The sequence below is a fragment of the Pagrus major genome, chromosome 4 (assembly GCF_040436345.1).
Source record: "Pagrus major chromosome 4, Pma_NU_1.0".
Lineage (NCBI taxonomy): Eukaryota > Metazoa > Chordata > Actinopteri > Spariformes > Sparidae > Pagrus > Pagrus major.
In genome coordinates, this window is record NC_133218.1 from 9,607,453 (window position 1) to 9,751,631 (window position 144,179).

The 144,179-nt window shown below is 40.9% G+C and overlaps 1 protein-coding gene across 2 annotated transcripts; it reads right to left on the reverse strand.

Annotated features, from left to right (window-relative positions):
* Window positions 1-19,921: 19,921 nt before the first annotated feature.
* cdh8 (cadherin 8) lies at window positions 19,922-119,755 on the reverse strand. 2 transcript variants are annotated; one of them, XM_073464418.1, is made up of 11 exons: window positions 119,498-119,755; window positions 82,051-82,345; window positions 55,890-56,009; window positions 48,467-48,634; window positions 48,012-48,199; window positions 39,575-39,822; window positions 30,878-31,014; window positions 27,843-27,964; window positions 26,974-27,091; window positions 21,413-21,664; window positions 19,922-20,448 (listed from the first exon to the last, which is right to left on the reverse strand). In XM_073464418.1, exons 1-11 carry the CDS (start codon window positions 119,753-119,755, stop codon window positions 19,955-19,957), a joined length of 2,400 nt encoding a protein of 799 aa, XP_073320519.1. In that variant the 3' UTR covers window positions 19,922-19,954. The 2 variants fall into 2 exon arrangements, with proteins under 2 accessions (XP_073320519.1, XP_073320520.1); XM_073464419.1 differs by having other exon boundaries at window positions 27,831-27,964.
* Between the last annotated feature and the right edge of the window lie 24,424 nt (window positions 119,756-144,179).

Here is a 144,179-nt window from a genome sequence, read left to right on the forward strand (position 1 = left end):
TGCTCTACTTACCCCACTAGTGTCAGTTTTACATGTAAACGGCTCTGCGGTCAAGTTAGTAATACATAAATAATAATATATGTTTATAATACATTATATACAATGTTGGGTTAGACTTTCAAAATAAATCTTGATAACAATCAGTTCACATATTATGACATTATGAATGTTTGGTTAGGTTTAGGCAAAAAAACCCCAATTTGGTTAGGTTTGGGAAAAGATTGTACTTTCGGTTCAAATAAATACATTCAGAATGACGTTATGTACTTACTTACTAAATGTATCACAGGTACATTTACTTGCTCATGTAATGTAACTCCAAAACAAATCAATCTTGAGAGTCTATTCTGTTGCAGCTCCGGCAGTCCGGACCCTCCCGTAGCTGATACACAAGGCTTCTGTTTCTGCCGGATGCCGTAGTGCGCCGCATCAATTCAGCTAAATTCAGCACGATTAATTAAAGTGAAACTCTCGCCAAAATGCAACCTAGGCTTGTTTTGTGAAGGAACCCGAGTCAAACCTTCGTGTAAAAGCATAATTACGACGAAAAAGCCACTTTTAAGATTTACCGTATTTTCGTTTTCGGGTCAAAACTTTCCACCTTTACTCTCCTCCATGTTACGTCACACTCGGGGATCGACGCTTCTCGACTGGCAGGACAGCGGCGAGCAGAACAAGCTACTGCTAGCGTGAGTTGTTCAAAAACTTTTTTAGTAAACTCTGTATACATAAATAATGTTCTCAATGCTCGTGTTCATGTGTAGAGACCCTGGTGATACTACGAGCAAAGTTTCATGTTGTGTCGAGTCTTCTTAGTGTTTTAAAAATTGCAATTTTGATGCTACCATAATGTTGCCCCTAGCACGCAATTGAAAATGATTTTGACGTGAAAACGAAAATATGGTAAATTTTATAAGTGGCTTTTTCGTCGTAATTATGCTTTTACACGAAGGTTTGACTCAGGTTCCTTCACAAAAAAAGCCTAGGTTGCATTTTGGCGAGAGTTTCGCTTTAAAGTTGTTCACATCAGCTGGGCACGGTGACACACCTTCACTGTCAGCCTATCATCTTGCTTCCTTTAGTTCATTCATGCTGCAGTATTGCACTCCCTCCACCTCCCTATTACCATCCAGTCTTTGCAGATTCACCAGCTACATCGTTTCTTCATCTCATCAGCCCTCCGGTCTCAGAAGAGTCATCAGCCACCAGCACCAGTGACTGGACTCCATGGGGGGATTCTTCTTCTGCTGCTCAGGGCAGATGCCTTTCAGGATCACGGACTCTCCCTGTAGAGTCTAAGCGCCAAAGACTTTCTGACAAATTCAGTGTCACATATCATCTGCTGTAATATATTGCATATCATCTAATGTAATAAACATTTCTATTACTTTAGTCACTAGTCTCTCCTGATTAGAATAAAGTCCTATGGGGCATTCTGGAAGGGGCAGGACTTTACCTCTATAACAAAGGTGAGTCATTACAAGCTGTGCCAGTGGTATGAAATGGTATACACTTCAAAAAATGCCACCTTAGTGTCAGAATACTTGGAAGATAGGCCTGTGGCTTGTGAAAAATGGGTCCAATATTTATTTTCGTGGCTATGGGGTGGAATAGTCATAATCAGATCATACTCTGTGCTTATGACTTCCTCCATGGAATGAATAGACTCAGAACTACGGCTCTACAGCTACGGCTTCCTCTTAAACGCTGTTAATTTTTTTTACGCGCTAAAAATGCACCATGTTATGACCCTCGGCCTGGCCCATAGTTGGGAAATCAGGAAGCGATGAAGCAGGAACATCTTGAATGGCAAGCAGAAACAAACCTCCATAAGCAGAAATGGATAAAAGGTCTTTTGAATGGCAAGTTCAGCTTCAAAGCCCTGCCAGGGTCTCAAATTGAGTCAAAGTTGAGTCTCAAATATCAAATGCTGGCCAAGCACACAGCTGATGCAGAGAGCCCTCCTCCCCCTCGCCAAAGGCAGACCACGCTGGATAGTTTGCAACGGAGACGTCTGGACAACTCTACATGCCAAACACATGCATGTTTCAACAGCGATAGCTAAATGGGTGGCTACAGCTTGTAAGTCGATTAACATTGTCTAGTTAACATTAACAAGTGTAAAGTTGGACACTACATTGTGTTAGTATTACTAAGGAATGTTACATTCAGATCAGCAGTGGCGGACCTAGGTTGCATGACGCCCTGGGCGAACCTCACCTTCAGCGCCCCCCTGGACAGTATTTGTCATTGTTTTGGATTGTTGCAATAATAATAAACATACATTTGCATAAAGCAAGTATATTTGTCCACTCCCATGTTGATAAGAGTATTAAAAAATCGAAAAATATCCCTTTAAGGTAAATTTAGAACAGATGATAAATGTGCGATTAATTTGCGATGGACAGTCATGCGATTAATCGCGATTAAATATTTTAATTGATTGACAGCCCTACTTAGAACCTGTCACTAGTCTCCTACAGGCCAAGGAGTGGCCTAACCCATCTAACACAGAAACAGGAAATGTATGAGCAGTTTTGTTTCTCTTCACTTTCTGACAGCACCAATTTGTTATATTTACCATAATTTGCACATTTTTATTGCAGTTCTAATGTGTGTGATGTGTGATTTTCACAGTGTTAGCATTATTATTCCCTTGACATAGTCCGCTTGGTATCAGGGTTGAGTTATTAGGGGAATATACAGAGTTTGGAGTTTGTACAAAGTCACATACTACTCAGCCCTGCTCCCCACCCTGCAATTTTTTTGTTCTTGCAGCCGCTAAATAATAAAAAAAAAATCCTCGGGAGAGAAGAAAGTGAGATTATTTAATCTTTTTTTACCAGTGGTAATGACCACTGCAGATGCAGGTTCATCAGAAACACTGTTCACTCTTTGGCGATTCTAATAATAGTACTTGACATAAAATCATACTAGAGGTTTGAAATACACAAATGCACACAGATGCATTCTCCACAACGAGAAACCTGATTCTGCCCTGAAAAGTAGTGTGTATGGAGAGCGGCACGCTGCAGAGACTGAAGCACTTTGCACACTTAGCCAATCAGTGGATGCTCACTTCAGTTCTGCTCTGCCGCCTGGCGCACCAATTCATAGCACATTCTGCATTCATCTAAGTAATCAGTTAGTACTTCCACCCTCCACACACTCCCAGAGCTGCATTTAGAGTGTGCCATTTAGACCTAGAAGAACACAATTAAAATTTAAATTTGAAGCTAAACTCTTTGTGCTTTCTTATGTGTCACTTACCCTTGTGCAATGATCACAGTGATGAATGTTTTTATTCATTCTGAAATCAGCGTTTGCTGGAGTTTTTCCTTTTTTCTCCCCCCTCAGTTTTGGGCAAATCACAGGATTCAACAGATTTCCCCTGAAAAGCAATCAAACTGCAATTATCACAGCTTCATGTCACGTTATTGGTGTCAGGGTTCTGTTCCACATCTCTCGTTCACTTTTCTATTCAGCCCGTTAAAGATGAGAATTTCTTTCATAAAGCACAAACTAAGATGTTTTGCCCACTGAGGCACAGAGTTACTTCATTTTGAACAGAATGAATGTAAAGTCATGAAAGGGGAGTTGATACCTGCTTCTGCTGAAACAGAAAATCCACAAACATGTTTCTGTGTTTGGCTTCTAAATGTTTAAACAAACATCCAAAAAGTCGTGTGGACACTTCTGTCGACTAACTTTACTAGCTATGCTAATTTTCTTCAACTGATATGATGAGAAGATGAGACAGAGCATTGAGAAACTTGAGTACGTTTGTTTCATTGGTGGTTGATAGTCTTCATTTTTAATTCTTTCTGGTGAAACGAAGAAATGTAACAGTGGGGGGCCATTATGAAGTGATGCTGTGTCTGCAGTAAAAGAAACTAAAGCAGGAGGGATGAGCATGTACACCATAATCTTCTGTATTTGTATCTGTTCAACCAACTACATTATCTGTATCAGTACTCATACTTGGATTGGACAGGACATTAACCAGAAGTGGCTATGCCTAAGTTCATTTAGGCCTGAAGTTGTATAGGTTGATAGGAAGTTGCTATATTTGTTATTTATTAGAAAGCTAGCCACAGAACAGCCTCAGAATTGAGCTTCAGATAATGTTTTTGGTCACAATAGTAAGAGAACTATATACTGAAGTTTTTTTTATATAAACTTAAATTAATAAACTTCAGTGTGCCACCAAATGAGGATTTTCTCTTATCACAAGTACAGATATGTACACATTCTACTCAGATGTTACATATGCTGTACATTATCGATATATTCAGCTGAGTACTCATTCGACCCTACAAGGCAGGTCAGTATTCAGGGGTTGCTGTGGATCAGCGGCTGTGGCTCAGGGGTAGAGCCAGCGTCTTGTTATCGGAGGGAAGCTGGTTTGATTTCCCTGGTCTGCATGTCGAAATGTCCTTGGGCAAGATACTGAACCTCAAAACTGCTCCTGATGTGCTGGTCGGCACCTTGCATGGCAGCCACCACCATCAGTGTATAACTGTATGAATTACTGTAAGTCGCTTTGGACAAAAGCGTCTGCTAAATGCCCTAAATGTAAATGTATTCACATTAACTGCGTTTGTTTATAACTAGATTATTTCTGCAATATCCACACTGAACCAGAGACATCATAAGAGATGAGACAAACAACTTGAAGCTTTCTGAAGTCTTTACAGCTGAGATGGTGGTTGTATGACACATATCCCGCCCCTTCTGCCAAACAGCCAGTTGTTTGCTTTATCACAGCTGTAACTGGGAAAGATATCAGCTAATCGTGTTGTTGCACTGATGCGAGCGTAGAGGATTTATGATTTATGGACCTACATTAAGCATGGAAGAGGAGGATATCACGCTAATGCACAGGAATTATGAAGAAAGGTGAGGTTATTTAACTTTGGAACGAGAAGAAGTTGGTGTTGTGAAATTGTGTGCATGCATATAACCTGTGGGGAAAAAGGCGTGAGGAAAACCTTAATTTAGGGCAAGGTCAACAAAGGTGAAGTTGTGGCTCTCTCTCCATTCATTTAGATAGGGGCCTGATCTTGGGAGCCCAAAATAACTGCATGAGAGCGTTGCCAAGATGGCTGCCGAGTGGCAAGACTTACTTAGTAGAACATTGACTGTACCCAACTAAACTAATAATTTAATGGTTAAAGTTATAAATCTGAGTTACAGATTCACTTAATTCTGAACTGAATAAATGAAAATTCAATTGAATTTGTGGAATGGGCTACTGAAGAGACCAGGAATCCACATAGACACAAACCAACCTGTTTTTTTGCAATGTTTGGATTAAAACTGGGGTTGACAAAACGATTTAGTTATTTCCATTTATTAATTATACAAGAAAAACTAATCAAAATACCAAAAGCTCCCATACTACTGTATATGGTGACATGGAATCACTGAACATACAACCTTTGTAAACATGATAGAGGCAGATGACTTGGCTCAGTGAATGTAAACTTTACATTAAAAAAAAAAACGCCTGGACAGAGCTGTTGATAGAAGCATCGGACTTTAGGGTACTTGCCTGAACTATCACCTCAATACAAAGCACTTAGCAGTGAGTTAGGAGGTCAGACATAACACAGCCTCTGCAGTCTCATCCAGCCATACACAAACAGGCCTTCAGAAACAGAATGAGGAGGTCTATCTGGGACTATTCAGTGATTACTTCAACATCCATTTGAATTGGAATAATTTTAAATACTTCTCACGAATATAAAAAAAAAACTGCAATGCTGTTAATTCAGATTAATTAGTCACAAAGTATGTAATTAATTAGATTATTTTTGTAATTGCTTGACAGCCCTGATTATATAGTTAATGCATACTGAAACCATAACCGAGGTTAGGATGAAGTGGGTTAAATAAGGAAAAAAAATAACCTTGACTAGTATAACAAAATAAAACTCCAACAATAGTAAAACAGAGGCTGCTGGTGCAGAATGCTCACAGCCTCAAGCAAACCCATACCTGCTGTATTCACCTATGATGGTCACACTAATTCCTGCATTGGCACTGAATGTTCTGGCTGGCTTTTTGCCCAAAACATAATCGCTGATGCAGAAGAGATGTGAATGTGACTTTTAAAAGATGAAGGGTTTTCAGGCTACAGAAGCAGCCATCAGGAGCTGCATGTTACTGTAGCTGCATGTTAACTGTTCCATTTCATGATTTGTTTTCACATTATTTCCTACGATGACCCCTTTCCAACCCCCATATTTATTGTGTAAGTAACTAATAGCCACAAAAAATGCTGAAGTTCACACCAGTATTTTATTTATGGTATCCAAGCTGCTTCTTTTAACCTCCTTCAACCTGACTTCCACTTTCAAGAACAAAGTGGGGAAGGAGTTACAGAGGAACACGGTTTATCACCCCAAATGTGTCATGTTTATACTCGATGATGCCATCACACTCCCATTACTCATAGCAGCATGCCAAATTGGCATCTGTTGAGTGGGAGCCTCACCTCCAGAAGTTTAGAGGGGCCTGTATGCCTTTATGGCAGCCTTGAACTGTAAAGCAGAGAGAGTGTTTTATTCAGATTTCAGACTGAGGTGGAATCGGGGTTCCCTTCACTTCCATCTGCAGCTGAGAGATAGCCAGGGATTGATGCACAATCAAGGGAGGAGGGTTTGAATGTAGTGGAAATCATTTCTCTTGCTCCCTTTTTTTCTACTCTTCAATTCTGTTGCACCCAAAAATCAGCATGGTTCATGTAGTTTTTTTGCCACTTGTCTGCCTATCCTTACCTTTCTTTCGCCCACAAACAGTCGACATTTCAGGCTGATTTTTCCTTGTGGAAAAGGGGTTGTGAAGGCACGCTGCTCATGTTGAAAGAAAGGGGGATCTACAGTGTCTATTACCTGGAAGAGAGAAAGCAAGGGCCTTGAAAGAGGAGGAGGGGAGGGGCAGGAAAAAAGTAGGCAAGGAGCAGGGAAAAAAATGAGAGGAAAGAAAGGAAAAAGGTTCTGAGTAGAGAGGAGGAGAGGAGTGCTGTTGTCCCCAGGGACATAATTAGGTCTAAGAAGGCTAATCATTGGACATAAAATACAACTTCTCTTCCTGTATTAACGCATAACCTCTTCCCTTCATTGCCGGAGGGAGTGGGATGGAAGACCCCCATAATCATTTATCCGGTGTCACATCACTTCCAAAGAGCCTGTGCTGGGACAAGACGCTTTGAGGCAAAAATCATCTGCATCAAAAGCTTCCACGAATCAAACGCATTTCCATGGGAATGTGTAACTGAAGTGCTCTTTCTCCCTTTCTTTCTTTCAGCGCTCCAACTATTAGAGAGAGGGTAGAAAGTGTGCGAAAGAAAAAGGGATGGGGGGTGGTTGTGGTGTGGGGGACCTATACGTCTGGCAAATTAGTAAGCCTCATATGTTCTGTCTCCCCATGAATGAGTTTTAGATCTGGCTGCCGGTTCGGTTCCTGTTCTCCCCTGCTGTTCAGTTGCGTGGTAGGTATCAGCCATTTGCCAGCTCACCGGGGTGTCTTTAGATCTATCTCCCAATGCCCATATTGGAAAATAAATGATCTCGGGGTGAGAACATATTTGTAATGATTAAAACATGCAGCTGTTATAAAACATTCAAATCAAAATTTTGAACTTTCAGTCTGTTTCAAGAATTCAAGGTGGTTTGAGGAAATTACTAGTTTTAATGATGCATGGAGCTGAGATGAGTCAATAATGAAACCAAGCCGCTGTTGACCTGAGTGCTGTATGCTGTCAGGGTGTATATAGCGAGGAAAGTGTAGACTTGACAGAAATTCAGCCCAGCTTTCAGTGTCTCATGACAGCAACACTTGGCCTGCAATAACCTTAGCCGTATTCCCCTTTTTCCCTTGCTATCTCCGAGCGTCTGCCTCATTCTCTCCTTCTTCAAATACTTCTCTCTCTGTCTATCCTTCCCAATATCTCACCTCCCGTTTACTCTGTGTCCCTCGGCCCTGTCGCGTCTTTCTCTCCTCCTCGTAAAATGCAATATTTATCTCAGTCTGTTTGAGTTCACTCACCCTTATCATTGGGTGAGCTTCCCCTGGCTCCGAGGTGGATTAGTCTAGGACTCATTGACATTACATTGGTCATGAAATATGCATATCACGATCAAAGGTGATGGCAGGAGAGACGGCATCTCTACAAGAGCTCGCAACCCGGAGTTGATGTGCTACTTGAAACCATAAGCAGCGGTAGATCACGTCGTGCAAGAGCTGCAATGTTACCAATACATTACATAAAGAAAACAGTTTGATGTGTGAGGGCTCATGTGTGCGAAGAAGAAAGACCGAAAGAAAGACAGAGAGAATGAGTGTATTCCCCATACACATGTTTATAACACTTAGATTTGGATACTTTGATTCTGATTTGAATTTAATGGTATTGATCGTCTATAACGGAGCTCAGCTGGAGGTTAGTTCCAGTCATCGTTTTTACCTGAGGCTTTGGACAGAGAGGCCTGCCAACTCTTTCATTTCCCACATCAAAACATCTCAACAGATGAATAATACATTTGGGGGGGAAAGAATATTAGGTTTAAACCAATGGGATTACAAGCCAGGGAACATCAATAAATGCATAAAGCCTGAGAAAATAGTCTCTGGAATTTGGTATACATTTTAAAAATTGAAGATCTCACATTTCTCACAGAAAGATTTGTCTTGATTTTACCTTTAAAAATCGTGTTAGCAGAACTTTTAAGCAGAAGTTATGTAAAGAACAACTGATTTATGATAGGGCACTACCCAATCACATTGTGTGATGAAATATGACGGTGTCTGCGACACTATTTTCTGTCCAAAAATATGTCATTTCTGTTGAACGACACTCATCAAAAGTGTCAAGCACCCTACCATCAATCAAGCTTAACCCTTAGGCTACACTGAACATGTAACATATGTGAACCATTGGCGGAACAGATGTGTGTGTGTGTGTGTCAAAGGCAAAACAAGATGATTTTTGTTATACCAAATTTGTGTAATATGGGAAAGTTAACATCGACAGACAACAGCGGCTCTGTATGAATCCTTAATTCTCAATTCTTAATTACAAACCAGTTTGCCGTCTCTTCCACACATCCAACAGCCCCTCATCTCCATTCTCCATAACTTATCCCTGCTCACCAACCCTGCTCTGCCCCCCTAGAGTATTTAACGTATGATGATGATGGATATGATCTGTATGACTTGGATTGCCATCCGAAACCAAACATAATAATATTAACTTTTACTGTGAAATTGTTGCACCAAGCACAAACACACAGACTTTTAAAACTGATCTGTTATTTGAATAAAGGAGACATTGCTGTTATTTTTTGTTTTTCTGTTTAAATAAAAAATGTCAATACTGTTGTAAACATTTTTTTTTTTTGCCCACTTCACTTCTAACCGTATTGCTTGCAGAAAGCTGAAAGGTTTAATTATTTCACAGCTCAGTCAGATGATGAGCTTCGTTAAAGGTCGTTAGGTCTCATCCTCTGGGTGCCATGGATATCTATTTGACATTACATTAAAGTCCATCCAATAGTTGTCGAGACATAAAAAAACAAAAAAACAAAAAAAAAAACAACCTGATGGTGTTGCTGGAAAAAAGGCAGAGGAACATTGTGATATGAATGTCTGTACACAATTACAAAATAATCCCTCTCATAGCTGAGGGAATATGTCAGTCTGGACCAGAGTGGTGGACAGACCAACCTGTCCAACCCTTGAGTAATGCTGCTCACATGGCAAAAAAATCTAGTCTCCAACAATAGAACCATTATGATCCTTTTTTGTGTGCTTGAATCTTGAATATTGTCTCTGTTGTCTGTAGATATCCATATAGACCATCTTTGATAGTTCTTATTGTTCTGTTGGTCTTGTTTAAATTCAGATGCAGAAAAGACCTTTTGAATATGCTTTGCTGTGATTTGTCTAAACCTTCTCACTGTGGAACTGTTGCCCGACATAGCAAACTTCACCCATCTGTCACATAAGTAAGTTAAACAAAAAGCTAAAGGCAGTTCTGAATAGTTCTGTGGCAAAGAGCTTTCCACAAACAGCTACTCCAAACATCTCAGTTGTGTTGTGGGTCGAAGTCATTTTGGACTGACATGAATATTTATTTTGTCTGTCGAGTGTCAGATTCAGATGTAACAATGACAAATTGTTTATACAAGATGTAAGGATGTATCAGTTACATTCTACGCTGAGTAAATCTGAAGACTAAAATCGCAAGTTTGTTGAGAACAGACTGCAACATGGTAATGAACCAGTGTATAACGATACACATGCTGACCACTGCCTTCATTAATCTTTCCCCATTACTTCTGAATCAGTGTGTAAATGCCACATAACCGATAGCTAATCATTACTCCTTATTATGTACAGATTAGTTACATTTCTGTGTCTCCCCTACAGTAAAGTGGTGTATCATTCTGTGATGGGAAACCATCTTTACTTCATTACTACCTTTGTGCTTGTAGAGTAGAGTTAACTTATAATCGAGGTGTTACCATAGAAATATAAAACTGATTGTATTAACCCACATGCACCCATCATCCACCACAGTACCATTCCCTTAAACACCCAACAAGACAACATGAGTTTAGATGGCAGTTGTAAAAGCCCCCATGCTCTCACTCTGTTGCTACAGTTTAGAATTCAGAATTCCTTTATTAGTCCCGCAAATGGGGAAATGTGTGCGTCACAGCAGCCAAAGGGCAGTTCAATATAACAATAAACAATAATAATAGTTAAAAATAAACAATATAACAAAAAGGTAAGAAATAGAAATAGAATCGTATATACATAATATGTACAAATATAAACAGTGTAATTAAAAGCAGTGTGGGCAGTGTATTATTAATAAATAATAAATATGAGTATGAAAATTGCCCAGTTAGTGCAAACCAAAATGAGAAATGAGTTATGTATACATATAGAATCCACTTATAGCCGGTTACAATATACAAAATAGTCCTTGCCTCAGGTTTGTTAGGTGACTGACCGAACTAAATAAGTTTTGAAAGAAAAAAATGGGTTGAGGCTGATAAAGGTCGTCCAAAAATTAAGACTGATTAAAACATGATTGGAAGTGTTTCACATTTGTGTGTGGCAATTCCAAATTTAGCCCATAGAGGGAGAGCTGCAGAGTTGTGTGATAATATTCTTTGGATTAGTCACTATGAGTGGGTACTTTCACATTATACATACTCATTTGGCCCATTGTTGTTTTAAGGACACTGCTTATAGCTGCTTTAAGGATTTGAGTGTGTTTGCTGGCCATTATATAGTTTGCACCAGCATTTACAGTATGTCTATACCATCAGGCAGTGTCTACTCACATTAAACATGTATGGCCGTTTATAGAGTACGGACATTTATGAGTGTACATAGCAAATGGATTCAAATAAAATAGCATAATATAATCACAACACTGTACAATGCTTCATATTCTCAGGGTGTTATCCCTGAAAAGAAAATGAAAAAAAAAAAAGAACCCAATGATGTTGCTGCAAAGTAACCAGCTGTAATCACTTCCAACAGAGTAGTGTCAAACAAAGATAATCCAAACACAGCCCCATGCATCTGCTCATGAGACTGGCTCTGTAGTCCAGCAGGGCCAAGCTTCCTTCATCCCATGAGCAGCTGTGAGGGGACCGGCTGGCTCAGGAACTGATTTAAGTCCCAGCAGTTATTTGGCTGCAGCAGAGACAGCAGTGCATCGCAGAAACGGCAGGACAGTTATGGTGCAATTCTGCTGGCTGTGCTATCCACCAACAGAGGTGTTAATTAATGCTAATTGCAAGAGGGGGTCAATTATACACTCCATGGTGCATGATTAGGACCACCGTGTTAGTGACCAATGAATCAAAACAACAGCCATCCTCGTCTGTGCTGAAACCGGAACACAAAAACATATTGGTGTGGAATTAAAGGTGCAATACGAAGGAATTTCTCCTCCCCGCTGCACAAAATGACCATATATCTCCGGGGGAAGGATCTTTTTTTAACTTAAAACCAGTAATTTAACAATTACTTGGATTTTGTGCACATATTTCTGGCATTCAAATCTTGCTTTCCAGCTGTACTTTTGTTTTTTGGTACAATATTTTTACACCCACAGCAGCACCAAGACAGTGTTGTTCCTACTGGCCCCCACCCACCTGCGTTCCACCTGCTCGGCAGCTGAGGATGCCGGGACAACGATTCAGCACACAGATACATTGTCTTTTCATGAGACACTTCTCTCAGACGCATTGAATTATGAAAAAAAAAAAAACGACTGCATGTTGTTTTAATTACAGAGTGTCATAGGTTCAGCGAGGGATAAGAAAGAAGGAAAGTTTTGACTTCAGTTTAACTGGATGTCAAAGTTTGCTGAATTAGCTTTGGCCACATAGTCCTTCATGTCAACAAAACTTTGAGAAGTGCTAGCAGAATGAATTAGACCAGCAGCTGCGACCATATGGTGTTTACGTGGTTTGGCAGTTCGGTGACCAATGGTGAAAACGCAAGATTGGTCGGATCATTAGTATGATTCCTTTCCACTACAGAACATTTAACGGCCCCCCCAAAAATTCTTTGTCCACTTCTGAAACAAACTTTGAGAGAGCCCTCCTTTAATCTTTGATGATTTTCATTATCCTTTGTTTAGACGAGTCCACTTACTCCACTACATATAGCTGCACCTGATCGCACTGTTTACTTTGATTTTCTTTTGTAGTGATGTTGTGGAACATTTCTCGCAGCAACCTCAGAAGATGAAAGTGGACTAAATTAGACATGTAAACACTGTTTGATGGAACTTAATTAAAAAAAGTTACAGTTAAGGTTATTCTGCCTGAATAAGTTCAATCATAATGAGGGAATAAATTCATATAATAAAGAAATGGGTTTATTTGTGAATTCTGTTGGGACATTGTTATTGAGAGGAAAGGTAAGGAAACTATTAGTCTGAGAGGAATTGCACAGGGCTTCCTTTATAATACAGTTGTAGGTATGTGTTTGTAGAGGCTAATGAACTAGTTCTAGCAAATACAAAGCCTTGCTGTGAATCATATTGCAAATATATAATGAATTATAGTCATTGTTTTTAAATTGTAGAACACCAAGGTGGGATATGCTGTTATACATTTTCTTATAGGCAAAAGAGGGACCCAGATTGTGTTTACTTGGTCAGTGTTAACTTAATTAGTGCAAATTTGTTTAGGAATATGCATCATGTAATTCTCCATTGCAACTACAATGGTACCGCAAAAGGACAGTTAACGCAAATCACAAAAATGTATATTGGCTTACTCGTAGTACCAGTTGTCATGGAGATATTGAATTTGCACTGAAATGATCTATTCAGTATTAAACTGGGAGAACTTGGTAGAAATAGAACATCTTTTAAATGCACTATGTTGATTATCTATTCCTTCCAGGGGGTTTAAACAAGTGCGAAGACATTATTCAGATATACCCCAATGCACTCTAAACAGATTTGTAAAAACATCTGAATTTCAGTAATATTTGCAGCACAACCAACCACAACCTGTCTTATAACCGACGCAATAACTTAATGCTTCTTTTCAGAGTCATGACTCATTCAGATCGAAAAACACTCGAGACATCACACATAATTTATTACAGTCTGTGACTCTTCAAGTGGTGTCAGGATCACCTTTGTCGACCAAGGATAGATGTAAAGATATAAAAAAGGTGTATCCTGTAAAGTGAAGTGATAATGAATTTCTCTAAAGAAATCACTTTTGCTTCAATGTCCTCGGTTATGATTTAATAACCTTTCTTTTTACTCATGACTTTTTTTAGACATGCCTACTTGGTCAGTAAATGAAACATATATTTTACACCTGTTTTTCACTGACTGCCTTGGATAATATGATAATAAATAATATAATAAATAATAATAAATGGTTTAGACTTGCTTAGGAAAGAACATAAGTAGAAAATGTATATGGAAGACTAAAACATCCAGGTATATCTTTTTAAATAAAAAATAAACAATAAACTTGCTGAGGTTCTGTCTCAGTTCACAGAAAAAAAAAGAAAACAGTTTTGGTAAATTCATCCATTCTCAAACAAAGCAAAAGTAAAATTGGGACTTGAAGGTAGCCAAAAAAATGTTCTAGGTCTTTTAGGTTAATGTATTAATGTAAACTGTACCATAGATTAGAAAAACGCTTGGTGAATTATCCTGAACACCTGCATTTATTCTGAATCAGATTTGCTATTGATTAATTTTGCAAATATATTTTTTTATGCTTTAAATAATAAATAAAATTCACCATGGCCAGAAATGTAAAAAATGGATGTAAGTGGGAAAATATACAAATACTGCATTATTAACTAAACCTGGGGCTCTTATTTGTAGAGGGCCTATGCAGTTCTAGTTTGTTGATATTGTGCTAAAATGGTGCATGTGGCTAAATGAATCAGAGTGTATAATTAAAATCTGGGGCCAGGTAATTTTTTTCAGCACGTGGGGACTGGTTAGTTTCTGGAGCTTTGGACAAAATATAGTCTCTCATGTGTTGTCTGCTGTATACTTGATGGGAACGTTAAGGGTTCCAGGTTGGAACAGAGGTCATTAGGGGTCCACTGCTCATTTTGGCCCCAGGGCCCCCTGGGGGACTAATACGGCCATGAAGATAGTAAAATGGTAGATAATTGTTTTGTTTTTTTTGTTTTTTTCTTAATACCTAAATAAAATTAATTTCAAAAACAAAAGTAAAACATGGGGTCCATATCTCAGAATCCAGAACAGAAAGTGGCTTTCCTCATTTGTATGCAACAAAGTTTATTTGTAATTGAGGGCATCTCTGCCAGGCAACAGTAATTACAGTTTCTATACAACGCGAGCTGGAGCCACAGGCCCACCTTATAAAATCTGGCACATATCAGCAAGGAACAACAAGTGCAAGGTTGTCACCCAAGGGACACTTCCATTACGTGACAAAAGTAAGAAGATAATTTGATTTACTGTTTAGTTAGGCAACCTCTGTCAGACCTGCAGCCATACGCAGCAGCAGGGGTGCATGAAGATTGACTACAAATGAGTCTGCTGACCTGCTAGGGTCGCACGTTCCTGAAAACAATTTGCGCTATCATTTAGTAGGATATATAATTTGGTAAAATGTGTTCCATGGCTGATAGTTGACTAATGGATCAGGTGCATGAAGATAGCAGCCTCCAGGTTTAACATCACTTCCAATTCCAGACACCAACACCACTTTGGCACGTGTGGAAAAAGGTAGGTGTATGTTGCAATGTGGACTAAGATGATAAGACGTCTGATATTTTAGATTTTTGGCATCAGCTCATCTTTGTAACTAGTGTCAATATTGTTTTCATCACAAGAACATTATCAAGTAGAGCAGTTCTCTGTTTTCATTGTGTGTGTGTGTGTGTGTGTGTGTGTGTGTGTAATACAAGCTCTATATATAGGCACATGTGCACGTGGATTTGTGTGATTCTGTGCCTTTGAGTTCAGTGAGGCACAGCCGTTAATTGATAAGATCTGAAGCTTTTGTTATTTAGCAGAAACCTCAATATCAGATAAAGCTGAACAAAACTCTAATCTTTCAACAAGATTAACAAAGAGGAGATGATGTTCAAAAAGAAATAATTTTTTTAAAAAAGGCAAGAAAATTGGAAATCGCATGCTATCTAATCTCCTTTGCTCTTAAAAATCTAATAAATAACAGGGCTAGATGAGTATTACTGCAACGCAACACCACAATTTACATCCCAGACTAATTAATTTAATGAAGGCCTTTCTCTTGCAAAACTTTTATCTCCCTGGGTATGCATTCTCTGAGATGGTACTAACAAATCAGGATTAATACACAATGGTCTGCAAGCCCTTATTTTTTCCCTTTGATGAGACATAGATAATGATGTTCTATTAATCTAATTATACAGTATGCTCAAAGACAGTTTAGGATGATATGTACTGTCCTGGATGGACAAACTAAGTAACAAGAATACAAAACACATTTACAGTGCTTGTGGATTTGTGGGCCTTTTCCAGAGGCCAACTTGGTCTTGACCCAGCGCATCAGGGATTAGCATTTTCATTACAACAGGGCTACCTGCCTGAAGTTCTGTCTTTATGACATGCTTGTCTTTGATAATGGTCTAAAGAGCGGCTGTAACTCCCCCCTGTCTGATATGTATTTCTCTCTGGTGTCCTGCAAAGACATGAGTTGAGTCTTCCACCAAATGCTTGTTTCTAGGAGGAGATGATGCGTTGGTCCCACTCTGGAGATGGTGCATCTCATGTGTGGCTCGGTACTGTACAACCGCTCAGTGATCAGTAAAAGCCACCCTGATCACTGAGGACCCTTCTAACCCCCTCCACCACTCCTTCCAGTTACTGCCATCAGTCAGCCGGTACAAAGTTCCACTGGACTGGAAGAACTTCTACAAGAATATCTAATTCCCTCTGCAATAACCACCCTGAACAATATGACATAGATACTGCATGTTACGTGCATCTATCTATCTATCTATCTATCTATCTATCTATCTATCTATCTATCTATCTATCTATCTATCTATCTATCTATCTATCTATCTATCTATCTATCTACCTACCTACCTACCTACCTACCTGACTATCCATCCATCCATCCATCCATCCATCCATCCAAAAGTGTGCCACGGTTTCACTTGGTGCAACCAAAAGTGCCAGTGGAAAAGCCCTGATTGTGGCCCTATTCCAAAGGAATGGTATTTTCCAACCAGTGTGACAGAGCTATGCAACATTCAATTCTGCAAGTTACTTGGACAACACTGTCGGCTACATATATATGTTGAATTGCTCCAACTCCTTAATGTCAAACTGATAAAGCCCATCCTAAAGACAGTATATGTCTGATCAAGCAAAACGGCAACTTTTGGGGATTGCCTTTAACATAAGAGACATTCTCAAGCCAAGGAAAAGCTGCTGTAAAATGATAAGCATTTGGCTTTTTTTTTCTCCCTGCTAATGTGTTTCCCTATCTATTTGCAGTTTTTGGGGTGCAGGTTCAGTGTAAAGCTGTAATGATAGAATGTTGAGTCAAGTGGGTTAAAAGTCCGTTTTTGCTTCCCGCAGCATTGGGAAAGATACTGCAGGAGACTTTTATAGCATTCATGAAGTGCAGGGCCAGAATATTCTCTGTGACTAAGTGAGGAAGAGTGAGGGAAATATAATGCTACAGGGCTGCTTTTGTCTTTATCACACTGTTTGATGACACATGAGCGTTTTTAGAGACTCGGCACAGTCGTCCTATTGTTTTAAATAAGGATCCAGTTGTGCTTCCCCCTCTTAGATTCTGTTGCTGGATATTGTTCTGTGATGTTCACAGCTTTCAAGGAGATAGTTTGTGATAGTTCTTGATAGTGTTACATGATATGAAAGGTGTAAATTAACTCTATAAAATCACATCTTGTACACATGTATTTAAGTCTGGAAATAAAACATGCTGAATGTAATAAATAAGCAAGGAAGGGGTTGAATGCTAACACTAGCTAATAGGTTACCAAATATGTTGTTTTACCTTGAAATATGGCCAGATGTCCCTCCAGATTTTCACCATTCATAGTCTTTCCAGTTGCTCATCATTGGTAGTGAAATAACAATGATTGGCCAAATTGCCTACGTTTATAAGACTTGGAACCTGTAACACAACAGTACAACATTTGAGCTTCCCAGACTGAGCGTGACATTAAAGGAAAATGGCTGCTGTGTGAATATGGTCTATTTTAAAGATTTATAAACATAAGTTGCAACTTTATGGTGGTCATCCAAATATTTTATATAGATGAATTACACAATATTTATCAATCCTTTACAAAATATTATAAACATCAGTTGCAACCTTACAATGAAACAATTGCTTAACAAATAGTTTATAAAGCATTTCATTGTTTAACAGTAAAATAACTATTGACCAAAACTATAAATTTACCATTTACTGGTAATGGTCATTATATAGTGTAAAACTGTACATGAAAGTCTCCAAGCTGAAGCCAGATAACCCTGATGACATCACTATGACATCATTAGGGTTCTCTCAAACTTTATATAACCACCTCCAGAGCCATAGAGGACATTATACAACCATTTTCACAGGCTGAGTAGTACTCCTGATGATGAGTAACTTGACTCTCAAATGTAATATTGTGGTTGAGTGCCCCTTTAGCTGCGGCATTTGACTGCCCGTGACCTCTGATCTGCATGAGAAAACCACACCCATTCAGTAATATTTATAAAAATATATTTCACAAAGTAGGAAACAATACAGGGTATCTTAGATTACAGTACAGGGAGTAAATAATTGAACATACACATTTATAAGCATTAAAGCACAGTAGAAAATATGATCTGCATGTAGGACTATTCCATATATATTGTTTAGTCTACCGAGAACTGCCATAATACTGTATCAGTACAAACTGAGTATGCACGCAGCTGTAGTGCCATTGAAATTCTTACTATGTGCAAGAGCTAACGTGCAGAGACAAAACCTACCACCTCATTGAAAGCTAATGACGTTAGCAGTAACTCTATGTACAGTACAAGTCTTTTTTATTGATATCATACAGTGTAAGCAGAGTATGCACATGGTCTGGATTTGTGTCATTATTTTTCTCGGGCTAATGCAATCTGTGTTTCCTAAATGAGATTGGATGTTTGGAGGGAGTCACGTACTCAGGTATCAATTGGACTATTGTGCTCAGACACTCACTGGCTGTGCCTCATTATATATTATGAGATATATTTTACACAGAATTAGCATGTCAGAAAGGTCCCGTTCCAGCAGCCCTAATTAATCAGATCATCTGTATTGTTAGACTAACTTCGAGCTCTTGTCTGCCTGCTTACATCTAGTCTATATTATCAACTGCAGTAAATTCATGATATGGTTTTGCTGTTATGAAATAGTGTTCAAGTGGTTGAAAAAACAGCTGAATGTGAAATAATCTAAACACACTCACTTCAAATTGTCAGCACAGAAAAAAATGATTTAAGAACAGAAATACAAAAACTCATAGAACAATAATGAAGAATCAACACGTTTCTTGTCAAAAAACAGTAGATTACAATTGTATTTAATGTTGCTTCTGTAAAAAGAAGGCCTCAGAGTTTCTACATTTCTCTTTTTTGTCTTCACGTCAGTCTTTTATAGGCTAGTAACACTTGCGACCCACACCTGTAGCGTGTAAATACAAAGAGTTGTATAAAGCAAGCCTTTCCGGGCTTTAGATAGTTTATAAACGTGGCCACCAGAGAAGATATCAAATGATAACAAATTCACCTTAAAGCCAATACTTGTTTGTCTTTTTCGCTTTTTTTTTTCAAATCATACATACATTCATCATTGTAATGTAGACCATATATTGCTTTTTCATTGTTGTTTCGTTTCAGATCGCCGATCAGCTGGGTGGCTTTGGGAGACATGAAACAAGAGTCCCTGTGCAGCTTCTGAGGTCCAGCTTGCTGTCCATGGAACATGGAGTATGGTGTCCACATAAGCTTCAGAGAACCCAGCGATAATCATCATTATCACTTCCTTTCATCGGGCAACTACCAGCAATCCCAGGGTTTTTTCTGCTACTGGCAGTCACAGCAAATGACTAACACCCAAAATACTGCTAGACACTCCACAACGGAATCTAAGATACACTCCACAAGAATCATAGATCTCCTAATAAAGACATTGTTTGGCTCAACAATTACAATGCGCTTGACGTAGTGGATGACGACTGCTATACCTCACTCTAAGAAGAATACAAAAAGGTGGCCTCCCTTGTTATTAACTGTTTTTATTTTTTATTTTTAAACACCGGTTTCTAAAAGCCAGCAAACCCCCTAGCGTTTAATACACAAGTATGTGGACAGAAAGAAAAATCAGAAAGGTCTTTTTTTCTAACAAACCAAAGGTCAGGTCTCGCGGTCGCTCTCGCCCACAGAGTAGAGCTCCCCAAGTCTTCTGAAGCGCGGGCCCCACTCTCTGAGATAGTCATAGTTCTGGTCCGAGTCCGAGGACGCCGTCTCCAGTGAGCTAAGCGAGCCGGCAATGGACCCCCGGCCCTCGTATCCATAGATCTGGATGGAGTCGTAAGGCGGCGCTGTGGGATCATTGTCTGCTTCGTGGAGTCGTACGTTGATGAATTCATCCACATCTACGCCGTTCGGACCCGAGTGCTGGCCTGCCCGGGGCATGAACTGCAGGTCGGGCTTGATGTCCTTCCTTGGCAGGTAACCGTTGATGCCATCCGGGTTCTGCAGCGTTGCAATGTCGAAAGCCTCCGTGTCCTCCTCGCCGCCTCCTTCATCATCGTAACGAATGATGTTCTCCCTCACATCTTCGTCGTCCTTTATGATCAGGGGCTCATTTTTGTGTCTCCTCAGGGTCACAAATAGGACTACTATTACTGTCAGAAAGAAATACGGAAAGAAAGGAAGACAAAAAGGAGAAATCTAGGTCAAGCTTTGACATGTGGACTTTCTGTCAGTACAAGCAGATCATTGTCACATTTCAGGTCAGATTATGAATGTTTTCATCCACATGTGCTAAACCACTTCATGTCAGTAATGTTCAGGGTTGAGTGATATGGCCTTAAAATGATATCACAATATCTTTCGGCTGTATCTGAAATCTTCTCTCTTCTAATTACTAGGACTAGGTGACAAAATCAAATATCACAATGGTTTTGACCTTGATATCCATATTGCAACAATATTATAGGGATGAGTATTGTTACTTTAACAACGTATTAACACCATGAGATTATTGATAATTTATCGTAAGTAATGTGGATATAATGACTAACTGGGTAAAGACAAACAAACAAACAATTACAAACAAAATTACATCATTGCTGCTGTAATGCAGCCTTTATCTATAAATAAATAAGAATAAAAATCTATAAGAATTTTAATTGAATTTAACTATCATTAACAGACATTGAAGAAATAACAGTTTTGACGTTATGACATCTATATATTGTGTTGCAGAGATATCTACTGTAGTTAGCATGCTAACCAACTAGCCTTGGCCCTTTTTGGGCTTAAGCTCCTGTGCAAGACTCCCCTGGTGCTTCGATCTCCCCGTCCGAACCGCTGGATGCACGGCTTACCAAACTAACTAGCTATGGCAGCTCTAGTTAGTAGCAGTTAGCGGTCATGCTGGTGTTTTGCATATGAATTTGACAGCTGACCAGTTCTTCCATATTGCAACTTTAAAACCAGAAGACAACACCAAAAGACAACACTTATGCCATATCATGATAGAACAATATCCAAAATCTAAGACAATACTTAGTCTCATATCACGATGACAATATAATATCAATATATCGCCCTTCCATTACAATGCAAAAAAAAGCAATACCTCACCTAACAGCAGTATAATGCAGGCCAGGATGGCAATGAGAGCTCCCATACTAAGGCCAATGGGTAGGACGTAGGCCTCCACGTTGCAGGACTGGACGATGCCGTCTTTACTGCACCCACAGACTCGGATGGTCAAGGTGTTGGTGCTGCTCATTGGTGGATTCCCATTGTCCGTCACAATGATTGGCAGGAAGTACATCTCCTGTTTCTGTCGTCGGAAGGTGTCATGCTTGGCTAGAACACTGATTGAATTGTCTGTCAGAGAGAGGTAAAGCCAGAGATGCATTTTTGTGAGGATGTGTGAAAAACCCATTATTATTCATAGTGGCAGCAAACTGAAGTTCTATTATTAAATTGTGTGAAGATCAGTGCAGCATGAGGGTAAACTAATTTCACATCAATCGTCACTTGGCTTTCTAGCACTCTCACATTCCAGTGCTGTAGATGGATTTTAGACCCCGTCCTTTTTCTCGACAGTCCAATTTTGGGAATTCTGAAGGAAGGCGAGCCTTCGTTTGCTGTCCCCCTTTGAAAGCAGAGGAAATGAGGGGACCACGGCAGGCGACACTGACTTAGAAGATGGCACATGTCGACCCAGAAAGGTGCCAGCTGCTCTTTGATGACACTCCTGTGAAGCTGCCTGCTCATTAGCTGGATCCCCTTACCACCGCTCACATTATCAAACACTTGCATTCCCATAAGAATCTACTCCTGCTGATCTTATGGAAAATGTACAAGACTTGTGATAGTCTAACCTTTGCCTCTGCTTGAGGGTGCACTGAAGAGGGAGGGAAAATAGAGCTGATGATATACGCTTTCGAGCGACGGGCCATGTTGAAACATTCACGTTGACAGAGCAAACTTAATCAAAAGATGGAATGCGTCATGATAGAATTATTTGCTTTGCACGATCTGTAATTGATGTGAACATATGCTCAGATTTATTTTCTTATGCTTGCTGCCACAAAGTGATATGCTGTGCTTTGTGAGCACCAGCATGTCCTATTTCATTTGGATCATTCAGCAGTGCATAGTGAAAATGCAAGTATCTACTATAGTGTAGCAAACCACGAGGGCTTGTCCTCATATACAGGTCGTTTTCTAGAAACTATTGATGTAAAAATAGAATTAAACATATCCTGCCCGACAGCCGATCGACATAAAAAACGAAGTCTCAAAGAAAAAGAGAGCTGTGCAGGTAAAAATGTTGAACCCATTGCAGTTACAACAGTGCTCTTATTATATCTTTTTTATATTAGGGCACATTGAAAGTGTTTCATCTAGCTACTGAAAGGGTCTTATGAAAAAACTGTGTACATTGAAATATTAATCATCACCATAACAAAAGCAAACCCCCATTTGAACAAAATTTTCACTATAAATAACTTAATATGTGGGAGGTTCAAAATGACAGCAGCAACAGCAGAAGTGACACACTGAAAACTTTCTGAACTTCTCAAGTCTCTTAAGATTATGTGAACGACTACACACAAGCACATTTATGAACGCCAAATCTGCAGGACTTAAATGCCTTTTAGTAATGTAATACCAAATGATTGGAAGAAGCAAAGGAGGTTATGTTGGTAGATCTAATTTAGACATACTATTGACAACATGCATTATCTGAATAACTGTCACATTTAGTGTGTGATTTCTACACACTACATGGTTAGTACAGTATCGGATATGTAAATATAAATAACTGGTCCCTACCTATTTATTATACATTCAATCTGCTAAAGATATACACATTAATAGCCTACAGTATTGAGTGTGTACCCTAAGGTGCAGCTGAAATGATAGAAGTCATCCTTTTCCACAGTCAAAAATCTTTGTCACATTGATTTTTAGACTGTTAACATTGCTGTATTGCTATGGAGAAAAAAAAGGTTTTTAAGAGATAGACCCAAGGTGCTCGTGTAGCCTTCAAGCCTTTGAGTGGATGGGCCAGGTGACTGACAACTGGTCCAGGAGGTTCAACTACAAGATACAATACAAGCAAACTTGCACTGAAAAAGGTGGCTTACAAGCTGAGGACTTTGTTCTGTTTGTGGTTTTTAAAGCAACATTATAGAGAAAATGACATTTTGTGTGATTTGGTGCCCCCCACATTTTTTTAGTGTAACACACAACGTCATAAATACAAATCCCAGATCTGTAACAACTTGTCAGATCTAATGTAGGTGCTAACTACAAACAAAACTCATTACATCATAACAATGTTATGTATTGAAAACCTGTATGTTGAAGTACACGTGTATGTAAAGCTGTGATCATACCCTCTCACTGAAGTTGCATAAGTGCAGAAACAAGTGATGGGTAGGTGGAGTGGCTGAGACAGGGCACCATTCACCCTGTTACAAGACACTGTACCATCAATATTATTTTGAAGCTGTTAGTTTAAGGTTAAAAAAGAGTTACATAATGTTGCTTTAAAGGACAAAGACTATAATAATATCTAAACTGAATTTTTACAGGTAGGTTTTCATTTGTGCAATAGGTGACGAGCTAATTAACCTTCACGTTTGTCTAGTAACTCGTTCAGCAGGCCAAGGCAGCTGCAACACAACACACCTCTCCTTGATTGAAGCAGCAAAGCCGGCTTTGGTTCTGTGTCTCTGCATCCTTTTTGTGTTACATTGTGGCTGTTGACGAGCTATTAGTGATTGTTGCTGTCAACCAGTAAATGAATAGTCATGAGTACTGCCTTAGAATAATGTATTAAAAAAACACAATAATTTCACATTTAAAATATACGCAGACAGCAATTTCTTTCTTTCTCTCTTTTTTATTTCCAACAGCAATCAGATTGGTTTACTGCAGAGGCTGGGATAATTTCTCCCTTTTTGGGTGCAAATCACAGACCCACAGGCTGTAACAGAAAAAATAATTTAAAATGAATCTATGTAAGATTCATCATCCGTCACTTGTCATCATCATTCGTCACTTGTCGCCACAGTAGCCACCGTGGCGACAAGTGACAATTATGGCATAATGCTACAGGCTAAAATATGGTGTAACATTAGCATCAGTAGAGAGGAGTCATAAAGTCACTGTGTCAGTACCCGATCTGTTCCGTGAATGTGACACACCACAAATCTGCCTGTTCAAAATTACTGGTGATGTGAATAACTTATCAAAAAAAAAAAAGCTTTTTGGAACTAAATATTTCAAATAATGGCAACAAAATGTTTTTAATCATTGTAAGTTTAATAGTTCACTATTATATAACAGGGAATTTAGGAGGTAGTAAACAAAATATTGGACACTACTAGAAATTGTGGGAGGCATGGGAAATGCTTAAAATCAAAATGAGGAAATCAACAATTCAATTTAGCAAGGTGATATCTATAAAGAAAATATAAAAAATATTGAATTGAATAAAATGTATTTCAGACTTCACATTAAAGATGTCAGGAGATGATGATCTAAATATCAGCAGGAGTTACACAAGTTTTATTGAGAGCGAGCCAAACGTGCTTGTGTACAACCCAGATGAAAATAGAGTAAGAAAAATAGCAAGTATTGTTGTTTTAATATAGAAAACACATAGAGGGAAATTCAATATCTACTGTTAATGAAAAACAGAGAACTCTGTGACAGAGGATGATGCTGTGATTTCAAAATAAAATACTACTTGATGTTTACTTTATAATATGATGTATATTTACAGCAACTTTCATGATGAAAAACTATCTGAAACATGTAATTTTCATATATTGAATTCATTGTTTTAAATGTAACTTTGTTACATATGTTTTACTCCATTGAAATTTCTGTAAGGCCATAATAATCATAGCACAGGTTGTATACAAAAAATGAATACATTCAGTCCTGTCTTAAAAGTATATGATCATTTTGAAAAGGCACATTAGAGGCAACCTTCTTTGGCTGACAGGACAACTTTCATACATGCATAGAAGGGATCGGTACGAATCGGGTATTGACACACACACACACACACACACACACACACACACACACACACACACACACACACACACACACACACACACACAGTTTGAGCCATCACTATTAGCCACCACAGTAGCTGTATTGAATTGAGCAAGGGTGCACGTTTTTTGCTAATGAGTTTAATTTTAGATTTGTAAGAGGATAATTGAATAACAACATGATTTAAAAGTTAAGCATGGAGTCTGCAAAGAGTTTTCAGCAGAATAACATTTTTTGGCAGTATGGTGATTACATGTTGTCTCGATTACTGAGGATGAGTGTTGCAGCCCCGCCTCCTCAACACAGAGTTGTCAGAGAGCTCGATATGTTGCTGGCCAGAGCCTTAGCCATTTTCCACAGTGTGGACAACCCCTAACCTCTTCACTGTTCAATACCTACAATTAGACTCATCATCGCAAACAAAAGCAGCACACAGAGGCACGCAGGAGCCTGACGCTCTTCACTGAAGTGTCTCCCACAGCTGCTGATTCAGATAGAAATAAACACTGAAGTGCTGGGGGATATGGTGCGATGGGCTTCTTTTCTCTGTTCGGAATTAGCAATACCATAGACAAGTGGCTGATGTGGAATGTAATATATAGCGCTATACCACAACACATATTTACTCTGGTTTGAGGCGAGTGAGAAAAATACAGGCTTTTTTGTTGTTTGGACTGAGGCAGCGCTGTGCTTATAGTGGTGAAACATCTCTAGTGGGTTTTATCTGTTACATCATCTTCAGAAACTATTAAAGCGCCTCTTAAGAAAAGGGCAGGGTTCAGGAAGAGGGATGTTTTACACTTTGAGGTTGATCTGCAATTAAGACTGAGTGTTTTACAGCGAGTCTGTGCTAGTTTAACAACACTTCATTTTTGACTTTCAACTTTATCAGCACGTATGTGAGAGAAAAAATACGATTTTTCTATATTTTTTGCTTCATGTGTGAAAAGAATATTGCAAACGCTGGCATCTCTTTCCACCCTCTTTCTAAAGTGCCTGTTTGAAGGTTATTATTTTTGTCAAAAGATGGCAAGTCCATTTGATGACCTGATTTTTATGGACTCCTTACTCCGTCAGAGAGAGGTTGCAGCGAGTTAGCCTGCAGCCTCTGCGTCGCAACAGAAGGCTAGTACCATATGAAGATTTTTTTGCCCCAAGCTGAAAACATTACACAATGTCCTAATGAACACAGCCTGTTCGGAGCCACTTATGGAGGGGAGGCAGGAGAAAAGGAATGGAATAAAGGCAGAGCAAACCGGCAAATAAACCAATCAGAGTATTTAGCAAATAAATTTAGCACCATCTGCCACGTGGTAACAGCTCTGAAAGAAGTCACCCTACATTGAGCTGCAACACTACCAGGAGAAGCCATTTGGATGCCATTCATTTAGTTTCCCTCAAAACGCACTGGGGAGTGAAAAGAAGCTGGTGTCCAGACAATTTCACATCTGCTAATTGTGAGCTACACTGATCCACCAGATTTCATCTCGAGTGCGGCTAACACGCCGCGGGTTAGATATTGGACTGGAAAGCCATTGGAGAAATTTTGAGAAACTTCAGTCATTCTGCCACAAAAGAGTTACTTCTCCATTATTTCCTTTGTTCCTCACCTTGGTTGTTTTTGATGGTGAAATTGGGGTTGTTGAGCATCTCCGGGACGAGACGGTAGTCAAAGTAGTGTCCCTGGATTGGGTCGTCTTTGTCCACCGCGCTGACAGTCTGGATCACCTATGTTGAGAGCGCAGAGATGAGAAGATTCAGAGAGGGCTCAAAGCCATTAGAGGAGGCAGCCTATTCATTACTCTGTTTTTGCCTGCACAGATTGCCTCAATCTAATACTGGCTGGATCACACCTGATGAAATATATGCCCTATTCATTCCTGGATTTGAGATTATTATCAATGAGGTCCTGTCTAGTCTGGCACACTTTCAGGCTGCTGGCTCTATCTGTTAATCTGTCATCATAGGTCTTATCGTGCTGTACGTCTTTATGATTGATTGGAAATTAGAATTCTAGCCCTGCAGGACAGTTTCCCTTTTTTTCAACACCCCCCCCCCCCCCCCCCCCCCCCCCCCCCCCTTTTCCACTCCTTTTCAATAAAGCTCCCTATTGTATGCATGCAGGTCCCCTGAATGAGGTCGATTGATGAGAAGGAGAATGCTAAGTACTTGTCCAGAATTTTTGGCTGGGGGAAGCATTATGCCATCTGGAGGAGGACATGAAAGACAGTCTTGAATTATGATCCACTCTGATCAATCCTGACTGCTCTCATTTCCCCTTTGCTCTGTGCACACTGTGTCGAGGGAGGACTGTTGCGGGGAAAAAGGACCATACTCCCACCTCTGTAGTTTCCCAGTGAAATAAATAGGCTATAATTCACTGTGGCCAATCATTACAGGGGAGGTGAGAGAAAGAGAAGGAAGGCAGAGAGAGGAAGATAGATCACTGGTTTGATGAATGAGCCACTTCGTTCCTTACCTGTCCAGGTTTTCCATTTTCACACAGAAAGGCCTCGTATTCGGTGGCAAATTCGGGGGCATTGTCGTTAATGTCCATTACTCTGATGGCCACAATTGCCCGCGATATCTGACTGTGGTTTCCTGATAGATAGATAGATAGATAGATAGATAGATAGATAGATGAAAAAAGGGGAGATACAATGGGATATAAATAAAACAGTCAAAATGGAAAACTGGAGAAAAAAAACAACAAGGTTACACATGAAATCCCAGGTAAATTCTGTGACCTAGTTTTAATTTCCTTTATTTTCCATCTTCATTTCTCACTTCATTTCCTGAGCTGATCGGAGGACAGATGATAAGCCACGTCAATCTACGTTTCAGCTGGTATCAGCGATGCAAAACAGGATTCGAGGCAACAGCAGAGGAAAAAAAAAGATCCCATTCAAAGGGCTTTTGAAAATCCCCTGTACACTGTCATGTTTAAAAACATGAGGGTTAAATACATGCATATTAATGAGTCATTGGTAACTGAAGTCTAAAAAGACAATAAAAGGCAGTTTAATTAGATTAGATTTTGATTGGAATTATTCATCACTGGTAATTGACAGTCCCTTTCGAGAGTCCCCATAAACGGTTGTACTTATTAATCAGAAGTGCAAATGCCAAATTTTGAAGCAATTAATTAATTACTCAATGTGGGCTCAAGTTGTCCGTAGCAATGTGGCCAATGACACTGGTGTGTTTTTATTTTGATTTAATTTATTTGGGGCCATGCAGCTCACCCCTACTGTTACTTTAGAAGGAAGAAGAATGACAGCATGTGAAGAACAGCAAGTGCATTGTCTTGGACACAAACTTAAGATTTCCTGAGACACTGTCTCTTTTTTAGTTAATAGCAAGTGAAGACTCTTTTGTCATTTTTATTAGAAGAGATTTTTTGTAATCATATTAATTTCAACTGTTAAAATTTGGTTTAAAACTAGGATTAAAGAGAATTTTACTTTTCCTGAAGTGTGGCCACTGCAAGATAAGAGCAAATTGAAAATAAATAGTAACAAAATGATTTTTCTTTTTCTTTTTTTTCTTTTTTTTTAAAGAAAATGTCAAAAGGTAGTTTATTTAGTTTTAATTAACACCCAAAGACCAAAGACTATTTTTGGGGCTCCCGACTCTCTTGTATTGATTTGTTATTTCCAACCCTGTTCTAACAGTCAGCATCAAGTTCCATACATTATTTTATTCAGAAGAACCCAAGTCCCAATTTTACATTTGTCTGAGAATGGATGAATTCACCAGTATTATCAATTAATATAATATTATCCTAGGTGTTTTTCAGTGACAGACAGGTGTAATCCTATATTTCATTTGCTGACCAAGTCCAAAAATGTACAGAGAGTAAATAGAAAGCTTATTAAATCATGACAGAGGATACTGAAGCAAATAAATAGGGAAAATATATCATCCATTGAACATAGACAAAAAAAGTAGCTTGGCTACAACCATTGCCTTTCATGAAGAAACTATGTTGGGTTTCCTTGACAAATCAATGCTGCGGAAATTGAGCCCCTGAAAGCCCAAACAAGACATGTGATACCACTGACAAGCTGAGATACTCTGCTTTACACAGGTTTATTAAGCATATGGATAGGATTAGCAGATCAAAACGTATTGAATAGTTTAGAACTATGGCTATTTTTAGGCGTCTGTCTGTGTCTTTGAGGCTTAACTCTTAACACAGAGCAGGGGACAGGTCAGCGTACGGGCCAGGAAACGGGTTGAAAAAGAGGTAAGCAGTGAGGAGCATGGAAATTGACAGTCTGATAGACAGTGATAGATGGATTAGGGCAGACGGAGACAGAGCCCCCTCCACCCCCCTCCTCTACAAAAGTGACTTTCCCCCAGCAGCAGACAGGGAATAGAATCTGATTAGTCAGATGTCAACCGGTGCGAGGCAGCAGAACACGCCTCCGTTTGGGTGGCAAATGGCATCGGGATAGAACTGGGAACACATCTATTCCTCTTCACGCCTGAGAAGACACCGGCTTTCCCTCCCCATCCGTGAAGAAAAGCAAAACTGGCATATTTATTTTGGCAAATTCCTATTAGGTGTTCTCAGAGATGCCACTATCTCGAACCACAGTTACTTTGCCAACAGGCATGAAAACGCGCTCTAAATGTATGGGTGCAAGAAATGACAAGGCAGCCAGTTTATTAAATGAGACACGTTCAATTCCTCCAACGGGCTGCTACGATGGTGGGATTCGTCTGTGCTGCACGGCCAAAACATTATGACAGCGCTCGGGCTTTCATTTATTCTGACCAATTAATGTGTATTTCCTTTGATTAGGGAAAGAAAGGGACGGATAGAGGATGAGACAGAGAGGGAAAGGAGGGGGAGACGGCGCAGAAGAGGACAGGGGGAAAAGTTACAAGCTGTCTCAGTTTCTATTCCAATAGCTTTAAGGGGTACATTAAGCTTTATCACAACATACAGCCCCCCTGAAACAATCTGTATGCAAATAAAGCCTTACATATGGTATGAGCTGTTTGTAGCTCTGCCGGCAAGATTTTCTACGTAGTCAGTGAGTTTTGCGTTTCGCAGATGTTCTTTAATCTGTAATGGATGTTGGCGTTTGGAGCAATCCACTCTGGAGCATGTCTTTAAAACTGTTTATTTGATACGTCTTAATGTTCTTGCACTTCCACAAATTGACTACTGAGCTGTTTAATTCAATCAAAACTCAGCAAATCAACGTATTTAATGCCTCCGTGGATTCAAACGCTAATTGTTTGTGCCATATTGTCGGAGCGATTAAAAGCGCCGGTTTACTGTACTGCGTGTAGCAGGTCAGTGAGTCCTTTGACTGAGACAACCCATGAAGTCGCTTAGGAGAGGACGATATCGAACGTGTCTTCCTGCAGCTCTCAGTTAGTAAAACCTGCGTGCCGATGAATGTCTAAAAAGGAGGGTGATTATGAAAATAGGGCATTACAATTCATGAGGAGCAATGTTCACAGCAGTGGTGAACGGAGTCAGGAGAGGTTACTTACTGACTTCTGTGGCAGTTACTGTGATGTTGTGCCACATGTCCGTCTCCCGATCAAGCGGTTTGGCCAGGGTGATCTTCCCGTCGTCCACGTTGATGTTGAACTGCCTCTCCAGGTCCGTGTGCCGATCGATGAAGTACCTGCAAAGAGAATCGATCATCAGAAATTTGAGCCAAAACTCTGTGCAGGCCTTTGGGTGTTGTGGCCACCAGGGCCTTATCCATCAAGATAAAAACACAATAAAAACAGGAGGGAATCAATAATTATCTGAGGAATAATAACAGCACCCCCCTCCCCCGCGCACCCCCTGCGCCTGCGCCTCCCTCCGGAAAGAAAGACCATTAGTACATGTTATGTCAGGGTAAGCGATGGGGTATTGTTAACCCTGTTTGGTGTCTGTCAACACTCAATGGCTCCCAAAGGCTTTGCATTAATGACTTAGGCCAGCATTGTGTCACATGAGCTCTTACACGGTGGGGGGGCTGCAAGGGGATAATGGATGTAATGGAGATGGACAGACCATGAGCCTGTTACGTGTGACCTTGTTTGATCTCATGCAAAACGATTGTGTTTTCTCACCACAATAAGGTCCTTGTCAACAAGCACACTTTCAACGTCCACTTTCGTCAAACTTCCGTTCCTCCGTGACCCTGCCTGCGACACACTGACTTTTTTGAGCCTTACAGTCTTAAAAATGCAGTGGCAAGACATAAAACTCCCCAGCAAAAACTCCAGCAGCGGCCATGAAATTGGAATGCACATTAAAGAGAATTTTCCGATGCCACTTGAAGCTGTGAAATCGCTCTTTCATGTTGCAAACGCGCAGAGCGCCAATTCTTGGGACGAGCCCACACAAAACGGACTAAAAAAGAATCTGTCATTATGGGTCATCTTTGGTTTCACACGTTTCATTTACCATTATGTGTGACAGTCATAAACATCCTACTCACCCAAAACACAAGGCCGCGGTGATTCACGGGAGCTAATTACACCATGTACCGCACAAGTGTTTCCTTACCTCCAGGACAAACTGTCCTCGTTCCTTTCTCTTTCTCTCTCTCTCTCTCTCTCTCTCTCTGTCTCACCCTCACATCTTCCCTCACAATCTCCTCTCTCTCCTTCTCACTAACAGTCAGAAATATTTTTTTGCTTTTTTCCATCCAGCTGCGTCTCAAGCTTTTCCTAATCCAATCCCCTTATCCAATTCTTTGCAGACCCCTTCCCCACATAGACACCCCTCGACCACCAGACGCCCTGCTGACCCTGCCTCCCTTCCTTGCTAACCCTAGGTCTCGCACCATCTCGCAGTGGAGCTGCTCATCCCTATCAGTCCGGACCTGTTGGCAGGGACCGTACAGTGTTTATTAGAGAGGGGGAAGAGAGGGAGGGGAGAAGGGATGCAGACGGATGGAAAGAGGAATAGAGGAAGAGCACCAGACAAAGACAAAGTCACAACAACAACAATTTATATGAAGGGGGATGCTGCTTATACAAGAATGGAAGGAAATGAAATAAATAAACCACTGGCCCAGATTCCAATTGTTGGGGAGATGTACCGAGCCGTGACATTTCCATTTTTGAGATGAAATGGTGTAAAATCCTCTCGACGCCGGGCTGGGAGAGGTCCATGAGGACCCCCATCCCCCACCAGCACCACAGCCACCCCCCCCCCCCCCCCCCCCCCTCCCCCCCTCCACCCTCTCTCTCTTTCTCTCCTGCCCTGCAGACGCAGAGCACTTTCAAGACAGGCAGACAGCAGCAAGCCACCTGGGAGCAGCCTCTCTCCTGCAGACTGAGTGGATCCCAGTCAAACTCTGACAGCCTCACGTGGAAGCGAGGAGACAGACCCTGAAATGTTCTGCCACCTGTCACTCAAACTGACAACGTGATGTGAAAAGAATTAAAAGCAAATAAAAAATGATATCCAGCATTATACGTGCGCCGTTTTCCTGAGTGTGATGTGAGCATGTGTGCAAATGCACACGCGCGTGTGTGTGTGTGTTTCGTCTGCTCTCAGCTTTTCTTTACTCTTCACAGGGCCTTTAAACGGCATTGGGCTGACCTCAGTCTGACAGTTAGACATCACGTAGCGGCTGTTTGTGCCAAATATTTTAAAGCACTGAAGCATTTTTACACAGCAGACATCCAGACAGATTCACCCTAAATATTGCACAAATACAATACGCTAATCAGAATGCATCAGTGTGGCAGAAGCTTTTCCATGCAGAGAGAAGATCACTATAAGTCGTAATCAGTCGGATCATTATTTTTTTTTTCTCCATTCAGTTATGGTTTCTTCGGTGCATTGACGTGACTTCTCTGCACTGCTCACCCGTCAATCAAACAGTACGGCCAGGACACCTTCACTGTTAGACTTTCTGTGGGTGGCAATCTTTTGTCTCTGCAGCCACGTCAGTATCATTGCTCTGCTAGCTACCTAGTGATCGTTCGTTTCCTTCACATAATGTGTGTTAAACAGTTTCCTCCAGGAGAAATGCACCAGTGCGCAGCAAGTGTAAACTCTTCCATCAACTAAATGTAATATAATAGCTTCCTATTGTAACCGCTATTTTGCTATCAGTCGGTACTATGGACTTGCGACACAGAACTCTTTTATTAATAAATAGTCTTTGATATTGAATTAAATGTAAAAATTATGAGCAAAAATACTGGATTTTTTTTTTCTTTTGACTGATGTTGACAGCTCAGTTGGGGCACATAATGACCCAAACTGGGAACACAACAACACACTCACTGTGACAGTCCACAACATCTGCTACCATCTAACCTTGAGCATCAGTGCAAACTGGCAAAGAGAAAATGTAATAGAAAAACACAGAATTAAACAAGAAACCCTGTGCGACCTCTTGTAGATCAATAAGAGACACTTTGTGCAAATTCTTTCAGAATCAAATTGTATCTCTAGCGAGTCCCCTATGTTTATGCAAGTGTAATACCAAATCACTGCAGTACCCTTCTGATGTAAAAAAATATATTTGTACCTTACAAAAATTCACCTTGTGATGCAGCTGGCTCTACGAGATCATGTGATCTCGTTGATCGACCTCGCCAGGCTTCAAGCTATATGCCTGTGGTCAAACACATTGGTTTAACTAATAATAATATTTTTTTTCACTGAAAGAAGAGCAAAAACAGCACTGAAGGATTTTTAAGAATGGAAATGATATCTGTGTCTCCTTCCTCAGTTGAGAGAGTAAGAGTTCAATTTACCAACGAGCTCCATTGGCTGTTGATCTGATTAGGGTGATAGACAGATGTTTTGTCCAATACCTGTCAAGTGTCTTTTGAAAGCGCCTGCCCTTTTCCAAATATTTTCTAGCTGCGCCTTCTCAGATGGGTCTGTGTAACATACCATCTGGCACGTCAGATTAGACAAAAATTGCACTATATAGTGAAAAATGCTTCACATCCTGTAACAGTAGAGCAAGTACAAATTGGTAGAGGGAACATTAGTTATTATTAGCTTTTAATCATACCAGACCAGCTGGGTTTTTTTGATAGTGCATTTCATTAGTAAGAGGGTTAATGCATTTTTTCTTCTTTGAAAAGTTACATAGTTTCCCTTTAAATTTAGTTATTGAAGAGTTAAATAAAAATAAACACTGTAATGATGGCACTGTAACCAAATTAAGTCAAAAGTGCCAAGGAAAGGTTTCATATGTGTGCCTTTTCACACTAGATGCTCGTTTCTTTTTCTTTTTTTTTCTCAGTTTGAGTGTGAGTGTGTATAAATGTGTTAATGTGCATCTGGGTGACTGAGTGCCTGTACAAGTTAGAGGGAAAAGAGGTGAAAAGATCAAGAACAAAAGCATTTTTTTTTTTGCCCCCAGAGAATGTAATGTGACATTCCTGCTGTTATTAGGTCAGTAATTCCACGGGGAGAATCACAGATGTAGAACTAAGTTTAACCGTCACCTGAATGCTGACCAATTGTGTCTCAACGCTTCATTTTATTCAGGTTGGATCCCAGGCACATTTACCTAAAAGGTGATTTTCCTGGAGACTCCAAAGTAAAACCATAAACTTATATACTATGAACTGAAGCCCAGCCTGCTCTGTAATGTACTATATTAAAATATCATAAAAAGAGAAAATAAAAACTCAGTCGTGCAGAACAGGTCTCCCTGACATTAACTTTTCATTTATTAAAAAAAGAAAGAAAAAAAAAACTCCTTTTCATGCCGGCTTGTATTACCATATGCAGCATGTCAGCTGTCAGGTGTGCTACAACAACATATGGAAGGCTGCAGAAAGAAACAAGCTTTACAGGATTCCATTATGTTCCTGCAATTTCTCTCAACAATAAAAGACAGAAGAGAAAAGGAGTGTGAAGACAAAGACTTTAACCAAACTTGTTGGAAAATCCAAACCTATATTTTGGACTGAAATACAGTTGTAGCTATTCTACGAGATCCTGCAGTGTCGTACAGCCATCGTGACTACCAGATGTCACATTGCTTTTTATTTGCGATCAGTCAGGTAGAAAACGACAGAGCACAGGCTCCAGAGAGAAGCAATACTGAGGGAGTATTTCATGGAGTGCACCTGAAATGTTCTTGGTTGGATGCATTAAGTACAGCTAAGGGCTTGTTTGTCTCATGAGTGCAGAGGACATGGCAGCCCACCAGAGCACTCGCCCCCAGTGGTTTAGACTCAGACTGTCCGACTGGAGGGGGATTGAGACGGAGAGCAATTCTAATCAAAGGGGTCGACTCCAGAGCTCGTTCAGACGGTGGTCAGGAGAAAGTCCACACTAATGCTGCTATTACCACTCCTCCATATAGATCCACCGCTCTTCACTATAGATCCATTTTCACTAACTGCAGCTTTCTTTTAGGGCGCTCCTTCTCTTACCAATGTTTGATACAGAAAGATAAAGAAGAGAGAGGGAGAAAAAAGGAGAATTGTGGGCTGATAAGTATAATTTACAAGTGTAAAGATCAACAAGAATACCTTGTTTCTCACACATTTTCTTGACAAGAAATGATTGAAATATTCATCAGAAGTTTGTAACCCCCTGTTGTCTTGATGTGTTTCTTCCTTCCTTGAATAAAAGCGATTGAAAACAGTCAGATTTAGACACCAAAGATATTATATCCATTTGAAATAGTTCACTTTAAATGATTAAAACTTCTATCTAGGTGATGTCCAACAGTGTTGTATGACAGGGGAGGATACTGCTGTAAACTTTTTTGGTTTTGAATTTGTTTTCCAGTCCAGAAAAGCACCCTTGATCCTTATTGAACTGCAACTGTGCAAATGAGCTCTGAATATTTTTGTAACCCATTTTTCTTTTGGCCCTCTGCAGTCTACTCATTGGTTAGACTGAATGGGTTTTAACGCTAACTCGTCAGTCCAAAGTATGTTCAGCTGAAATTGAGTGATCCAATTTATCATAGTGCTAAACCAAGACCAAACGTCTATTTCTTTTTGAGTTGTAAAAATTGCTTTGCTGAAGCTACACGCCTATTAATTCCAGCTTGTTCAAGACATCATTGTGCACTTGAACCCAGTCCTTTTCTAAATCTACCTCTTTCTGCCCATTCAGTTGTCAGTCTGTTTGAACCATTACACAGCCTTTCACAGTCTATGTACAAAACAGTACTTTTTTTGCAAACCCTTCAGAACATCTTTTTGTAAAGAGGGCTTTCCAAGACCTAAAAAAGCTGAAAGATTCACCAACATAGAGTACTCCTCTCAGCCATCTGTACAGAATCAAGCTTTTGAGGAAGGTGATTCAAAACTCGAACTGTAGTGTGTAAAAAAGGGTTATGGTTAATACCTACTTTAGTATCTTGAACAAGTTTTAAGGCCAAAATAAAACCAATAAATGTTAACAAAGTATGTGTTTGTGAACCAGGGATATGTTGAAACACAACATTTCTTTTTGTTGCAACTTTATGTTTTCTTAGGTTCCATTTTCTATTTCATGTCATGACTGTGACGTGCTGTGCTTATGATCTGGTTAGGTTTAGGCAAAGAAACCCTTTGGTTAGGTTAAGAAAAGATCCGGTTTGATATCTGGTTTGGGCGCCACAAACATGGCTGGAAATCGTCCCGAGGCCTGGTATCATACTTGCAAATGTTGAAACACAGTCTCAAACAGTGGTCACTGGCTTGGCAGCCTTGCGACCGTAACGTGTAATATGGACATACCCATGGTTTTCAGAAATGTTAACTGCCAACATTTTATCCTGGAGTCTGGGCTGACCATAAGATGATTATTGGGACTATGCATCTATAGCTGCAATAATTAGTTAGTTAATAGATAAGGAGTTGGGCAGAAAAATAACAGTTATATTAATAAATGATTGAAGTCATTCTTCAATCTAAAACTCAACAAACAAAAATGTTTTATTTTGGTCCCAGCTTCTCAAATTGTGAGGATTTACTGATTTTCTGTTTTATATTTGACTTGTAAAGCAGTATAGTGCAGGAAACCCAAACACACAAATCACTAATCAAGCAATTAATATATCATTGGAAACTGAATATCTTGTGACTTTGATCTGTTGGTTTTTACAAAACAAGACATTGGAAGATGCCACGGTGGACTCAGATATTGTGACCAGCACAGTTTTGTGGTGTTTTATAGATAAAATGATTAACTGCTTCATCTATAAAATAATAATTAGCAGATTAATCAATGATGAAAAGAGTTGTTAACTGCAGCCATGTAAACAAACTAACTGTCACAGTGTAATTATTTAGTTTACTGCCTGTTGAGGCTTCTATCCAGATTTTCTATTATTTAGAACATACTTTTGATCTTGTAAGAGGCGTTATTGAGGCTACAGCCTTCTGTCAGCCAACACATCTGGAAGGATTAAAAATCTTCCACACCGTGATCATTTTATCAGCCCGAAGCTCAGAGTTACAGGCTTATACAAACCTTTGCTGGAAGTAAAATCAAATGGTATTTGCTGAGGGTGATGCATCATAATAAGCCCTCCATGACAATAGTTTGTTTCATCTGATCCCTGGCAAAGAAAACACTCGACATTGGTAATAGATCATGTGCATCTTGAAGATTTGCCGGGGGGATAGCAAATGTATGTTTCACATACAGAAAATCACATGTTACCGTATAGCAATTTGTTGTGACTAAGTGCAAAAGTGTGTGTAATCTTTGAGCGCTTATTTCCGATCCTGGTCAGTGGCTTTACAGGAGCTGGCAGATGATAATACAGTGTTCTATCAGCCACTTATTTTTTATGTCTTCTTCTTCTTTCTCTTGAGGGTTTTTAATTGAAAATTTGAGAATGAGCTTTTTTTAAAACTGTAACAGCTCTTGAGAACATTTTCAAAAAGCTTCTTTTCTGCTTCTCTGACTGCAATGGACTTTGTTTTGGCCTGACAGTCACACAAAAGGCCTTGAGCAACAATCCATTCTGAAAATAACAACTTCTCCAATAAATTATAAAATTGGTGATTAAAAGTGTAATGAACAGTGTTATTGTTGGATAATGACCTCAGGACAAAAAGGAAAAAGAAAGAAAGAAACAGACGGCAAAAAGACAAATGACCTGGTACACAAAAATGGCAGCCTGGGACTCACTCGCTTGCATTGCAACATGCTCAAAACATTTACCAAGTGCCCAGACAGAAAGTTGATTTTTGGACAGTTTCACAGCTCCAAAAAAGAGAGATCTTGTCAGCAGGGTTCTGCCTTTTCATTCATTTATTATTTAGTCAGTTTTTGATGCACTGAAGCACATAACAAGAAAGGAGACAAAGGCAATTCACTTAATGCTTCACGTAACTCAGAAGAAAATGCTAAATTTAATGATACACTAGACGTTTATACGAAACCCACACATTTTCTAAGCTGGTGCATCTAAGTTTGTCTCTCTGTGTCCCTTTAACACACATGTAAAACACAGACTTGCCCAACATGACGCGAAATGAGGACAAAGAGAAGCAGAAGATGCCATTAGACATGAAATATACCTCTTTTTACCAGGGGAGGGACATCACACAACCTCAGGGCTCAATTCTTCCTGGCTATCTCATCACTAAACATGAAGATGCCACCAGGAAAAGGGAGGGGATGGGGGGGGTGGGGGGTGGGGGGGCTGTAGCCTCAGCCAATCTATGAAACCCAGCCTCTGCTCTCTGCTCGCCATGCAATTACACACAACCTGTTGAGTGTTGTCCCGGGAATGCGGTCAGCAAGTCACAGGAGAATTAATGAAATGCCAAGATGGAGGGAGAGAAATTGCCTGTATAACCTATCCTCAAGGTGCCCTTGTGGTATTTCCAAGAATAAGTCACACAAGAGGAGAACACTGCAGGACTGGTCACACATTGGACGAGAAAGTTGTGCTGCCTTCAACTCATAATCTGCTTTCTTTTTTTGTACATCTGCGGAAATTAGAGCAATCATTGAATCGCTCCCTCAGTGCCAACAACACTACCACAGTCTCCAAAGGTCACAGACTTGACGAGATTTAATTGCATGCCTCAGTGTCAACCTTTTTATTAAAACAACTCATTATAGACTGAAAAGGCTCATTTGTTAACCTATTCTCTGCATGGCTTCTTTAAGTTATACTAAAGAGCTTATTCTTTTTCAAGTTTTGTTACTTTATTTCTCTGGTCAATCAAAAGCAAAGTGCTTAATCAGAAAAGTTTCAGTTTTTCTCAGTTGCTTCTTGTTAACTGCATCCATTCTCTTACCTGACGATGCTTCCAGAAGAGTCTGGATCTCTGGCGGTGACCGACCCTATGACCGTGTTGATGGGGGCATTCTCATTCACTTCCAATAAGTACATCGGTTTGGAGAAGATAGGAGGTTCGTCGGAATCGTCAACTACAACCTTGACGGTAGCTGAGTCCTTAAAGGGCCCGCCACTGCTGGGCTCAGAGCGGACGTTGGTGGCTTCAACCTTCAAGGTGAAGGCTCTCTTGCTCTCGTAGTCTAAAGGCTGTAAAGGGACAGAGAGAGAAGTGGTCAAGGACTGCTTTGTGCAACGGAGGTGTTATCCTGCTTCCTTAACTGTCCAAATAAAACATCAAGTGGTGGAAAGTACATTTAATCAAGTACTGCATTTAAGACACACATTTGTGGTTCTTACTTGAGTATTTTGGCATTCTTTTCTTTATAATAATGCACTTAGGTTTCACAATTTCTATCTGGAAACTAGGCCTACCATTAACACTAACATTTTACATATAAAACACATGATCAACATAATAATAAAATGTATTGTTATAGATCAAAAGCAATCAATCTCGGCCAAGGACACCTTAGCTAATAGAGGTACGAAGCAGGGACATCCTACTATTTATATTGTATGAAATTCTGGTACATATTAACCTACACTAACGTGTACGCAGCCTTCAGTTCCATGTATAAAAAAATCAGCAGCAGTTGTGGCATGGCTAATGTTAGGCAAGTTAGCTTTACCCTCCAGTGGCTTTTCCAGTGGCTTCTAAGATGGAGGGTATGTCAGTGTCCTACTCGATAAGTTACATTAGAATCCTTTGTTCCTCACAAGACACACTTGGGCTAGTAATACAGCTAACTGGTCAATATGTTTCAATCATACGTAGTGAGCTCAATGACTCACCGTCGGGTGCCACAGTGTTTCAGTCTACGGCTAGGTTAGCTTGATCAAATGATAGAATATCATCATTGTTGTGTAAATTAATCTTTGCCAATAATATTTTGGATTCATATTAACGTGTATTTTCGGAAACATTAACATTTTGGACCAAATAAAATCTTTTAAGGTCCAATATGAAGGCAAGTTGATTTTTGAGTTTCATTCAAAGCTCGTCAAATACTGACACGCATTCCAAACTGATGGGTGGTTAATGAGACTCAAACTTCCTTACAAATTGGACCTTCAAAGATATTTTTCAAACAATAATTTGGCAGCCCCACTGCCGTACGTCTGAGGATCAGATCACAAGAAGCAGTATGTATTCTGTGGCCTTGTGATGGAGCACTCCGAAACCCTTGATCATGTCATGGGGGTTACCTTGAGTTGGTTTACAGAATACAGAGTCCGAGAGTTGATGGCCTGCATTACTAACAATGTGGATGTTCACAAGGCAGGGAGGCTGTAAGAAGTGCTATTATGGGGAATGTGTAAATCATTGTTTTTGGCGCTCGACCCATAATATGGACTTTAAAAAGAGATCTCAGCTTTCTGCTGCCTAGATCCTTTTTTTTTTTTTCAAGTCACCCCCGCCTCTGCCAGCTACAACATTAAAATCAATACAACAATCTAAAAATAGCAATTCTGCATAATGAGTGATTTTTACTTTTGATACTTTAGGAATATGCAGCTGAAAATGTTTCTGTACTTTTATCAAAACAATTTGGAATAAAGGTCTTTTTCTTGCAAATCAAAATGTCTGTGGTAGGTCCATTGCTACTCGTGTGGCGTACGTATCTGAGTATTTCCTTCACGGCTCTTTAAATCAGATTTCTTTTTTCTTACTTTTAACATCATGACCATACTGTATTGAGTAATGTGGGATTTTTTTGGCGACAATTCCTAATTAAAGAACCTGTGTGTAGGATTTGAAAATGTCTAACTTTGCGCCCCCCAGTGGTAGTATCCAAAAATACACTGTGGTGGACATCAGGGCATGCTGCTACGAGCCATCACTCCATGGATCCAACCAGTGAGTGAGCATCCATATATTGTAAATCATTCCCTATTTTTTTCTACAAAAAGAATCATGCCATCAAAAGCATTTAACAAAGCTGTAATCACAAAAATTACACAGACACAGGGGGCTTTAATCTTAAGAGTGGGAGTGTGTCAGTGACTGTGATAATGCCTGTGGTATCTGTTTGTTACTGCAAACAGAATTTATCTGATCATCGTTTTGATTTAAATCAATGTAATTGTAATTCTCAGTGTTGCACAAACTGAACATATTTTCCACCTTTTATGGGCATGAAATAACACAAATCTCCATGCTAATACTCTCAGTGACAGCAGATTAATAGAGCTTTCACACTGCTATCATAACCGGATCACATAAAATAAATGAGAGCAGGTGCTTATTCAAGACCATCAACAAAAGGTGTAATTTTCCAAAGAGAAATACAAACATTTTGTTGAGGATATGTCGCTGTGTGACCGACATATCTGTTTAATCACTGTTTTAAATTGCTATACAGTATTTGCCTTACAGATGGCTCGTCATTAATATTTAAAAGCAAGAGGAGAGTCACAATTTTACTCTGTTGGCATCTCCGAGGACATCCCAGACTGTCACAATTTCAATCTGAATCACCTCTGGTCGTTCTCATACTACTATAATAATGGGATCAAGTCACTTCCACGCTCCATAACCAGGATTTATAGGGAAATCAAAACTGGGCCTTGCCGCTTGAGGGGATAGGAGCTGGCTTGGGGAGCGAGGAGGACTAAGAAGAGGGATGTGAACAGAACGAGAAATGTATTCAGTTAGTGAAAGAGGGAGAGAGCGAGAGGAATCGTCCCTGAGGTCAGACAGGGCTAGTGCTGAGAGCTCTGGGGGCAGAGGGGGCAGGTGGGTGGAGGGGTGCCAGCTGGGAGGCTGGACCCCCAGACAGACGTGGGAGGCAACCAAGGGCTTCAACTTCCCTACTCCTACACTCCTGGCGTCAGGTCGCTGGTAGACAGACAGAAGCCCCTGAAGCCTCTCCAAGCCCCACTCCTCCATGGAGAAGCTATTTGGAACACTTTCATTATTAACCCCTCTTCTGCCTCTCCTCCACCCCCTGCTCCTCACTCCTGACACCAAACCTCCGCCCCCATGCCTTCCTTTTCAATCTCTCTCTGATCCTGCTGTCTGGGCTGACACTACATAGTGTGGCTGGACCTCAGGAAAGAACATTTGAATTCAGATAGTAGTGGAGAGAAAGAGCATGAGATTGTGACTCGAGTCAAAATGATTATATGGAAGTGCAAAGAGGGGAAATATATGAAATATGAATATATTAATATTCATATAAACTTGACCCGTTTAACTGGTTCATGTCCAGATTATTTGAAGATAACTGGCACTTTAATTTGAATGTAATTTAAAATGTTATTTTCACACACATTGTTTTTCTAAACTGGTGGTTAGAGTTACATCTTGATATTGTAATTGTAGCCGTTCCACTGGCAATTGGAAGGATCAGTGTGATCAAAATTACTCAAGATTCAAGCTGGGTCATCTCAGAAAACTTAGGAGCAGCTGAATAAACTGTACCAAAACACTGAAACACTCACTGTTATGGTGAATGTGTTGGAGAAAAGTAGACAAAGAGCAACATTAGCATCAATTCAGAGGAAAGTAGCTGTCCTAGACACACCACAGCAACATCAAGCGACAAGGCCGACTGCATCACAATGCCTGTGTTCTGACCAAAAAGATGAACTTGAACACACCACAAAGACTACAGTGAATGGCAAACTAGCTCTTATGTTCTGTACCTACTTGAGAGGAAATGAGTCTCCATACCAGCAGGCAGTATTCTGTATTCATCATTAAAAAAACAATATGATAAAGCAGCATTTGCTGCTGGTATCACTCTCATCTCTCTCTTGTTAATATAGCCACCTCTATTGAATATGTCTGATAAAAGTTGGCACTGACAAAGAGACAGAGGTGAAACATACGGAGAAACTGCTCTTAATGGGCGAGATCGTGGATACTAAAGCGACAGACTCAGTGGGCTTTCTACTTCTTTTCCTGTTTCTCTAACCACGCACTGATTTGCTTCGCCCAACACCCAATCAAAGTGATTTCTCTCATAGTTGGGCTCCATCACCAATTCATTGTGTTCAGTTGCCAACAACACACTGCAAAAACTAAGGCCATGGAAGCTCAGCGACTGCTACGAAATTGGCTGATGGCCGAGGGCCCTAAGACCAACATTTACTCCACATAGCTTTATTTTGTTCTCCACCCACTCTTGAGAAAAATATCTCTCTCTTTAGCTGCTGTATGAAAGGTTGTGGGCAGTAGAAAACTTACACTAAAGATGCTAGAACATCGGTTGCCAATTCCCTTTGAGTTGGTCACAACGAGTGACACTTAGTCATTTGTGAATTGTTAATATAATGTCAGTTGGTGTGGCTTTAAGAGTACGAGCATTTTTGTGAGCTGCATTTCACTTTTATATATGTAGCCTCAAAAAGCACATAGAGCACTAACTATTAAATTAATCCAGGAGAACTGGCTCACATTGCTTCGTTTCTCCCTTATTTATTTCACTATCATTTGTACTTGACGGCATGTAGAAACACCTTGTTGTGTTTGTTTCCAGTGTGCTGACATGGAGGACAAAGGGGGGAGAGAGGGACTCTCACTGTTTCTGGCATGTTTAATTAAACCAAACCGAATTACATGTTTGAAGTTTGAACACAGGGGTAAACAACCTCTCTGATTAACCTATTTAAGTTTAATTAATTATTTTGTCAATTATTGAGTATTTAAATCGACTAAAAATCAAAAACAGCATCCACACAAGCAACTTAGCCTACTGCGTAATACCCATGGAATCAGAAACCAAGTCATAGTCTGACCTGTTCAAATAATTAATTCAATAAACGCACACAGTGCTTTGACTGAGTAATCCAGGGAGAGCCACTTTGATTTTTATTAGCATGCATGGTGCTACTGTTGTACAGCTACTGTTAATTATTGAGAGCTTCATGAGTGCAGAAGGAAAACAGTAGAGCTTATTCGCCAGACGTTTTGGAGTCAAGGTTGCACAGCCAGTTTACATCCTTACATGTTCCCGGTAACATGTAACAACATGGCTTAACTGGATCAGGCTAAATTTATAAATGGGGGACAGCAGACTTAAGCTCGGCAACAAAGAGGCATTCTTGTTTCCTCCTGTGTTAACACCCCGTCACCTTCATGTCCCAGCCCACAACCCTGCTGTGTCATTTTTCAGTCTCTCTCAAGCGTTAGCATCAAATCAGTATGTACACACAGACCATTTAGAGACTTCAAAGTTCAGCGATGGCTGCAGGGGTGAAAGCTCACGTCCCACTAACATCCCTCGACAGGCCTGGGGGCTGGCAGATAAAAAGCTTAAAACCCAAACAGCAAAGAATCTCTCCCCTGGTTTGTGCCTCTCCAGCCTCACTCAGATCAATGTGTTTTAACCTTGCCGCAAAGGATCTTTCATAATTTGAACTCCACGTCGGAAGGCACTTTACAGACCCGTACAGCTGTTGACAGGGACAGGGTGTGTTGGGGAAAGAGTTCCACTGAATCTTTTCTCCTGTCGCCCTGGTTGGAGGATAACACTGGTGAGGAGGATCCAGAACAAAAGAGCTAAAGCATAACAAGTGCTTCTTTCAACTCATCTCAACTTGAGATGCTGTTGTCTGGAGGGATGCAAAAAAAAAGTAAGTGTGCAAAAGCCTTGCTACTTTCCCAACGCATTATCATCTGTCTCGCTTTAGTGATGTAGGCAACTGACTCAGGGCCGGAGAGAGAAAGCTGAGCAGACATGGGAAGAGCGAGGCTCTCGGCGGGACACAGAAGTGGAGGTTGCCTAAAAGACTAACACATTTGACATTTGCTTTGTCAACACTTAGAGATTTTTTGACTTTGTGTCGAGTTTGTTCTCCAGCACTGATGTTTTCTTTAGTGGCAGTGAATCGTAGTCCCAGCAGATTGCCTTAGCTCTTATGCAGTCCACCTCCCACACAGTTCATTGTTCACACTTTGACAAAGTCACACCACATGTCCTTGGGGTAATGTCATTTTACTTCACAACACAATGGCACTCCATATTTGAGTGATGTATAGCTTCTCTCCGCAGACACTAAACCAACCAAGACTTAAGAACACCCATCCATCAGTCATGTGTATGATTCAATATATGCATACAGCCCTTACCAAGCAGAGCATTTGCAGACTTAGAATATCAAATGCATACATTTATAAACAGCATGTGCTTTGGTATCTTTGATACCATGTTTTCAAATCTCAGTTTTTATTTTTTCACAGATGTCCTTGAGATACGGCCGCGTCCAAACATTCTTGCAGGTCACAGTGTTAATAAAATGCATTGCGGTTCTCAAAGGGAAAATTTCACACACTTCCAGACTGAGCAAAATATGGGAATGGGTGCCCTGAATGTCTACAGGCAAGCAATGATATCCAGGCTCAATCCTGCAGCTTTTATCCTGGAGCTAATATCCATACTGCAGTCGTGCCACATTTATTTCGAAGCGTATCACATTGCAGCAGGAAAGCACATGCCTATGCTATACCTCATCATTAGCTAATGGATACAATGCTATTGATGGGGAACAATTGCTTCACCAACATGACATTGTATCACGCCATTATACGCTAATGTGTTTGCCTCAAGGTGAGAGATTCAGGTGTGGTGACGGGGATTCCTCAGGACCATACACCTGCAAACATCTTGATGAACAAGTTTCATGACCATTGTCTTTTCTTTTCTGAACGGCTAATGCTAATGTTACTCATGAGCAAGGCAATTAACCAGCAACTGCTTCGATGAAGTGGTAGAAGACTGCAGTTTTCACATGTGATGTTAGCATTGCCAAGACAAGAGGCAACTTAAGATTCAGGCCATCTGCTCTTATGGTGATGATAATGTGGGTATCAGCAAAACTGAATTCAACCAAAGTTCTAATTGAATATAAGAATGAGGGCTGGGCCAGTTTACAATATGGAACAATATGCCTCGAGTTAAGCTACAGCTACAGCTGAGTGTGCAAGACTTTAGTGTCATAGACTTTTTTTAAATGGAAGAAAAACAGATTTAGGCAATATATACTAAAAAAACAAATGCTCCTTTAGCCCTCAAGACACTCAGGGTCCAGCGTCTTAATATTTAATGTTATACTTTTGAATGAAACCTTCTTTCATAAGGCACAGAATTTCACTAGAAAGTGATACAGAGAGGGCAGAGCAATCTGGCCTCATGTTACCACAACATTAAGAATTAAAAGCTTCATTTTTATACAGTTATTGCGTGAGAGGAGATCCAGGCTTGGCCCTGAAATCTTTGACTGAATCTGGGGTCATGGATCGCAGCCCAGGTGCCAGAATGAAATGTCGGTAGTTAACATTTCTGCAAATCACGGATATGTTCAAACGTGTTCATGTCATACATCCCATCTGTGTCATAACATGTTCACATTACATGTTTTTGACCTGACTTTCAATAGGGGGAGAAGGAGCGGATGTTGGTTGCATTACAGTTTGGCGAGAAGGTTGCCAAGCCATTGACTGCAGTTCAAGATTGCGTTTCAATTTTTGTACAAGACCTCGGGAAATCTTTGTCCGAGTTTGTGTCGACCAAAACTGGCATTTTAAAGGTGCATTATATAGTTTTGTAGAGGATATTTTACTCAGAATTTTAATATTTCAGTATTAATGAGGCACTAATACAAACTCAGACAAACACTCAAACAAGCTGTTCTCAGAGGAAAATAAGGTCCCGAGGACACTGTTTGAAGCTAGAAAGGTGGCACGGTTGTCCTTTAAGGTCAGTTTGTTTACTCAATTTATCCAGTCATGAAAACGATTTAGTTGGTCTAGATATAGAAAATCAGTCAATGAATATTTTTCTCTTCTGATTCAAATTTAATCCCAAAACTACATAGTGCTCCTTTAAACCATAATGTGATCTTTTCCTAAGCCTAACCAAGTGTTTTTTTCTTTTTGTCTAATGCCTAACCAGATCATAAGTACAGCGCTGTCACAACATACAATTTTGAAAATTAAACCAAAAGAATTGTAAAGTTGCAACATAAAGAAATTCAAAGTGTCAACAAATTTGTGGTTTACAGAAACGTACATTGCCAACATTATTCTGGCCATTGGGTTTTACATAGATTGGTAAATATTGCAACATAAATGACTGCTATATAAATAGATGATGATGACAATGAATAATATTTCACATATCTTAAATGTCTTAATTGGAATAGGCTATATTAAGAAAAAGGCCTGATTTAATATTGTCACATTCTGAATAGTAGAAAACTAGTGTGCATGTAAATATAGTCGCTATAGAATGGTCCTGCATTAGTAGAGCCCATGGCCATGTTTTGTCTAATGTCAGTCAGTGAGAGAGAATGAAGAGTTCAGACATTTCCAGCTAGTTTCTAGGTTTTACCTTTTTCAGGCGAAGAATCCCTTCTTGTGTCTGTGTGTCCGTGAAAATCTCGAACATGCCTTGCTCATCTCCCTCCACAATGCTGTATGTAGACTTGGAATTCTCGCCGATGTCTCGGTCATTAGCTTTCACCTTGCCGCCCATTTTCCCTATCGGTAGGTCTTCAGGAATTATAAACTCGTACAAACCTGGGGAGAAATAGAGAAGCACTTTGTTTGCTAGAAATGTTGATCAAATTAATCAGAATTGTGGAAGCATATTACAGTACTGCATCATCATTACACATTACAGCAGTGAGAGAAGTTAGTTTCCAAGGAGCCTGTTTGATGAAATTTACAAAATAACATTTATTTTTCCCAATTATGGCCAATCAGAGAAATGCTCATTCAGAGCAGCAGTCATTTGTTTCTCCTCCTAGTTTGATTTGGGATGTTTAAGGTTGTGAAGTTACTCACTTTTAGAGAACTTTGGCGGATTGTCGTTGATGTCTGTTAGCGTGACGGTGACAGTTGTGGTTCCTGACAAGCCACCCATGTGACCTCCCATGTCCTTAGCTTGAATGACCACCAGGTACTCCTCCCTCATCTCCCGATCCATCCCATGGAGAGCCACTTTTATGGTCGCTGGAGGTGGAAGCAGTTCATAACACATTAGTGCAATTATAAACATGACTGATATACTCTGCACATCATTTTAATGACGCTCATGCGAGTATGCAAAGGCAAGCACAAGTGAGGCGTACCGTAACCTTCACGCCCACCTTACTCCTATTATTTTAGACTGTGACTTCACAAAACAAGCTCTCCTTAACAAGCAGAGGTAAAGAATTCTACCCAGGTTTATTCTCTGAGAGTGCACCGTCTGTGTGAGCATGGCAAGGTGGTCCCGACTGAGCCAGTCCCAGCACTGAAAATCAGCTGTGTTTGTTTGTTTTTGAATGTGTTGTTCCACCGTCTGCAGTCATTTGTATTCTGATTGAGTGTGAATTATGCTGTCTGTCTTGTATAATCTTGAATATTGTATGCAGAATGGACCTTATTGACTCTGCCACGGCGCTGAATATAAAAAGGGCTCAGCACCAGCATATACGGATAATCCACTCAGGAAACAGAGGCCTGCAGGATCATCAAATGAATATAAAACCCCTCATAAAAGCCAGGCTTTGGCATGACACCCTGCCTTGGTCCTGAGCTGCCTCAGACAATGAGAATATGCTCGGCGATGATGAAAAATGTGGGAGGGGTTTGGATGTTGTGCATGCCTGCATTTTCTATTCTTGAGATAGATTTTCCTCAGAGATGCAGCACAAATTCAGGGTCAGCTTTGCTTTTGGAGGTCACACACAGCGCTGATGATCTAAACAAGTTGAGGATGTGAAGGATAAGAGTTGGATATTCTCAAGAAAATAGCTACCTAACCTCATTAGCGAGATTGCATCGGAGGAAGGAGTGTTAACCTTCTCGTTCAGATAATTTAATAAATACATATCTTGTCAACAAGCTTTTATTTTATGATTGTGTCACCGGGGTTGGGTGTGTCTTTTCCTCCACCTCAAGCATTATACGTTGCTATTACCACTGTTCCCTCAGCGCTATAAAATATTAACGCCTCCACAGTAATGAAGGAACAAACAAGTTTCCCGACAAAAAAATGGTGCACATTTGGTGACCATGGGATCAGCACAACAAATCGATTTGGAGCGGTTGGCCACATTAGTGCCACAAGCCTCCCAGACCCACGACCATAAGTCTTCTTCCTCACATTATGTCTCAACCTTGTATTATATAGGCCTTTCTGTCCAGCAACTGTGATGTCTGTTAGACCCTTCTTTTTTGAATTGACATTGACTTTACTTCCTCATTGTTTGAGGTCACTGCTATATATGTGAAAATAACAATAATAATTGCTAACTTTTTTAGGGTTAGCTGACACACCAGCAGGACTAATGTGTCACATTCTTTTTTTAAATAAGGCTTTATTCAGATTGCTCAATACACAGTGTACACTTAAACATCAACAAAACAAAGACCCACAATTTTAACGACAAGGTGAAGACAAACAAAACAAAAGCAACACATAATTTATAACAGACAATAATGAAAAGAAAAGAACAGGAGATAAAGTTAGTAAATATGATCCGAATATATCGTCGAACTGTCTCAAATGCGGTACTACTGATACACTCACCTAGCATTTTGGGAACGTAGCAAAACCTAAAAGATTTGGTTTCATAGAGAACAGTGGCTATCACAGATATCGGGGTTGAAATGTAATTTGAATTAATCAACTCATGTATTTCAAGAGATGCTACGGCAGTGTACCTCAATCCTGGTCCTGGGAGCCATGTTTAAAGGTTTCCCTGCCCCAATACGCCTGATTCAAATGAATGGATCTTTATTAGGCCTCAGCAGAGCTTGATGATGAGCTGATCATTTGAATGAGGTGTGCTGAAGCAAGGAAACACTCACACTCACCGACTACAGTGAGGTATTCATGCATTTGGATTCTTCTTTTTTCATCAGTTGTATTAAAGTAACTGATACTCAAATACTGGAAACCCACACACCCTCCTACACTACTACACCGGAAAAAAGAAATGTGCTATTATTTGAACATGCAAAAGACAATAGCTGTTCAAAAGAACAGACTAACTCAATTTGAAATCATTTGGGGAGATGTGCTGGTATTGAGTACATAAAAATGTGGCCTTTATACTTAAAGTTGCCTCAAGAAATGTGGTTTTTGGTCTTTTTTTTACACTATTCGTTTATTCCTGTGTGGGACTGGAGGGCTGTAATGCCACAAAGAGTTCAAATACTAGAGTGGTCGGAATCTAAATTATTGTATTGAACTGATTTTTAGTTGCTGAAAGTAAAAAGGATGGAGGTCATTGAGAAGGGAGAGAAACATGGTATTTGAGTTATGTGTTTGTTCATTTATATTGAACATATTTCATTTATTTTGGTTGAGACAATCAGTAGTACTATATACAACACTAGCTACTAGTGGCCAGTGAGAGGATGTCCAGCACCCAAAAAAGTTTTTTTAAGGGTTGATCATTTACAAGATGCTCAATTTGTTCACACAAGTCATCTTTTAATGTGACATGCATAAACAGATGCTGGGACCAGTGGCCTTACTTTGTGAATGCAGTAGAAGAGAAGTGATCCCACAACACACTGACCCATTTTATTAAAAAAGATGAATAAATTAATGTCCTTATTTAAAAAGCTGTTTCAAAAGACCACAAAGTGTTTGCACAAGGATAGTTCAGTGGATTCTTGTTTTATCCATTTTACTACTTATAATCATAATGATGTTATTTAACAGAGCATTTTCACTACGCAAATCTTGACAAGACAACGTGATCAGTCAGTTAATCCAGAGAACCTCGAGGTGCTTTTACAGAGAAAGAAACTGGTTGTAGAGGATATGTGTTGTAAACACTCTTATTAAGTGGATCAAGGAGAAATATTACAAAGCATATTAAAAGCCTTTATTAAGTCAGGCATATTAGAATTGGTTCTCAGGTTTAAGGACAGGTAAAACAAAACAATTATTAAGTGAAACACCACAGGCAGTTTGTGGTGAATCGTCTCACTTGTCCTTGGACACATGGGACACAAAAAAAACACTGTCTGAAGGACAGAGCGAGGGAAGAAGATATCAGCATAATAAAGAAAGGATATTAAAATAACTTTTCTCCTTCACATTATAATGTCTGCTGCACTTAGAAAAATATGGGTGTATGCCTAGTGTGCACGAGCAACAATGACACTCTACATACTGTATTATGTCCAAGCAGTAAAAATGTCTGATTGGTACTAACAAGGTGGGCCTACCTCTCTTCTAGTCGCGCAAACAAATAAACCCGCGAATAAAAAGAGCAACACAAACACGTCACATCTTCCTCGCACGCACGCACACACACACACACACACACACACACACACACACACACACACACACACACACACTTCAGTCATCCTGCTAGAAGCAACACTCTCATCTCTGTTGATCATCGTTAATTATTCAAATTAATTCCTAATCACTGAAAAGGGAGGATAGACAAACACTCATTTCCATAGATATTTGCCTCAACTTTTTTTTTTTCCACCGACCATTAACCAAGTGATGAATTGGGGCATGATGTTTATTTATTTATTGAATGCTTTTCATTTCCAATGTGGCGTTGTAAGTGTCAAACGCATTCAAATGGTTGTTTTCCCCCCTTACCTTTTATTTTTCATTAACATTCATTAAAACATCTGGCTCACTTGAATGAGCCATCTGCACGTGCTCCGCAATCACACAAAGCATGAATGCTAATCCTTAAATTGTCCGTTCAGTGCGCTTTCTATAGCCACGCTCCGGCTGCAGATGCTCGGAGATTGTGGCGCCTATAGCAGCGAGGACGAGCCCAGTGATTTCTATGTTTCGAAAACTGAGCGCTCATCCTAATTATGTACATAAATTTTGAAACTCCCTTTCTTGGAGCTTGTTTATTGTGTGCTGTTTTCCAAATTGTGAGCAGTTGATTTCCATCTCATTTCTTATTAATGCAATTTCACCATTATTTAATCATATTGCTTACAGACACATGTTAAAAAGTCAGCTGAAAAAGCAATTAAAGATCCAATCTGGAATCTGTTTTGGGATAACTTTATGCATGATGACGCTGCTGAAGAGTTTGCCTTGTGAAAGGAAGAAGTAATTATTATTGTTATTTTGAACTCATAACGCAGTGATGTTACGCAGCAGCATACGAGTACTGGCCCATTTAGCATTTAGGACGGCCAATCATCTAATGGAAACACGCAACTGAGCGATGCCCACGCTCTGCTCATATGAATTCTATAATTTTGTAGTTTTAATGATGAGTTTCATGCAGCCCATTGTTGAACCATATCACTGAGTTGACCTAGCGAAACCAGGACAAAAGAAAACGTTGCATTTGTCCTGATGTGTCCCACTGATAGAGGCTATCCTCCATGGCTAGCCTTTACTTCCTGTCTGGTTTCAGTCTTATTAAGCACTGTCCCGACTGCTTCAGTATAAGGGCCCGGGGTGTTTGTATTGTGCAGATGGCAATCACATGGTAGTAATATTGGGTGTATGTATGCGTTCCATGTGTGATGTCATTAACGGCTGTCTGACGAAGCTCTGTGTGAGATCAAAAAACGTTACCTGATTAAATTTATCCGGACTCACTGGCACAGTGTGCAGCCGATCAGCTCTGTGGCTCTTACTATACTTCATGTTTTAATTAAAGCTATACACTCCTCAGTTTTGTTGTAGTGCCCCCAGTAATACACATTTTTGCCCCAGTGTACTGTTTTTGTTTCCAAACATAAGTGTGCATGAGTGCGCAGCTGTAGTGAGAGAGGCAGCGAGCCTGGGAGTCTGAGTTAACAGCAGCCTCATGCAGTGATAATCTACAAGCGTTTCAAAAAACAGATGGGCTGAGTTACCTGCAGTCCTGTTGTTGTTACACAACTTTTAAAGCAATAACCAACATTGTCAGCTCCCTTTTAGCGTGCATCTGCTAATGTTGTCCCTCACAGGCTGGCTGAAAAGAGGTGGTTACATAATAATGTCGACACTCAACACTTGTTAACATGTTGCCATGTGATTTCCTGATAAGTGCTTTTTGTGTTTTACTATGAGTCCCCTCTTTTTTTTTTCCTTTTAGAAAATGTATGCATGATTAGCCTAATGCACACCAACCTCAGGTGGACGAGCAGGTCGGGAAGCTGTTGCATCTCCACCTGCTGGAACCTGTACAACCTCTGATACCTGTCGGCAGTGCACACGTACATTAAAAAAACACCTTCTCCCTCACTGCTGTCGCCTCTGACTTTCTTTTTCAGTTAAACCCACAGTGTTGGCAGCACAGGGAGCTCTGCTGCCAAAACTCAGGCAACATAATAAATGCATTTAAATTGATTTAAAACTATAAACAACGCTAAAATATGAATAAATTCTAATTAATTTGTTAGTTAAATCCCTCATAACAGATACTGCAAGAAGGATGACCCTCCAGCCTACATGCCTGCTTAGAGGAGCGTCTGTCGATATACAGCACAATGTGCATATCATTATATATTCATATGATCAAGATGTCTTCTTGATGTTTCATCCCATGTTGTCACATTTTACCAAGTAGCCTCGACTTCACACCCAAAATGCAAAACTGATTTAAATATTCAAATATTTCTATTCTGTTATCCTGTGGTCTCCTCTACATGTATTAACTGGAGTATATCTAAATATTCATCATCTACATAACTGTTTATCCCTCTGTCTTTTTTAAAAAATTCAAACAATGCTTGGTACACCCGAGCTGTCCTGTGAAAATGATGTATCTGCAGTGTCAAATGTTCATTAGCTAAGAAAAACTGACCTGTGCTCAGCTTTGTCACAACACCTTTTGAAAGTATTCAAGTAGGTTTCTATAATGTTTTATGCTGTTAAAGATTATGTTGTTTTTTTCATCAGATTTGAAGATAAAACAGTATTAACTGGAAGAACAATGAAGCACAAGGACCTTTTAGTAAACGTTGATGCCTTCAGGCAAGCGTGAACAGCTTAAATTTATTTTGTCGTTTCTAATGCTATTTTAATCACTACTGGAATGTGGCTGTACTAGATACAATATTGATAGTTGTTACCATGGTCTGGGTGAATGCTTGATTCTGATTGGCTCCAGGGTGAGCTATTAATTCCTGATAAACACCTATGAAACTACTCAAGTAGTTCCAGTGAAGCTGTCTGTTCATTGTTGTAAAATAATGTGCGATAGCCTGTATCTAAAATGAGTGACATCAGCTGACTGCAGACACCTCTTAGAAATAAATGAAATAAAAATCTGAATATCTTATTTACAACACTGACTGTGCCTGCAGGAAGTAGCCTGCCCTTACCTGTTTTTTTGAGTGACTGTGAAAATATCATTTTAGAATTGCAAAACTTGCATTATAATTTCCCACTGCATATTGCCTGTTTAAACGTGGCAATATTCAGTTGTGTGTTGGTTCTGATACACAGTTGGGCCTTGAAAGCTTAAAACAGACAGTTGACCTTTCTTAATATTTGCACCATACATTAAATTAGACACTTTAAGGTGAAGTTATTCCTAACAGCCAGTTGGACATACTTACTCAAAGATAGCCTACAACTTGACCTGGGGTGACGCTGTAAGCTCATTTATCTAAGCTGAAGCGGGTAATGAAAAAGGCCAGATGTTTAAATACTTGGAGGTTCTGGCCTGATGTACCTGGCCCTGTCTGGAAGAAAAGGACTATTGAAATAATCCTCAGATGTAATCACTGTCTCACTGTAAAGCCTATTTCTTCCCTTTTTGTCCCACTCTGGGCGTGGCGTCCATTCATTACATTTTGTAATACATTATGCTTTCCGTTGGTTAGAAACAGACAATGGATTCTGGACACTGTATTAATAGCTCCCATTAAATTTAATGAAGCAACGTTTCGATCTCACAGAGATCTTCGTCAGGCTTTGTCAGGCAAACAATGAGTAACAGCACTGAGAGCTTCGCCTGCTCCACAGAGGAGTTCTCATTCAGTCCTCCTTTTTTTTTAAGTCATACACTTTGACCTCTGTATTATGTCTGGGTATTATTCAGCATTCTGTTTATAGTGTAATACTTCAGCTGGTTCTGCAACTCAGGGCCATCCCACACAGGTGACTCCTGAATCCGATGTGTCAAACATGCTACAAAATGGCCGCCAGTGTGTTCTGCTACTGTATGTCTCCTAATCAGATTTATGACAGAGGAACACAACCCTCACAACGTTTGTGCCTGCAGAACAGAGATTAATCTTGAAGTCCTAAAACACAGCACAGAACTGCACTTACCTGAGTTGGGGTCTATGGAGAAATATGGTTGCCCCTCCAGTATGCTGTAGACTAGTTTAGCGCTGTTCCCGTACACTGGATCATCAGCGTCTGTAGCTGTCACCCGGGTAACTGGGGTACCTGTGGGGCAGAGAGACAGAGTTATGAACTATAACTCTATAGGCAATCATCGCTACATAGCTGTGAGCTGGAATCTGGAAGTGCTGAGCCAATCAGGATGAGTATATTCAGCCCTCTGTGGGGTTGATTTCTTCAAAAATGCGATCGCATCAGTATCAGCCATGCTTGATATATGCAGCTCATTGCCAATTTTGTTCCTCTGGAATCCCAGCAGTGTACATGGCATCTGAGCTTTTTTTTATCTGTATATTTTGAGTTTAGTCAGTAAGGAACAGCATCAAAAATGTTGTGATGGGGACGGCTGAACAGCAGCTGGGCCTTTTGGTTCACCTTTTCAAAAAAATGAAGGCTCTCTGTAGCTTTGTCACAATTTCAATGGAACATGACCTTGATATATAGCAAACTGGTACTACCCACTAGTATTTCAAAATCATGAACCACTTTGAGTTGATACAAGCAATTAAATAATGATAAACTTAAAATGCAAGATGAATTTAACATGCTGTGCTTTTGTAAAGTTTATATGTAAATAGAACGGTAATAAACCCATAGCTGCTAACTGGGCAGCTCTGTGAAATACAAAGGTGGAAACAAAATCTGAATCTGGTGAGACAAAAAAGATCCTTTCCTGCTTTTCTTAAAGTTTTGCACTACTCTCCCTTAAGCAGAACAAAGTGAAATACCCAGCCCTGACTCCTTTTTAATCCCTTCTCCCGTCAAATAATTTTTGAACAGTCCCTTACGACAATGAAATAATAAACAAATGAGTCTTTTTTAGTAAAAAAAAAACAAAAAAACATGATATCTGAGCAGGCATGTGTACCCACAATATAACTGCATCTTGTATTTCGCCACAACATGCCCTTAATTCATCTTCCAGCGGTGTGTGTACAGTTCATGCGTCAAAGTGTCAATTACGCGAGGCAAATGTGACATGACTTCAGATGAAATATGGTATAATGGCTGTTTGGTCTAACTGAGCAAACCAGTCATGTCAGTGTTGATTAGTCATTTAGCCTCTTGTAATGCTAGCTTCCACTGCACATGTTGGCCAGTGTGCAAATCAACGTGACAGTGATGGATGTCTCACATACTTCTTGTAACACAGCGAGGAAAGTAACCGCATTGCTGTCTCCATGGCCGTGTTTGATTCTACTTTTATTTCCGTGACTACCGCAGACCCCTAATACACACACTGACAGTTGTTTTGAACACTTGAGAACACTCTGCTGAAGGTTACAAGATAATCAAATGTATGTATGTCTTTACACAGTGTTTACACTGATCGCAAACTTCAAGTCTAACACACAAAGAGAACTCTTTACCTTCTGAGAAGAGTTTGCCTAATTAAAAGTTTGGCTACGTTAATGTAACTGTTGGAACATGTATTCTAAATGCTAATCGGATATCACTCCTTAACACTGGAGCAATTAGCCATTACCTTCACACCAACAATACTCAATGTAGCAGAAATTAGGTTCTTTAATAAAACAGCTCTTTGCAGAAAATGTATGCAAGGACCTTCATCAATATATCAGCTGTGCTAAACGCTCAGGGCAAATCAGAAAATAGATTAGTGACAATTTAATCCACCATTCAGGCCTCTATTATACGCCATCAAGAAAAAAATCCACTGAAAAACGGAATATAAAGAGACTATTAACGCAATTAAACTCATCCATTTTAATTCATGGTGACCTAGCTCCTCATCAGTCTCAGTGTGAGGGACTGTGCAAGAGAGGCAGATAGGAAGAGGGAGAGAAAAGATGCTGACGTGCTGACAGTGAGCAACACGCTGGCAGGAAGCTACAGATGGTATGGTAATTGTTTCTGTGAAAGATATTTAGAGGTGTTCTGACAACAAAGAGAGACGTCCCTCATCGCAGACGGCACAGGTCCTGCCACAGGCAACAAAGTCTGTCCACTGCAGACAAAAAGGCTTGTAGTAAAGACCTGCGCCAAGCACGAGTTCTGGCTCAGATGATTCAGAGGTGTCAGTCATGAATTAAAACATGAAAGTAAAAAGCGCCAGATGTGTTGGAAACACAGCCTCTGCAAAGTCTTTAGTGTGTAACCCACAAATCAGACATCTGTATTCTGTTGGAATATTGTCTTTTACTGCCTCTGCAAGCACTGACAGCACCCCCGACTGATCTGCTGACCAATGCACTGGACCGGTACATCCGCCCCCACCCTGGTGCCCCCATGTTCGAAAAATTGCCATGCCCTCTTTGATGCCCTATGTTAGATAAAACATGATAAAGTGCTCTCTACTGTGGCCCTAAGTGCAAAAAAGTGATGAAGTTCCCTCCAGGGCTCCTTTTCAGGGGAGAAAACAAAATGCTGTTCCATACAGCCTGCCCTACATGCTGGAAAATGAGTTGGCCTCTGTGTGCTTCTAAAGGGTTATTTTTCCTGTGTGCTTTTTAGTAGTTCAACCCTAAACTTGATGTTTCTTGCTGTTCAGTTCTCTATCTTGTGTTGTGATAACTCTGTGCTTATGGTCTGGTTAGGTTTAAGCACAAAAAGCACTTGGTAAGGGTTGGGAAAAGATCCTGTTTGGGCTTAAAAATACCTTTTTTGGTCGCCACAAACATGGCTGAATACTGTCCTGAGGTCTCCCTAAAAAATATCCATCAATGTCTGGCTTAGCAGCCTTCTCGTCTGTAACCCCCCATAACGTGAACACAATATGACACGTAGTGCAGGAATGTCAATATGGTACGTAGCCTATGACATGTGCAAATGTGAATGTGTCACTGGTTTGCAGAAATGTTAACTGCCTTCTCGTGAAAAAAATATTCATCTATTTTTAAAAAAAAAATTTTATAACCTGATGTGAGTTACGAGACTGAATGTAGCTATTTTAACTCAGAGTATGATCCTTTCCTGAACAAGTAGTTTTGGAGCCACACCTAACTAAAATGGTGACAGTTTTAGAATGATAATAACAGTCCATAAGTCATAATATAGGGACTGTTTTTTAGGAAACTTTATTTTGAAAGTGAAACCGGACATTGCATATTACATATTATGGCTAACTTGACTGCGAAGCCCTTCACATGCAAAACTGATGCTAAAGAGGCAGGTGAAGCATCTTATAGTTTGAAGCGTAGGCCCTTGACCAAGTTGAGTGAGTGAGAACATGTTGAGCCCACTACATTCAGCCACTGCCCTTTGTATTTACCACTGGATCAATGTGCTGCCTTGTGAATACTGAACATAAGTCTATCATACATGAAGGTCAAAACAAACTCTTGCATTTACGCCGAAGACCAAACCACTCCAGTGTAACCACGGCAAAACAGAAAGGGCCTTTCATAAATAGCACGACACTGAAGGTGCTTCTCAAATCTATGTGGTACAGTTTTTGAACAATCTTTATGACATCAGCTACACATATCAACCATTGATTAATAGTCTCTGTGGCCTTGTGACAGCAAAACAAAGCAAAAACCCACCTTTGCACTCTAACTGGAGGAGCAGTTGCACTGTTGTAGCCCAATTATTCCACATTGAGAGAGCCTCAAGTGGTCCTTTGAGACGGAGGTGTTCTAGTAATTCATAGTCTTATGATGACCCTGGCTGTTGTGTTGCCAAAGCTTACCTTGTAAATTTCATACTGCTTGTTACACCCCGTGCCTTCTGCAGTGTTTAGATCACAGCAGATCAATGAGCGCTCTCGCTTTTTTCTGTGTTTCTGCTCGCTGCGATAAGACAAGCGAAAAAAACAGCATGTTATAACTTGATGTGAGCTGCTGATAGACTTGGAATTTCCTCTTCTTGAATCCACTTAACAGCCACTCTGATCACTTAATCTCAATTTACATGAAGTAAATAGTGAGCCTGATATTTCAGTTATCACATTTCAAAAGCTATTAATACTGTGTACCACCGCATTGACCGTTCTCACCATTAGCCGCGTGTGTGTTGTGGAAAATATCGCATTACTTTCATTCTACACACCATATAGGATGACTCCTCAGAATGAGGTTATGTACAATACACGGTCTAAAAAGCTGGCATTATGTGGAAATCTCACACAAACATGTTGGATAAGTCAATAAAATATCAAATAAAGTGGTTGACAGAATGAAGGGAAACATAATTATATGAATTATATCCCACCACCAAATTGGTGCGCTCATGCGTTAATGCTGGGAAGCACATTATATCCTGTATGCCATAGATGTTTGCCAATTGTCAAATGAATAAAATGAGAGACAGCTACGGAAATTGCACCTCATTTTTTTTCAGAGATACAGAGACTTATCTGCCTTAAAGTTAAATTACTACTACTACAGAGGGAGACGGCAGCCATCTACACAGCCCTAATTATGAAAAGTACCTTCATACTTCTAAAAGGTGACTGACTATTGCAAACAGGCTTTATAAATTCAGTTACACTATGGATTGAAGTGGGGGAAGTAGCGGGTAGGAAAAAATCTTCATAAAAACAGTGGAACCGGCGAAGCATGAAATAGCTCCCTCTTTCTTTCCCTCCCACCGGGGTAAAATGCTCCTCACCACCCCTGATAAAAAAATGAGGGATTAGGAAAGCCAGTGTTTTGGTCCTGTTTCAAATCAGTGCAGATTAGCTCGTCCTTCCTCTTGATAATGCACCGAAATTTCAGGGACACTGCAGAAATGGATGCAGCTCTGGGCCAGGCAATGGGCACAGAAACTCAATTGTAGGAGGAATATTGTCTCTGGCTTTTATTTGAAGCCGGTAGCATTGTGGCATTTACAATAATAGCAACACAACACCTATAAACTTCCAGGGATGAAAATGCTCAATGGTTGCTAAAAACAGAAAGTGTGCGGGGAGGATTAGGCATGTAAAAAGCCTACAATGGAAATGGAAAAACGTACACCCAGAATGCATCTGATGTTGTGCGCAATGCACTGCTCTGGCATGTCTGTTTACCTAAGAAGTGTTCCTTTTTACACAATCCTCGGTCAAACCTGTTAGAGATGTGCAAGTAGGCGCAATCACGCTGTGTCCTGTCTGAATGGATTAGTCTCACTTTTCTCCTGCTGTCTAGCAGATGCCCATGACACTGAAAGATTGCACATAACCTTGCAAATCTCCCTCTGTTGGTTTGGGCAGTGGCCCGCAGAGTGACACGCATTAAACATGTATGAAAAATACAGCCTGCATTTACGGCTGTTTTCCCACGCTAAGTGTAATCTCATTAATCATGTCGTGAAGTTCACAGGATTTAATACCACACCAATAATCTAAACACACATCATTCTCAACGGATGCCATCACTCTATATGAGGCATTTACATCAAATTTACAGCTGTTGCTTTGTTGGTGAAGGGTCTGTGGTTTGTAGAATAAAGACATGGGGGTCTAGCCTCCTGTTTTATCAACCCGACAGAAATAATAGGGCACACACTTCCTATTTACTCCGTACACTGGGCCAGTGATGGGAAATCAATAGGAATCTTCCTTGAACCAGAGAGGGGATAAATTGCGGGATGCAGCCCGATGTGACACACAATAACTGCAGAAGGACATTGCAGCTTATTTCTTTTACACATTATTTCATAATACAGCGTCATCTGTATAGCATGCTTATTTCCTTGGACGTATTGCAAGGATAATCAACAGTGGAAGGTCATAAAGATGGAGCTGAGAGGCATTACAAGATGCTCATTTCACTGTTACACTGCAGAGTAGGAGGAAAGGAATTAAATTAAATAACGCTACTCTTGTCTACAGCTTTAGATCCAAATATTGATTTTTCACTGATATTTTGTGGACTTGTCAGGAGCTTCTCCACCATTAAAACTTAAAAAAAATTCAGCTGACATGCAATGGAGAATGTCTAAAATATTAAGATTTACCTCAGATAGTGGCACCAAAAATGCTGTTTGATGATGAAATGAAAATTAGAAATACTTATTTTCTTGTCAAGTGTGAAACTATGGGTGACGGGCTCCGCCACAGTTAATGTCTTGAAAAACTGGATGAAATAAAAGACCAAACTACTGTGCAAAAATAGGGCTCACTTCATGAGATTTTCTGCTAAGCGCAAAAAGTTCATTGAACAAAACGATTACAAATCCTTTATTGCATTATGCACACAGGCTCTATTTTCCAGGTGATGTAACAAGAACATGAGCTGCTTTTTTTCCTCCATTGCCCAGAATTCACCCTCAGCATGCTTGGTACAACTCGGCAAACCGCACCACAGGGAAGCACTCTCAGCTCAAGTACCATCATACCTATAATCACTCCAAAAAAAATATGTCATTACAGTTCATTTACTGTTGCCAGAATGTTAGGATTCTCCTCAATATCCCTCCATCCAACAAGCATGGCAGCTGTGTAACATCTCAGCTCTGCTCTGCTTGGACCAGCTCAGAAGCGTGAAGGGTAGAGGACAGGGGGCATTCATATGTATGTATGCACTGAGCCATAGAGAAGGGATATCACTGAGGCATGGGGAGAGCTGTGGGCTGCATGAGGCGTGGGGCTAACAGTGCCCTGCTGTGAGCCCTACCCGGGTAAAACAATACTGTTTATGTCTGACTGGCTTTACACCGCGGGGGCCACAGAAGAGACGGAGAGGCACAGGGATAAATAGAGAGAGGGGCATGGTGCGGGGCAGTAGTATGCATAAAATCACACGATTCACGGTGGTTTATTGCAACACTAAGATATGAACAATAAGAAATAAGATTAGAACCTTTCTAGCCCATTTCTATAAAAAGAGCTGAGGTTTTTTTGGGACACCCTTTAAGTAGCCATTTTAAGGTCTTCAGGACTTAGTGGAGACCAAAGCAAAGCTAAAAGGAGAGTTATTAGGACTTTAAACACAACACCAAATGGATAGTAATTCTTCTTTGTGTCTGCTGGATGTGTAAATAGGCAACTGTTTGCTATGTATCCTTTCCCTATGACTTTTTGTTCTGCCCCTGAGTGGTGAAAGAAATCGATTCATGCTAGTTTAAAGAAAAACATATCTATCCCAGTCGCCGGAATAAAATGTTAGCATATTTTACATTTTGCAAACCACTCATTCTCTAAATTTGTATGTTACCTGTCATATCATGTTCACATTATATGTTTAAGACCTGATTTATCGCAAGGTGGAGGAAATGGTGGTGGAGGTACAGGTGAGAAGGCTGCCGAGTCAGTTTAAGATTGTGTTCCAACATTTATAAGTGTGATACCACTTGATACTTTTAAGGATACACTGGGACAATTTCCAGGCGTGTGTGTGGCAACAAAAAGTTAATACCTATCCAGCTGTGTTTGTGGTGACCAAAGCAGGCAAGTGGTTTTAGTGCCTGAACCTGTCAGAACATAAGCACAGAGTTGTCAGAAGATCATGAAAAATTGAAAAACAATAAATAAATGTTAAGTTTCCAAAATATTCGTGGTTTGCAAGAATGTACATTGCCAACATTTATTGTGGCGACTCGGTTTCAATGTGTATTCATAAAGTTACACAATAAAAATGTATGTGTCATCAGGAGAGCCATTTCAATAACCTTGAAAGCTTACTTTGAACAATGTATCCATCCTCATTCCCATAAGAATAACTCTTGTTTTTACAATACAAAAGCTTGATGGCAAACAAGTATGAGATCTATGTGAACCTCTTTAGCATGTAAGTGCTAACAAACCATGCAGTTATGCTGTTTGCCTACGACCAATGTGATATTAACACTATTGTTCACATATCTTTTTGCCTAACATACTCTAACACAGTGGTCTACATGTTTATTCCATAGAATTCTGTGATGCGCCGTTGGACATGAACCCAGCGTTGCAACAGTTAAAGGTAAGCTGTCTGGATACACAAAGACTGCTGAGCCTCTAACTAGCAATATAATGTTTCATGCACTCGGGTAAATTTGACCTTGTATTGGAAAAATCTTCACAGATGATTACATTCTTTTTTTCCAGTAATTTGATGACAAAAATAGCAAAAATTGACTTCATTGGCCAATTAGAGAACTGTTCCGTCCAACAAAACCATGTAATAAATGCTGTTAGCTGCAGACTGTAGCTGTCCCTCTGTCATTTAGAATTAGCCACTCTGTCTGTTGGTCAGTAAATATTTTCCTGGTCTCATAAATGTCTCTTTACTTGCAAACTAATGTAATGAACCCCGGTGTAGTGAAAATGTAATAATGCATCCCACGGCAATGACTGTTTAAATGAGTCCAGCCTACACTTACCCACTACCCACCCCTCTCCCGCTTTTCTAGGTCAGAAAGATGGCGTGCCAAACCCTTTTTCTAAAATGGCTGCTCTGTGGGGCTGGACGGTCCCCTGATAGCGCCATTGTGGTGACAGGAAAGTGATTATGTATTGATCATGATCACATAGACACTGGTGTAGCTCTCTCTCTTGTCTGTGGGCAGAGAGGATAATAGCTCATGATCAGACAGGGAGACTGACAGCCCATCTCTCCAGGCGGTGCCACCAGCACTATTTTTGGACAGTACCACCTATTTGATTGAAATGCATGTGCACGGATGGGGAATAATGGAAGAATTAGGAGGCGATTAGCGCTGTGAGGCAGAGTATTGTCAAATACAAAGTGTAGCGCTGTGCTGTAGTGTGGCAGGCCAAAGCTCTTGATAACACAGAAACGGTTGTAACGAGGTGGAGAAAACAAGCATGTCGAGGCATCCTTTCATCCATCCATCCATCCCTGTCCATCTCTTCTCTCAGAGGAGTAGATGACATACTTGGAGCAACGCCAGTTGATTTTCCTACAGTAGTCAAAGCCAGTTTTAGATTCCTGGGCTGCAGATGGGCATTTATGGCAACACTGCAGATGGGCATTAAGGGAAACCCTAAAACAAATAAGCATGCTCATAAACAACTGGCATGTGTGAACTTTTTGTCATTTGCCAGTACAGCCTCAAACCTCCCATGCTTTCATTTGTCACTACTTCCACCAAACACTCTTCTGATCTACAGCCCGGGCTCCGACTGAAAGTGGTGGCTCTCCTCTACTATGATGGTTTATATTTATATCAGGAAGACGTAAGTGTTTCAGAATGCATGGAGGCACAGTAAATAATTACAAGGTAGGAAAAAACACGGTCTCCCTCGGCCCATCAGTCTTCATAACAGGACTAACGCATACTCATCTTAAACTGTGAGTTTCAGCAGGGACGCAGGGACAGGGCAAATGAATGAGGAACACCCTGCTGAGGCTGAAAGGATCAGGACATATGTGTTTATTTCATGCCTGAACACACTTTTCAAAATTAGCCTTGGCCGAATACAACAAAGGCCAGAGGAGACCTTACAACAGGAAAAAAAACATCTTGAAGATAAGATATGGTTGTCAGCATCCAAGAAATTGTTCCCCAGAGCCAATGATGGATAAGGGACGCTGCGTTTTTGAAGAGTAAGGGGACCGTCACACTTAAGCACTTACATTGTCATTGTTGTAGTACAATTACTGGTCTTCTATAAGACAGAGAGGGAGCCGTTACAGAGAAGCAGGGGACAGTGTATGTGTGTGTGTTCGTGTGCGATACCTGTCTGTGTGTGTACATAACATCCCTATTTCACGGAGTCGGCCACTGAGTCTGCCGCCTTGACAAGCCGTTTACAGGAACGGCAGGAACAAAATAATTAAGAGGGTCCTTTGTTCCCCGCTGATGGCCGTGACATATGCCGCCATTTTAAAGGGTTGTGTCATTGATTCACTTTAATTAGTTCATAGGAAATGTGTGCAACATGCAGATAGAGTTCAGGACTGGAAGTCGAGGACGGAAAATTGGGCACTTCACATGTTTAATTGCTCCCAAGGCGTTTACAATGGCAAGGTAATAACAAAGAATAAGGCAAAGTATATTGTCTAATGAACAACTTTATCATGAGTAAATGAAGAAAATGTTGCTTAATTTGAGAACTCTGCCACAGGGGCAAGAGTGTTTAATGTGAATTATGCTTCCTCCAAAAAAAAAAAAGGAAAAAGGAGGGGAAAAAAACAAGTTTCAGCATAATGTAAAACTGTGGTGGGAAATGAACTTGCGGTTAATATTTTTGCCGCACTACATCAGCACTCGCTCCTGAGAGTGCTAAACCGGAGATCAAAGTTATTACTTAATACCAGAAATGAATTACTTATGTATACACTGATGCCAAAATGCCCTTAACGAGGTGTGTAGCCCAATCCTGTTCCAGCTGAGCTGCTCAGCGGCCAACGGTAGAAAACTGTGTGTTTATGAATTTCTGTGTAAATGCAGAGCTACTGTACAACATGGAAAAAAGCTAAAGTAGCCTAAAATAATGAAATCCCCCACAGATCATGTATAACGAGGCGTGAATTAGGATGAATGGACTGATATCCAACTAAAAAAGACACCACGTCCCGTCCACTTAACCTCCCTTTGTGAATATTCTTGTTTAAACTGTGCAGTTTGCCTGCTGGTCTATCAAGTCTGAGCTTCTCACAGCAAGTTAGCTGCAAATGTCCCCACCATTGAAGCCATTAGGCCACATCAGTTTGGAGAAAAAAGAGCAAAACATATCCAAGCAAACAAAAAACAGCACTGTGCAGAAAGGGAAGAGGGCCTGCCAATTCAAGACAGGAGAACAACATGAGCAAATTATTGAAAAATTGACAAAGAGATATTTTCGCCTCGGTGAGTCAAGGCAGGTAATTTTAACCTGCAGTGTTGACGTACCTTGTGATTATTTTTGGGCTCCTTTGGACGAGTTTTGGGGTCCAAGATGAACACAGAATAGCCTGCCAATTTGAGAGCAGTTCTTTTGGACTTCACATGAGAGGTGTCTGTAGTCTGGTTAGAAAAAGGGCGGGGCTAGGTTATAAAGGGATTACGTCACATTTGCGTGAGCTAATCAAAATTTAGAAATACTTAAATCTAATTCAGATGACTGTTGGTGGGTTGTTTTGGCTCATGTTACCAACACAGTCCTAATGGAGCAGATTATATTATAGTAGTCTTTTAGTGTTATACTTGTAATAAATAATAACCAAGGATGGTTTCTTTTCATAAATGCTGACTTGTTCTATAACGATTGTTGCTCATTCAGAGCTGAATAATGAATTAATCTAAACATTCAGTACCTAATCATACCTTGAGTATCTGGTGATCTTTTTAATGTAAATGCTGTCATGCTTCTGTGTGTTTTAATGTGTCTTGTTTTGACTGTGATATGTTGTGTTTTTCACATGCAAGCAAAGACAAATTTCTAACTTTAGCACACAAAAGGTAGACAATAAAGCATTTTCTTTTCTATTCTATTCTATTCTATTCTATTCTATGTCATTGTGACTTAAACACTGGGAAAGATAATGATAATCTAAAATCTGAGAAAATGTAACAGAAAATTTTAAAAAATCATTGTTATTATATAAATTTGAATATACACTAATGCATAACACATTTTCATAACATGAACACATTGTAGTGATCCACATCCATTCCAAAAGTATAGTTTTACAGGTAATACTCAGGGGTGTTTTTATCTGTACCAGGAAAAGTGAATTTTCTTTATGGTGCCAGTGTGAACATTCACATTCTTCCAGTGTGCTATTTTCATATTCTGGGGGCAGCACCAGCACTGGGGATGACGTTGCATTAAAAACAAAGGACAGAGTTGGAGAGAAGCGTTGCCATCCCTCCCTCTGCAACGTCTCCCTCTCGCTGCTGCAGTGCAAGAAGATGTTCTCAGTCAATTACATATTTTCTATTCTTACAGCCTGTAGAGGTAAAATTTTGAGAAAAAAAACCAACCTGAAGCGTCTCAGTGACAAGCTGTTTCCCATAACCCCGGCAATTGGCCCATCTAAAGGCACCGTGTGACAGAGGTCCTCCACCTCCCACACAACTGCATTAAGACACTGGACTCCACTGAATCCAGTCACGTCGTTTGTTCCAGCGCAGAGCACCTTCTAAGTAATACACTCTGTCATCTGACAGCCGTCCTGGAGTGAGAAGGGTTAAAGCGTTTTCCCAAGGAATGTTGAAACGTACTACGTGACTGGTGACTTAATGTCTTCGTCAGCCGGTGAGAGCGGTGCTATGCTGCCGTCTGACAAGCAATCCATCACAGAGAACACACAGACAGAAAGCCGCATGCCACCACATAAAGTGTCCGCATGACAGACATGCTAAAATACACGCCTACGGTGCGCACCTTCCGACGCACGCCGGCACACACATGCGCTCGTATCCTCGACGGAGGCAGACACACATTTATGCACTTGTTAACATTCTGACAGTCGTACGACGCAGGAAGACAGACGGATGCACAAACACTCCAAATACTGAGCAAACACCTCACCTAGCCCTGAACTCTCAAAGTCGGTGGCTAACAGAAAAAAAAAAAAAGGTTCAAAAATGACAGAGGAGGAGAGCGACAGGAATGGTGGAATGTGGATTTACAACCCTAGTAATCCCAAGGTTTGTTTACACTCCCAGAAGTGAAGTGAAATTTTAAAGGGCTATCTCTGTAGCGTGCTGGAGAGCAGATTCACCCAATTACACAGCAACCCCCAGTGTGACATAGTAAAACTGCTGTGGGATTGACTGTGTGCGTGGGAGTGCGTGTGGCTTTATGAGTGTGTGCGTGTGTGTGTGTGTGTGTGGACACCAGACTGTGACTGTGGTAAAACCACAAACTGACTAAATCCATACCACAGTGTTGAGAGCAATACAGCTGCCAATGCTCCAATACACAAACAGCTAGAACACAAGAAGGCTGTCTGATGCCACTCATGACAGCCAGACAGGAGGGGTGAAACACACACAGCAGCCAGACCTGTATCTGTCTGCAGACCTGTATCTGTAGCTGTCTGCGGACCTGTATCTGTCTGCGGACCTGTAGCTGTCTGCAGACCTGTATCTGTCTGCGGACCTGTAGCTGTCTGCGGACCTGTATCTGTCTGCGGACCTGTATCTGTCTGCGGACCTGTATCTGTCTGCGGACCTGTATCTGTCTGCGGACCTGTAGCTGTCTGCAGACCTGTAGCTGTCTGCGGACCTGTATCTGTCTGCAATATAATACAATAAAAACAGAACATTTAAAGTAGTACCTGGAGCAGAACTAAGGGATAAAGAAAATGTAAAAAAAAACTCAATTACATGCAGGGACATAAATTCTGATGACAGAATAAAAGCATGGCCAACAAGTCCTCTTCTTTTTTTCCTTTTAACTTTCCCTTCATTGTATCAGACAGCTGAGGCATGGCAGCGACTGTACGAGCCAGGCGAGGGCTTTAGTTAATGGGGACGGACATGAAGAGGAGGGCCTCGCCTGTACTGGAGATTTGATCCTTTCGTCTTATCAGCTTCTTTTTCAAATGACCTTGCTGTATGGACTTTTATGCCTCCCCCCTTTATTCTCTGCTGGTGATTGGATGGGCCTCTCCAGTCTCAAATCTCTGCCACCTTGATGAATGTGTTCCACCCCCATTTATGTTGCACTGACCAATCCCCCTCCACTACCAGCCACAGTGTGGCACATGAATCTTGGCTGGAGGCACTTCAATATGTAATCAAACACAAACACACTTAACTACGTACAACAAAACAATCCAATTACCAGAATAACTGTTTAAAAAAATCTGTATTCATCAAACATGTGCCGGTTGTCTGCGCACCAGTATGTAATCAGAGTTGATAAATCCTAATTGTTCTCAACCGCTATGCTTTTGCACGTTTGAGGTCATACGCATGCAGAAATGCTCCCAATTAACCACATGGTGACAAAACATCTTAACAGAAACTTTCCAGATCCCTCCCCAACCTTGAACTGCCGGTGGCCAAAGAATTCCTACAGTGGAAAGGACTTGGATGTGCACAGGAATGGCTTTTGTGCATAAGTCCTAAATCATGGAATAAATCTTGTGGTATCTGTTTTGAGAAGCAGTGCCTACTCAAGAGCCCTTCATGCCTGTAACTCCAACACCATCTCCTCCAACCCCTCTAACCCTAACCCTGACCCAATGGGACAGTAAGGCCCTAAACATATACTGTGAATGTGATATAACGCATTTTGTTGAGATGCCAATATGGTACATAGCCTATGACACATACAAACATATCAGAAGTTTGCAGGAACTTTATCCGCCAACTTTTTGTCCTGGTGACTGAGCTGAAATAACAGCTAATAAAGACATTTACTAAGCCCCTTTTATGTTTCAATGTCATTTTTGCTTTGCTTCCCTTGCAGTTAAATTAAGTCTACACAGTCTTTAGTGGGAGCAAAACGTAACTTTTAAAGAGTGTTATTATGTCTTTCAATGGGATGCAATTGCCGCTTTTAATTTTAGGTACTGAGAGCTGGATGCCTGCAGGGTCCAAATAGCTACGGTTGGTACCACAGACAATTAATAATGCAGACATAGAGGAATGAGAGTACATGGGATCCTGTTTCTGCTGCTCAACACTGTAAAATCACCTGAAGCATGAAAAGGGAGCGCACACGCATTTGTGTTGACTTTTGGCTGCAGAGCCACTGAGCAAAAGTTCTTTCTTTTTTTGAAAAAAGCAAAGCGTAAGTGGGAGTGACGTGCCGCACAATACAAGATGCAGTAGGAGGGAGACACAAAGGAGCAAAGAGGGATGAATGCAGAGCAGGGAGAGTGCACGGGAAAAAAAGCCCTAAAACACAACATTAAATATCCACAATCCTCCTCTTGAATAATTAATAGGTGAGCCACGGCTGTGTGCTGAAGAATGCGTATGAGAAAGCATCCTGGCATCTTAGCAGATATGAGTAAGCATTTGCCAAGTCAGAGGCGCGAATCGGAGCCCTCCTCATTTTGCCGGTTATAGCGATGATGCGTGGAGGACTTCCCACTCACCAGCACGGCTTCAAACAGCTCCTTGTCACTTCTGATTGATCCGTAACACAGCTGATAAGGACACACACACTGGAAAGTTAGATGACTTCCACAAATCTTTGAATTGGAACTTTCTGAGAGTCATAGGATTCACTGACACGACTGCACATAGTCCATAAAATGTGTCCTGTGTCAATCATCAGAAATAAAGTCCTCCAGACGTTTATACCTTTCAGCTGTAACATCGCAGAACAACATTATGTAAGAGTAAATAATAGAGTTCAGTGATATGGCAGAGAGAAAATGATCCCAGCCCTGTGTGTCATCTGTAGAATAAGGGGCCAACAGGCAATTAGTGATTAAGTGTACGACTGAGTGAGTGAGAAAATGATTGTTTCAGCCGCGCTGCACCAGATCTATCTCCAGTAAGATGTGATATGTACACGCCTAATGAATGCAGCTGGCAGCAAACTTCACTCATCTCACAGGCAGGTGAGGTTGTACGGAGTGCTCTAATGACACATGCCTTTTATTAGTGTTAACCTCACACCAGCGGAGCTACCTCACGTTGAGCCTCCTCTGTCACATACATATTTTGTCGTCTACGCGTCAAAAAAATATATTACCATCACAAGTGTGACGATGTTTTTGTTGTCAAAATGGGTTCAAGCTCTATTAAGCTGCACATGAATGTGGAGCAAAGGATTACATGAATAATATACGGTACATGCTGCAGTGAGAAACAAAAACTGCAGGTGCACATCTGTGGCTGTGAATTGTTGTACATCGTCTGAAGTAATGACACAGTCAAGGCCATGCTTTACTGTGTTGGAATTCCTACATTACGCAGAGAAAGGTTCAAAATATGTGGGCATTTTCCAGGCAAGTGGGTGTAACAAAAGACTCTATCAAGTTGCGTTATGGGAATTGTAGGAGGGCTTCTTGGAGCTAAATTAGGATATCGTGGTCTCCCCTGCTTCGATTTTTGTCATTTGTTTTTTTGTGCCTTCAAGTTCCCAACTGTATGGAAGTACAATGCTACACTGATGCAGTAGTCTTTTAAAATGAAAAGCTCTCATAATAAATGTTCCCTTCACAGTGTGAAATGATTCTTTTATTGTGCACAAGCTGCCTCTGTTACTGCCTTACAATGGCAGATCACCCAGATTCAAATCAAAGCCAACAGATTACAAAAGCTTTGCTAACCCGTTTCGGCCAAGTACAAAGCCCACGGTGCTGACATTGAAGGTTGCAACTTACAATTATTTTTATTATTTATTGATTTAGTCTTTATTCTCTCAAGTTATCCATTCGTAGATTTAATATTTGGTCAATAAAAAGGGAGAAAATCGTGAAAAACGTCTGTTACAATTTCCTAAAGCCCAATGTGACATGTTTTAATTTGTGTACTGACGCATCCTCATACCTCAACAACCAAATAGGTCGATTGCCAGTGATGACATAGAAAGCCATTTCCAAAACAACATTACTGTTGCAGCAGGTGTACTGGACCTTCATAGTACAGTCGCAGTTTGGTTAGGTTAAGGCAAGAAAACTACTTGGTTAGGTTTAGGAAAACATTGCTGTTTGTGTTAAAATAAGTATGTTATTTAGGTAACTTAACTTACATGAATAACTTAAGCTATATTATGCGTCACAAAGTTAAAATAGCTCGCAGTTGACCTTTGGTTTTACACGGGACACAACCTACGGGCTGCGGGATAAATGTCTGGTGTTTGTTTGACTGATCTGTCCACCCGTCCTCTTTGTGTGGACGTTTTCACTCTTTATGTTATGTCACCTCATGGTATGACTTCTTCCTTTGCTGCTGTAGTAATTACATTTTTTTGCTTGAAATCTGTACATCCGGAGAAAGCTAGGTCATGTTTGGCATTTTTGCTGGAAAAAAACGACAAAAGCAACTAATCAATATCATATTAGCTGCGTATTCATTATTTGTGGATCCATTAACAATACATCTATGCCAGCTTTAGCTACAACAATGTTAGCTTGTATAGGTCCATTCTGCATGGAGACAGTGTGCGACTGAGTCTGACTGAAAGACTGCACAAACTTTGACTTGTTTTCAGAAAGTAACTCCCTCAAATATTCATTTATTCTTTCACTCATTCACCCACACTAAGCCTGTCTGCCCACCAATGACCATTAGAAGGAATTACAGCTGACACACTGAACCAGGATCAGTCTGTTTCCTCCCCTGCAGTACTGCTGAAGGGAGGATGCTGTGTCCTTGTTTTCACTCTGAGATTGATTAACTGACCTTGATACAATGATCAGCAGTGTGTGACAGTATGACAGCGAAAGATGAGTCTTACATGCATTTCAGGGTTGCAAAAACTTTCATTACAAACACTTAATTAAACAGGACAGTGACCCGGTACGTGACAAGTTACGTGTTCCTGTTCCATGTATCAAGTCTAACGCTGCAGCCTTATGAATATTAAAAACAACAAATTCAGACAAATAGATTTCTTTTTTAACCTTCACATCCCCCGTGTCCCACTGCACCAAGGTTGACCCTGTTGCATGAAATCCATTTAATCACATCCACTCAGCGCGACAACACAGAGGGTGGCATTTGTGACAGCCATGGCCATTCGCATCCGTCTCCTCGTCATTATGAATACAGGCGGGCGCACATGCTCTGAAACAACAACACGCACACGCGCTCTCATTTACCTTCCCTTTCATGAACTTTGTTTGTTATTTAGCTCCTTCCTTTTCATTTTGCTCTCTTTGCTGCTTCATGGGCGCAGCATAAAAAGGGGAAAAAAAGAGCCAACTATGTTCGAAACGACACTGTGGCGAAGAAGAAAGCTGCTTTTTGTCCTTAGTCTCATTGAGAGTCTTTTGCTATTCATCGGGGCAAGGCAGCCAGGCCAGCAAGGGAGGCAATCTTATGCAGATCACATTGAAGGGCTTCATTACCTAGAAGCCAGCTACTTTTTGTTCTCCCTCAAGGGAAGAGTGAGAGAGAGAGCATTAGCTTAGCAAAAGAGAGCGGTGGCGAGCAAAAGCCAGGGAGAGCGAGGGGGGAGGTGGGGGTGAGGGGTGGGGGAGTGTGTGTGAATGAGAGAAAGAGAGGGAGAGAGGGAGAGAGGGAGTGAGTTACAAAGAGAGTGCGTCTCTGCGGGCTACACAGGGGAACAGGCACAAATTACACCTGAACAGCATCTTTACGACTGCATGGTGGCTTTATGCTAACACTACGTGTTTTAGTGCACATGTGCACTTTTATGCTGTGATCTGCATGTGTGCGTTTGGATTCACTTGTGTTGACATGCAAAGCCTGTTCCTGTATGTCTGCCTGCATGTTCCAGAAAAAAAATAAAGCCCAGGAGGCTCTAAAGGGCTTATATTACTGTATCTAAACCAATGACTGATGATGTTACATGCATAATTCAGAGGTAAACTGGATAATAAATAACATTTGATGAATTAGTAATACACATTTGTATGTGATATTGAGCAGCTGTGACTGTGCGTGTGTATGTTTTGATGTGTCGTTATTTTTATTTTTATTTTTTACCCCTGAACAACATATGTGTTAGCAAGGGAATATCTAACTTTCCCTTATTTTCCCTATATGGGCTATACAATGTCTAAGTGTGAAACAAAGAGATGCTGAATTAGCAGTTACTCTCTCTCAGCTGCTGGGTGTAGCAAAAGACAGGAGCAGTGAAGAAGAATGGATAGACACAAAGAAAAAAAAGATATACTGGGTTACTGACAGGTGACAAATATCACGTGTGAATAAAAACAAGCCTACAAATGAACCAAGTCACACAGAAAGATGCACATACACACAGATGCACAAGCACAGAAGCTCTTGCCAAATGAGGTGAGATAGATAGGAGTAGCAGGTTATTTACAGAGAAACTCCAGCATGTCAGTTAAATCCTCTCTGCCTCGGAGGCCTGTCCTATCCCCATTTAGCACGGCCACAGAAAAGGGCAGGCTGGCATGCGCGCCGCCTGGCAGTTAGACAGAGTCCGAGCCTTGGCCAGGTTCACTGCTCTGACCCCCTCTCACCCTAGCGCAGCCTGTGAGCCGCCCACCACCATCACTGCAGCCCCGGTCTGCCGCGTCCCTGCCCAGCCCAAGAGCGTGCTTGTCAGATGTGTCCCGGCCCAGCGCTGGCCCAGCTGCCCACTATGTTAAAGGGCCAGGGGCCCCCTGCCACTCAGTCCATCTGCCAAGCTGCAGACCAGAGTCTAGGATCAGAGAAGAGAGAGACACAAACACCAGACACCCTCGCTTTTAGCTCGCTGCTCAAAGCTCAACAGAGAAATGCCAGATAAAAGATGCACTATAAATGTGCTTCTTTTACTTATGTGGGTTGCTGTGACCCTGAAATACTGCTAGGTTTTATTCAAGTTAAACTGCATTTAATACATTCAGACTCAGACTTTCCAAGAGCTAGATATGTTTGAGATTTACTGAGAGAGCAGCATAGTACAATAATATTTTTAGGTATATCAAGGAAGGGGATTTTTATAGAACATCTGGCCCAAGTGGAGCATGAAATGCTCTTAAAATAGCTCAGCTCTCCCTGTATTGATCTTAAAGATGCCAATGTGAAGAAAAAAATAAGTGAAGAATGTGGATAGATAGATAGATAGATAGATAGATAGATAGATAGATAGATAGATATATGCTTGGTTAAAACATACAGCACTATTCAATAATGTGATACTAATTGAGGATTATGTATCACTTATAAAACTGTGTGTGCATTAAATCATCTGGGATCACAGTGAGCTTTCTGCTATATGTTGAGACGATCAGCTCTGATAAAGGTCTGCATCTCGCTCATTTCCATACGTCTCCCCTTGATCAAGTCTGCTCATTTATCGTCCAAATCCGTGATGACAAGCCTTTACTTATTTCCCAGCTGCTGGTGGTGATGAGAGCGTAATCAGAAACATCATTAAAGCCCCACATAGACGGCTGTGCCTGTTAGTCCTGTTACCCACACCCATAATAACTCTGAAAATGCAAATCAACTCCAGGTAATCTATTAATGTCACTTAAATTTTATGTCTGCACTCCAATTTAGCAGATCTTGACACATTTGGCGAGGATCCCTGCTTCCGTACAGGTATTCATTTTGCTGGGGCTTCAGAGAGCACGGCCCGTGTGAAGAGGAGATGGGCCATCTGTCTACGCGCCCGTTTATTAATCGCCCTGATAATGAAGCACACGCAGCCTAACACTCCTGGGGCATCTCTCACATGAGCTCCATCCCGCAAAACAACTTTCAGCAAGTTTGTTTCGCAGCACAGCAATTATTGTCATTCGCACCACCCTCAGTGAGGGGAGGATGGTCTAGCGACCTCCTCCTAATTACCTGAAGCATTACTTCAAGCAGACTTTGTAATTTCCAACTACATCACAACCCCCTTGTTAGCTGCAGAAGGGTAGCAGAGCCTCATAATTCCAACATATGGTCGACAGACATACGGGGGGAATTTGTCAGCTTGTACTGCCCTTAAAGTCGAAGACCCCATTAACAGGGAAACAGGATCTACTAATCCTGTGAGATCTGTGCAATCCATGCAAATGAATTAGAATTCTCATCATGCCAGACTTGCACAAATAAGCAACAAGCTCTCTTTTAATTGAAGTGACAGTAAAACATAATTATCTAATGAATATATGTATGAAACTATGAATACAGGAGGGATGTTGAGAGGTTGAGTATATCAAATATTAATTTGATTAAATTAATAGATAATGATTCTAATTTTTAATCTTCAATTAAAAGAAGCAATCACATGGTCCTTTGCTTACCTGAGGGTTAGAGGCAGAGGAAATTAAACAACCCATGGATTTGTAAACCACACAAAACAAAATCAATTAGATAACCTAAACAATACCATATGTGATGAAAGCTGCACTAATTAATGATTTATATTAATATTACATCAAATAAGTGTGTATAATGTGTATTATGGACACAGAGATACCCTCCACACCACACAACCCTCTCTCACAGTAATTACATTTATATACTACTTTGCAGCAGCAAATACTAGTTAATATCTCATACAGTTAACATCTAAGAGTCATATAATCATAACGTTCTTGTTTCTGACTATTATTGACTAATACATGGTCTACATATTCATTCAGTAGGGTATTATTTATTAGGAAAGGAGTTTTTTTTATTAGGTAAGTGTGCAAAGAGTCTACAACACAGCTAAAAGAAAAGTGAACAGCGTAAGGTAATGTGTTAAAGGGTAACTCCACCAATTTTGCAAATCAAAGTGTGTTCACAGTTCTTGGGAAGCACTACTGCATCTGTGAAAAAGGCAGTACAAGGGATGGCCCAAGGAGAGCTGGTTAGCATGCTAACGTCAGTACATATCTCTGCAACACAATACATAGACATCATAATGTCACAATGTGTTGATTTTATTTTTTTTAATGTTTTCAGTTTAATTTCTTCCATATAGCCCCTTTAAGATTGCTATGGTCGTGGTAACAACATAAACATGTGGTAATGTACATGATATGTTAAGTTAACTTACATATCCATGTTTTACATATTACGTTGACTTTTGTTTTCACAAGGGACACAATCAGCGCTCTCACGGGTGAAATACTGTGTGTCGATCCATCCATCCGCCCCATCCCTCCTCCCTATGTGGAATCTGTCTCTTCATCATAATAAGCTGTTTGCACAGACAATCTATATGGCTGTCTTTGGGGGGAGGACAGTTTATATTTTGGAGATGCATGTTTTTTCTCATTGTCATCAGCACTATAGTAATCAAAGCACAGCGGTCACGAAATCTCAACTGACACCCAATTTATCCCGGCTCCTTACGCTAATGAGATCAAACTGTTCAGACTGGCCGTCTCTCCTCCAGCACAACCGCCACCTTTGCTCTCCACTTCCTCTCATTGTTGCACTGTACTTGGAGAGTACGCTAAACAATTAAAATGGTAGACACCTCCATTCTCAGCCATTCAGGGAAATGAAAGTCACAGAAAAGTCACAGAAAGCCACACATCTTATCCGACTGGCCTTTTTAAAGGAAGAACAAAAGGTCTTCCTCCTTCATTTCCCATTAACCTCTATGCTCCTCCACACACAGGAAACATGGCGACCTCAGTGGCCCATGTCACATATCTCATCCGGCTGTGGGGACCGCTTCCTATGGGGGATGGTGACATTCAATGAGGGGGTTTTCTATCTAGCCGTAGTCCTTGACAGATAAAAGGTGGGTGTTGATATTTGTCCCTGGTCTCACTGATACGGTGCGGATACACTCTTGATAAGCGAGGAGCCGGTAAGACATTGATGAAGTCTGGAGTGGAACTGACAACCTCTGTAAGTGGATAACACTGTCATGAGAACCGGCCAGCTATGGTCCGGATTAGATTTTTGATTATTAGTCGCAGGCGGCAGAAATACATCAGCACACTCAGCATTGTCTGAACTCAATAGCTGATGATGCGGCCTCTCTTAGCATGTGTCATAATTACATTTGAATACTTCCCGGTTTCACGTTGTGGTGGAGATTTGCTCATATGCACCAACATCCATTTATTTTCTACTTCCTGTCCTATGGACTTAATTAGTTATCCACTGCTCAGCACACTTTCAGTAATCCACTGAGTCCTGCACAAAATTCTCAGTTCACCACGATAAAGATGAAACACCACTGTTAAGAAAACCGGTGATTTACGAATATGAGGCGAGATAGATGTGTGACTTATTTGTTTGTTTGTCCAGAGCATCTGATTTCTTCCTGTAATGCCGCAGCCCATGAAAACTTAACAAGAGGAAAACTAGTCGCTGAAAGAAAAGCCTTTCAAGCAAACAACTGAGCATTCCTGAATGTTTAATTAATCAGTAGTGACAAAAGGGAACAACAATCAACAAAGAGATGCCGATTTCCATTTCTTATGCATTATTCCCACTGGCAAATCACAGAGTGCTGTCAACTACCACTTTGCTCTCTACCCCATCACTATGGCTGTCCCTGCGCTGCACTGCACCGACAAAAACCCTTGGAGAGCAACAGTACATTTCAACTGAAATCCAAAACAATGAGCAGCGGGGATCAAGTAACAGAGTTCAGACAACAAGGAGTTCACTGTTATTCTGTGTTTACATGGATTACTTTGCGTTGTGTTTTGTTCCTTTTTGTTTCTGCTGAAGCAGCGGCTCCGGCAGCAAATAGGAATCAGCCACAATGATCATGAGAGGCTGAGGCTAAATCACCATTACCTCAAAGAACTGATGCAAAGGATGCAACATACAGATGGGATTTACCGAACAGATTCCATTACATACCTCACGCCATCTGCCCTAGCATGTTATGTCAGCGTCGTGACAGGTAACAAGAGGGAGCTCGATGAGGAAACACAATAACAAGCACATACCGCCCAACAACAGACCTCAGCACCCCCGCTGAACCCCTCCAATGTCAAAATGGCATAAAGACACACTGATCTCCTTCCTGCTACTGATAGAAACATTTTCTACAAGACTCCTACTGCTCTAGGGTCAGTGAGGAGGCTCTTCCGAATAAAACAGCACAGTGATCCGCGTACAGGCCTCTGCCAGTCCCACATGAGCGATACATTTGAATTATGTGATCATCACACGGTGGTCATTTAAATGCATGGATGGAATAAGAATGTGAATATATGAATACATTAGCATACAGTGAAATTGAAAGTGTTTGCAGTGGTTTGTGTACCAGTGAGTTTGTGGGGGATTGGAGAGTGGTAGCCTGTGGCAATTAGCATCAGTCAGTGCTGTCAGGCTAAGTGACAGAGTGGTGCTAACAGTTTGTGAGTGTAAATGCAAGCCCTTTGTGCTTTTACTCGGCCTGCTCTGCATCCTCTATGATTATAATTAAATGCTGCAATCTTGAATTAAAAACGATCCATGTGCACACTTTTCAATAGTAAGGTTTGTATATTCTGCGTTCACATGGATTCAGGCAGATGGCGGACAGACAACATCTCCTGGACGGAACGGTAAAAACAAAGACAGTTTGACGGAATGGCAGGACGGTAAGACAAAATAGGAGGTGATTCTTGAGTCAGATTTCCAGGTTGTCCTGGTCGGTAACTGATCTACCAACCCAAAGCATTGGTATAAGACAAACTTGAATGGGGCTTGTCAATCTACTATCTTTCTCTGGAACTGCTGTTTGCACCTCTAATATAAATTCTCGCTAACACGCAAGGTTAGTCATTCATTTCGAACATGGACAGTGAAAGAGGAACAGAGAGACGAAGCATTTTGTTGTCCAGATCATCAATGTTTTCTTTCCTTGTGTTTCCTCACTGCTCAATGTCAACAGAACCAACGAGCTGATTGTTGATTTTAGAAATAGAGGAGGCACAGACACACATCCCTGTCTACATCAGTGAGTCAAATTTAACTGATCAAATGTAAGTGACAGGCACAAAAAGTATCTTGTTACAAATTGCAAATACATAGCACAAGTAATAGAGGTAAGTTGTAATTTAAAAAATAGAAAGAGGCATGCTGACCAAACTGAAATGATTACATTTTAGCAATTTAGTGCCTTTATATGGGTTGGAATTTATTGGGCTGGTTGTTGAAGACCGACAGACAGGAGCACCACAATTAAAGTAATTGTTATTAATGATTAAGCAATAATACATTTTTCAGGCACCGATTATCAATTAAAAAATTTGCTTAAAATTTGCATCCTTAGTCTTCACACATCCCCGCCCTGGTTAAAAAAAAGCACAGAAAAGGCTCTAATTCTTGTCACATCACAAACTGGCATGGCTGTGCAGGGCGGGAAGGCTTTACCGCCCGGAACATCACTGGTACCATCTACAGAGCTTCAATGATATTGATGAAGTGAGATGTCTGCACAGAGCCCAAAGGATCCTGAACGACAACACCCACCCCAGCCACAGTCAGTCCACCCTGCTGCCATGTGACAAGATACGAAAGTATCCGCTGCTGTACCACCAGACTACAGAGCAGCTTCTTTCCTCAGGCTGTGACACTCCTGAACTCATCCTCAACACATGGATAGTTTAATTATCATTTATTAATCAGACTATAGTTTTTGTTTTTTGGTTTGTGTAACATGGGAATTAAAACAAATGTAATTATACAATCTTGTTGGATAATGACAATTAAATTAATCTTGACTCTTGTGTGAGGAGGATATGTGACATCTGGTTGTAAAGTCCCTTATGCAGAAGGGCAAAGAGTTTAAATATTCTATGTTTGGACGGCAATATCATATACCGTTACTATTGCACATATCTCTGCTGGCCTCACCTAATTTTTCTGACCATAAAACATTTTATTTAGTTTGCCATCTGTCATCTGTCTGTTCCATGTGATTGTAGTAAAAGCCCCGATACTGTGTGAAGAAGAAAAAAGGTCAAATAGCAATTCGCTGATACAAAATGAGGGAAATGGATTCTGCTTCTCTTCCCTTCCCCACAGTTTTTTGTGTCCATAAAATATTACACTGTGAGCTTTCTAACATTTTCCATAAATATTTGATCACCAGCTTATATCACATAACTGACTGACTGCACACATGAAAATGTTAAAGAACGCAACAAAAATTCCACATATTCCCAAACGCTCCTCATCAGAAGATGGCGTGCTCTTTGACCCAGACAAAGTGGAGAATAGATTTTTTTTTTATGCTTGCCAAAAGGTTGAGTGCCGTATCTACATACACTGATGTTGCTGCAGCATATGTGTTAACGGTGATTTTTTCAGCTTCATTATAATTCATGTCGTGTTGGAAAGAGTTTTAGCGAAACACTCCTGCTTTCCCGATAGGGTGAGCTGTTTGATCCTCTAACATAAGATTGTTTGGCTCATGTTTTTGCATTTTGTTCTTTGGACCTCTGTGAGTGGGCTGTTTTGTAGAGGATGTGACATTTGCATTACACAGGCTCCTTGAGAGTGTGTTGACACTTACACCAGTTGTTCAGCTGCAGCACTGAGCTATGGGTGAAGTTCTGGTGATTTGATTTGATTTATCATTTTTGTATTTTCATTTGCCAAGATACTCACAGCAAGCAAGCATGTAAATAGGCACACTCATTTCCTCTTGTTCTTATTCGCTCATTATTTTCATGCGATAGCCCATTAGAGATCAGCCGTCTCTGAAATCCCACACTCTGATTAGGCTGCCGCATGCGGCAGAGAGCTGAAAAGAAGTCTGTCTGTTGTGACTTACCAACAGCAGACATCTCTGGAACAGAGGCTCGGTACGGGCCTTCAATGAACTGCGGTGGATTGTCATTAATGTCCTGGACTTTGATGATGAACTCGGACGGTGGCTCCAAGGGCTCGTCTGTGTCAGCATTAACAACCTGGGCTGTTAGTGTGTACTCTGCTTTCTCCTCGCGGTCCAGCCTCTTCATGGCATGGATGTCGCCTGTTAATTCATTGATGGCGAAGATGGTGCCTGCCCCCTCACCTGCTAGGACGTACTTGATGTTCTTGCCGCCCACATCCAAGTCTGTGTGTAACTGCAATCAAAAGAAAGACAAAAATAACAGATAAAGTTAAGTTTTCAGTTTGGTCCCACTGTGTAAACAGAGACGGGGGGCTTTAATGAATGCAAAGTTGATATGCTCAGCAGATTCTTGAAGTTCTCGCCATGTAAATGCATTTAAGTGTACAATATGACTGTAATGTGTTGTTTTTGCTGCTGCGCTTTGCGACAACTAGTGTAGCAGGGATACTAAACGTGGATCAACATGGCCTACACTTTGCTAAATGAGGTCCGCTGGGAAAAATAACTTTATAAGTAGCATAGGAAATGGACCTTAGCCTACATTGTTCCTCGTTATACATTGCAAATACATCATACAAACACAGGTTGTGGGGGGATATTGCTCCCTACAGTCTGAAATTTACAGAACGCAGAAGCACTTTAAATGTGCATTCCATAACGCGGCGAGAACAGAAAAGCATCAGAATCCATAATAAATTAAAGAGGAAACTCTGCACATGATGATTCATGCTCACAAATAACTAGCCCCAAAGTTACTGGACGATACTGCATGTTCCTCATTATTTTTGTAATTACAGTTTCATTAGTTCACTGAAGCTGCATTACATGCCAGGCTGAGTGGTTGGCTCCCACTCGCCGCATGGGCTTAGTGTAACTAATGTGTCTGACAATGCTATTTAAGGCTGGTTGAAACATCTGTGCACATAAGAACAGGTGAAACCTTCTGCTGTTCAAGTTAAAAAGGTAAATTGGAAGGACAGGAGATACAGCGGTGCAGAAAGAAAGAGGTCAGAGAAGAAGAGAAGCACACGAGGGAAGCAGAGAACTTTGCTTTTATTCACATAAACAGAGGGAGCGCTTCTTTTACTGTAAGTCACCTTTCATATAAGCCTCTTGATCCCCAAGGTGAATGACTGTCAGAGCAGGGGGGAGGGAGGCACTGAGTAGAACATTTACAAATCCAACACGGCTGGCAGCCCTCTTCTTTTCAGTTTGTATTTTTGTTAATATGCATGCCTCTCACAAATACACAGCCACAGACATACACACAAGCAGGCATGCTTCAAAACATCTGTATTCAGCAGCTTTAATTTCATTTCCTGCCACAGTGTTTCAACAGAGATTCCCGTGGGAGCGTGGTTAGGGTGCAGAATAGCGCGGTAAAAATCTGCCGGTGCAAATCCCGACCTCTAAACCCCCCGCAATGTTTTTATAAGCTGGCTTTTATGCATATACTGTCTCGGAGGTGTTGTTTGCAGACACTGACAAAGCACATTCACTTAAATTGTCACACCTTGCACTTTTGTTTTCCTAATTGTGCCATCATTTCACATGAATGATGCAGCTCATTAACACAAATGCCTCGCAACATCCTGCACACTGAGAAACTCTTTAAATGAGCTCAAATTAATGATGGTCTGTCATTTTTTCTTTTTAATCCTATGTGTGACTTCTATGCCTGCAGCTATATGACTGCATGTGTCTATGTTTCTCTCATGGGGGGGCAAATTGAGTATTTTAGCTTGCATATTGGTTTTGGTTGTGGCATATATCTTACATATTTTTAGCAACGCATCAATGATTTAATCCCGGTGTGCTAGGCACTGACACTCTACTTCTTCACTTGGCACTAATACTGTCAGGGGAGGTCACCCATGTATAAATGTATGCACAAATCATGTAGAAATATAAATCTGTTCCTTCCAGACCTGTTTTCAAGGTCAAAAATTATCTGCCAAGCTCCACTTTTAAGTCAGTCTGGGAAAGCTTTAGCAACAGTTTCATGGCAACTGTGCAAACTCAGTCGGCTCATGTGACCATGTGACATGGTCAAACGGAGGGAATTCAGACCTGGTATTAACGTCGCTCCTGAGTGATCTGATCACAAGTGGACAGCTCTGAGTCAGTTTGCACCTGGTATTAATGGTAACGGTATCGAACTTCGCCACTCTTTATGCAGATTAACATGTAAATCACTTGGACAAATGATCATAATGTTTTATGCACAACAAAATAAATACTGCACCTTCAACATGTGTTTCACAAAGTTTATAAAGTTTGTCCTGACTCACTGCTCACAAAGTTGAGTGATTTAAGGGAGTCTGGGGACGGGGGACTATGGTGGTTACTGCCTTCTGTATTTGTAAAATTTGACATGTTTACTGTGAGTAAATGTCGTCTTCTTTCATAAATTTAGTGTAAATGGGGCAATCACTTGTAACAGTTTGTTCAAGCAGTTGCTAAATGTTGGCAGGCAAGACGCACTTAAGTCGAGGAAGCAGACTGAAGGCACTTTAGAAACAGAGCAGTCAGGCTGGTACAGACAAACTGACACTTTTGACAAGGAAAGAAACAACTTAATCCATATCATTTAGAGCCGAATTTACAAAAAGATATCAATTATTTTGAATTTGCCCTAGTGGTTTTTTGCAAAGTTTGTTAAGTTTCTCCTCACGCAACAAGTCTTAAAATTGGATGATTTATAAGGGAGTCTGGGGATATTGTGGTTACTAGTTTGATCAATTAAGCATCGTTTTTACAAACATCTGCTGCTAACGGCAGCTAAAACAGCCAAAACATGTAATTTACATTACAGTGAAACACATGGAAATCAGACAGCATTTAATCTCTACTGATTGTTGTGTCTTGTTCTTCTTGTTTCACGGAGGACATCAGTTCCTGATGGTCTTTGGTCCTTCACTGTGGGCCAGAACACATGTGCGTATACACACTGCTAAGAGAATGAGTGATCTGTACTGCCAGCGCTCCAGAGCAAGCTGGTACATGGAACTTTACATTGTTTTGCCCACTGGTGTTTCTAAGGTCAAGATGAACTGTCAAGCACATTAATGTTGATTTGATGAATAAATACTGTATAAAAATTCATGTAACTACATGAATGAAAGAGTACTTCTGTCATGAAATGGATTTAGGTTTGAGTTTGAAGCTTTTGCTGATAATAAGAAATTAAAAACATAAAAACCTGAAAAAGAGGTAAGTTATATAGATATCCTTGGGCAGGCCGTTCCAGCAGCATTTTTTTGTCCTGCAGTTTAGATCATCTAAATGACTTGTTACAGAAGAACTGAGGGTTCTTCAAACATTGCAAGTATCACAAGTGACAAAGTATTAGACAAAGTATAAGTATTAAACATAAAATATGTAGTGCTCTCTAAACTAGTGGTGTCAAGGCAGTGCTTTGTACAATTATTAAACCGATGGCGAGTCGAGCACCGTGCACAGAAAAAAATAAATTAAAATGTAGCTACATGAATGCAAGGCCAATGCATATCTGTCAGACAACAGACGTACTGCCTTGATTTAAGGGATTAATTCCTCTTTTTGTGAACAGCTGAAACTTTTAACATTTTATTATGTTACCTCTTTAAATGGCTGTCTACATTAGGTAGTGCAAGCCAGATTGCACTGTGGCTGACAAGTTGACCAAAAACTACAGGTGGATGGTGAACAAATCCTCACATGAATGGCACACTGTGTGCTTTCTTTTGGAAAATAAATCATGACTTTGCGAGAAACTGCCACTTTAGACTTGACTCCGCATGAAAGTTGAGCTGAGCTGGCTGTGACCAGCTGCACTTCTCAAAACGGAGAAGTCTCCTTAAATGCCCTTGTTGCCTACTTCTTAGACAGCCTTGGCACTGGAGTGCAATGGTCATCAAAGATACAATTACTTAAAGGGGGGAGGGTGGGGAGTCTGTCACAGGTCCCTATCATTAACTGAGTTGCCTGGGCAACTAAAAGAGCACCAACAATCAGTGACATGGAATGTGACATTCAGGAAACAAGCAGATAATGGATAAAAACATAGAGTATTCAAGATGATTACGTGCTACAATACAGACTGTAGTTTCCAATACAGTATTCTCAGCACAGGGTGAAGGTCGTTCAAAGCTCAAAGCTAAATGCTCATATTCATTTTTGAATTGGTCTAGTAAGAATGTTAATAGTGTTTTTAATTTCCTTTCTTGGCTGTAAAGTCTCAGAAAGCCTTTCGATTACCGAATAATACTGAAATATACTACAGCCATCATGTTTCATTCTTGTAACCAAAGTAAACAGTGGGATTGTATTATTGTATCAGTGTAAACATTATCCATCATAAAGAGGAAATAATGCAGCCTGTGTATACAGACTGAGAAAGTTATTATGACTCCTGCCTCAGACGCTGTTGAAACGACAGACATCCATGCATTTTGAAGCTGCATCTCAGAATAATAAAGAGTGCCTTGGTTGACTGAAGAAACACTATTGTGCACGCCCATGGGCGCGCACACACATGCACACCTCCACTTGCCAACCACAACTCCCAATCAGGGGCTGCATGGGACTGCTCATCTTGTCAGCGGAGGAGGAAATATGTCAGTCCCTGCTCAAGATGAGCTTTTTACAGCAATCACTTGAACAATCACTGTGCCCTAATGAGGAAGATTCTACAGATTCAACTTCCACCCCCAAACCCCCGCCTCTGGCCCGGGCCCCATATACTTAAGTGTAGCCCTACAGAGCGAACTAATGATTTTGCTCTTGTCAGGGAATTGATAGATGGGACGTGTGCTCCTCCTCTTTATGTAACCAGTAGGACTGGAGGAGAAGAGGGAGGCTGAAGAAAGGAGCAGGAGGGAGGAGACGCTGTCACTGTGATGCAGTCTGTCAGCTACTGTCTGCTAGAACAGACTGCACACAGTACGTCGGACTTTCTTCTCCACAATCGTCCCCTGTTAGTCCTCAGAAAAGGTCAGTGGTCACTTCTTTTGCCAAATTTACACACATACATTATGAATACTATTTTTCAGAGGAGGGACAAGTGTTCAGATGAGTAAAGTCACCGCTACAACAATATAACAACATTCCTGCATTGAAAACTCCACTTAAAAAGCATTATGTATGTTTAATCGAAGCATTATGAGAAAACCAAGCATCAAAAATCAAAGTACTTGAAACAAATACTTTTAATAGTACATGATAAATGGCCTCTGTGACTGATATATTATTATATATGATATTATTAGATTAGTAATACTGATGCAACACATATAAAACACATAACTGATTAAGTTGTACGTTTTCTTGACATTTGTATTGCTTAAGTAGAGTTTAGGCCAGTGGCTCCCGACCGCTTGAACTAATTAATGCTGCTCCGGGACCATCATTGCAACTGACCAATCACGCGGCTGTGATGTAATAGCTTTGCAACTCTGGAAAAAGACCGGAAAAATATGCACATGGGAGAAATTAAGTTAACTAGTTAAATATTGCATAATTTGACCTCTTTAAGCCTAAAATAGTCATTCAAATTACACCATCTAAAAACTTAGAGGGGAAATGCATATTTGGTTAAACTGATAATAACTAATACACATCTGAAACATATGACAAGAGGCCCAACTTCACAAGCCAGAATGGTTGGCAACAACTGGTTTAATATTTAACAATGTATTATATTTGGAAGGTTGTTATGTTATTTAAATATAAAATTGTAATCTGAAAAGTGACTGGCTATCTGATGAATGTAGTGGGGTAATAAGTTAAATATAAAATGGAAATACTCGAATAAAGAACTGCACAAGTACTTTTTCAAGTCAAATTGCGAAGGCACCTCAACCATGGTGCTTAGTAAATTCCCACCATGGTTATTTAAAATAATATGAAGCATTGGATGTTGCTTTATGTAGCAAATGATGTAATCTGACATAGAGCTGTATGAAAGTGTTAAACTGTATAATGCATCACTGTGTTGACTCTAAACGTCATGTTCGTGGCGAAGATGACGAGCTTGTTTAACAGAGGCTGCACGACCAGACCAGGTTACCACACTGCAGCAGACAGATGCAAACTACCACATTAAATATGTAGCAGATAGCATGTTGTTATGTAAAATTGATGGGAACCCCAAGGCCATGTAGCGTGTGGACTAGTTTACATAGCACCTTTTGTAACAGCCAGATGTTAACCACTTCTGTTCAGTTCAGTCAGATATTATGGCCCAGTTCTCCTCATCTGGTCAATGTGACCCAGTCTCACAGAGCGAATCCAAAGAATTCATTCAAGAGGGCTGCATACTGCAATGAGGGATCAACAGGGGCTAATTCATTGCCAAAACTGGTAAAATTAGAGCTACCATTTTTTTCCCATCTGTACAGCCTCAGGCAACTGTAGCCTAAATAGTTACTCCAGATAGACTCTGCTCAAACATGTCTCGAAATGAATCCCATTTGTTGGATTTCAACTCTGTTAATTACACCTACATGAATAATCTGTAATTCTAAATATTGCAATAACATTTTGAATGTACGGAACAGATGGTACAATGCATGATATATGATACACTTAGCTATTCTTGGGAACATTTTCCCTCCAGTCTGTCTAGTGGCGCATAGCGGTTTATCAAATTGGACAGAAAAGTTCCCTTCTGGTGTGAACAACGACAGATTTTATTGGAGGAAAACCATATAGTGAACATCCGTGGTGCTGGAAGAGTGGAAATAAAGGTCTCATCAGAAATATTGTGGCACGAAATTTTTGTAGGCTTCTTAATTTTTCATAACACAAATGAGGCTAAATATAAAGGTGTTAAGTAAAGGTCTAATAAGATTCATTCATTTTTACTTCTGTTGGGAATAATGCACATAACTCAGTAGGAATAAAACTCTTTAAAGGTTAGGCTATCTTTTGTTGTTCTCTTGTGGCCACAAAGTAATAAAATCCATGGGGATTTGTGGGCCTCGGTTGCAATAGAACAATAATCAATATTGCTCTTTTTGGGGGTCAAATGCAGTATTCATGAAGGCCAAAGGGGAAAGAGTACCTTGCATGTTTTCCTGTTCATTTATTCTCACTGCAGACACTGCCTTTATTGAGACAATGGGAAAGAAATGGTGTCATGACCCACACACAAGCAAAGGTGACGGTTTGTAATTGAAGGCAGCCCCACTCAGAAAAGGTACAGTAATTACAACCAGTACAGAGAGTCCAAGTCGTATACCTTCTCCAAGCAGCTTTTTTTCTTTTATTGGACAAAGAACTGAAGCATCGACAAGCTTCCGCCTTCCACGCTTATTCTGTTTTATTTCCCTCTTGGACAATCATGAATTAATGAGACAAAAGAAAAAAACGAGACAATTTGTCCTGGGTTGGTGTGCAATCTGTACCAAGGTCAATCAGGGCTAATGTGTTCCATGTCCATCCCTGCACTTTGAGCAATGGCACATGTGTTGGTTTCAATGCCACCGGCGCATTATTGCTTCTGGAGAATAAGTCAAAGTCAAAGCAGCTACCTTTAGTACAAGAGGCTTACAGTACACAATTAGATTTAGCCACCCATGAAAAGCCTTTTGTTTGTGAGTGTGGATGCATGGGAGGATGCATTTTAATCATAAGAGGATACAGTGTCACCCACAGAGAGAAGGGGAAATGGCAAAATAAAAACAATTCTGCGTAATACATCCAGCGCTGGCGGCTACATCAGCTATCACTTCAAGAATGACCTGTATGCAAGCAATCTTCAGTATAGATTTTTACCACCCGCTCATTACATGCTGTTATTAGAACAAAACAGCAGTAGACAATCAGCTTGTTCATTGGCGTGTGCCTGATGCAACCCAAAACACCAGAAGGACATGCTAGTAACCAACATTTTAAATGTCCTAAAATCTTCCTCATACAGCTTTATGCTTGACCATAAATCATTATGTCCCTAAGCGATATGTACAAAACATCCTGGTGTGGTGGTCATGTGACTGTGACAGGATGTAATGTCCCCAAAATGGCGGTGTGACTGGTAACACAAGTCAAGGAAACAGATCATTTCAAAAAGCTTGTTTTTTGTTACTAAAGGTAAGTTTAAACCCATTTAACAATTCCAATGCTTTCATAATGTGTCCTGTATTACATTAAACCTGTTCTGACCAAATTTCTTGAACAAATTAATATAAAACAAGTTATGAAAATATCGATGTGACGTACACGTCACATCGATATTTTAGCCTTAAAATAGTCATGGAAAGCCCGATGTGACTTCTTTGTCACAATAACAAAAATGGTAATAAGACGCTCAATTAATTTCACTGTTTCAATTATTTTGAATGAATATAAATGTTGTTCAATTCAAAGTACATTTGAACAAATATAAACAAAGATTAATGTCAAATTATTTAGTTATTAATAAAATATATTACAAAACAATTTTTGCATATCTGTAAATAAAACAAACAAAATGATACTATCCTATTTTGGTCCCATTTTAATGTAATTGGTTTATTTTTATTATTTTTTATGGATATGTTTCGCAATCAATGCCTGGATATCACCCCAGAAGAGCACAACTCTGTTGCAAATGGTGTCCTTCAGAGGAACATACAGCCCAATAAGGCAGTACGTGAAGGGCAAGCCCCACCATTGGGGATTGAAAGTTTGGGACTGCTGTTCTTCCTCGGAAATCCTCTGTGATTTTGCAGTCTATGAAGGTGGCACTGGAACAAAAACCTTACTTGGCATGGGAGGTGATGTTATGGTCAAGCTGTGTGAAACTCTCCCATCAAACCAAAACTACAAAGTATTTGCAGACAATCTTTTTCTTAAGCACCACTGGTGCTCAAGCTTCCTCAGTGACAGATCTACTTTGTAGGAACACTGCACAGCAATCACTTGGCTGGTTGTCAGCTGTCAGATGCGAAAAATCTTGCTAAGAGAGGCAAAGGATCTGTTGATTTAAGGGTGGAGAAATAGGAAAGCATGGTCATTGTCGAGTGGTACTATAACAAATCTGTTACCCTGATCTCATCGTACTGTACAGTTGAGCCTCTGGACAAAGCTCGACGCTGGAGCAAATCAGACAATTGTTTAGGTCAACAGGCCACAAATTGTGAAGGAGTACAACACATTCATGGGCAGGGGTAGACCTCCTTGATGCATGCGTTGCAAGGTACAATTACCACATGAGGTCACAGAGGTGGAACCTCTACCTGTTCATGCTAACCATCATGTTAGGCCTTGTTAATGCATGGTTGATCTACCACCATGACTGTAAACTACTTGGTGTCCCAAAAACAATGAAACAAAGAAGCTTCCAGGCAGAGTTTGCCACTAGCCTCATTCTTTGGCAGGCACAAAGAGGCCGCCCATCACGTAATGCCACTCCTCCACCACCACTGGAGTTCCAGACGATGTCCGCACTGACCAGGTTGCACACTGGCAAAATCAATGCAACCACTACTCTCTGTGAGAAATGCAATGTGCGTCTTTGTGTCACTGAGGAAAGAAACTGTTTCAAATCTTACCACTGCCAAAGCTGCTTAACAGATGTAAGAACTGAGAAAAATGGTTCCGACATGGTGCTGATAATACAAAGGATCTGTTTCTCTGATAAGTTTTTTTGCACTATGTATGTTTTCTCAAGTATATAAGTCTGCTGTTCAGTTTTCTACAGCTACAGTAGCTTGTTGAGCCCTCCAATGAGGCAGTGTTATTTATTTCTATTCAGTTTGCATATTTTGTGACGTAAAACAAATCTGAAAAAATAATTTGTTGTTAAACAGCAATATTAAAGTCACAACTTTAATTTATGTTGTGGAAATGCAAAACAAATTTGTGTAATATACCTGCTTATTATTGTGTTACTTAGCAAAACAACTGTTAAGTTGATTGATTTTTAATCAAGGAATACATTTACAATAAATGCCCAATGTAACTTAAATGTAACATCACAAATCTTTGACAAATCTCTTTAAAAAAACCCATCAGAAATGTGTTCTATGTGGGCCACTTGGTCTGTGGTATATCCTCCATAATTTTCCTTTAAATAGAAATGGGTCTGAGTTCTTATGGGTTAAAAAAAAAACAGGAGTTCTGGTTTAAAGCATTTTCCTAATTCATGGCAGCTCCACGTGTGTCCTGTGAAGACCTCTGCAGATGTAATTAAGCCTGCAAGAAAAACGTGTGATTTGAGCTAAAACAAATAAAAGAAAAAAAGAAAGAAATGTTCTAAACAATAAAGAGACAAAGCCGTGAAAGAGTGTAAATGAGTTTGGCTACGGTGGCTGTGGCGCACATGCTGAGTGTTAAATAGAGGGAGATTTTTTAACATTAACCTCGACTACTGTCATTACCCTACCTGTGGGCCCAAAACTCATCGGTATACGCAGCATGCTGAAGGTAGGTGGGTGTGGAGGAGTGCAAAACAAAACAAGCTTAATCAAGGAGCACAACAGTTTTCTCTTTCTTCGGTGCGGCTGACCTAATCAAATCAAGGAATGAGATTGATTTCACGAGGTGCAGATGGATCCCGTAGCAAGTCTAATTCAATGTGCCGGCTCTCCACTATGATGTGTGTTTTCTCGGTCCAGATGGTGCAGCTCGGGTTTGTAATTCATATTTCAACATTTTACCCCCCCGCACCCCTCACCCTCCTCCCTCTTCCATTTCTCCCGCCCTCGTTCTTTCACTCTCTCACAGGGACTTTTTCTTCTTTTTTTTCTTTTGCTCATAGTTTAACCACTGCGTAAATGAGTGTTGATGTGGATAAATATCACAAACTCATCTGTCAAACATGCGATCCTGTGATCCTGTTAAATGTAGCAAACAACACATGCTGATTGGTGAGTTTCATGGTGGAGATGTAGCAGAGTAAAGCAGAAAAGGAGAGTCAAGCCAGTATTGACTGAAAATGTATACTACAATATGTGGAACTGTATGAAAATCATTTTGACTGAATTTGACTGTTTTTATTGTTTGTTTGTTTTCTGATCCTAAATGTATATTTCATTCCAGCATTCCTTTGCAACCTTGCCAATAGTTAGATAAATGGTTACATCACAAAAGAAAATGTCTAAAATGGTTCATATGCAGAGGACAACAGTAAGGTTTCCACAATGGTGGTGTCTGTTAAAAGCCCTATTATCGATCCAATATTATGCTCATTTTCAGGTTCATACTGTAATTTTGGGTGTCCACTAGAAAATGTTTACATACTTTGAAAAAAAAAAAAACACTATTTATTATTAACATTGCTGCGACCCCTCTGTCTGAATGCTCCGTTTTAGCTCCTGTCTCTTTAAGGCCCTCCTCCTGAAAAACCCAGTCTGCTCTGATTGGTCAGCTCTCAAAAGCCTGAGCAGGCATTTCCCACTGTGTCTCTGATCAGCCCCACTGGTTTGTTTGCATCCAGGGCCATGCTGGGGACACCGCTAGGGGGGTGACTGTAAAGTTGTAACATCACAACCTTGAAGACGTTTCAGTCTTCTTCAGTTCTAACTAACTGGAGAGGAGTTGCAGGCTTTTAAACTCTGGGTGGGAGTGTCCTTACATAATCGTTAAGGACACATGTGAGCTCTGAGTCTCAGAGTCGTTTACTACCGTAACTCATCGCACATTGCTCATAACCTTAACCATCTCCAGAAATCATTGTGAGCTCCTCCAACTGTTCGCATCCCCTTATTCACTTCACCAGTGATACTGGGTCTCCCCTGGCTCAAACTACACAGCCCTCACAGACTGGTCGGCAGTCTCCATTTTCAGCTGGAGTTAAATCTGCCACTCCCACAGTCTCAATTCCGCCGCCACACATACAAAGGTATCTGCCACAGCCTCCGCTACAGGAATGACCCCGTTCATGGCCGCCTACGGCTTTCAACCACCTCTTCTCTCCGCCCAGGAGGATGAGGTTGCAGTCCCCTCCATCCAAGCTCATGTCACCTGGCTACCCATGATGCCCTCACCCATTCCTCCCGGAGAAGTCAACGTTCGGCGGACCGTCACCGGCTTCCAGCCTCCCAATACAACCCAGGACAAAAGGTTTGGTTTTCCTCTCATGAACCTCCTCTGCAGGTGGAATCACGCAAGCTGGCTCCGCGCTTTGTAGGTCCATTTGAGGTGGACAGGATCATCAACCCTACCACTGTCCGTCTCAAGCTGCCTGCACCCCTACCGGTACATCCCACGTTTCATGTCTCACAACTTAAGCCAGTTTCCACCAGTGACCTCAGCCCTCTGGCCGAACCCCCACCTCCCTTCCGGATCATCGACTACCCTGCTTTCACCGTCAGAGGAGCGCTCCTGGATCTCCCGGGCCCTCATCCTGGATCATACACTCCTGGATGACTTCTACCGTGAGTTTCCCCAAAAGCCTGGTAGGGCGCCTGGAGGTGCCCATTGAAGCGGAGGGTACTGTCACAGTCAGTCATTTTCTGTGTTGGATTTGTGCTGTGGTGTTTTTTGTTTCTTTGCTTGTTGTGCTTGCAGAGGTGCACTGAGGCTGGGCGGGGTTTCCCCTCAATAGAGCTACTGACGCACACACACCTGTAGCAGATTGGCAATCAGCGCCTGCTTGTAAGCCCTGGTCTCCACTCTACCTGCGGACAGATGATTTTGTAAGTACTGCGTGGTACATGGCCCCCCGCTTGAGCTAATCTCTTTGATTGTGTTCTCATGTTTTCCCTGTGGATTCAACTAAGAGATCTAACTTAGTTTTGCTCTTTTGCCTTCAGTGTTCCACCTTGTTTCATCTACCAGCAGCTCCGTTTCCAGTTACCCAGCCTTCAGCACCTCTGCAGCCAACAGTCTTTGCCCTGAGTTCCCCTGAGCTCCACACTCCACGCTCTCCACCAGCGCCACCGTGCACCTCCTCATCTCCGGCGGATTCTCCTGCCAGAGCCTATCTCTACTCATACCTGCATACTCCCCTCAATACATTTCCTTGCTACACTACTCCCTGCCTGGTTGTCCACTTCTGGGTTCTACTTTACCTACAAGCACACACACAGGATGATAAACCCATCAATCAAAATTTAGTAATACAATTTTTTTAATTTCACTTCCTATGCTGTTGAATTGGTTTAAATTATAGGAATCATAATATATATATATTTTATAAGTTGACCACTGACCATTGGCTCTGTATATACAATTTGTATTATCTGCTTTTTTTACTCTAAATATAGTAAAGGTGGAATACTTACCTCTTAATCTTAGTGGGGTAAAACATGAAATGTATAACTGTGTGTAAGTACAACTTGAATAAATATACTTATTAACTTCCCACCTTAGAAAACTGACCATGCCAAACTGATAAAATAACACATCGTATATATACAATAGGCCTCCTCCTGTATATGTGAGACTATGGATTGCGTAACATACTGTGAATATGGGATACATTAACATTTAAATAATAATAATGAAAAGAAACTTGTGTTGCTACTAGTATTAAACATTACTGAGGAAACCTTAAGGGAAAAAGAGTAATAATTCAGATTTTCCTTGCATTTCAATCAGCATGTTTCAAAAGGTATTTCATATTTAGTATATATGTAGGCATGCAGAAATTTCCATAATTGGAAGACACACAGTGCCATAGCCATTCTTCGGGGCTTACTCCTGCGGAAAAATGCAGATGTACTCAACAGTGCCTGTTCGAGCTGTCAAAGTCATTGTTCTCAACCTGAAAGGCCTTTCAAATTAGCCAGTTTCGATGCCAACTGCCACTGCTGGAGAGGCATGCATTGCTGGTGTAGAAAAATCCTGCAGGTATACGGTAAGTTTTCTGTATGGGGACTTCAATAATAGGTTCTGACAGTTTTTGCTCAGCACTTTTGTTTGTCTCATGACGAGTTCTACCGTCGGCCTTTCTCGTAGAACAACACTGCATTCTGTAGCGCTATTTCATTAATTGTTAAAAATATTTAATAATTGTTATTATAAGGAAAACTGTCAGATTAATGAGCAAGTTATGGAGAAAGAACAATCGCTGCCAAAAAAAATAGGATCATGACCTGTACGTGTAACACATCTAAGAACAGGAGAACCGATCTAACCTCCAGTATGATCAATATGTCGGCTACATTATTTTGACAAAGTATCTTTTGTTGCACATTAGTGTCTTACGCCAGCCAACAAAGAGAAACACACAAAGGCTTTGAATGTATCTGCTGTAGTTTTTCCACTTTCAGAGCCAACATATCTCTCTATGGGGATACAGCTTTTTAATAGGCAGGTATCGGAAAGCAGTATTTGCTCAGACCTAAGAACAAAAGGAAGTATAAATGAGGGCTTCATTGGCTATATTAATAATCATCTGTGCCTTCTCCTTTGAGAGGCCTGTGATATCGAGTATCATTAGACATGCAAATAACAGCTCCATTTTCCCGTCCCTGGGATTAGGAAGGAAAGAGAGAAAAATGAAGAAGAGGCATGGCTGTGGCAGAAACAATTAAGCCATCCTCTTCGCGGAAGCACTTGGCAGCCGGCTTCAGACTGGTAAGGGGGGACAGGAGGGGTCTTTTGGCTAGGCAGCAACATCAACACGCTTGTCTGAGTGAATGTGCAATTGCGCAGAGCATCGCTTTAAGATGTCAGATCACCTTGGAGTGGACGGCAGCTACAAGCACAAGCACTTCTTCTGTATGTCATGATGCCACTATACGTGTTTCACACTCTGTCTGGAGCACGGACCCGGGGAGGGAGGGAGGGAGAACAAAGGAGCAAGAAGCAAGAGAGAAGAGACAGTCATCTCTGTTGTTTTATGCAGCGGACAGTGATGACATGTTCCTTTTATCTGGTCACTCACCCCACATGGGCGAACATCGAGTGCATTACCACGTCGCTCAGAGACAAAATCCCCCAGCCTTCCTCCGCCACATTAGACAAATATCCAAGGCCTCTCTTGCTTACATAATCATATCCCTTGCTAAACAGGGCAAACTTTTCCCTTTTTGTTGCAGAATAATGATACCAAAGCCCTCCTGGAGTGTCACACTTGAGATGAAGTAAAACTAAATATTTCCATGCACTAAAGTAAAAGTCATTTACTCTTCCCTTCAGTGCTTGGAAAGAGGGAGTGGGCATGGAAATTGCCTCTCATAACCCATTTCCCTGATTCCCTTGTTACCTTCACTTCATTTCCAAGTTATCTTCATCTTTCCCCTTCTTTGCTATCACATAACAAAGCTACCAGAGCTGGGAAAAAATCAATCTTTGTCTGTTAAAAGGTTACCTAAAGAAAAGTAAGAAAACAGGTTAAGCCTAGAGGGTATTAGAGCTGTAAGATCTAGCGGCTGAATTAAAGGTATTTTTTTTTTTCAAGACCAGTGAAAACCGGTAGTTTCTCTGCATCGGCCCCATAAAAGAGAGGAGAAGAAAAATCATTAAACATGTCAAATCTCAATGAGAAACTGGTGATGAAAGCGTCCAGCCCACTGAGTTCAGTCCGTCATCCTGAAGACAAAGACGTGACGTTGAGTCAAAAAGTACAAAAGTCAAAAGTGACTCTCTGAAATGCTCGTATCACCTCACATCTCTCTCTCGTTCCCTCTTTATCACTCTCTTCCTCCCTTCCTGCTCTTGCTCTGTGTCTTTTTCTGGAATCGCCTGTCGGTAATGTCAACAGAGATTTCACGGCACAGTGCCGGTGCATCAGCCGGGCTCACATTTCCCCTACCTGTGATTTACATCAGAGAAGAGGCTCATGGGGGATTTTCCATGCCAGCGAAGGGAGGGGAGCTGTGACGGTGATGGTGATGGTGGAGGTGGTGGTGCGGGAGGGTGAGTGGGAGGGGGTGGTGGTTAGTACCCTAGGGCCTGACGCAGTAAGGGGACTCTAACAATGGTGGCATAGACCGCCCAGCTGAGAGATGCTTTTACTGCAAAGAGAACCTGCATGACTGCATTCAGGCCCTGCTCCTTAAATGTCACCATCCTCCTTACACAGCACACACGTCTGAGTCTCACTGAGTTATTTTGCAGCATTTTTGGAGATAGGAGCAGAGGCATTTGTGCCTGTCAGCCTGCATGTTTGTTTGCATGTGTAGAATGTACTAGTATTTTTTGAAGGCTTGAATTGTTGTCTTTATATTATGTTTTATCCACACACACACACACACACACACACACACACACACACACACACACACACACACACACACACACACAAGCAGGTCAGTGGTTTTGTGATTTTAATTCATATTCGGTCATGGTAAAAAACTAAAACACAAACACAAGGCAGATGATCAAAAATCAAGGGTATTAAAGATGTCTTCCTCCTAAAGGGTTTGTAAATTCAATTTAAAAAAAAAAAAAAAGTATGCATGGTCTTGCTCTTATGACACCTGCGGCATTATCAGCAGAGACATCCTTGACTACACATCTTGTTCTCCAGATGTTTGTTTGGTACGGACCCAAACAAATGTCACATCATCGTGACTTTAATATTTTTATCAGTGAAAATGAGAACTGTGATGCAAAAATTATCATTCCCCCCTAAGTCGTGAATTGCAATCACAGTATCTGTCAAAATAATCGAAAAATTACTTTCTGAGCACTTTCTGCACCCCTAACCTAATTTATGAAAAAAAAAAAAAAAGATGATCTGAAGATTTTCTAGCTTACTTGTAATTAGGCTGCATGTCTCTCCAGAGACAATGTCCCTTTAGTTGCAAAATTGCGTTTGATTTCATCTTTTGTTTTTTTTACATAAAACAAATGACATCATACAGAAACACTGCCCCTGTTTATGTGGATAACCCACAGAACATTGACACATAAATCCAAATCTGCATTGTACAACTTTGTATTGTAATTTGGGTGAACCACCCCTTTAAGACAGGGTGACTTTGAGATAAATGTTGTCTTTTATTGATCATATACAGAAAACACTTCACAGAAAGATATATCTGTGATTACATTTTAAATTCAGACGTGTGTTGTGTCTGAGTGTTTCACGTGTTCAACCGACAGAGGTGGACACAGTTAAGTGAAAAGTGTAATGATGGTTCATGACCAGAGCTAATGAGTCGGGACACATCATTGGCACGACATGCCATTTGTCTCCCGTAATAAGACATGAGAGCTCGCAGACATTTGAAGGAAGTCAGCATCGCAAAACGACTCCTTTCTGGAAAGACACACAGGAAGCTTGCCAGGAAGGCTGTTTTTTTTATTATTTCTGAGTCAGTGTGTGTGTGTGTTTGCCTGGATGAGTGTGTGCACACTTGCCTCGCTTACCAGCTTGTGTGTGTGATAGCTATGTGTGTGCATCCTTGCTAAAATGTGTGAAAAAGCAGGCTTTAGTGTGTGTTGTGTGTCAGCGTCTGCGTGTTTGTGCATGTGTGTCCCTGTACAAATGCCCCCTCCCTATTATAGCTGACTAGTAGATGGATGCTGGCTGTCACACCTGCCTGACTTTGTTCCTGCCAGATGCGATGGGGTCACAGGGAAAGCGCCCAAACACTCATCAATCTCAACCATTGTCCAACATTCTTTCGGCTCCGGCAGCAGCTTCCAATATCCATTTAGTCGCTCCAGATGCTGGCAAAAATGCTTACATACACAGAAAAGGGGTGGCCAAACCTATTGACCTGCTCGGTCGGCACGGGTGGATTAAAAAACAAAGGACGTCACAGGATCAGGAATCATCTCTGAGAGCCTGTGATGAATAAAAGTTTAACTTTGCCCACGCTCTGCGAGGTCGTCATCATCATTAGGCTGGCAGTAATAGAAATTGAATTTGGTGTGTTCCCAAACGCTGCTGTCAAGCGTGATGCTGTGAGCAAGTGCCAGTGTACTCACGGCAACCTGAGGACTTTTCATTTAATAACAACAAAGCCAAATGGACGAGCTTGGGAAACACTTTGGGAGGAGCGGAGGGTAAACTGGAAGGTCTAAAGGCATAAAACAGCAACCAATCGCACAACGTTGCCAACCAGTTCCAGGCGAATTTTGGAAGGCAGCGAGAATAGCTGTGCTAAAGGGGTTTGTCTGCATATCCAAAAGTGGAATAATGTGTATCGTTTTGGTCACAAACACGGCGTTTTGCCTTTGTGAACGCACCAAACTCAATTACATTTGAAATACACTCCTGGCCTTATACTGGCGCCATGCAGGGAAGCCAGAAAAGTAATTTCCATCATTCTGGCTCGTGCAGAGTTTTGCAGTTCCCTTGATAGGAAGCAGCACTTGAGTAGCCAATCCGCTAAAATGCGAGGGAGGGAAATTGAGATAGAAAATATAAACCTGACAAATAAATTTCCTCCTGCTGGAGTTTTTTTTTTCTGGCTACCCCTCCCAACAAAAAAAAAATGTTTTTGATGAGTTTTAGTGTGAAATATTGATGGCAAAATATGAAACAGCAGCCAGAAACAGAGGGAAACTTTCCACCGAGCAAACACAAGCTTCTGTAATGTCTTTAAGCAGGGAAAATCATTCAAGTTGTGTTTATAGTTTGTTGGTCAGGCGCTATTGCTGTGGGTCACACTGTCGTATTCCAGAAAGATGTTTTCATGCAGCAGCACATCACTTTTTTTGACGTGGCGTATTTACTCAGGGTGCTAAAACACTCTACGAGCAGTAATGGTGTGAAAATACAGCTCTCTCTCCGCGCTCTGCCTGCTCCTCTCTTCTTCCTCTCAGCAGTGCTTCTCTTCATGTCTTTTCTACATTTTCACTTCTCAGCTCTTTCTCTCCCTCTTTAATTCTCCCTCTCCTCCCTCGGGCCTCCTGAGGGTTGGGAAATAATGTACACAAACATAACAGGCAAACGGGATAAGCACTCATGTTGTTTACGGGAGGAAAGAGGAAAATGGGGGAGAGGGAAAAAAAGAGGAGGAAGAAATCATCACAGCGTGCGTTTGCATTCCTGCACCCCCTTTAATTGTGCAGAAATCAGAAAGTTGTGAGAATTCCCCGCAGTATGCAGATGCACTTTGATGCTGTCACTCACACGGTGTGGGGCTTTTGATTAGGTCTTGTCTGTGCACCGGAGGCTCGTGACCACACTTGGCAGGCAGGAGCCATTAAAATCCCAGCAACTCTGGCTCCCCCCTCAGTCTCCCTGTGTCTCTTTGTCTTTCGCCCTCTCCCAACTGGGTCACCCACGGCGAGAGACTCGAAACTGACGGTAACGCAATTAATGGCAGCTCTTATAAGGCAGGAAGGGAGATTAACTAAATACATTTACTGGGTTCGAGTATTTCTACTACTCCACCATATTTGACATATAAATATTGTAGTTGTTTTGTTTGTATGTTTTTTTTTCACAAATGGAAAGTCTAAAACACATTATACGGTTATGAAATGTGAAAGTATGATGCACTGTTACAGATTAAACTACTCAACACTATGTAAAACTCTTATGAGCCACCTCACCAACTGCAACATTAAAATGATACTTACACATTAATGTATCAATAATGATATTACAATTTCATATAATGTGTATATATATATATATATATACATTATATGATGAATATGATGAATGTATACATATATATATATATATATATATATATATATATATATATATATATATATATATATATATATATATATATATATATATATATATATATATATATATATATATATATATAGTGTGTGTGTGTGTGTGTGTGTATACATAATTTGTATGTATAGCGTATATGTATATATCAGTGGTGGATAGAGTACTGAAAATCTGTACTAATCTGTATGATTACATTAGTAAAATATTGCTCAGATACAAGTCAAACTAATGGTATTAAAATAATACTGAAATAAAAGTACAAAGCATTCTTCTCAAACACTACTCAGAGTATTAGTTACTTGTTAACATCTGATGCATTATCAACAGCAGCCATTCAGTCAGAGGGCTTTCTGTTCCTCCACAGCTTCACTCTAAATGACTCCCTCTGTAAACCTGGGCCTGCTGCACAGTCTGTGGTTTTGTCCATATGTCAGGTTTTCACTGGCCCATTTGTGATCAGATAACCTTATTGGCTACAAAAATGCAAATGAAAGGTTAAGATATTAATTCAAATTGTACTCAGTACTCAATTATGATTTTAAAGTAATTAAGTAGATAACATGGTATAATGCAAACTTAAGAACGAGTACAATTACAGACTGAAAAAATTAAAACAACACTCTGAAAAGGACAATTCGGACAATAATAAAAATATTATCACTTTTAACAAACAATGAGATGCTTTATAAATAATTTATTAGGGAAGTGCAAAGTTTAAAAACAACAGTTGCAACTCTATAATGGTTATCTAAATAATGTTTATAGATGAATACCCAAGCTTTATTAACCATTTACAAAGTATTATAAACATCAGTTTCAACTTTACACTAAATGGTTGCTTTAATCAGTGGTTTGTTAACAGTAAAATAACTATTGACTAAAGTTAAATTAAATCTAAATTAACAATTTATTAGAGAGGGTTATTATAGTGCTACTCTGACTCTCTCACTGGGGATCTCTTAAAATGATCACCCACTGCAATATTTAAATGATAAACATTAATGCATCATTAATAATATTCCAATGACATATATACTACATAATACAGCCCTCTGAAAGGGATGATTCTCAATAGAAAGTACTTTCACTTTTTGTTCACTAAGTTCACTTGCTTAACTGACAGTACTTCTGCAAATGTAGATAAACATAATTCTGAAAAAGAAGAAATATCTTGACACTAGTCGTGCTGCTGTTACTAAGGTGAAGGATGTGAGAACTTCCTCCACTACAAACAGATGCCCCCTCTGTTCCTGCTCTCATTATATTATATTTAGACTTCTTCTTCTTCATAAAAAGAAAACAGGTTCTCTTTGCTAATGCAGCTACATGCCATTGCTCAGGTGAGCCTACTCACTGAGCTTGCTGTTTACATCATCTAAAGCATGATAGGAACCGAGGCTGTAACAATAAAATAAAACAGATAAATCGTAAATAGTCATAAGAAAAGTAAACAAAAGGTGCTACAGGAATTATGATTGCATGTTTTATGATTACATATTTTGACAGTAGTGGGGCTCAGAATGTCCTCTTCGTGTGGTTGTAACATCTCTGGTACAGACGCACTCTGTTCTGTCACAATATTTGTTGTGTGCCTAAAATCTGTGGAGAAAACACAGTGGCTGTGGTGTCTCTGTACCTGTGAATGTGTGTGTGAATCCTTATGAGACACAGTGACTGTGTGGATCCGTCAATATTTAGGAATGGTCTTGCAGAAGCTGAATGTTCTACCCATTCACAGTATGTGTCACTTCTAGCTTTCCATTTCCTAATTTCTTCTTTCTCTTCTTTCAAGTTATTCTATTGTTGTTATTCTCGACAACTGCCATTACAAGTGACCTTATATAGCAGTGACTCTGCCACAGGCCTGTACAATAGGAGTGTAAAAAGCAGGCCAGGGTTCAGCAGGTTAAAAAAATGTTTGTGCACTTGTGCGGTCGAACATTTGGAGAGCGACAGCATGTGCGAAGCAAAGATACAGCGTCCAAGTGCGACAGACAGACAGCGAACCAGAGACAGAGTGACACTTACAGAGGGGATGACACTTCCACTCTGCCGCCCACTCCTCTGCACGACCACACTTCCTCTCTGCCTTGCCGAGTCCCGGGGACATCTTCCATGCACGCTGGGTGTCACCGCAGACGGATGACTAGCTTCAGCAGCACCATACCATTTCCCCTTCTCACACTAAACTGTCACACCTCCCCCCCCTCCTACTCCTCCTCTTCCTCGCCTTCCCGGCCTGCCGGGCCTTACTGTTTCTTGGCCCGGACTGAGATTCACACACACACACACACATAGGCAACAAGGAAGGCACACACATGTTCATGCACGCCTCTCTCTTTCTCTCCGTGATTTACACTCAGTGGGAAACAGTCACAATCGTCCCACTAACCGGCTCCGGAGCCTCTTCTGCGAGGATAAGTGAGTAAGTCCACACAGTCACAGCGATCTTACCACACAGCCCGTATGGCTCCAAACAACAGCAGACTTTAGTCGTCGCTGTTGGATGTACATTTTTTTGATAAATGATAACAGAACACTTTTTAGCATAAAATCCACCAACGCTTCCTAAACTTCCTGCTCGTTTTACAAACTGCACTCTTGACCTCACGACTGTTACAACTATTTTTGAAGCAAAAATGGCAGATGATTTGAAGAGCGATGGCTGCTGTGAATGAGCAGCAGCAAGACATTACGTCCTGTGTGCACACACGCCCTTGAGCTGTGTGCCCAAGCAGCTCCCACTACCAGTAATTATTGTTAGGACAGTTGCAACCACTGCCAGGAAATTATCATAAGCAGCCTATTGCTGTTTCCTCTGCCTTCCAATGATTGGAGAGAAAAAAAACAAAATCGAGCATAAAACAAATGCTACCCCCAAGACAGCACACAACAAACAGAATATTCAAGAGAGGAGAAAACTACGGGAAGGGATAAAAATGTCTCGCCCGGAGAATTCAAGATTCGCCCATATGAATGCAGCACTCCCTTCCAAATCAAAATTTGCCACCGATTCGCTCTCGTTTAGATTTCTGGAGGGGACGCTGGCTTGTTTGTGTCCCCTGTCAGAGTCTGGAGGGTTCTGAAATTAAGCCTGTGACAAAACATGCACAGTTACTGTACTGGAAAGAGGGGCTGTAGCAGCACTGCAGAGCACCATTTATTCTTATCAATACGTTCGCATTAGAGTTCATTTGCAAACCCGCATTAACGCCTCTGGTAAAATCTACCCCTCCACTGTCTCTCCTTTTGAATCTCATAAATCTCAGAGCATCCCTTCCTCCTCCAGCGTCGTTGCGGAGAGCCACACTTTTCAATTTCTGGAGTGAGAAAAGGACAGGGGGTAAAAAGCCTCTTCCAGTATTACATCTTTTCTACTTTATTACCAGTCTTCTGGGAAAATTGGGGCAGCTTTGCAGGCTGGCTATCTGTTTACATTTTCTTTACAAGACTTTATTGGAATTATAATTGTGTTCTACGGTGCCTTCTTTTGGTGCCTTGCTCTGTTTAAAGGTCCTGTGGACCTGGGGAGATGAAGAAAAATGGACCCCTTCTGAGGGATTCGATTACAGAGGAAGAAAATGCAGCTGCACTCTGGCCCTTTTTTCTTTTCCCCTCTCTGTTTTCCTCCAGGTGCCAATCTCTCGGGAATGCTCGATATTAGAGCCGGAATGGTGCTGGAGCAAACACAACAGGATCAACGCATGGGGAAATGATCTCTCTCTGCAATTAAGGAGGAAAGAGACAAAAGGAAATGTAACTGTTTGAATTACATAAGGAAATTCAAGAGGCTGACCACTGATGCTGCTGGAGTGATATTAATTGCTTTATTGACTCTGGTCACAGTGGGTGTTTTTTTTTTTTCCCTTCTTCTTCTTTTTTTTTATTCTCAAGGTTAGCAGAGGTCACGGTGCTGAAGTGCTGCATCTTTTTGCTTGCTTTGATGTTGCCTTAAAGTTAAAATAGTGCCGTGCTGAAGTCTGGCCTTAAGCATATAAAATACATCAAATGTATTTATTGAATCCAGTCTTTGATTTATAATTCAACAGAGGGATTCTTGTGTTGAATCACAGGCGTTACTTAAAACACGATGTCCATCTAAATACACTGATAACAGCCAGTCATCATATACTGTACTGTGAGTGCAGTCAGTGCTGCTGCTTTAATATTATCATCAACTTTGAGATTCATTTGTTTGCAAAATATTTTACAAGGCCTGAGTTTCACTGTGTTAGGAGATGGGGGGGGCAAAAAAGCTTTGTCACTGGTCATGACACAATGTGACATGCAGGTTACATAAACGCAGCATAAATATTTCCTCATAATTGCTGATATCCCTGCAGCTCGACTACATCGCGTAGTGCAGTGGAGTGAATTTGTATCCTTAATAATGTTTGGAATTAATTAAAATGCAAAGCCACAAGCCCAGAGTGCAACCACAGGTGGCGGGGGAGAGAGCGCAGTTGAGAACAGCCGCGAGGATCGCAGGCCTCCATAACTCATGTCCATTTAACTGATGATTTCTAATGTTATTATTGTTATTCTTATTATTTTTTTGCAACCATTTCATTCAGATGAGTTTGCCATTTTATACAAAAATTTCCTGTGTAATATCATTCTATCAATAAGTAATTACTTGCTGGGCAAATTGCTGTGCAAAATGTTCATCGGAGGGGAGAAGATCCATATCAATTGTTCATTTGCATAATGCAAATGAATCCACAGAGAGGAAAAAACAACTTTGCTGCCATCGCTGACAGTTGGATACTAGCACTGCTGCTGGATGAGCATAAGTGCCTTTACTACAGAGCAGCACAAAGGTCTACAGTGTTTTGCTGTGAGGAGTCCAAAGCAAATTTTTTGTGGGGGGGGGGGGGGTTGCTTTTGTTTTTGTTCTTGTTCAGTTTTTCTTTTTTTAAGGATACAATTTTAGCTGGCAGCAGAAAAAATGCAACCAATATTTGACAAGTGGAGCGGGGGTTTGTGAGCAGTTGTCCATTTGTTGGAGCTCAGGCATTAGCGGAGGATGAGCTACGCGCCACTCCATTAGGCTTTCCCCTGATAGAGTAACACCATTTTAGCCCCCCTGTTTACTTAATATGCAGGATCCAGCCCCGTCTATTTGCTTCTAATCAACTGATAAGACGAAAGGCCTTTTCTAAGGCCCCTGGAGGATGAGAACGAAACTCCTAATGGTCATTAGTAGCAATTATGCTCCATAACTGGCACACCCCTCTCTGCTTTTGCTGCGTTGGCTGCCCAGGATCCGATGTGGTGGCGGGGGACCCTGAATGCAGCTCCTGAGTGTTTTTCACGTTAAACATTCACCAGTTGAAGCTGACCACAGCTCATATTTGATGATGGATGAGTTTCCTGTCTGACTGTTTGCTGCAATCGGGATGAGTTGCTATTTGCGTTCACATGTACACGTGTGTATATGTGTGTGTTTGCTACATCTGAAAGCATGGTCACAGTGAGTCAATTGCTGTATGACTCAAACAGAATGTCTGCTCTCCTCCTCTGTGAATGCATCATTAACACAGCACTCTGACTTTACTGTAATTGTGGCGTTGTCAAAGGCATCTTGAGGACACTACATGGAGCTACAGTGTGTCCATCCCAGCACGCAGCAGCACCTCCCAATTAGCCAACTCAGCTCCTTTGCTAAAGGATTCAGGAGACTTGTGATTTTTATGCAAAACCACCTAGATCAAACGGCCTCTGCCCTAATCCCCGGAGTCGAACCTGGGGAGTGTGATCCTTATCGACAAACTCTGAGCTGCTGCAGAGTAGGATCCCATTACATATGCACAGAGACCTTTTTGACATGCATTTTCCCTCCACGCCAGTGATGCAATGAAGGCAAGAATCCCGCTCCTATTTCTGCATTGTAAATGTTAGCACACATATTGTGTGCACAGATCCTGCACCTGATCCGAATTCTACCTTGATCTGATGTGGTATTTGTCAAAGTATTACAGCGCAGTCTGCTCAGTTAAATCCCTCCATCCTATTTTCATCTGCGTGTTGGACTGGATATGATCCATTTATGAATCCCCTGAGATCATTTCTAAGAAGCTTTCTAGGTAAGTTATGATGTTATGAATATTTGGATTATTGTTGAGCTAAACTGGCACATAAGTAGAAGCAGCATCCTTTGTCTTTATCAGGAGCGAGTGAACACCGGCATGTACTTTGCGAGAGTACTGTAGGATTCAGCTGTGTAAACAGGTCAACAGAAGAGCCTCACACACACAGCGAGCACTCAGTGGTGACGAGGAAGGCCATTGTTAGAAAACTAATAAAGAGGCAGTGTGTTGCTGCGCTGCGGTAATTACACATCCCAGGATATCAGCGCAGTATTTATAAAAACACTGGGCACCAACAAAGAAGAAAAAGGTCATCAAGACAGATATGACATTAGCATTTTGACTGCACACTCAATGTGTGGACACATGAGTGCACACACAGACGCGTGTGTGTGTATTTGTGTGTGTGTGTGTGTGTGTGTGTGCACAGGTACACAGACAAACCGAAAAGATAATGTCATGTTTTCTTATCTGGCTACTCAATGGGACACATAGACAATGTGTGTTTGTGTTTGCATGTGCATCTGTGTTTATGTGCCTGCATGCTACTGTGTGCAGAAAGAGACACTGATAAACATGCCACATCTTGGCAAGTGGTGATCCAAGCAGGCACCGGCTTCTGTAAACACTGGGAGTGCTGCACAGATTGAGATGGAGGGAAATGAGGACCTGTGTGACGGCCTTCATCCAGATGGAGGCTACAGTGGTTCTGGGGTTGGCCCAGGTCATTTCCCCCCGATGACAAACCATTCAAAGATCTGTGAAGCCATTAAAATATTGCTGCCTCACCACAGCTGCTCCTTGTCTTCATCAGCTAACAGCAGCAAACGCGGCTTCATGACGCAGATAAAGCGGAGAAAGTAACATAAAATGGCACCGTGCCATTTGGCAGAGCGCTCCTCTTCTTAGAGGCGAGCAGAGTCATCTCATGAGACTCAGAGGGGGTTTCCCTCCCAGACACATCTCTGCGTTTTTTGTGAAACTTAAACTATCTATGCACTTCTTGTTTTCACTGCTCAGCACCCAAAGAGAATTTCCTCAAAGCATAATATTGTTGACAGTATTATATTTTTGGTTTTCCAGCATTTCAGTGCATTACACAAATGGCATTCCTAATTGCACAAGTGACTAACAAATCAAGCTTTTATTTTGTCATTTGGCAGCTTTTACTTTTTATTTAAATATACTGCAAAAACATACCCAAAATATTATTAATAAAGGGCAGCACAGTGGTGCTATGTGATCTTTGCATGATCCCCCTGTGTCCGCCCACAGACATGCAGGTTATCTGGTGAACCGGAAATTCTAAATAGCCTGTAGGTGTGAATGTGAGTGTGAATTTGTGTCAGCCCTGTGATAGTGGGGCAGGCTGTGAGGGTGTACCCTGTCTCTTGCCCAGTGCATGCTGGGATAGGTGCCAGCCCCCCTGACACCATGCAAGAGCAGCAGTATAAGCTCAGAAAAGGAATGGCTCTGTACTGATGCCCTTACATATTATTATTGAAATATCTGAAGATGAAGTGGGATTAAAATCAGCACTTACTGTTTATGTTCTGTTTGTTTTGACTTGTGCACTTAAGCCCATCACTAAGAGAAAATGCATTTTCAGAAAGAGGACATTTAAGTATAATTAATTCTTCTGCAGTTACAGTGACCTTTGTAACAGTGTTCTCCAGTGGGTGTGATTTTTTAGTTCTGGCTGACAACGTTGCATTTTAAAAATCAAGCAATAAAAATAATTTGTCATATCACTTCCACACAGACAGTTAACTGAAACTGTGATCCACTGCTCCTTCCCATCTGTAATCTAAGCACTCTGTATGTTACTCCATGTAAACGCCACATAATAAACAATGTGCTGAGGTTTCAGGACTATTCTTTGTTGTGAATTTTAACTGTTTGGTCATTTTTCATCACCACAACTAGACCCATGAAAAAGAATCAGTAAACATGACGCAAACCTCTTCCTTTGCGTGTTATGGGATAAACACAGCACCCTCTAGTGGAAACTAGCATCATCAGTCCTCATCAGAAAAACAACCATAAAGATTGACTGTACAAGTATAGTTGGGTGGCGACTTCTAGTGGTCTTAGTGATTATTACGGCAGCAAAGGAGGAAATCAGGTGTAATTGTATAAAGAGTGACAGTCTGCACAGAGAACACTTTGGTGTCTAGTGTGAACCAAAAGTCAACAATGAGATATTTTCACTTGATATTGCAATTTTTGTTGCTTTATCTAACCAAACCGCAACTGTGTGACGAAGGTTCAGTATGCCTGTCACGGTCACGCAATGTCTTTTTGGGAGTCACTGTCAATCAATCCATTCAGGTATGAGGAAGTCTTGCTTCTACTTTCTATTGCAAGCTAGTTAGCCTAGCTGGCTAGCTTCTGTTTTTCTGAGTGGAACACAAACATTACATACAAAACGTCCTTCAAAATGTTAAATGTTGTGAAAGAAAGGACAGCTTAAATTGTTAACGTCACATAACCAAAGAGTATGCCTCACTATGATGTTCCCCAGTCAGTTAGCAGTTCATCTCTTGCTAGCGGAATTGCTAGATGTACAATAATTATCATATTAGTACAATAAATGTCCCTCTTGAACAATGTATGATTAGTCATGGCAAATAATAATAGCACATAATATACAATAATCTGGGCATATAAACAGTGGTGCTGTCTTGTAATTTAATCTTGTATTAATAGGCTGTTGTCGAACATTTGGTCTTATGGCCGTCCCCTCCACTCAACATTACTACAGCTTAAATACGAAAACTATGTGTTCAGACTTGTAGTCGTGTTGAAAATGTGTTTAAATACGTGTTCTGAAAAATTACACATTATGAATCGTGTAGAATAATTTTAATGACAGTCCAAAACTACAATTAATATTTCCCATCTGGCAAAGCTGCTTGCTAGCTCTCAAATGTCAGTTCACTGCTGCTATGGGAGCTTTGAGCTTGGGCCAGATTTCCACACAAATCAATTTATAGAAATAATTTTATCCTAGTTTAGTTTTATAAAGTGAAATAAATGCAGAATAGCTGCAGTATCGCCGGAGATGACATTTTCTTAGACAAAAAGAGGAAAGAACTCAGACTTCAGCGTCACTTTAAGCTCAAAGGATGATATTCTCGTTCACGGGCGGCAGGGTTCGTAAGCAATCAACAGTCTACACAACCCGACTACATTCAAACACTTTGATAACTTAACTAAATGTTCGCACTTCTCTGACATTACACCAGTCCAGTCTTTCATCAAACTCATCTGCGATGATGTTACACTAATTGGATGTTCTATTATTCATAACAACAGAAGTTTTTCTTGGAACTCTGCCTTTCATTAAAACACAATAGAGAAGAGCGGGTGTTAGCAAAGATTTGTTCAGATTTCATCACCTACACCATCGGTGCATGTCCAATCCACGAGCACAACAACAGGCAGTTGTGGCTAGGATAAAGGCAATTAGCCAGACTTCGATAACAGACGGCCTCTACCCCCTAAAAGCTTTTCACATGTTTCTGGCATCCTCTATTCGGTGTCCCTTAACACCTCATTTCGTTGCCATCAAGAGAGGGGAGAGCAGCTGAGAGAGGCAACGTAACATGCTGTGTCCCTTGTTGTGCACGCAGCGCTGGCAGACAACACACATACACCAGGATTCTTTGAGAACTATTTCAACATCCTGCACGCTCGGCCCTGATTCCCATTAAGCATTTATGATTCATCTGGATTTTATATTATAACGTTTTGAATTTTTCATGCATGTACCCCCCCTCCCCTTCACTTCCCACCCCCTTTTTCTGATCCGACTGGAAAAAAAAAGAAGAATTAATCAAACACAGGAGGAGGAAAGATCCAAAGTGTCACTTTCACACACACAAAGAAGCGTGTGTCTCCATCACCAGCCACCTGCCTGTGATACCCAGGGTATTTTTTCTTGAAGTCAGTTCATTTATAAGGCTCAGGCTAGATGTATCGCATGCACCTCGGAGACACAAACACAAGGCAGAGGCATTATTAGACGCATACAGGTGTCTTCGCAGGTAGAGTGTGAGAATAAAGTATGGGGTGTGTGTGGGTGCTGCCCTTTTACGTTCCCGCCTCCCCTCCCTTGGCTATTATTTCAGCTACCTTTTTGTTCTTTCTGCAGAAGGGATCATTAAACCGAAATAATTCATTTGTGAGAAAGGTCAAAGCCACAGTCTGTTGGCAGCCAGATACCAGAGTTAGGAGTGCTTGCATTGAGAGGGAGAGGAGAGGAAAAGGACGGATCCATTGATTCTTCTTGTGTGTGTTTTTTATTGTCAACTCTGTGATTGAGGTGCGCAACCCTCTGCCTCCCGCTCGGCAGTGATAATAATCATCATCTTTAATACCTGTTATAGGTGAAGACACAGATCTTCAAGTAAATGTCACATCCACTGTTTACTGTGGCCGCTTTGTTGTCATAATGTTGTGTGAGGAAGCTAGAGAGGAGCCAGGGAAGGACTGAGGAGGCAAAGTAAGGAGGCGGAGGAAGAGGGTTGAGGACTGTCATCTTTTAAGTGCCAGAAATAGGCACTCGCTCCACCCACTGATCCAAAACTCCCTCCCCATTGTCTCTCCTGCTCCAGCCCACATGTGCTCCCAGCTAACCATGAAGCCAAATGCACATCCAGTCGCACAATAACAACATCCATTCTTAATAAGATTACTCCGGCAGTCCCAGTTTGGCTGATGGGACGTGTATGGGAGCAGAGGCGCGGGGATAAGCCGCCTGCAGCTGCCTGCAGCATTTCACATACGCTGGGCTCTATCCATAGGAGAGGAGCTGCCTGGGGAGATGAGCCAAACATTGAGCCCACAAGAGCACACTGGCACGGGGAGCAGGAATCTTTTGCTGCTTGTGCTACTGCTACTGCTGCTGCTGCTGCTGCGGCTGTGGCTTATACCCACAACTGCTATGTCAGAGGCAAGGGCCAATTAGCAGGTTTCAGATAATCATAATCTTTTGATTTGAATAATCAGATTTGAATAATTGTAACCTCATTTACTGCTACTGATGCTTGGCCAGTGTTTTGACTGGGAAAACATGGTCCAGATTCATAAGTAAGCAGTGTCCAACACCAAGCTCTTTAAATTTGCCTTAATTTAGTTGTCTGTCGCCGCCTGCTTAAGAAACGATTATGCACGGGCCTGTGTTTTGTCTGAGAAACCAACAATCCTTTAAATGTCAGCACAAGACAAAGGCCAAGATGCTTAAGCCTGCTAAATTGCAATTGCACCTCTTGATGCTTTGAGAGATATAATCCAAACAAAGCAAAAAATCCCCCATGTTGAAAAAGAAACTAGACTAATTTAGCCAAAGCAGCACACGAGCCAAGCGTTTGAGGTGAACTGCTTTAATTCCTATAAATTAGTTAGAGCAAAGTTCAAGGCAGAGTGCCCAGATGATTTAGCCTGCTAAGCGCTCCACCTCCGCACAGCCAGCCCAGGCCAAGCTCGGTGAGCCAGGGAGTGTGAGGGAGGCGGGAGGAGATGAGAGAAGAGGGGAAGGATCGCAGTTTAAAGTGGGCGAGTTGGACTTAATGAGAGGAGAGGGCTTTTTTCTGGATTTTGCACTGGAAGAGTTTGACACCGTTGACTGACAAACACTGACACGGGAGCTGGCTAATCACAGCAGCGCCGTCCAAGGTGAAACCATAAAGGGGCCATTTGCTGTGAATTAGCACGGATGTAGAAGCTCGGGAAAGTGGCCCCCACGTGAGCCGCTCACTGTACGACATGGCTTTAATCACGCTGAGCCACAGATGTGAGTGATAGCAACAAGCTTGTTATTTTGCTCAGGGACTCTGAAGCTGTGTGAATGGATGTGCTTTCCTGTTAAATTATAATTGCAGCTGATGCATGCACACAGGAGAGCTTCCAGGGATCACGGACGGGACGTGTCATGTGCCTCTTTATGATACACTGAGCCGAAACATGATTTCAGCTCCCTCCCTTATGGAAATGCACCGGCAGAAAATAAACAGAAAATGACTTAATGCATGGCGGTCGCCACGTACATGCGAGAGTAAAAGAGACATTGTAAGCTGCATGTTTATATGTGTGGGTGTCTTTACAGAGACATATAGAGGGAAACAGAATGAGTGACATTTCAAAAATGACACATCTGCCAATGCTAAAACCTGAACGTTCTCTACCGCTCCTCGTTTAAATGATCGCTGACAGCCAGCTAAAATCAAAACCACTTGGCAATAACGTTTAAGATACAAGCAATGACAATATGTTTCCTGGAAAAAAGTAATAATGCCGGAGAGGACGAGGTCACTAGCAAATGTGAAACACAACGATTTCAGTCTGCAATTTCAGCTCAAAACACATATAAAGCAGTTTAGAGAGAAATCTTTCATAAATACGACTTCGCTGACAACCCAGCAAATGTTTGCAAAGACACGCCGGCTATAAAGCTTCATGGACACACTGTATTTACTGTTGCACACACAGCCCTCATGTCTAAATATACTCCATCCGAGCCTGTGTCCGCTCATCTCATTTTAGCCTGTAACACTCCCAGAATGGACTGCTGTCCGACACACACATGCACATACACATACACAGCTTGTTAATGGGAACCAGGATGACAACACAAAGCCATGGACAACCTGTCAAGCTCTTCGAGGGCAGTGCTAATGTGATCCCACAGCTCTATCAGAGCCACCGCTGGGCCCAGTGTTTTATTACAGACCGGGAGGGACAGACAGAGGGAGAGATTGGAAAGGAAGAGGGAGACTGTGACCATGGCCCATTGATATAATGGCCCCGCCGGCATTAGTGATATACTGTACAGGTGAGTCTGTGTGAAAGAGAGGAGCGTGGTAACAGAGCAGAGAGAGGAGGTAGAAGCAGAGGACAGGGGGATGTTAGCATGTTTTTTCTAAATTACACAAGAGGAGGGAATGGAGATCTGAGGGCTGTGAGACAGAGGAACTGCTGCTGCTAGACTGCAGCTCAATATGGATCTTTGTGGTGCTGCCTGAAGAGAGATTACAGAGCTGTATTCCTGGAGCTGCTGTGGGTGTGAGAAACCAAATGGGATGAAATGAAGTCCAACAAACATTGACGGGCTTTACTTCCCTGGATTTAATGACAGCTTTTTGATTCAACCCTCTCACTATGGCACTGGAACCTGTGTCTAATTTGGGCTATATTTCAGAATTTATTATATCTGAGCCAATGCTTATAATTTATGTGTCAAATTTGCCATCAATCACTGGCAATAATTCGGCTAATATTCTCGTTAACTCCCACTCTCCACGCATCAATCAAAGGCAGAGCCAGATATCCGCTCAATTGCCGGAGCCGGAGTAAATGCAGATTAAGGTTGGGGATCCCCACTAATCAGGAGCCGCATCGGCACGACTCAGTCGAGAAGAGAGATCAACCTTTGATCTGCTGTAAACCGGCAGCAACAGGGCCACGGGCAGGACAAGACAGTCTCAGGGAGCTGCATTCAGGACTCAATCTCGCCTTAGCCTTGCCTCGCTGCCTCGCATTACCAAAGCCAAACACTTGGAGAAATTTTAACAATGTCATTGTACCACACCCCACCGGCCCTGGAGGCAAGCTTACTTGGGCTCAAGAGTCACTCTCTCCATAATCACCCCATCACAGAGAGAGAGAGAGAGAGAGAGAGATGGAGGGGGGGAGAGGAGAGGGGAGCGGAGGTGGAGGTGGGGGACAGACGAGAGGCAATCCAGCCGAGCAGAAGTAGCTTGCATCAGTATTTATAGCCTGATGTCCCATATCTTGTTCTGGCAGTCCAAAGTGCAGAAAGCAACAAAAACAACAAAAAGGTCTGAGTTGAGATCTAAAAAAACATCCCAGAAAAAGATGGTTTACTCCGTCCGGATCAAGTGTAGACAGACAAGAGCGTAACTCTAATCTCAAGTATATCATAGGGAGATACATGTCGTGAAAATTTTACTCCATCAGACACATTTCCGTAAATAAATAAACATACTAGGTGCAACTGCTTTATCTGAGGAACATGATGAACCAGTGAATCCAAGCTGTGATCTCTCATCAGTTTCACCTGGACCTCCCTTTAAAGGGGAAAACAAGGAAGATGGAGCAAAACCATTTCAGACGAGCCAGAACAAGAAGCTTCTTCATTTTTAAGGAGAACGCGGCGAACATCAGTTTTATTGTAATAGAATACCACCTCTGCTTCGAGCAGCGCACCCTGCGGACCTGATACCACCGTGGCCCATCTTGTTGGGAATCCTGTCAAACAGCTTGTTTGGTAGAATGAAGCGTGTTTCTTTTTTCCCCCGGCACGCACACACACACACACACACACACACACACACACACACACACACACACACACACACACACACACACACACACACAAAGACAAAGCTTCTTTATTCTCATCCGGACATATCAGTTTTCTTTGGTGAATCGATAATCAAAGCCTTTTTCCCTTTCTGTATCACTGTCAGTCCTTACAATCTTGCAGTTCAGCCTGAATTGATGAATATTAATGGTTGATTATCAATTCTCTTTGTGCAACAACACATACAATGCTGTGGCAGATAAAAGTGTTGGACAATGGGATGAGGGATCAGTCAATTTAGCACATCTGCACTATACAATTCAGCGCAGTGGAATCCATTGTTATCAGTCCTCACGCACCATATGCTAAATGATCGCTGCGAAGTAAAGGAGTCTGGAAAAGTTACTTCTGAGGCTGTGAGATATCCTGCCGCTAACTGCCATCAATCTGCCTCATGCTACAAAGGAAACACATTCTGATTTCTCTTTGGTGCAAACACAACAATTTGTTCACTGTTTGTCTTTTGTTCTGAGGCAATATTTCGTCTTTAATGGCCTGATGTAAATGAGTTGCTTCTTTGCATGTTTGAATAATTGAAATAGCTTTGACTGAGGAGGCAAAACTTTGCTGACATCGCAGTAGGTTTGGATAGGCCTTGTGCCAAAATACAAAAAAGGCCTTCAACAAGAGTGCAACAACCAGAACTCTAATTTTACTTTAAAACCCAGGCTGCACTCTCCATTATGGCTGTAAAATGGTAAATCAAGAGCTGCTTTGCCTAAAATTACCCTCTGCTCGCCTTCCAATGGTCTACATGAGAGTCTTAACACGTTCAAGTGGATCTCCCACTCGTCGTCAACACTGAGCGAACGTCCCGTAGCTCAGTGAGCGATATGTTCAAGCCTATCTACCTTCACACTCCATTTGCCTATTTCTATTCTTAATGACGGGTTATTTCTGAACGGCCCCTGGCTCATGATGAGTAATCCTAAAATCCCTTCCAACACCGTGTTCGTTTTAAGCTACAGCCGAGCAACAAGCTTTCACAGCTGTCTCCCCTGCTTCACTTTAACAGGTACTGTATGTCTGCCTCCCCGACGCCAACGGGACTGACGGGGGCTGACGAGCGCGCCGCTCAGTGAATCACAATGTCAAGAAACGACGCGCTGAGGAAGAACAGCAAAAGGGAAGGGTGCTGTCACGCCTTGTGGCCGTCCTTCTCACTCTTCCACATCTCCGCCTCCCCGTCACCCTCCTCCCCCCGCTTCCTGCATTTATGCTAATAGTCTCTGCTGAGAGAGAACATCGAGAATGACACACGGTTAAAAATCGATGGCACAATCTCTCTGTTTCCCTCTCACAAACACTGTCTCTCACTCTGGTTGTTGGTGCAGTTGAGGGGAGCCCGGGCACACACAAAGATTGGGGGTTGCACGTATAATTAAACCTCAGAGTGCACCAGCACTACGAAACCACGGGATGGAGGGAGTCCAATCTTGGCTTGGGTTTCCTCGATAATAGGCCCACAACCACAGACAGAGGCGGCCTCACACTCAGTGGAGGGGATTGTACAAAACACACAGAGAGCTGTATGACCCATTTGAATCACACCTCCCACCCATTTGATTCATTTTTTAATTAGGCGTGAGAAACACGGAGAAAAGGGGAAGAAAAGGAGGCACAAGGACTGAGAGGGAGAAAGATTTATGGTCTTAAACCATTTCAGTGCCATCTTGGTTTAACATAGGACTTATCTTAGCTCTGCCAGGCATACTCATGAGCACTTAACCTTGCAGTGAACGCAACCCATCATCATCGCCTGAGCCGAGTTCTTTTTCACCCAGAGCTGCCCCCCCTACCCCACGCCAAAGCCTTGCATGTCCTTCAACAGGACGATGGCTATACCTGTGACTAACTTATCCTGCAGTCAGGTTTGTTGCAAAGCATTAACTGAGGCCTTGAGAGGAAGCATCCTTCACCACTTGGAGAAAAACTTGATATTGCGCCACCAATCCTCTGTTGACAAGCTCGAGAACATGTAACACTCGGGCCAGAGGCTCACAGCACTGTTTTCCAAGCAGGAGCTTATTGTGAAATACACTTCTATTATCTTCGCTTATCATTATAAAATGTTGTCTTATGGTTTTCTTTTCTGCCTTTTTTTCCCAGGTGAAATATCTATAAATATGTAACAGTCTGCCAGGTGATACGTCAAATCTTTGATGCTCAATATCTCACAGCTGAGATCTAACCTTTGAGTTCCGGGCTCACATATGGTCACCGTGGCCCCGGTGAGTGTTTGTTTGTTTCAGCATTTTGATGAGCAGCCATTGTCGAATCCAGCAGAGGCTGCCTAATTGACTCGCCTGAAAAATTAATGCATCACTTAACAGCATTTTTGTGTTCGTATGGTATCTAGCAAACACAGGTGCAAATCCCGCATGGTGGGAAATGTTTAATTGATGCAGCCATATGACAATGCTCGAGATAGAAGAATAAAACAAACAAACAAAAAAAAACAACAAGAGGAAGCACATTTAAAAGTATTTACTTGGAACACAAGTGAGTTATTTTTTCTTGTGCAAGCAAAAATGAAATCAGCTTTTTTCTTTTAGTGCTGCCAGGTGCCATGTGTGAAGGGTTGGGGGGAAACATTTCCATGCACTACAACTGTAATATGTCATAAACATGAAAGGCAGAGCCACCAATTATCAAATATTAGCCACAAAACACTGTTTGCAAAAGCTATTACTGGACAAGATCAAATATTATGCTTGATGGCCTGCATTCCTGCCCATGCCAGAGTGGCTGGGTGATATTCTGGGGAAGGGAAGCAAGCGAGCGAGTGGCTGCCAGGCTGACTCTCCCCAGGTGAGTCCCAGCAATGAGCTGTGAACAAGCTGCTTTGGCGGGGCAAGCCAGCAGCCTCCCTCTCTCCCCTGAAACCTGCCTGACACAGGCCAGGGAGCAGGTGGCCCTTAGCAGGATTAGCCTGCAGTTGTGTCCATTACAGAGCCGCGATGGAAAAAAAACGAGCATAACTAACATCCTCACCTCTTCTCCATGGTATGCACGAGTCATACACATTCGTTTGGAAGAAAAAACGAGCGTGAGTGAAAACGTGGCTCAAATTAAGAAAAAATAAAGGAAAGCTTTTTCCGTGTGACTGCTACAGTGTATCCTGGATTTCAAGGACATCCAACGTAGCAAAAAAAAATGTTGACACCATTATTTGATGTGAGTTTAATTATTTCCAAAAGCATTTCATGACATACACCCCCCCCCACACACACACACCCGCCTTGCTCTCTCTTGTCCCCATATCTCTGTTTCCCCTTGACAACCAAAACCCTCCCACTGGCCATGGGAAGGAAAAAAAATGGAGGGAGCATTCAAATGGCCGAATTAATGTTTCCACACGATAAGCGAGCTTAATATAATGCTGACAATCACAGCACTCACCCTGCCAACTAGAATTGGATCGGGTCCAGAAAATTCCTCCAGCACAAACATTTGATTCCAAACCCATCCTCTCTTGGCGCGGCTCAGTAATCTTTGTCCTTCGCCAAGACCGCTCGCCACCACTGCGGACCCACCAGTTTGTGTACTTTTGGACTGGCCTATGATAGGAGTCATGGAGACACATGGAATACAAGTAATCCACACCAGCAGCAAGGACATCCACAGATCCATGAGCATCTCCTCAGACCGCTTTGGCATCCTGTCCTTGTGTGTTTTGTTTGTCTGTTTATTTGTTTGCTGTACGAGACTCTTCTCTCACGGCCTCTCGTTTCCAGCTCCTCTATTCAGATCAGCAGCTCCGTCTTAGATAACAAGAAAAGGTTACTTGTGTCCTCTTTGAACGGTGGAGCTCGCATTCATGGTGTGATAAAGGTCACTTGCATGGCTTGGCATGCCTCCATAGCAGTTGGTGAGGGGGTGAGGGGCTCAGCTCAGCGTCCATTTGGCGTTATTCCGAGGGGGAGACCTACGAGGGAGCAATCACAGTTTGTTAGTTTGGCTTTTGGTCTTGTGAGGAGTTGTCAGGAGGCGGGGGGAGAAAGAGGAAGGCGGGGAAGGGAAAGTAGGGTCGGTTAAACATGCGAACGAATCAGATGAGACAGCGATGATGAAAAATCTGTTTTTAAGGAAAGCAAAGAGATAAAAAAAGAATAATTAAAAAAAAACAGGAAGAGAATTCTCATTTTAAGCGTAAGGAGTCAAGATGTCACTTCATCATTACAAATGATCTCTCTGTAGCAGCCAGGACCCTTTATTCCAATCTTGTTTCCATATCATCCTGCTACAATTGAACAACAAATGGCTATGTCTGTACTCTGAGGCTATTCAGCCCACCACGTCAGATTGCCTTGCTTTAATCTGTTGTTCTGGGGATTATCCTGGAAAGATTTTCAGCAATTACATGTTCCTTATGATTAATGTTTTGGCTGAAATATTGTTAGGCTATATGTTACAGCCAGATCCCTTTCAGGAGCCCTGCACGCACAGCTTCAGTGTGAGACAGCGAGGGAGGCTGCAGGTGAGCTCCACAACGTCAACAGCGCTGATATCATGGTAATCCAGCCCAGATCACTGTGAAGGTATTCAGAGGCGTGTTTAATCATCTAGTCGAATGTGTGATTATACGTCGGAATTGCTGTTTTCTGATAAGAAAACATGGATATAAACTTTTTCTTCTTTTTTTTTTTTTTTTTTTAGCACAGAAAGACTGCAATCAAATAAATTAAATACAGCAGAGTGGAGCAAGTGTAAAATAAGATAAATAAAGATGCAGCCTGATGTAAATTTTGCCCTTTAATCAAAAACTGATTCAGCTTTAACACACATTTTTAACGAGCTCAGTCGAGCACACTGATGCGCGTTATTCACCAGAATGCTAAAAGCAAAGACTCAGAGTGATGAGCTTTGAGTTGTCCCCGGGTACATCTTGACGCAGGTGGACTGGGCATGCTATCACGGCACGGCACGGCTCGCTTTTCAGCCCTGCTAGTTCTGGCAACTTTTTACTACTACACAGTGTCACTGCGGTCATATGCTGCGTGGTTCCGGCGAGGAAAAAATAAAGCAGAAACGCGTTCCACCTGAAGCCAAGTGCGAAAATCATTAAGTGTGGAGTGATCCGAGCTACATCCTCCATCTAACACCCGGAGACTGAAAGCTGCAGGACCAGGCTGATTTTAAAAAAGGAAAGAGAAAAAAAAGGAAGAAAATGTTAAAAATACCAAATTTAAGATCATGTCAAATTAAGCATGAATCATTGCATTTTTCTCCTGATTTTTAGTGCATTTTAAGTGACTGTGGTGGGTGACTAAGCGGCAGTTTCAGCACCACGGGGGTAGGACAGCTCCCCCGCCAGAAAGCAGCCGGTCCAGACAGCTCAGCCTGCAGCCGAGCGTCGGCAGCGGAGGAGCTGTCCACGGTGGTCCTCACACAGGAGCAGGAGCAAAACCTCCTTCAACGTCTAGTCACACGATACAAACAATAAATACCACAGCGACTTTAACCCTCATAGTTTGATCTGCCACTCGCCTTTAACGCCTCCGCGTCAGTCTGCAGCACGCAGGGCTACCCCCGCTTCCCCCGAATTCGTCCTCTCTCTGAAGTTTTTACGCTTTGAGGAGACGTTGTTTTCCAACCGGCTCCCTCTCTGCGCGGCGAACGTGGCTTCAGAGCGCAAAGGCAGCTCAATTAACAGGACAATATGTCATATACAAGGCAGCATGTGCTCGACTTACAGCGCAAGAGACGCGGGGTGAAATGTGAATAAAGAAGCAGCCCAAGTTGCAGACCTCTCTGTGTCTCCGTCTAATGTCGCTCCTGCGAAGGTGCCGGGGGGAAATGCACCGTATCCCCGCGATGGAGAGAGAGAGAGGCTGTGGCAAGTCCTTTTTTTAAAACCCCCTCCACTAAACACTAGTGTTAATCAGTAATACCTGTCAGGTTTATATAGCATGTTGGCGAGCTGTACTTACTAGAGAGACTTGCATCCTTTTACCGCTGCTGCATCATTTCACCGTGCATGTGTTTTTCTCTCCTTCAGAGAAAAAAAAAAAAATACGCAAAAGAAAAAGTCCAACGCGTTTCAGTCGAGGGGGGGGAAAAATGAGCAAAAGACGCGGAGAGGCGAGGCTAGAAATCCTTCCTGCAGTTTGTCAAGGCGGAGTGAAAGTGTTTGTAGTTAGGAGAGCTCCGACAGGCTTGCTGGCCGACTGGAAAAGTGAGGAGGAGATGGAGGAGAGATGCACGGCGGCGAAGAGAGCCTCCCCTCCGCGCCGCTCATTGGGTTGATGAGGAGCCGGGTCAACAGGCGCACAAATGATTGCATGCCGCTCTCTTCCCAGGCACGGACGCGCAAAGGTTATCGCCTCAAACTGCCCGGCTGTGGGCTGGAGATGTTACAGACTAGAGGTGTGCGTGGTGCGGAAATTCTCTCATTAGCGCATCATTTTCACAATACTCTCTGTATTCAAACTCTTCTTTTTTGTTGAGGCACGAGCTGGCCCTCACTTTTCTCTGTTATAGTGAAACGAAATAGGCCTAGCGATACACGAAACCGAGGCTGCTCATTTACACTGTCATTTGATAGGGTAAGGCAATGGACAGATGGACACACACGCACACACTGTAGAGATTTTGCAACAATAGAAAAAAGTACAACAAGTCATGTAGGCGGACTGAGTTTCCCAGCCTTCACACTGACAGTATTCTGACGCTTTAATGTTGAGGAAGAAATTATACGCATTAAAGCCCAGACTATTAAAAGAGAAGAAGCTGGGTAAGTGTTACACAGTGTTGTGTTGGAGTGTGTGAGTGACAGCAGAGGGGGCCCATGCTGCTGTCCACGGAGAGAGCCCTCTAGTGTTGGTCCAGCTCCTCGGCAGCAGCCAGGCAGGCCTTGGGGGAGCAGATATTTTTTATTAGCGCAGCAGGAGAGGATGGTCAGGATACTGTCTGACATGCATGGCTTTTTTCCAGCTGTGAGAATCTCTTTATGAAACTCATTTCAGCCCTCTGAGTATTAACCACTGCCTGCATCCCTCTCTTATCCAAGACAGCGTCACATTCCCACCATCTCAACCCAGCCAGTGCTGAAAGTGTTTGCTTGAATATTCAGTGTTAAAGAAAAGTCTTGAGTCCAAGTGTGAAAGAGTTTGTCTGCGAGCACAACATGTTATTGTACCTTACCACCCGGCACAACAGAGCTCCTCGAAAGGCTTTGCCTGGCGGAGGCCTTTTGACCCAAGTGCCAGAGATCCCAATTAGCAAAGACATCAAGTCTACCATTATTTATTTCTGTACCATTTAATTTCCCTCCCACTCTCGCTTTGATGTTGCAGCTGCATTTCAGATGGGAATTCTCCAATCATCTTTTTTTAAAAGCGTCTGCTGCATAATACATTAGACTGTAAATGTTGAGCCATGTTTCCCCTGCTCGATATGAATGAGGATTTCATTGACGGACACTCGGAGCGCAGGGGGATATGTGAGGATGGAGTTAAATGTGTAAAAAGGGCTGCTCGGGGGTGTTCATTTAAAATCACTGTAAATGTTTGTAAATGAACAGCCAAGAAGCACATGACAGTAAGTGAACCCCTTGGCATGGTGTAATTATTTTTTAAATGCAGTCTAATTTCTCTCTCTGTCTCTGTACTGTCACACACATATACACTGCCTAAAACAAGACAGTTAAAGTGTCAAAAGCAAGTCTCAGTGAAGTATTTCACTGCTGGAATGACAGCCCTTGCATAATACTGGGTCGTCCCTGCATTTGAAAGACACAGATAGTTTTGAAATTGGTGCTACATGACCAGAGAAAACAGTGTGGTGTTCACTTTTACTGAAGAAGACCTAAAACAACCAGAATGCACAATGCCGCTCAGAGTCTGAAACAGGAAACAGTATGGCGGCCGTCAGGTAACTATTGCAAGGTATCACAGCCAAACAGTACATTAAAATATGTTTCTATGAGCACTGCCTTATTTTAGAGTTCAATCAGTTTCAAACTGTTTTTCACAGTACAGAAACAATATGGTGACCACTGTTTGGGTGCTCTGGGTGAGGCAAAATGGAGAGTTTAACAGTTTAATGTAATGGCTTGGGTTTTTGGTTGAATTTCCTGTTTTATTTTGTAGTTATATCCTTATGTGTCTTGTTGTGACTCTCCACTTCCTGTCTTTGTCTCTTTCCTGCCTTTTTTCTGTGTTTCATTTGTTAACTATTTTTTTCTGTGTATTTAAGCCTGTTTTCCCCTCACGCTGTCAGTTTGTCTGTTTTCATCTTGTGTCCCTCTCCCCGGTCCCCAGGTGTCCTCGCTTTGTTCTCCGTGGCCTCTGGTTTGTCCTCAGTTTTGTACTTCTCTCTTTTTCTCTCTTCTCTTTTTTTCCACTCTTTTACTTCACTTTTTTCTTGGACTTTGCTTTGCCTGCCTTTTGGATTTTGGAATTCAGCTTTATTTCAATTTATTTTCAATCACTTTAAGTTGTTGAACCTGTCTGCCTGTTTTTTAATCTTTTTTAATTTATGGAATGTCCTTTAAAGCAGAGTGTAAAAGCTCTGTTTACATCAAGTGAATCTGTAATCATTCAAAATCAACATCTGTGAGTGAAGTTTGATGCAAATAAGCAGGTCCCAGCTTTAAACCAGTGATTAATTCCACTGATGTGGCCTCTGCCAGTGATCAAAATATCAGATGGCTTTGAAAAAGGCAAAGTAAGTGAAGGGGAAATGGTCTTTAGAACCCAGGCATCCTCAATCGATCATTAGTTACTGCTTTGTCATGTGGTATTAATCACAGAGCTGTTGCAGTGTGCGCCACACACTTCCACATCCAAAACCTCCGCACAACAAGTCACCATTACAGCGACTGTTGGTATAAGGAGGTGTTGTCGCTAAATGTTTAATTTTTCTTGTTTGTTGTTTGCTCAATAACCAATCATTTAAAGCACAAGCGTGCCCACTCTCTTGGATAATCACACTGGTCTATTCTCAGCTGCAAGTATATGAGCCTGTTAAAGCAGGTGCAAATGTCATCAAAGACAAGTTATTGCAAATAGCCCCACCACCTCAACCACCCTCACATCCTAATTTAGCCAAGTTTCCAACTCAACACCTATCACTCATTTTGATGAGCAGTCTACCTTGAAACAACATCAACCCTGAGGTTGCTTTACCCAGCAGCTGTAAACTTTGCTTCTAGCTTGACGTTCCGTCTTTGATTTTCTTTCTTTATTGCTGTCGGTGCTGGTAAGCCCTCCTGCTGTGTGACCATAGGCCTCATCTGAACAGCTACAATCAGCTCACCACTGGCTAAGCTCATCTGAAAATGCAGCAAAATATCTCCCTCTTTGGAAAGATGCCTTCTTTCCCATATACTGTATATACACACACACATATATATATATATATTATTAAGAGATATTAATCTCCTACGTATTTTCTTAATTATTGAATCAATTGTTTTGTCTAATGTTTGTGAGAAGGTCGTGAAAATGTTGATTCTAATTTTCCAGAACCCAAACTGACTGATCTTGTTTTGTCCACGAAATATTCACTTTACAGTGACAACAGACGTAATTAAATAAATAAACCCTGACATTGGTCAAACTACAAGCTAAAACTATATAGTTTTTTGTCAGAAAAATGGTTTAAGTGAGTAATTAGTAATCACATTTGTTGCTGATTAGTAATCTGTTGATTTATTCATCAATCAATCAAATAATAATTACGGCTGTCATTTAAATATAGTTGTACTGCTTACTTAGAAATACTACAAGAAACTTTTAAGTGGTTATGAAACACAATGACACAATTTAATACTGATGCCTGTATATGACCTACATAAGCAAACAAAACTATCAACAATAAGACTGGCTATTTCCGTAAAGTGTGGAGTCTTACAAGCCTGAGGAAAGTAGCTGCTCTGTAGTATGTTTCAACATTGTCATCTGCTATACACAGGGGCTACCAGCATGAACAAACAAATTAAATTTCCTTGTTGTAGCTTTCATTACTGTTTTTTTCAACCATGATAAAAAACCTTAATCTTAAACTTAAGCAGTCCTTTAACCAAAGAGATGGAAAATCAGAAAACGTTAATCACCCAATCTTTATGGTATCTTTTAAGGTATATAATATCTAATGTTCAACATCCACATCAGTTTTCTCATGCTGTTCAGTGCTGCTGGACTGTATTCACCCTCTGACTGAGATGCTCTGTTTTAGCTCCTGTCTCTTTAAGGCCCTCCCAAAAAAGGCCAGTGTCCTCTGATTGGTCAGCTCACGCACGCCTGACCCACACCGCTCACCTTGTCTCCGGTCAGCTTTGTCAATGAAGAACAAGAACCTCTTCTAAACCAAAACCTCACCACTGCCCATATAAGAAAAAGAATATGATCCGTGTCAGCCTCAGCCACACTACGCAGCAGGCCACTAACGTTACTTACCACGTAGCTTTGTAACAGTCTTTATATGGTGTTAGCAAGCTAACTGCTGGGTGCTACTCAAAGTTACATGCAGTTGCGAAGCAAATCATTTCCTGCAGTTAAAGAATTTCCTTTTCACATGTAGCTCTAGTGTTATCTTCAAGGCATGTCTATCAAGTACATTTACACACAGCAACACACACACACACACACACACACACACTGATCAGCGGGGGTCCCCAACACGTCACACACACGGACGAAGTGACACTCCCACACTGCCACACTAACCTGCTGTGTTTTGCCGTACAGCCAGATTCATTGTTAATCCAGCCGCCCCAGGATGCTTCCACTCCAAGTGCTCCAGCATGGCGGAAATACTGCTTACATCCTCCTCGTGGACACGTTACATACATCAATGTATTTACGTAAAATAGTGGTAGGTAGGTGCGTCGCACCAGCCCTAGTTACCAGCATCAAACATCCTACTTATTATTTAGTTGGCTTATAATGAGGCTTAACCTTCATACTGTTTCTCTTGTCTGTCTCTCAGTAGAGCAACAAGTGTCCAACATTGCCCCAAACTGAGAGTAGCCACATTAGCAGAGCAACATCCTAATGCCTTATTCAACAGGTCAAGGTACAAAATTGCCCTTAATTCAGCATAAAACATGGCAAAACTTAAAACTTCTGTCATATTTCCATTGAAAGTTAAGTAAATCCCCTGGGTCTTGACATCCTCAGATAGGTAGATGAAGATGTTTGTGTTGATTCTTGCAGCCAACAACAGAGCAGTTCCCGTGTTTAGCTACTAGCTTTGACCTGGCCAACTGACAAATGTTGAAACGCAGTGGTCTCTCCTTAAAATTGTGCTGGTCTGTGCAGCCAACAACAGAGCTTTAACTCTACCTTCAACATTATGCCCACGCTAACAGTCCGGCGCATGTGAGAAAAACAATGGCAGACCTTCACAGAGGTAGCTCTCAAGCCGTTACCAGGGATACCCAGATTGGGGCGGTATTATGCAAATGGACCTCAACCTTACGTAAGGAGGAGGCCAAAATCTGAATGGCACTGTGTATCCCTTTATTTATTCTTTTAACTGACTGTGATGTCTTATTTCACAATTTGTGGCTTGGTAGGTACTCCAGATACCCAAAATATATGTGTACAAGCACTGAAAAAGTAAGTTTTTCATAATATGTCCAGATTGAATCCATCCAGACTGGACCTGTGTAATATATCTTACTCATTTGGTGCCATTGGATTGTTGAAAAATCTCACACTGCAGCTTTAATGGAAGTGGGACCGTTGGGACCAATGTTCATTCACTTCCTCCTGCCAGGATTTCCCAAGCGATCAAGACATTGAAACTACAGTAGTTCCCCTCCAGTTACAAACATGTCTCACTAATGTTTGGGCTACTGCTACAGACATTAGGGCAAAGGAAGGGTTACAATGACATTACCAGTGAGTTACAAGGCAGTTCAGGTGTTAGGTTGATGTGGGAGTTGGAGGTGGGGGGAATTGCTCTGTGTCTAAACTGAGAAAATTGTCTTCTACTTCTTCTTCCTCCTCTTCACCTTGTCCCCTCGTCCTGGTCAATAAAACATTAAAGAAGTATATCAGTAAAAGTGCTCTACTCAATAGGCATGTGGCTGGCGGACATGAAAAGCTTGGAAACACTCAGTGTTCCCCATTGTCAAGTGTTGGCCTCTCCACTTTGACAGTATATTATTAACAGCACAATTGAGTGCCCAGCCTTGTTCCATTCTTTTCCTTCAAAACCGCCATGGCTGATTTCAGGCAGGTTTTTTCGATCCTTTTTGAGCTACTGTGAGTTGTTTAAAATGTCAAAATATGCAAATCACTCCTGACCTCTTTTGAATCATAGAACGCAGCATAAAATCAAACTTACATTCGAGTTGAGTATGAGGAAAACATGCTAAAATATCCCCCCTGCTTAAACACTTTTTGAGTTTTCCTGTTTAGACTATATGCAAAGTACGCAACAAATCCCCCACAGTAAAAGTCGCTGAGAAATTTTGGGTGACGTCTGTGTTTGAGCGGGCCAAGATATAAGTACAGCATGTGGCACATTAGCATTCCTAAAAGTCACACGTTAATTGGTTGCAGATTAAAGTTAATTGATTTAGCTGATAGTTTTAAAGCTCCTGAAGATAATTAAGTGCAGTGCTGAGAATTCTGATATGTTGACATTTTGAGAATGAACAACCTGTAACGTGTGGGTACAACATAACCTTAACTAACATCTTAATCATGCAAATTGAAAAACACGGCAGATTTAATTATCACCAGTCGAATCATTGGTCCTCATTAATTACATTGGGCTTATTTATTCACATTCACATATCTATTCCACTTACTTCCCAATTATGCAGGACAGTCCTCAGACCCCTGCTGATATAACAAACAGTAATTCCATTCCTGCTTCATTATGGCATGCATGTAATAAGACACTGAGGGGATGGAGGGACAAATGAGTATCCAAGGTTGAAAAGCTGCAGCAACAAGCACAGGAATGATTATTAGACTTTCTTAATAATCACATATTTATATACACTGAGTCTTCCACATGGGTGATAAAATTTGTGCCGAGGGGCCTCAGTGTACATCTCTGGTGACACACATGAATTAACACACATTTGAGCCAACATGTAGAGAAAACTTGTTTTTCAAGTACTGACAAAAACACACTGAGGTTGATCAGCAAGATGTTGAATTAGACTCTGACAGAGATGGGGACTCGAGTTTGACTCGATATTTGGGACACGTGAACAATCTTAATAATGTATTTTTTATGGCGCATCGACATTAAGAAAATTCAGGGGCCGCATCCTGGATGAATTGAGACACAGCTTCCCACATGCGTGACCTTACGCATCTGGTGTGCGCTGTGCGCGGCCACAGCAAGCATTAACACTATGTCGACGAGCACAACAACTGCTGCTGCTCTCCTATTTGTCATAAGCTTTGCCCATAGGAACCACACACAAGGCGCGAACAAAAGACTTGCCAAATGCAACGTTTGCGGAATGAATATGAAACTCAAACTTTATTGGGTACCTGAAAACACCTGGATATGTTAATCACTTGGTAATATGAAAGTTAACCTCAGCGCCTATGGATGATTAGCAAACATGTTAAGCTCAATATCGGCTATCTAATGCTAACATTAGCTTGCTACTACCTGACCTGAGGGAGGTTCACTTGATTAGATTGGCTTTTCGCTGAATATTTTGAAGAGATGGGTGTTTGTTTGCTGCCACACTCATAGCGTGCTGCTTTGCCATGTACTATAAAAAACTATATAAAAAAAAGTTTTGCATTTAGCTACTGTGACTGTATTTATGTTGCAAAGCTTGAAAGCTGGAAAGTTTTCATTGTGTGTTTTTTTCATATTGCATTGCAACAGCCTGTTTAAAGTGATCATATACCAAACAACTAATCAGTGCTGATAATACTCTATGCCAATAGATAAAAGGAGTGATGATGATACAGTACATGCTTTGAATTCCTTAGATATAACTCTGCAGTGTTCTAAGCAGACCAGATGGCAGGCAGCAGATGATAAAACGCCCATTACAACCATAAGAGACTTGAGACTTGACTTGGACTTGTGACCAAAGACTTGAGACTTGACTTGGACTTGTGACCATAGACTTGAGACTTGACTTGGACTTGTAAAAAATGACTTGTGAGCATCTCAGCTATCTGACGCATTAATAAACAGAACTAATGAAAGAACAATATTCAAATGATACTTGTTATTCGAGTTAAGAACAGAAAACAGCTGCTACAAACTAAAAAGTCTTTGTTTCACATGTTGTTTGGGGGTCAAGATGGATTGGAATTTTATTTCCAATTCAATAAAATAGCTCTAAAAATTTCTGAACAAAGACCTATATGCCCATTGCTCACAGCACATCCATCCATCACGCAGTCATGAAATTGCCATGGACAAACATGTAGAATGTAGAATTACTCATAAAGAGCTCAATGACTTTGAACGTGATAGTATCATAAGATGTCTACCTTGCCACAGATCAGCTTGTGACATTTCTGTTCAAGATCTGCAACCCAATCGCCAGAATAAATTTTGGCAAAGTACATTTGTACAAAACCACAGATAAGTTAAAACTTTATGTGTCTTTAGGTTCAATTATCTATTTCTCTCTGTTAGGTTAAGGCACAAAGAAACTTGGTTAAGTTGAGGAAAACATCATGATTTGTTTCTCCCTCAAAATATCCAGTGGTTGCAGACATACAACAAATGCTGAAAAGCAGACTTGAATTGTGATTGTGACCAGCTTGGCAGCCTCCTTGCCTGTGACTCTACCACCAACCCCTCCACCTCCCAATATGAAGTCAGGTAAAAAACACATAATGTGAACATGATATGACACGTTTTTTACAAATGCCAACATGGTACGTAAGCCTATGACAACGTACGTATGGACGTATCTATGGTTTGCAGATACCTACACTGAACATTTTGTCCTGGTGACTGGGCTGAGATCTGCCCTGGTCAATTGTTAAGTTCTGAGATTGTTACGTAGAAGCACCAAAAAAAAGTGGTAGATCACACAAATTTTGAGTGGGGTGCTGAAGCACATAGCATCAATCACCTATCATCTGTTGTATCACAAGCTACAGTTCCAAACTACATCTGGAAGCAATAACAACACACAAACTGTGCATCAGGAGCTTCATGACATAGGTTTCTATGGCCAAGCAGCTGCTCACAAGACTCACATCCCCATACTTAGTGCCAAGCATCAGCTGGAGTGGTGTAAAATACGCCACAACTCGACTCTGAAACAGTAGAAATGTGTTCTTTGGAGAGATGAATTACACTTCATTATCTGGCAGTCTGATAGGCAAATCTGTGTTTCATGGATGCCAGTAGAACCCCACCTACCACAATGCATAGTGCTGACTGTAAGTTTGGGGTACTGATCTAGGGCTGTTTTTCAGGGTTCAGGCTAAGCCCCTTAGTTCCAGTGAAGGGTTTTCTCAATGCCTCAAAAGACACTTTAGCCAATTGGGCGCTTCCAACTTTTTGGCAACAATTTGGGGAAGGCCTTTGTTCTTCTAGTGTGACTGTTCCCTTGTGTGCAAAGTAAGGTCCATAAAGACGTGGTTTGATGAGTCTGGTGTGAAGGAACTTGATTGGCCTGCACAGAGCCCTGACCTCAAACCCACTGAGCACCATTGGGAGGAATAAGAAGGTTCATTGCCAGCCAGGCCTTCTCAGCCAACATCAGTGCTTGACCTCACAAATGCTTTTGGCAGAATGGGCACACATTCTCACCGAGACACTCCAAAACTTGTAGAAAGCCTTCCCAGAAAGACTGTTGTAGTCACAAAGGGAGTCCAAACTCCATATTAATGCCCATGGTTTCAGAATAGGATGTCCAACAAGCTCATATAGGCATGATGGTCAGGTGTCCACTGATGTTTGGCAACATCATGTAGCTAATGAGGCCACTGAGATTGTCATTGAACTGTTATGGTGTAAGTGGTGAATCTATTATTTTCTCGGGCATGCCCGCACACTTCTGGCCCCACACCAGCATTGGTTCCATGAAATGTTGTAAACAACATCTTGACTGCAACTTAACGTTATCTTTACCAAAACAAAATATATGATATAAATGATACAGAGAACAGATGAGATATCATTCATTTTATTTTTTTAGTTTTGGACAAATTAAACATTTTGACCTAATGTGGTGGTAAAGAAAAAGTTGTGGGGACACCAAATTAAGTAGGATTAATCCTCTGAGAACCATTCATGTCTGTAAAGAAATGTCTTTGCAATGCATCTAATTTTATTCTGGACCAAGAGACCAACATTGCCATTTCTTGAGCCGCTAGTGAAGCAAAAAGTTAATTTGTTAATGGAGGGAATGTGCTATAGTGGCTGCAACAGCTTCAAGTTTAAAGTTATTGTGCACTTTTAAAAGCCCACAAGGTCGAATGAAGCAGGTCAAAAGGTAATGCAATATGATGCAGTTAAATATCACTGTATGAAACGATTGTTGTCATAACCTTCAGGGGCCTTTCAGGACACCAAGAAAGTTTAATACAGTAATGGACACAGGTTTGCTAAGAGTTTAAACTCTACTTCAACAACAATTGTTGATCCTCTACTGATAAGTAAGATATCCCTGTGGGTGCTCACAATTACCCAAAATCAGCATGTCTGACTGTGAATGTTTGGTTATAATGTGTGTTCATTTAACTCAGAATTCAAGCCACAAGTAACCAACTGAACTACACTGAAGTAGATACTGTATCCAGACAGCACCTGACAGTTGAGATGGAAAACCTTATTTGTGCACACTGATTTGATTAAAGGTGAGTTTGTTTCACTGAACTGCATTGACCTTTTGAGACAGTTCTTTACAGAAACTCACTCAACAGCACAGAAAGTTGCATCAGAACTTTACATGGTCCAGGTGTATTTATGAACAATAGGGTGTCTCTCCATCTCCGTCGGCCTCCCTGACAGTTGTGATGCTTTATGAGCATGGAGATATATAGCAAAACTGAATGGGGCAAAAAAGGAAGCATCACTGACATCTGACATTAATCTGATGTAATGTGAGAGGGAGTTAACAGATGAAGACAAGTGCTAGCAGAAGAGGTCTATGATTAGGTGAAGACAGACATCAGTGGACATTGATGGTTGTAATGAATAGACAGAGTGCTGTGGTAATGACACTTTACCTTTAATAGTGCTCATTAAGAAGACTAGCCACTTGGTTAACAAGGATGAGAGATGAGCTCTGCCATTTGTCGTCAGGCCATAGACAAAGGAAGAGTCTTATGAGCTGATGAGTGGTGAAAAAAAAAAAAAATTATGGAAGCCGGAAGGTCCTTATAGTCAAGCGTAAACCAGGAGTAGGTCTATAAAATGTTGAATAGGGGGCCAGACGAGGGCAGTCAAAGGAATGGGCACGTTTAATTTTTTAAGGTGTACTTACAGCACCAAAATGTAACATCCTGGGGATGAGATTCAACAATCCCTCTCCAGGAATTTACATTTTGTTGCTTTAAGAGTCGTTATACAAAAACGTGCCATTTCCCGTTCTTAATGTTTGATTTTCAAAGTACTGTTTTGAAAGTCTTTAAGCCCCTTTTTGTATGAAGTAGATTCTTACATCTCAGAAAAATGTGCTGTGCCATCTCAGGCCATCTTTTTTTTTTTTTTTTTTTTTTTCAAATAATCAACATGCATATGTGTGGTTGTCAATCCTGTTGCAGACATATCAATTCCTGTTTGAAAAGGTTTTAAATCCAAATTTAAAATAAATGTGATATACTGTAAAAGACAAAATGCCCCTTGTTACACTAAGTGTGTAAAGTGAGAATATTAAGAATATGACTTTTTTCCATGGATGAATATGCTCATTTACAACTGACACTTTCACAGCATTTTCTGTTTTAAGAACATTTCTTTGAGTTGATTACTGGTCTCTTAAACTTAATATATAAAATGAGTTGATTTTACATTTTGTCTTTTGATTTTTTAAATTGGATTAGAATATTATACAAGTAACATGGCTGAGGTGTCAGTAACAGGGTTGACAACATTTACCGTATTGGTTATACTGCTTGTTTAAGTTACAGTTATGGCTGTAATCAAGTTATATATGGGACATTCATAAATCTTTCATTCAACATGACTAATCTGAATATTTGCAGACAGAATTATTGAGAGGTTTTAGCATAGAAGATGATGACAAATGATGATGATAATGTGGATGCACAGTGCATTCAGAAAGTATTCAGACCCCTTCACTTTTTTCACATTTTGTTTTTTCCTCATCATTCTACACTCAATACACCATAATGACAAAGAGGAAACACAATTTAAGAAATATCTGAAATAACTGAAATATCACACTGACATAAGTATTCAGACCCTTTACTCAGTACTTAGTTGGGGCACCTTTGGCAGCGTCTACAGCATAGAGTCTTCTTGGGTATGATGCGACAAGCTTTGCACACCTGGATTTGGGGATATTCTGCCATTCTTCTCTGCAGATCCTCTCAAGCTCTGTCAGGTTGGATGGGGACCATTGGTGGACAGCCCTTTTCAGGTCTCTCCAGAGATGTTTGATTGGGTTCAAGTAAGGGCTCTGGCTGGGCCACGCAAGGACATTCATAGAGTTGTCTCTAAGCCACTCTGCTTTGTCATGGCTGTGTGCTTAGGGTCATTGTCCTGTTGGAAGGTGAACCTTCGGCCCAGTCTGTGGTCCTGAGCGCTCTGGACCAGGTTTTCATTAAGGATATCGCTGTACTTTGCTCCATTCAGCCTTTCCTCAACCCTGACCAGTCATCCAGTCCCTGTCGCTGAAAAACACCCCCAAAGCATGATGCTGCCACCATCATGCTTCACCACTGGGATGTTATTGGGCAGGTGATGAGCGGTGCCTGGTTTCCTCCAGACATGACACTTAGAATTGAGGCCAAACAGTTCAATCTTGGGAATTATGGAGATCACGTTGCTCTTGGGGACCTTCAATGCACAGAATATTTTTTTCTAGCCTACCCCAGATCCATGCCTCGACACAATCCTGTCTCTGAGCTCTACAGGCAGTTTTGACCTCATGGCTTAGCTTTTGCTCTGATATGCATTGTCATCTGTGAGACCTTATATAGACAGGTGTGTGCCTTTCTAAATCATGTTCAGTCAATTGAATTTACCACAGGTGGACTCCAGTCAAGGTGGAGAAACATCTCAAAGATGATCAAGAGAAATGGGAGGCACCTGAGCTAAATTTCAAGTGTCATAGCAAAGGTTCTGAATACTTATGTCAATGTGATATTTCAGTTTTTTAATCCTTAGAAATTTTTAATTTCTAAAAATCTGTTTCTGCTTTGTCATTATGTCATTATTTTTTAAAATGATTTTAGCATAAGGCTGCAACATAAAAATGTTAAAAAAAATGAAGTGGTCTGAATATTTTCTGAATGCACTGTAAATGTATTCCAATTGTTTTATTCAAAACATGATGAAACATGAAACATATCTGCTGTGCCCCCTCAAACGCAATCAGCTGTTTCTCAGCTGCAGAGAGAGGCATCCTAACAAAATCATATAAAATACATACATCACTCTGTTGTGAACACTAACCTATTTCATGTAGTAAATTATAATAATAAAAATAATAATGAGTTTGATTTATATAGCACATTTATAAAACACCACACTGATACTGTATTAAGATAGATCAGTATAGGTCAGTAACCTCAACAAACTGTAGCCTACCTATCAGTTGAATAAATAGAAAAACATGATATTTAGGGATGAAACCTGCAAAAACATGTATATTATGTAAATATTATTGGTAAGAAAAGTATATTTTCATGTACACACAAAAGCATATACTTTCGTCAACCCTGTTACCCTACAATGGTAACAGAGTTGATGGTAACAGGGTTAACGAAAAATGTTATTGGCAGCCATTACTCGCCATGTGGTAGAGGTCATGACACCACATGGTGTGCATTCATGAGAGGCTTAAATGTTGTTATATATGTACATTTAAAATGTCAAACAAATAACATTTCAAAGTATGCTTTTGTGCTAACGGAGCTGACACAATGAGCTTGTCCCCCTCTGTCAGACATTACATATCTCAAAGAAAATTCATTCAAGAGGACACTCACCTGTCTTTTCACCATCAACTTCATAAAAGGCAGATGATTTAAATTGCTCCAAATTAATGCATCTTTCAGAACAGTCCAATATCTCTGAAGGGGTGTTTTCATTGAAAGTAACAGGGTTGATGACAACCTTGTGACCCCGCTAAATTGTTGTTGTTTTTCAACATTTAACACATATTAAGAATAGAACCCATTCATGAGTAATGAAACAACACTTGAAGCTTTATATAAGTTTAGTTTTAAGTTTGTATATGATAGTTTGACTTTTTTGGCGTCAATAGCTAGGAAAAAAAAGTAGAAAAATGATACAGATTTTTTTAGATTTCTTGGAGGATGCTGTGCACAACAAAGTGTTTAAAACTCTTAAAACAAAAGAAAGAAAATATTAATTTATTTTTATGTTACGAGACATATCATGGAAACTACATATATATATTAGTTTTATTGTTTATTCAAATTTACAGAGCAATTTTGTTGGAGGGACACAAAATGGCATGTTTTCATATAATGTATAATGAAAAATAAAAGTAGCTATCAACATTTTCTGAATAATAATGTATGTATCACTTAACAATGTGAGACGTCACTTTTACTGATGTGACAGAGAATTTCCACCTGAATCTGCAGGGCCACATGGCTTTGCATAGATTTACAGTCACAAAATGTTATTGTTTTGGTTCACTTTCACAGCTCTAATTATCATTTTCTGCAGCAGCACATAGCTGCCTTCAGCACACTCAACACCAAACAGCAGACTGACAGCCATAGACTTGTTGGTGAATAAGGTGGAGCATTTAGCAGCTAAAGAGCCTGATAGCTTCCTCAGGAGATGGTAGAGCCCAAAACAAGAGCTACAATAGAATGAATATTGTGGTTGCATTCACCAGGTAGACAAAAACAACTCTAAATGAATGATAATGTTGCTCTGTAACTGCAGGATGTGTAAACAAGCAAATGCATTAGTTTGCCATATCAACTTGATGATGGTATGTAAATGTGTTCACAACAGTATGTCTCCACTGCCACCAAGTGGCCAAAAAAATATCAATAGTTGCACATTTAAATGAAAATTGATTAATAATAACTATAGCCGAGACTAGAATTTCCAGGGGACGTCATGTGGTTTAAAAATGACCTCCCTGCGTTTGTGTTTCATGTGGTGCTTTCGCACAGAATAAGCAGTGTATGTTACTTGTATTTTTTTGACTGATATTATCATTGTTTGACAAAATAGGGGAGGTACAGTAATTAGCTGTGGAATTTACTTTACAAATTACGGACATGGCAGATTCACACGGGACAAAGATCACAGGCGTCCTCTGCTGTTATTACAGATTACTAGAGGTCCACTGGTAGCACTGGTCCCGTGTGAGTAGGGCTCATGACTGATTTAATTATGATTTGTAATGCTAATAATTTATTTCATTTTCAAATGAGGTAACCTTTAAATTTTACAATGACATTTGAGAATTTGACAGTAACCTGCAGTTAAACAGTAGGTTAATGTAACCATAACCCAGAATGAAAAGCTCATGTAACTGTATCACTGTGTGTATATATAATCTGAGTGGGGATGTTTTTATTCATCTATCTATACGTCTCTTGTTGATACTTGGCAGTACACCATGTATTTGAAGATGGACTTAAAATGGCTTGCAGCTTGGCAACTACAGGACTACCTAATTCTTTTTTTTCTTGCACCAAGATGAGATTTCAGAGGGATTTCCAGTTTCTAATGAATAATTGGTAGATGTGGCTGACACTCTGTGAGATTATTTGAAGTCATTAGAACCCCCCTCCTTCCACTGACTCTAGGAGAGAAAGAATGCGACCAGCAATCCTTCAGGGATTGCACAGCCGCACCAAAAGTGGTTTGTTCAGGAAATTTAATTGCGGCATCTACAAACTTGTTCCTATGAGTATTACAAAATAATGACTCTGTTCTAACATGAAATTAAAAGCAAAAATGTTTTTTTCTCCAGGCTGGAATAATCTTAATGGAAAAATATTAACGCTAACACCCTAAGTCGTGTTGTTCTCAGCGACTTACTCCATTGTTTGATGATAAATTGCCACTTGTCCCGACTCTCAATCAAATTCCCTCCGTGTTTGGTTTTTCATATCTTGTAGCTTTCACAAGTCCAGAAAGGCTTCTACTTGGTGCTGCATGCAGAAGGTTCCCTTTGTTCTTCTATAAAATAAACCAAAACAGACAAGTGTGAAGCACTGTTTGATGACAAACACTGTGAAATACTGTGAAATACTGTATCATGACAAATTAGCAGAGGATGTAATGTGCAACAGCTTTTAGATCATGTCCAAGAAATAAGCTTAAAATGAAGATGTGAAAGAGGAACAAAGAGACAAGGATATCAAACAGGATGTGTTGAGAGTAGCAAAGGGAAAGAAAGGCACTTCAGGACAGGAGAGTATGGTAAGGGCTGGAGGAGAATGGAAAGCACCAGGACAAACACATCTAGGCTATTGATTTATTGGAGGGTATAGTCTTAGAGACGGGTGCAGGATTGATCAAATGGAAGGTTATCCTTACTCACAGAGGCAAGCTGTTTGCCAATATCCATCACTGGAAACTCAAAATGGCTCAGAGGATTCTTGACATTCCCCAACACTGCAGAGGCAGGAGCCAGGTTAGAAGATTCTCCGTGTGAGGAGGGATTGTGTTGGAGTCCAAATGAATGAAAGGCTGTACAGTATCCTAAACGAAGGCCAGTGTCAGTGTCTTTTTAGCATCTGAGCAAAGGCAGAAAGTGATTTTTTTGTTTTCTTGTCTGAAAATATGTTGTATTATAACATCTAGCTGTATACCTATCCATCACTCTTCTTCTCAATCTATTTGCTAGGGCAAAAAAATGGTTACAATCAATTGTATTATGTCTGTTGATAAAAATAATTATTCTGATATCAATTAACTCAGTGTTTCTGTTGGGATAATAAGTAGTAGAATCAGAACCTGTAAAATGACCAAGAACTGTATCTGTTTAAATAAATGAATTGTATGAAAATAAACAAAAATCTCTATCATAAACACCAAATTGTGAAATGTCTGCGGCCAGGGATCTCATATCTTAGGTCAGTTTCAACCATGTGTATCAATCTGTGATATGATTATGATAGGCAGCAACATCCATTACATGTGAAATGGGTATTGTTCAATAGGATGGGTCTAATAGCTGGTGGTGGACTAGCACTGCCTCTGTTGAATATCATGGTAATCCAAAAGTGGTTAAACTGAGTCTTTCTTGACTCAAATTTTCAGTAGAGTTAGAAAAAGTTTGTTTCCAATTAGAGGAAGCAGAAAAAAACTATAACATATCATTGGCTTTTAAGTTGATTGTGTTAAAGCTTCTGTAAGTGAGAGTTTTTTTTTCCCCATTCCCAACTCGTCAACTACTGATGCTTTGGGTTTCCCCAACTTGTCAAATACTGACTAATATTCATAATGATATTAATAAGTGATCAAAGCTAACGAGGAAACAGTTGATCTATTGACACATCTAGCACAAATGGATCAACATCAACATTTGCTTGGAATTTTATTTCTGGCCACCTATGAATCTCTGTCTGGTCTACAACAACTCCTGAGACAAATATCTGTCTCTTTAGCTGCCAGATACTCTACTATGATAACTAACTTTTTGCTGGCTGTCATTTGGTGTTGAGCATGTACAGATGTCTCTCCTTTCAGAGGACGCCATTGCCGCTGCGTTACCACGGTGATGCCGTGGCGGTAAAAGGTGGGGCTGCACTAGTTACCGGTAGACACTAGGTGGTAGCAGAGTGCTTGAATCCTGATAATGACAGTAAAATCCTGATGACAGGATTTTACTTTATTCCCCATTAGGCCACAATGTGCTCAGCAACGGCAGAGCGTTGCTGTCTGTATTTCGGCTGGTTGACTCCACAGGAAGCGGATGTATGTAGTCTAACGCTACATTAATAAGACTGCTTCGGCTGATATTTAACTTTAACAGCTCCTCTGTGAACTAAATTAAATAAACTAAAGATGTGTAACGTTAAGTTACTGTTTGTCCTTGCATAAGCCTAAAAGTTGGAGCCTGTTGGACTATGGCCCATTAAGTGAAGTGAAAAAGGTCCACTGTAATGCTAATCAGGTGTTCTACTGTAAGATAAGCAGCAGATATTTGTGAACACACTGTATAACTAATAACCGCAATATCCCCAGACTCCCTTAAAAAAATCACGCAATTTTGTGAATTGTTGAGTTAATTAATTATTTTGGGGTGTACATTTGGCAAATGTTATACATTAAGTTATTTCTTCCTCTGTATAAATCACACCCTCCAGGAAATACACAACACTGTGGTTTCTCAGTTACTAATGGATTTATTCTTCATCAAATAAAATGTAAAACAAAGCAGTGCAGTAGGGCTAAACACAGGAATAAAACTATGTAGGCCTATACAAATAAATACAGTGGAATATATAGCCTGAGTTACAGCTTGCCCAGGGTGTCATGTGAGCTAGGACTGCCACTGCATACAATGTTTATATTTGTATAGGGGTTAAACACATTGTTAACATGATTGTGTACATTGCTAACCATTTTATTTGAAGCTGGTGCCCTGAACATTTGGCATATATGTTGAAATTTTGTTATTTCTGTGACTAGGATGTTTATTGCAGAAAAGCACTAAGTTAAAACTAAAGGTTCAAACTGCGAATTTTGTGAATTTGAGCTAAAATGTTGTTTTGAATGAAGAAGCTTTCCCTGTGTGACATGTTTGATGTTATTATTGTAAGAAGAGTTTTGTACTACAGTCAGTGGGTTTAAAGGATCAGTATGTAATTTTATACTGTGAGTTGATAGAGATTCCAGAGTTTAACTCTTGGTTGAATTATTTGCACTAAGTGGAAGTAGCCATTGACACAGTACTGATGCTGATCAAAAGCGCTTTGACAAAAGGGTAATATTCATTTAAGAGTGTGGTGAAACTGACAATGAGCAAAAGGAGATGAACCATACTAATGACCATTATTGAAACAAGGCGCAAGCAGTTAGTTAAATGATGAATATTTAAACAAAAAAGGACACTCATTCACAAGGGATAGTTTCACATGTATGTTTTATGTTTTTGAGCTCTTGTAATAAAAGGGGAAAATTGTGAAGAGAAAAGCATTGGTTTGTATCTTCATTCCTGTGAACTTTCACCTGTGTTTTCAGGAAACTGAACGGCACTGAACCAAAAATCAGTTGTTGCTGAGGTACTTACCTTGTTGAGACCTGTAAAATTCGCAGCACATTGTTAATGTGGTCGACAAGCATTTTCTGATCTCTCTACATTTATATTTTAAAAAAGAGCCTGAGTCAGAGTGGGGAAAAGTGTCAATAAGTTAACACAAGGTTTAATTCAGTGTTGTCCATTGATTCATTATTTACCGCATTTATGAATTTATTTGCGCATTGATTTCGAGCCTTGTTCATTGTCTGTTGCTGTTTGCATTTGACATAAGATGAAAATAGCCATAGTATAAGTTCTTTACAATAATTGTTCTATCTGAAGATGACGGGCGAGATCCACACAGAGGCTGGTGTGTGCGCTGGGCTGGTGGTCGCACTGTTAAGCTTTATTAGGCTACATTATAATTGCTTATTCGTTATTAGTGAGGATAATTTTAGATATTACTTACTGTTTATAGCCTATACTATTTACAACACCAAGATCTAGTTTGTAGGCTAACAAAATATAGGTTTGTCCAGCGGCAGCTTGGCATGGAGCCAATGCATGATTACACATTATGTGCAATAAACTAACCGTAACTTTAGATAGTCCTGAGTAACAAACTAATATCCAATCAGGATTTTGATTCTGACACAAAGTAATCCACTAATTAATGTGCTTCGACACATGCTTTGATACAGACTCAATGAGGAAAATAAAACAGTGTGTCTGGTTCCAATGGGAGGAGAGAGAAGCTCAGGGCCCTGATGTGTTCACTCTAGTCTGGACTGCTTACATGTGCCACCTGGTGGTTGTTGGTGCACACTGCAGCCAATGCAAAATCAGCTGGATAAAATAAAAGTCCCCCCTGCTTTTCACCTTTAAGGCCGCAGCAATGGCGTCCTCTGAAAGGAGAATCATCTGTCGTGTATAGTGGATTTTTAGACCTTTCTCACTTCAAATTACTAAATGAGTGTGGAACAGTCAAGTTGGGGTCATAAAATTCTAATTAGGTAAAATTAAACCGCTCCATAACTAGGAACTGCAGAATAAAGTGATAGTTATCTGCAGGTTTGTCACTACAGTGTCTTTCACATACTCATTTGATCCATTATTAATATAAGAATATTCTTTATAACACCTTTAAGTAGTCCTGCCCTCTTTAAGAGTATCTGATACCTTTCATGGCCTGGGCCTTAGAGATAAATCAAATATGTCACATTCCTGCAATAAAATGCATTAAAATGACAAGACTTTTGTTTTATATTTTGTTGAGTTCTGTACTTACACTATCCCAAATGTGTCCAAAAATGTTCAAAACTTTTCACAAGTTTACTCAATGTAACAGTGTCTTCTTCAATCAGAAAGTGAGAAAGGTTGAGAAAGGACACTGGTGAATGTGACTAAACATAACGTAAAACTTTCATACATTACTATGTGTTTGGACCTGATTTCAGCTTGAGTCAAGTCAGGTAGGTTTTCATTGGCAATGATGTTTATTTAACAACAAAGACAAGAATTCCAATGATCTCTTGGTACTACGACATCATCAAACTACGTCTTTTGTTTTCATTGCTTTGACTGAGGGACCCCTCATGGCAGAAAATACATACTGTGTTTAAGTAGCAGAAATACCATACCACTACTGTCCTGCTCCCTCATTTATCCACAACAGCTCTTTAATTCTAAGGTCACTGTGACTTTGGAACTGTTGTTTGCAGACACTTGAAGTTTCCTCTTTTCATTCTATCTTATTTTTGATAGCTGAGCAATGGCTTGTGATGTGTTCAGTTGACTCACCCAACATTTTCCCTACAAGGCTGCCATATAGCTGGTTAGAAATAGCTCAGTATCTTTGATGCGATTTGTTGATGGTGAGAGTGAGATGAGATGACAAACTCAAATGCTCTGAGTTTTTGTCATCTGGGGTATCTATCAGACAAGTCAACTGAATGAGTGAATGAATGAATGAATGAATGAATGAATGAATGAATGGGTGAATGAATGAATGAATGAATTTCGAACGAATAATTAAAACAACATAATTGGAAAACAAACAAAACAAAAGTAACAGTGTTCGAAAAGGACTTATATATGGACATATATCCCTATCCCTTTCTATTTTTTTCTTCTTTTAACACATAAATTATTTCAACCAAATTCTCAAATTTGTTCACGACTAATATAAGCAACTATCCCCAGTTTATTTGCCACCCAATTAAATAAATAAATAACAATCCCAGTTTATTTACAATCCAAATTTCCCTAACACACCTTTCCTCTTCCATATACCTGCCCAAAATATCTTTTTTGTATAGTTTCTGGAATCTAGAATCTAATATGGTGCTTGCCTAGTCTGCTATTCTTTTGTGGACCAAATCAAACCAGGTTAATGCAAGACAACAACAAATACCTGTTACTGTCCAGGAGGGAACAGGGATGTTCTGTAGAGGTCAAAGTATATGTAGAGGCATACATCTGATGCATGTGCTGTACACAACACTCTGACCCTTACTATGAGAACAAGTGAAGGAGAAAACCAATAAAACAGTGGTTCAGTGGCATAACTCTGATAGGGCTTTGTGCATATACACGATATTCTGAACCTGCCCAGACTGCTCTGGGAAGTTATGGCCTGTTGAGCATCTATTAATTTGCATCTGCACTCGTGTTGACAAGAATCACCACCAGGTTTACTGCCCTGATTTTTTCATCTGTCGGGCATGGGAGGAAAATGAGACACAATTAATTCCTGTGAACCAAAAAGCCACCCTGTCCATTAATCTTGTAATTGTAACA

What these genes read in the sequence shown, in the direction of transcription:
- cdh8 (XM_073464419.1), bottom strand. Translation starts at nt 119,755, where the DNA reads ATGCCAAAGCGGTCTGAGGAGATGCTCATGGATCTGTGGATGTCCTTG. An exon ending in TCCAGAGATGTCTGCTGTTG is followed by an intron (nt 56,010 to 82,050) that starts GTAAGTCACAAC and finishes TCTGCCCCACAG; the next exon opens with GTACCCCAGTTACCCGGGTG. An exon ending in CACCATCAAAAACAACCAAG is followed by an intron (nt 21,665 to 26,973) that starts GTGAGGAACAAA and finishes TCTCTCTGACAG; the next exon opens with ACAATTCAATCAGTGTTCTA.